Source organism: Gallinula chloropus (assembly GCF_964237585.1).
Source record: "Gallinula chloropus genome assembly, chromosome: 1".
In the NCBI taxonomy this organism is placed as follows: Eukaryota; Metazoa; Chordata; class Aves; order Gruiformes; family Rallidae; genus Gallinula; species Gallinula chloropus.
In genome coordinates, this window is record NC_140085.1 from 95,648,129 (window position 1) to 95,792,307 (window position 144,179).

Below are 144,179 nucleotides of genomic sequence, written 5' to 3' on the forward strand. Positions count from 1 at the left end.
TCTTCACTCAGAAGTTTATTTATTATTCAGATGTTTGCCCCATCTCTAACTGAATCCTACTACTTGCAACTAGCACTAAATATTTACTGAAAAACCTATTGCAGATCACATCAGCTGTTTGTCACATGGCTTGTTAGTCACATGGCTTGTTTACCAGCACTTATGTTTAGGATCACTTCCTACAGCTAGGCCATGCTTTCTGTTTCTAAGGCTCAAAAAGTCATACCTAGCATTTGTGCAGAATGTCAACTTCATCCTGAAGTTAACAAAATTCCAGTTGAAGTCTCACAAGCCTGGGAAGAAAGGTTGGGGTTTTTTTGCCTACACCAAGTTGCACAAGCTAGCACAAATGCTACAGCACCACCCACCAAAACCCCCAGCTCTGTCTTGTTTATAGCAGGGATAAAGTATAGGGGGAGGCCAATGACGAGGGAATAGATTCAGGAAAAGCTTCATGACCCACCTTCTGTGCAGGCAAGGATGATCAATTACACTTAATTCAAAGTTCAGTTCCACAGCCTATTTTATCCCAGAGGTAGGAAAAACTCCACTACTAGATCCAACCAGCACACAAGAAAAGCTTACTTATTTCAATACAAGACCAGAGACTTGAGCAGGGAAGACCAAGCAGTAGGCACTGTCACTTGCAATCAGTGGTGAGAGGAGGTGGAGAGATGCAGCAGTCGGGGAAAGCGAAAGCTTACCAAATAAACCACTAGCACTGGAGCAGGGTTAAAAAAAAACCCTCTAAGAATTCAGAATTGAGACTAAAGAGAAGGGGAGTGGTAAGATGAAGACAACAGATGCTGAACTGAGGAGCATTGGCTCCAAACTGTTTACCATCTCGTTATCCCCCCAAAGGTACACCAAAATTAATGAGAAAATACACTACAGAACGAGTTCTTACAGCAGAACTGAAATGATCACAAAATGCGTTAGGTTGGAAAGGACCTTTAAAGGTCATCTAGTCCAACTCCCTGCAGTAAGCATGGACACCTTTAACTAGGCCAGGTTGCTCAGAGCCCCATCAAGCCTCACCTTGAATATCTCCAGAGATGGGGCCTCCACTACCTCTCCAGGCAAGTGTCTCACCACCCTCATATTGAAGAGCTTTTTCCTAATATCCAACCTAAATCTACCCTTTTCTAATTTTAACGATGTACAAAGCTGTATAGAGCCACATGCTGAATGGAAAACTTTCTCTAGATTACGTAGAGTAAGAGGCAGCTACTTTCAGATAAGAAGTACTAGCGTGTCTGACATTGAAATGCAAGGATGCTCTCAACTAAGACAGCTCAAGAGTCTGTGCTTGTAAAACAGGCAATTGACAACCTGACATAACACACAGATAATTAAAAATCGACTGTATTGAAGAGCTATTCGTCATGCTGGTGCCAACTGCTCCCTGCACCAAATGAGGGAGCCTGTGGGGAAAGAAAAAAAAAAATCCAACAGCATATTTGATACAGCATGTAACAAGAATGAGAAGTGCACAGAGAACCTTACTACAGAATTGTTTCCAATGCTGATCACATCAAGTTGCCTGAAAACAAAACTGCAGATGATGGTTATTTCTCTGCATGAATTAAGTGTAGCTATCTATGGGCTTTTCTACAATAAAAAATACTGGATGTTTTGAACAAAATTTTAGCCAGGTATCATCTTATTTGCTAGCTCCAGCATCCGCTGTTCATTACCAACTGGAAGAAGCACTGCCAGGAACCAACACAGAAATGCTGTCGAAGTAGCTTGATGTGACCATGCATTTACTTGCTATGCAACACAGGACTCAGCAACACTTGGCTTCAAACAGCAGACTAAAGCAGCAGGTTTTTCCAGGTCAGGGGTGAGGAAGGTTAAAATTTTTTATTTTTTAAAAAAAGTCAATATTTATATACTGCTTATTACTGTGGATTTTACCATGTAAACTCCAAAGATTCATTTACCATCTGGGGACATGAACCTCATTGCTGCACAACCTCACCATGGTGAGCAGCTTGACTTTTTGTCCTCCTATCCCACCATTTGGAAACAAAATCAGTCCAGCATTTATCAGTTTAATTAGTGCACTTGACATTTCGTGCTTGAATTTCTTTACGTGAGCAGTTTCAGACAGAAAGGGAGCAGGAAAAAAAAAACCCCAACCCATTTACTTACCCTTTCCCCACGACCAGGAGACTTAAATAGAAACGAACCCATGTCTGCAAATTTACTCTGACACTCACATTTATTAACTCCTAAGACTGAAGTAAAAATACGTGGTTAATGAAATTTACTTTCCCAGTTGAGTCTGTAAAACTCTAATAAAACCCTCACCTCAAATTTTTTTGCCCTTCCTAAGCAATAAAAACATTTTATTAAAAGAAGCAACCAAACTACATGTATTGTGCACCAAGTTGGCAGCCATCCCTATAGTTTACCACACTGAAAAGAGCACAAAACCACACAAAGTAGAGCAATTATATTTTATTTTTTTTTAATTCTCTTGGTCTTCACAGAGACCAGAACAATGTCTATAAACCTTACCTGTGGTTAAGTTATTAAAAAGTTATATATATTTCAGGAACAGGTTAAAATTCATCTGACATTGTATAATTGCAACAGAATGTACAAGGCTGTACTTACGAGATAAGTGGAACAGATTCAGTAAGACACAGCTATTACACAACTGAAAAACCAAAGAATCTCAATATTTTAAGATCTAGCCATTACAGGTTTGATACAAATAAAAGCTACAGGAAGAGATATACATTAGATCACCCAAAACTCTGGTAGTTCTATCGAGTTAGAGATACTACTGAAGTAATTCTATGAACTGCTAAAAGACATGCCGTGTCATGTGTAAACTAAAGATGGTGTTCTGCCACTCAAAAACACGCATCAAATTTTAGTACTAAACTTTTGTATGGAAATACATTTTAAAAAAAACCCCAAAGTTATCTAAATAGTTATAGTATGAACAATACATGCAGACCTGTTGGTGTACAACAGGAAGTGACTATGCTGACAATAACTAGCATGTACTAGATAGGACTGTCAGAAAAGTGCAGATCTTTTTTTAAAGAAAGGAAGTGGTGTAGGATTAGGAATATATTATCTAGTATTTAAAAAATATTTGCACATTCATGAATTCCATTTTAGCATGCTTTCCCTAATTGATGCTATTTGCTGAAAAGTCATTCAGATGTGGTGCTCTACTTGCTCGAATTCGTATCTCCTCCTAATTAGAAACGCCTCCGCGGATTTACCACACGAAGCACTTGAGCAATAGGCTGACAAATACAGCTTTCAATATAACATGTTCTAATCAATATAATCCATTTTATTTTATGTTTGGACGTCAGACATCAGGAAGAAAGGCTGCACAAATAATAATGGTATTCAGAGGAGTAAAAATTAGCAAGATTAAATGATAAAAGTGCTTAACCCATGAAGCACGCTGCTTGACAGCCAGACAGTAGAAGAATATACAGACAAGAAAGCTGACACCGACTCCTATTTTTCCTTTGTTTCTCTGCATATACTTAAGCAGGTTAACCACAAAAGTTGCATTCAGCTCCCAACACAGATAATAGCTCTGTCCAAGACCACCAGAAGACCTATATGCTATACAGTAACTTTTTTTACAACAAAGCTTTCACAATTACTACTTATTCTTCTGAACTGATAGATAAACTACTTCGATTTTAGGTTTTTTTCAGGCCAGAGAGTATGCCAACTTCAAGTTTAAAAATCTTTACATATACTTATACATATGTATAAAACACTAAAACCTTTACAATAGAGCCCTATAAAGTGAGGTTCACTGTTTCTGTACTTAACTTGCCACCACTTAGACTGTGAATCATTGAAATCATATTGGAGTATTTGTTCAGTTCTTCCTTCTGTAGTTTCACAAGCGCTTCTTTTTCTTCCAAGCGTCCTTCCAACTGGGATTTTTGAACTTCCAGAGATGATGCCTGCAGAAACAACCACATTGTTATCATTTAATCCACTATCAACTGAGAATACAGCAAAAGCCAAGCAGCCTGGTGGTGAATTTAAACAAGCAATTTTAAAACTGTGTTTTTTGATTATAAGCTTGTTTCAGAAATATTTTTAAGCTGTAAGTTTGGTACATATGAAGAGTTACAGCTACTGCCACACTTCAGAACATCAGAAGCCATGGGAAAGCACTGACTTCCTCCACACCCCGTGTCATCACTGCTCTGTTTAATCAGTGGTGTTCATCGTTAAGCCATCCACAGTTCTTTTCAAGCCCAGCACCAGTAAACACCTAGTGAGATCAAGGGAAATATTTGCTATCTACTGCATTCTATTGCCTGGAGAGATTAGACTTTGCTTCTAAGGAATGGACGTACAGCAAATGCTTTGCCAGGCTGCCCACTTGGTGACTGCTAATCAGATGGCGTGTAGAATCAATCTCTCACTGTGCATTTATAGGGAGCCTTAATTATAGGCAAGGACACAAGTCTGCACTGAAGTTTGGGGATTTTGTTTTGTTTCTTAAAACATTACCTGCTTAACTTGGTTTTGAAAAAAGACTCTTTTCTTAGGGGTATTTTGTTATAATTTTGAAGACTAAAGAGAAAATCTGATGTACTTCGGTGTGTACATAAGTAACATGTGTACCTTAATTTGGGACACCAGAAAGGGAAAAATGTGACCCAATTCATATTTTTACAGTAGTCAAAACTACTGAAGAGGAGTGTGCAACATTCTCCTATTTAATATTGCACTACAGGTGTTTTGTTTTTCTTCTAAACATTATCTACTCACACACGATACTCTGTACAGACTCATTAGAGCCTGACCAGACTGCTTTCTGTTTAAAATCAAAAAAAAATCAGCTATTCACATTTCAACAGGAATTCAGTTAAAGCTGAGATAATTTGCTCTTTTCTATGAGGCAGACTGCCCTAGTTTCCGTGGCTATTGTACCACTGAAATATTGATTTACCAACTCTACTATCAGCTATATAGATACCTAAAATTCCATCTCTAGAATGCAGGTGCAAGTAATTCCTTACCTTGATACTCAGTTCTTTCCTTGCTTGCTCCGTTTTACTTAATTCCTTTTTAAGAATATCTACAGTTTGTTCCATATCAACTTTTTCTTTCTGTTGTGCTTTTAGCTTCTCTTCCAGAACTTTTATTTTCTGTTGCAAGGCTTAAGAAAATGAACACATTAAAATATGGGTTGCCAAACCCATTAAAATATGGGTTGCCAAACTTAGAAAAAAGAGATACTGCATTGCCTGGGAAACAAGTTTGGTTTGTCTGTTTTTTAATAGACTCAACATGGCTGATGATAATTGAATTACTGAGTAGTGCCACCTACTGCTAAGTGTCAGTGGTCGCTTCCAGCATTGGCAGGAGAGTTAAATTAAGCTCTCATAATTTGCAGTTCCTACAGAAAACAGTTCTAATGGACATGCTGTAAAAAGAGCCTGTAGGGACATATGATGCTGTGCAGAGATTCAGTGAAGTCCATACATAGCCTGGGAAATCATGTTTATGTATCCTATAGTTAAATACAACGTAGATTTTAATTTTAACTGTTAAATTATGCATCCCTGGCTCACTTCAAGATCCGCAAGTTACTTAATACGATACAGCTGCTTATCTAGAGCATTTAATAACATAGTTAATCCAGTTAGTTCTCTAGGTTCAGTGACCTTTAGTTAAGTGACTTACTTGCTATTTTGCCATCTCTCTCCTGTAGCTGTTGCTGTAATTCTTTTCTGTGATCTTCAGCTTCTACCAACTGTGCAGCAATGCTAAAGTTGCAGAGAAATAAAGTCTAATGATCAAAGTGGGACTTGCCACCATTTATTTGTCCTAAGAAGCTACAATTATTTCTGCATTATTTCTGATAGCTGCCAGGAGCTTCAAATCAGCAAATGTATAAATTTGCAGGGTGTGACTGCAGATACAGTTAGATTTTCTTTCCTTCAGACCCCCCTCTCTCCATGAAAGTCATTTCCCTTCTCTGATCACGGACACATGGTAGAGACAGCTGAAAAGGTTCATACCTGGAGCTTAAATACCAGAAACTTGCTTTAGATTACTGCCACAAAGCATTCAAAAGACCACAGTGGAGTGGAAATTGTCATTTAACCCAAGTGGAAATCCACTGCCATTAATGACTGAGTATGCTGGGGTTTTAGCCCTACACATTCAGAATTGACAATAAGACAGTAAAAACCTGTTTTGGGTATTATGCACAGATGTGCTTGCACGGATAAGGAATTTCCAATACCATTCAAAGCATCTTCCTGATTGTCACATGACACTCCACAAAAACAACCATTCCCTAAGATACCGCTGTAGCCCACACACAGGTCTGCTGCAGTCCTCTCCAATGCAGGTAATATTCAGCTTCCATGATCACTTAACATACAGGTACTGTTGCCTACCAGCATTATAGCTGCAGCCAGGGCACTTTATACTCTGTTGAAGCTTGTCTACTTTCCCTGTTACTGGCTGGCCTGCTTTCTAAGGCATGCTCCAACTGCCACTTGCACGGCCTAGATGGCATCTACTGGCACTCTCATTTACTTGTTCATCCACTTGGTACCTACCAGTTCCTACACTGCAGCCTCTAGCAACAGAGAGGGCGTATTTCCACGGCCTCCATTTTATTCGTGGCAGTTCAAGAACACCTATGTAACTGCTCCCCTGACCTACCTGCCTTTAAGAAGGGGCACCTTTCACCAGAATATCTCCCCAATCACACTGAGCTGTGTACCACAGCAGTGAAAGGAAGGGTCCAAATTTATTCAGTAGCAAACTAATGAGAAAATGTTCACGCTGATCCATGTGAAATCAGAACTCGAGGCAGTAATTTGGGCTGCTCTCATTAATGACAAGGCAAGAGCCTGGAAGGATGAAGTGAACTTTGCACGTAAAACCGAGAGTAGCGTTTTATTTCTAAATTGAACACAAGGCCTGCCTGTGAGCATATTTTAAAGATAACTTCTGCAAAATTAAGTATTAAATAAAATATCTCAAATACGAGCCCTATTTCCTAGTTACACTGGTGAAAGGTGCATCAGAACACTATTTTAAGCCATCAAAAAGGAAAAAAAAATATAATTACTGCTCAAGAAGACGTAAGTAATCCTGGTTTTAGAGTTGAGGAATGAAGTTTTATACCATGACAGAATACCAACCAGTTTCTAAAAGAGTTTTTAAACGTATTAGTTTAGTTGGGTAGGGATTTTTTCCTGATCTGAAAACATTGCAGAGAAACCTTGCAGGCTAAAAAGTGAATGGATGAAAATCTTTGAATAACAACAGCATTTAAGAACTCAACAGCAAGGAAAAGACACCTCCACACCCCCCAAAACGTAGCCAAGAGTGGGACTGTTTTCATTACTCTGTTTCATTGCTACTATTGATGAGGTCTGCGGGTATTTCATCCTGCATCCAGCCAATACAGTAACAAAGTGGACCACTAAAGTCACTACTGTGGATTTCCATATAACATACATATAATAAAGCAATCCTGAAGAATCTTTTGCTTCTTTTACCCCTACTTCTCAATGTTATTTAAAGCAGAACTAAAAAATTGAGATTAAAGTGCTATTTAGTTTTACTTTAATTTGCTTTAAGAGACCACATTGAACCCACCTGTCATTCTGCTGCTGGAGCGACTCATTCAGTTTCTGCATTCCTTCAATTTGCTTATTTAGTGAACTGCAAGTACTCTGTAGATCTTTATATTGTCTTTCAGTTGTCTCATACCTACAAACAAGTGAGATAGTTATGGTTGAAGAGCGTAAGTGCTTTTCAAAACCTTTTATTTTAATAGCTTGTCAAATAATTTTATTTGGCATCATCTATGCAGTCATCCCTCTGAAGCTAAAAGCAAAGTGGTTTGAGGGGTGGTGTTTGGTTGAAGATTTTTTGGTGGTAGTTGGGGTGGTTTTTTTGGTTTAGTGTTTTAAACAAACATATTTTGAGTAAGAAAAAGCCCACAAACTAAGCTTCAGTGGATTCCTTACATAAACTTCATGATTAAGGATCAGGGAGCAATCTTCCTCCAGTAGGAAACTCTTAGGAACTGACAAGACATACAGATGCCTTTAGAAATTTGACATGCACACACTATTATAAATTAACTATTTGCAGCCATTTTTTAATGGACTCTTGCATCAGCCTATGACCTCCAGCTGTCTGGTGATACAAAAAACTGAACACAGTGAAGACTGCAGTCTGCCATTCATGTAGGTTTATGAGGCAGATCTCCTGCTCCGAGCAAACGTTTTCCTACCAATAGGAAAACTCTCTCCCCGTGATCTAAGGGTATAGAATCACGATTATATACATAGTGTAGTATAATTACAGAGAGCAGCTCTTGCTCAGCTATAATAATTATGTGGAACGGCTTGTGAAGGAGAAGGGGAGTCTTTTTGTTTTTCTTTTCCATAGCAAAGGGATTACTCCTGAAGGCCTTGTACTATCTCGAGGAGAAGATAAAAGAGCGAGAACTCGAGGATGGAATAATGTCCATCCCGTTACCTCTTTATTAAAGAAAACAGGTGGCTGATAAAGGACACAAATTGTGTTTGTAGACCTCGTTACTGGAGGAAAGCGGATAGTTAACAAGGCCATAAATTAGTTCAGACTGATAAGAACACTGCAAGCTTGCAAGACCAGCACATTCCAGGCAAGAGGTGAAAAGTACATCGTGAAGAGGACTCGGGCCTTCCTCCCAAGGACCATCGAAGACCCTTGCCCACAATTTTTGGAAGAAGCTGCGCAATTGCAAAGGACTGATAAGCTAATTAGCATAAGAAGCGAGAGTAGGCGGGTTTAGGTAATGAATATGTATAGGTGTTAATTGAATATTCATTGTTTCATTGTATAAATATGGGACGGTTTTGTTACTCCAGGTGTGCGCGTCTGTGGCGGAGCGATCCCCCGCGCATCTGTGCGCAATAAACATACCTACTTTATAACTCTGAGTTACAGAGTCTGTTTCCGTACGTCACCCTGATGTCAGTTATGTGATCATTCTTAAGGAACAGTGTATTTCAAGCGTGCAGATTGTTTAAAAAGCAAGCTTTTGCTATTTGCTTCCTACTTCGGAGAATTTAGAAGTTTTAGATACCGAAGTGAGGCTGATTAATTTCACAGTTATTGGTCAGATACATGTTCAGAAAGTATATGACTGCATACAATACAAATAATGAAGGAGGTACTTCCATGGTCACCGTAATAGATACTTAATCAAGAAACACCATAACAGACAAAGGCTTTATACATTCTTTGTCCTGCAATGACTCCCCTTTATGGCAGCAGTATGCCTTCACCACTGCCCAATACAAGGCCTACTGCCATTAATAAACGAGAACTTGCTCTCAGTTGTATCAGCTTCTTTGCCTTGCTGACACCTAGTGACAAGACCAACTCATGCGAGTTGAAAAGCCGAAGCTCCTTTAAGCCTTCATTCTTCCAAAGCACATGCTATTTGCATACACAGTTTCTATCCTTATGTATGTTTTGTCTCACATTGCTGTGTTATTTTAGCTTAACAACCTAAAGAAATAATGCTTGGAAATAATTTGGAACATACAAGATGCATCCTTCCCCTTACCTCACTTTTACCTGATTTCAGTCAATTTGCTATAGGATGTCAAAGATATAAGCTCCTATCTTATGCAGACATACTGTATTGGCTGCTTCTCTGGACTATTCTTAGTATTTTGTCAAGACAGCATGTAAGATCAAAGAAAAAATCTGACAGTATGGTACTAATAGAATTCCAATAGAAACTATGCACTCTGTTCAGAGAGCAATGCTCCCTTTTATACAGAGTTTATGCAATTTCCTGAACTGGAGCTTCAATATCTATAATTTTAGTTCTCACTCCATTTAAGATATTAAAAATAACAAATTTTTCAGTTAAGATGTGAAGTAACATGTAACATTGTCCATCTAAATGTACTTAGTCCAGTGAAGGGCTTCATTGTTCTTTGAATAAAAAGTATTTGCCTAGAGCTCTTACGTGCCTTACCTCTGAAGAAGATCCACAGAGGATTTTTTCAGTATTTCGTGTTCTTCAGCAACTGTTTGTAATTTCCTGTTGTGTTGAAAGAGCTGTTCGATATCAGTCTGTGCTCTCTCGGATTCTACCTGCTGAGCTTTCAGCAAATCATTAAGTTCTTCATTTTTTCGTTCTGCATCCTTCAACATTGCAGCAAGAGTTCTTGCCTTTGAGTAGAAAGAGCCCCACCGAAAAACAAAAAACCCCAAACAAAACAACACCCACAGTTACAAGCAATTCTGTTTCACAAGTCACTTTGTACAAAGATATTTGACAGCATAGATCAAACATTGAAATGCCATCAGTTACATGATGAAATGGATTTCTCTCAGCTAATATTAACTACAAATTAATTTGTTCATTCAAAAAGTTTCTTTAATATCCTGTATAGGTAGTGTGAGGGGGGAGGGGGAAAAAAGTAAAAGATTATACATTTTAGCTATGGATTTAGTAATCTGGTGCCCAATCTTTATTATAACCTTTGAAGAATAGAAGTTAAGAGTTTGCAATATACACCTCATACATACCCATGGCAATACACTTTATTTGAAAGCTCATCTTTGACAAGAGATTAAAAAGCACAAATAGGAAACAGTTCTTCATATACCAACAAAATCTATATAGAATTCCAGTAAGTGGCTTTATTAATTTTCAAAATTACTATTGTTAAATTAACACTAATGATTAATAAACAATAATCAGTGTTTTAGGTTAGCTTTGTGGGCTTCCAGAAAAAAGAGAAAGGACATGAAAGAAAACTGTTCCTAAGAACAATACAAAGGAAAACAGGATGTTTGCAATTAAAATTAAGACCACTAACTCACAAGCATAGATTACGGCTAAGTAGTATGTATGGAAACTCTATGTGATCACAGTTAAAGGTACCCAAACAGTTTTTATTAAGTCCCACCCCAGAGTCCCAGAAGGAAGCCCCTGCTACTTACCTCAGTCTCAGCCTGGGCTCTCTGACATCGGTACTGAGCCATCAGCCTATCTGCCTGAGCCAGTGCTAGTGCCTTTGCTTCCAAAAAGCCTTGCAGCCTAGTTTCTTTAGACTGTACACAGGAAGAACATTTTTTATTAATACTTTGTGAATGTACAGGCAGCAATTAACCCATACATGTCAGGTTGTACTCACTGCTAATGCGGACAGCTTCTGCTCATAGACATCCATGATGTCTGATATCCTCATATCAGTGAGCGGCTCCTTCACCTGTGGAAATGTTTTCCAATTACTGCTACTGTAAATTTGTATTTACTTAGACAGACAACATGTGCCTAAACTCCACCTGCCCACTAGCTTTTTGAGTTCTCATCCTTTTGTCTGACACTCCGCTCAGAGGGCATGCGCCTAACTCCTGGGGAAAGTCTGTGAACAATGGAACTCTTCAGGCTGAATAGGATTCACCTGCAGAAGACGACCAGTCCAGCACTATGAGAAGGTAGCATCAGCACTCTAAATCAGTTCCCCTTGGTCTAATCTTTGCTGGAGAATCATCAGCCCCCTCATAGGACACTGAAATTACTTTGCATTAATAATAGCAGCACAAAATACACATGGCTAAAACCCCTTGTTCATACTCCAAGACCTTTTCAACATACTACTATCAGAAAAGAGCCAGGACTTACTGTGAAAGGATACTATGCAAGCTATCCCAGCTGTTTGTACAGTGAGCACCTACTGAAAAGCTGCCATCTCTGCACCATGCTGAAACATCATGCAAGAATTTGTTTGCGTATTAACAGTAGTCCTCACACAGCCCCAAGTTCTCAGCTCATTTTCCTGTCCCTAAGGTAGGACACAAGTAGTTTATTTTCCTGCTTGCAAACTTGCCATCTCTGTGTCCTTTTCGATGTTGCTACTATAATAAAAGTTTCTGTAAGTCCCATTCACTCTCTATGCTATTAAAAGTGTTCTCCAAATATTGTGGGGTGGTTTTCTTTTGGTTTTTGTTGTTGTTGTTTTGTTGGGTTTTTTTAACACACACTTGAGCTTCACACAACATATGGAACACAGAGCTGAAGTACTAGGTATTTTAAGCAAATATGTATATTGATTGTTAGAAAAAAGTTCTACTAATTAGAAGGTCTAAGAAAAGATTCACTCAGCAATTCATCAACAACTTTCTCCCCTCAAAAATTAAGTGAGCTTTACAATCTGTTGCATTACCAGAATCTGCTGTGCTAGTGCTGTTAAACACCTGTGGCTGCTTTGACTGACATTACTACAGCAGTGCACCTACAGGCTGTCACGTGCAGGCCTGCAAGGGAAGGTCACAGGGAGCATTCAGCTCCAGTAAACCAAGGGAGACTCACTTGACCTTTTTCATATTGTTCCAGCAGCTGTCTGGAGCTGGTAGTTTGCTAAGCTTCATTCTTATCAGTTAGAACAACAAGAGGAAGGTTGCAAAGCTAAGGCTGGAGGCAACGGCCATTAATACAGATACCAAGTTGTTATCAGGCACTTGCTGTTCATTTTCCCAATCTGCATATCATTCCTTTAAGCCAAGAGAAAACAGAAGTGACAATCCACCACTGTCTAAAAGAACTACAAATCACCTTGTTTTGAACAGAAGAGAAAGAGGAAATATATTTGGCACCTGACAGTAGGGCCCACAAAGAAACACACTGTAAATGGTGTCTGAGTGCCTCATTCACAATACATGTCTCTGCAGAGGAAGCAAAAGCTTTCTTTTGAGGTAATAATAGTACCTTTCAAACAAGGCCACCAAAAAAAAAGAACTCCAAATGCTGAAATCAGCTTCAGGCGAGGAAAGGAGAGTGTTCATGTAAGTGTTTAGGTATACAAGGGATGCACTTCACTCTTCTAAAGCAGAGTATCATCTCTAATTACAGGCTATTTCTTAGGAAGCAAGGGGAGGAGGATCCTTCTAAGTGTCCCAGCAAGTCTAGGCATATAGGCATGTGTCTAGCCTATATCTGACAACCTCACTGGAGAAAGGGCACATTCTAAAAAGGCAGGAGGCTAAACTGAACTCTACTGATACACTAGAGCCTGACACTTGGATTTGAATTTCTGTTGTGGCTCCCATCCTGTATGAAAAAGCCAAGTATTTAACAAGGATCTATGAATTCCTACCTCTAGTCCAGATTGAAGTTTTTGTATTAGCTCCTGAATATTTGAAGTTGTGGATTCATCAATTGAAGGATAGGATGAAGAACACCTCACTGAAGTAATGCTGGTGACAGGTGACTGCACTTGGATTCTTTTTGACGTGTGCTCTGTTTCTTGTTGTCTGTAAGCATTATTTGCTGCAATACTTTCAGCAAGCCTGTATAAACATAAAGACTGTTAATAAGAAAATCTGCTATAAATATCACTGAAAGGATTGAAAATAAGCAACATTTCATAATATTATTATCTCTCATTAAAAATAACTTAAGACATGGTATCAGACACATGCCCAAACTGTCCAGAGATACAGAAAGCATGAAAAAGAAGTGCCTGTCATGGCTAACCTTTAGAAACAAATGCAGTATCTTGCCAGAAAGGGCATGGCCTTCGGCTCTTCCTGAGCAAAACAGATCATCTGTCTCTCATGAGCCTGAGAAACAGGTTATTTCACTTATCACTATTCAACTTAACTAGGCCACCGCTTGTAAGAAGGAAGACTGAGAAGGTATTTAGTAAGAAATTTTATGAGGCATACAAATAAGATGACTGAATGATGAAAAGGTGGAGTGCTACCAAGAAACCATAGCTTTTCCTTGTCTGTGATGCTACTTTATAACACTGTATTGAGTACAGCACACAGCATTTTAAGTTTCAAAAAAAATGGAAGAATGCAGATAGAAATGTGGTGTAGTTTTGCATGGCAGGGAGACAGGATGACAGAGACAGGATCCCATGCTGGGGCAGCTGGTGAAGAGCCGAAGCCCCATTGGAAAGGACTCATGTTGGAGAAGTCTGTGGAGGACTGTCTCCTATGGGTGGGACCTCATAGTAGAGCTGGGGAAGGGTGTGAGGATATATTCTATATATTCTAATGTTTGTAACTTGTGAGTAGCTGCTTTGAAAATAGTAACCACATGTTCCAAATCAGAGAATGATAAATCAAAAGCTGATTTTTGAAGCATCAGTCAAAAATTTGTTCCTCTTGATAAGTTTAATTACTAAGTTATCCCAACCACTTCACTAAAGTACTGTCTTAATTGCTTCTTAAGTGAACAGACTATTTTTAATTTGCATTGATATTCTTTGGCTATTCCACCATACAACTCCAGGTACTGTGGACTATACAGATCCTTCATTCTCCCTGCCAGACTGTTTGTTACTGGTCGTTATAAAAACATCTCCTATATCCACAAAATATTGTGATCACAGAATAGTTGGGGTTGAAAGGGACCTTAACAGATCATTTAGTTTAACTCTCCTGCTCTAAGCATGTTGCTGGGACTATGTCCAGTAGTTTTGACTGTCTCAAGGGATGAAGACTTCATAACTTCTCTGGGCTACTTATTCCAGTGTTTGAGACCCCTTACAGTAATTTTTGTTTTCTTATATTTAAAGAAGTTAAATAATTAGTGGGGTTTTTTTCCCCTTATAGTTCAGTTTGTGCCTACCTCTTGTTCTAATGATAGATACCACTAAGTCTGGCTCCATCTTCTTTGTTCCTTTCCATCAGACACTTATCAATGTGCATAAGATCCACCCCCCTCACAGTCTTCTCAAAATTAAACAATTGTAGCTCCCCGTACCACCTTGTATGACATATGCTTGTCCCTTAAACATCTTAAGGGTTCTTCACTAGACTCACTCTAGTATGTTTGTCTCTGTTGTGCTGGGAAGCCCTGGCCTGGACACACCACTCCAGACACAGTCTCACCAGGGCTGCACAAAGGAGTACAGTCACCTCTGTCACCCTCTGCTCTTCCTAAGGCAGTGCAGGGGGCTATTGTTAACCTTTGCCATTCTCAAAGGCAGAAGTTACATTTGCTTTCTTCTAGTCCTCAGGAACCTCTCAACCACCACTTCTCCAAGATAAACTGAGGTGGCTCTGCAATGACATCAGTCAACTGGCTGAGTACAGTCACTGCAATCAATGTTGTCACTAATCTTCACATCCCCAAACAGTTCACCTGGCTTATAAGCAGTCAGATCCAGTGGGCTGTTTCTTATCATCAGGTCTTCAATCCTTTGTGTTAGGATTGAAGGATAGGATGAAGAACACCTCACTGAAGTAATGCTGGTGACAGGTGACTGCACTTGGATTCGTGGTCATCAATGCGTTCCAGAAACCTCTTGTATTGCTTGCACCCTACTGTTTTACCTTTTTGGCAGATATCAAGGTAGTTAAAGTCTACTACAAGGAGCACTGCCTGGGAATGCAGGACCCAGTCAATCTCTTCCTCATCATCTCCAGTACTCACAGGCTGTGGACCTCCCACAGCTCTTATATTTGGGATGACAAATCCTCAGCAACTGCATACCTCCTGCAGGCTAGAAGACCACCTTTTACTGTCCCAGCCTCAGTAAGAGGTTCCAAGCACTCCCACCAGCATGAGACCTCCAGAGCTGCAAGCCTGTTCTGAAACTCTGCTTGGGTTGGTGCTTCAGCTTTCAGAATTTATTTTATCCATTTTGATGGTTTTACGGACACTCCTCTGTATTGCTGTATTTCCCACCTGAAGTCTACAGCTAACTAGCTATTATACTGATGGATAGAACTACTTGTTAAATGATAAAAACAGCACCAATGTTTTCAGTATGACTACAGCTCTAGACACTCATCATTGTATTCTTACCACTGATCTATTTTCAGGTTATGACAGAACAGAACATGATTCCCTAGGATGCAGGAAAAATTTTTGTTTGTTTACTTTTGTTTATTTTGTAAAGGTACTGTTCATTCCCCTATCCTCAAAACGCTCTCAAAAAGTCCGAGACAAGTTACCATTACTTTGTTAGGTCACACTCCTTTACTGTCACATCCCCAACCCCCCGCCCCACTAATAATTCCCTCACTGTTCCAAGAGAAGCCAGTTACATTACAAGTCTTTCACTGAAGACAAAAAAGCTCAAATGCCAAAAAAGCATTTGGTCTGGAAGTCCTTTCAAACAATTCCTGGTTTTGTTCTTAAAAAGCACTGCTAGCAAAAAGGGGAGAAGGTTCAGATTGGTTTTCTAGGCCGCAAAGACTGCAGAAGAATTTAAGATCAGTTTTTCCTATTTTGTTACATCTACAGAAATAAGGACTCCAACTACAGTTTCTCAGTATTCTTCTCCTATTTAGGCCACCTTAAATACTACCTCAACTGCCATCTGCCTGTGTCTTATCCTATTCTGTTCTTCCTTGGAAGTTACTGCAAAAGGATAAGCAAAGCTTTAGAAACTGAAGAGTGACACGTGTGACCAAGTTCAGTAGAGGGGGAAATCTGACAGTCAGAACATTACAGAATCACAAGGTTGGAAGAGACCTTTGAAGATCATCAATTCCAACCATTCCCATCCTATGCTAAACCATATCCCTAAGTACCTCATCAACCCTTTTTCTGAACACATCCAGGGATGGTGACTCAACCACCTCCCTGGGCAGCCTGTTCCAGGCCCTGACAACTCTTTCAGTAAAAAAATTTTTCCTAATATCCAATCTAAACCTGCCCTGGCACAGCTTTGTGCCATTTCCCCTTGTCCTATCACCTGTCACCTCGCCCACCTCTCTACAACCTCCCTTCAGCTAGTTGTAGGTGGTGATAAGGTCTCCCCTCAGCCTCCTCTTCTCCAGCTCCCTCTGCCGCTCCTCATAGGATTTGCCCTCCAGCCCCTTCACCAGCCTGGCTGCCCTTCTCTGGACTTGCTTGAGGACCTCAATGTCCTTCTTACAGTGAGGAGCCCAGAACTGCACACAGTACTCAAAGTGTGGCCTCACCAATGCTGAGTACAGGGGCACAATTACCTCCCCAGACCTACTGGCCACACTGTTTTTGATACAAGCCAGGATGCCATTGGCCTTCTTGGCTGCCCAGGCACACTGCTGGCTCATATTCAGCCTGCAGTCAACCAACAACCCCAGGTCCTTCTCTTCCTGACAGCTCTCCAGTCAGTCTCCCCCAGGCCTGTAGTGCTGCATGGGGTTGTTATGTCCCATGTGCAGCACTCTACACTTGGCCATGTTAAACTTCATCCCGTTGGTCTCAGCCCATCGGTCCAGTCTGTTCAGATCCCTCTGAAGAGCCTCCCTACCCTCAGGCAGATCAACACTTCCTCCTAGTTTAGTGTCATCTGCAGACTTACTGAGGGAGCATTCAGTGCCTTCATCGAGGTCATTGATAAAGATGTTGAACAAGACTGGACCCAGGACTGAGTCCTGGGGGACGCCACTTGTGACCGGCCTCCAGCTGGATTTGGTTCCATCCAACATTAGACATACTCCAGTTCCAAGCACTGACTTCAAGACCTTGATGGACAGATGCTGTCTAGAATCTGATGTTAATTGAATACCATCAACATTTGAACTACCTCCTCACACCTCCAAAATCACTACATGAATATCACTCACAGCCCATAAAAGTGTCAAATCTTACCAGGCAATCACAAAAATAAACTTACATCATGGCAGGAAAATCTGGTAAGGGTGCAGCCTCAAACAGTATCTGAAATCCCACTTGGACTTGCTCTCTGTGGTCTGATGTTAGAGCAAATGTCAGAGGCGTAAGCAAGCGTTGATCCTAAAGAAGAAATTACTTAGGTCAAAACAACATAAGTCAGTCAACAACAAATTAAAAACCAAAACCACCCAGACATCACAATATCAAGCACCATCAGCACAGGAATGTTTTATTCCAAACTTAAGCTACTTTCTTTAAGTTTGTCCTTTTCAGTTTCTGGGCCTGAAGTCAACAAAAATAATTTTAAAAATAGTTTACACTTCAGAGCATTTAGAAACATGTTTTCCCATTAAAGCCAACACAACAGGTGAAAACTTGAAGGATTTAACTAATTTAAGTGCTTGATTTCCATCATAAACAGTCAGCAGTTTAAGTTTAATATGCATTTCTTGAGAACTCTAAAACCCCTCCAAAACAGTATGAAGTGTTTGGTAGCTAGATTACATCTACAAAGTACCTTGTTAAGATACCATCTGATCAATGGTTATTAGAAGCTGATTTGACTACACAAAGTCACAAATTAGGCGTCTAGATCATACACTAATCAACCCTATAGATCATTATATGGTTGTGTAGTTTGCTACCTTTAAACTTCAGTGCTAATGCAGTCTTAAAGGACAATTTTTACCAGGTAGCTGAAGTACGACTTCACATGCATTACTGAAATAAATGACTGGAGTAAAAGCAAATTGCCCCTATTTTAGAAGGATTAACAATAAAACAAGCTTTAAGAATTGTGCCCAGGGGACTGTATTTTCCTAGAAGCTTTACCACTTCAGAGATAAGCGTGCAAAACATTCAGAACTAAACCCACTGTTGTGCTTCAGAGAAGCTTTACAGGAGACACTTTAAAATTATACCTGTAAAATTTTGTAGAAGCTGACCTCCATACCAGGCACATCCTGCTTCAGTCTGCTCATAAGGTCAAGCGTTTTCAAAATAATATCAGCAGCAAGTTTGCTTTTAAAGATACAAATAGAAAAGCAAAGCAGGTGAAAAACAAAAGGCAGGGCAAGATCTGTCAAACCAGCACTAATAATTAAATTCCATCAATTCAAGAAAGTTAATAAATATCTTCACAAAGAAATTAAATATGTATAGCAAGGCAACAATACCAACATCAAAAGAGATCACTATGTTCCTTGGACATGCTGCTGAGCTTTCTCCACCATGCCAAGGATAGCACAGCAGAGACCAAAACAACCACTTTCAAATTAAAAGTGCAGTGGGTTTAATCACAGGCTCAATTATATTTCACTGATTTCAGGCCATATAACTTAGTTATGCTGATATTCAAACTAATGACACTAAGCTTAAGGAATGTGTATTTCATTTGCAATGCAATAATTCCCCCTCATGTTGATGTGTGATGTTTTTGAACTCTGATTACATAAAATCAAAATGAAAAATTAGGTGCCTTGAGCAGTTCTGGTAAGCTTCAATTTAAAACCTCATGCAGTAGTTGAACCGTATTAAGTTCATTATTCCACGGAAATGGATCTCCAGCTTATGCTGAAAACAATGTCTGAATACTTAAGCTAGGTTTTACTAACCAGCAACATTACTTTCTATTGCCAAAAAACCCACTAAGTTTGATTTAAAACCAGCATTGAATTACATGCATTTCAATGGTGTATATTCACGACAATATACTTGCCATTGGAACACTATCACGACTAATATATAAGTCTTGCTAAATTAGGTTTTAGAGAGGTGTGTGTGCTCACCACATTTGAGAGTCCACTACTTTTGTCCCCAAACCAGCATCAATCCCACTATAGGTAAATTGGTGCTCTATGAGAGACGTGCATTGGTTGGCAGTCAGTACCTTCGAGGCATGTGTTTTTAGTATGTCATCTCTACAGAGCAGTAGACTGAGTTAAGAATAAAATTATAACTATGTTTAGGTATTGGCATCAAAAGCCCACATTTTTTAACAATAAAGGACACAAAAGCAAATGTATCAAAGCACAAGAGCCTCCAAAAATGCTTGTAAAACACAACTGCATAAGCCACTTAAGTCAGGCTTAACTCAGAAGCCAAGTAAGATTCATTTTTCAATTAACACATATGCATACTATGAAACCAACAGCTAAGGAAACCATACTAAAATGAGTGCCATGAAGAAAGCTAATGAACAAGAGTCAGTAAACAATCAGTCCCTAATACATGAACTAGTCATCTATGAGCAACATAGCAAAAAGACTTCTTCATAGAACTTAGCTTTGATGCAGGACTACATCCTGTAGGCACATCCTCCTTACTACCTGACACTGAACACTAAGGACTCCGAGTGTAAAACTTTCTTTCCATGTTATTCTTCCTTGTTTCACTGATCTAAATTTGCATCACATTTGGCTAGGAGCTGCACCTGGCAGCTATGTGAAAACACTACACTAATGAAGATGGGCACCCAAGCTCCCCTTGCAATTTCAACAGAAAACTCGTTAGTTTTTGAACCTGCAGAGTGCTTCTACACTGTTGAATAGGCACCATATTTTATCCTGCACCACTGTATTACAAAGTAATTTCACAGCAATTAGAAAGCTGCATAATGTCTTTCAAGACATCAGTCCCAAGTAAAATTTGTGCAGTTATTGTAATTAGAAGCTACTAATGTAACAAGATGGACATTTCTTCTAACAAAGCAATGACAGAGGAAGAATAATAAATTAACTGCCAATAAGCACATAAAAAGGATATTAGTCAGGACATTAATAGCCTTGACCATTCTTTCACACTTTTTCTTCACTAATAGCTCATCCACAATCTGTTCCGGCATCTGAAGATGATCAAGAAGAACAGGCAGCAAAAGATCCACAAAGTGTTTGGCCGAGACGCTGTTCCCATCACTAATAACATCCTGTAATTAAGAAATTTCGTTTCAATATTTAAAACTACAGAATAAGAAAGCCAAGCTTACTCCACCCCTTCCTCCATCAGCCTGCCTTCTAGCTTTTCCAGCCTTTTGATATTTCAGGTTTAAGACTACTGATCAATATCGTACTGGAGGAGGAAGCTTATCAAAGAAAAAAGACACAGGAGAAACTTCCTCACTTCTACAAGTCCTGGAAAGCAATTACTTGGTATTTACTTCATGAACTGCTATATCTTACACTTAACTTTCAACACCAACATATTTCTGAAATATAACATGCCTTTAAAAGAGTTTTACCAAGCATGGAATTCTAAAGCAGGAAGAATTTTATTTCAAGTATATTTTTACATGCTATTTTTCAAATAAAATGCTAATAATTGTTTAAAAAGAAATTAAAAATATAGCTGTTGAGAAGTTTTTCAAACTCATTATCAGTCTTGGTACCTCAAAAATCTCTTTGAATAGTTGTAATGCTAAAACTGAACAGTCTTCAGAGCCTTCCAAAGGTTGGTTTGACAAGTGCACCAATGCAACAGATGGTTCAAAAGTCTTTGAGCGAGTCACAAATCTGGTATTTCCAGAGACTGGCAAGCCAGACGGTTCCAGGATTGCCTGCCGCAGGGTGTGACGCAGTTCCATCACAGAACAGAAGGCAAGTAGCAGCTCTAAGATCTGTGTGAAGTGAATGAGAGTTCAAACGCTTTAAAAATCAGGTACTTACACAGAAATTGCAACTCCCATAACACAAGTCTAGAGAGAGTAGTAAGCTCTGAGCAGCTCTTTCTGTACTTTAAAGTTTTCTTAACAATAGCTTTCTTTCCTAAAAGCCAACTCAGCAGAAGAAACAGTTCATTAGACTGGTGAAGGCTCGTGACTGTTGACATCCAATGTACTGCTTTCCCTCCCTTTTTAAAAAGCATGGCTGCTGGCTAGTGATCACGCTCAGAATGAAGAGTTATGGAGGGGAAGATAGTCTGAGATGAACAGACACACATGTGCATACTTAGATGAAGAGCACCCTATAAAGCTCCTTGTAATTATATCTTTCTAAATAAAACAAATAACAACAAAATCCCCACATGCACAGAAAAATTAGCATTTATTCTCTACTATGCTGTGAAACATTAAAAAACGCTTAAGATTCGTTTCACAGATTTATTTGTCTCTAATATCTTCACAGCATTTCACGTTTGAGCCTTTAGCAACAGCTACCCAATGTTTTGTGTATGTAAGGTGGTAGTGAGACAAAGTTGAGTGCAACACTGAACTGCTTAACCAAATGTGGCATCAAATTTGTTACAGGAAAAAACCCAATATATTCCTAAATCTTTGAAATTAGCATCATGGCTCCCTGATCATCAGTTCAAAGTCTGAGCAGTAGTAATTCAGGTGAAGTGGGGTACACCCTCTTTTTTGTGGTAGATCTCAAAATTTCCTATAGGCCAAAGCACAAAAGGTGTTTACATTGGCTTTTTGCCTTTCTGTCTGAAGCCTGAAAGACACACAGTCTGCCCCAAAACCCCAATCATTACATATTTACATATTATTACAGCCTTTTAAACAACTAGAAAATACAAACTTGGTGAATACCATAAGGTCACTTAAGAGTCCTGAAGTTAATATATTTCATTATCAGTTCTGTACACAAGGAACTTACTTATGACTATAGAAGTTGAACTAGAACAGGAGTTGTACCCTCAGCCTTAAACAAAAGAAATGTAAGTACCTTAGATGAGGAATCAGGATCCCTTCCATGAAGAAGATCTAATACTTGACCAAGGCATGAGGTAAAATGCTCATATCTACAGCATACAGAGAGGAGAACAAATAATTTTAATTTCACCACTCCAACATTTATACCAACCAAAAAATCCAAGTGTCCTATTCTCCTTCTTAACCTCCAAACACTTCAAGCACAGCAATAACTTTGATAATGTAATTTCTAACTAAAATAAACTAAGCTTTAAAAAATATTTTAAGGATGAAAGTAAATTCTTTAAAATAAGCCAAGATTTTCCAGCTATTTTTACTGCTAGGTTTCAACTGAAGTTCAGCAACTAAATTCTGCTAATTGCATTTGTAGAACCACTGGTCAAGGTCTCCATGGAGCTATTCTGTAATGGCTTCCAGTAAAATTATTACAAATTCAACTATACTATTCCACTTCAAGACAATATAGACCTGTAAATGGCAAGATAGCAACTCATCAAGTTATTTGAGTACCAATATTGTCCAGGTAAAGAATTAATGATTACAACTATTACAGATTCACCGAGTTGTAGTGGTTGGAAGGGACCTCCAGGGATTGAGTCCAACCACCCTGCCAAAGCAGGCTCCCTAGGACAGGTCACACAGGTAGGTGTCCAGATGGGTCTTGAATATCTCCAGAGATGGAGACTCCACAAGCCCCCTGGGCAGCCTGTCCCAGTGCTCTGTCACCCTCACTGTGAAAAAGTTCTTCTGCATATTGTTAAGATATTTATAAACATTAATCAGATCCCCTCTCACTCTTCTCAAGGTTGAACAGCCCCAGTTCATTCAGCCTTTCCTCATAGGGGAGATGCTCCAAGCCCTTAAATCATCTTTGTAGCCCTCCGCTGGACTGTCTCCAGGAGATCCCTGTCTGTTTTATACCAGGGCAGCCAGAACTGGACACAATACTCCAGATGGGGCCTGACCAGGGCAGAGTAGAGGGGGAGGATCACCTCCCATGACCTGCTGGCTACACTCCTTTTAATGTACCCCAGGATCCCATTGGCTCTCTTAGCCACCAGGGCACACTGCAGGCTCATGGCCAACCTGTTGTCCACCAGGACCCCCAGGTCCTTCTCCACAGAGCTCTTCTCCAGCAGGTCATCCCCCAGCCTGTACTGATACAAGCGGTTATTCCTTCCCAGGTGCAAGACTCCACACTTGCTTTTAGTATATATATATTACATACTCCTATGTAACTGTGGAAAAAAAAACGGATTTTGATTCACACTTTTGTGTGAAACTAGTAACACAAAAATCCTTTAGTTTCAGGTACAGCAGTTATAGCCAGCTAGCAACATTCAAAAAGCATCTAAATTTTTTTGCAGTGTTTGGTTCAGAATACAGATAGCACACAGCAAAGGAACCAAACAAGAGGTTATGAAAAATATCCTGTACTTTTATGCAGTGAAGCCATACCTGGTAAGGTAATCTGCAATTTTGGGGTTCTTCAGGAGATCCATGAGTAGATCAACAGAGTATTTTCTTGTTAGAGTACCATCACCATTTACAACAATATTGAATATCAACTGAAATGTCTGATGGATATTTCGAGCATGAAAGAGCTGAAAGGAAGAAGAAAATTACATATGAACACATACTACTCTGCTGGGTTTGTTCCTTATTAAAAAACTAGCTGGAACTAGAATTTCATTTTGCCAGCATGAGTATTAGTTTCACCTACAACTTAATAATATAGAAGAAACTTCGAAGTATCACTTACTTTTTCTCCTACTTCTTCATTTAAAGTAAGGCTTGATAATACTGAAAGTGCAAACACAACCATAGTCAAACTACTGTGGGCCAGGAAGCTTATTAAGGTACGATAAAAGCTCTTCACATTTTTCTAAAGTAAAAAGGAAAAACATGGGTATTATAAATATTATTCCACGCTATGAAAACCAACAAATTTACTCATTATAAATACTTACCAATACACCATACAAATAGTGAATAATAATGAAAAAAAATTAGGATAACTGTTCTCTAAGAAATCTATTTTCTCATTCTACTGCACAATACTGGTGTTGATGTCAATGACTAAATTCTCTGTTGAACTTTATCAATAAAAATAAAATTTAAAGAAAAGGAAGAAACATTGTCATTTGTTACATTCTCCTGTTTCTTTGAAATTTTGCTAAAGTCTAATAGAAAATAGCCATTGAAAATTAACCCCCCCATACCATCTCTTCTCAAGTGATCAGACCTGACAACAGTGTCCCCTTTCCTCCCCATCTTTCTTCCAAAGTAAGCAGTACAACATTCACTGTCAAAGATGAATTTGCATTTCTGAACTGAGAAATAAGTTTTATTTCTATTGATCTATGAAGAGATGGGAACTGATTGGTTCAGGTAGGGCCCTGATCTGACATGAAGATTAGTGGTATTTTATTGATTTATCCTTTAAAAGGCAAATCTCTCTTGGCAATAGTTAATGCAGTTTACCAAAAATCCAACTACTCTTCACGAGTTAGCAACATTCAATTTTCCTTAGGAAGGATGCTTACATTTTAAGTTCATCTTTCATTTGCAGAGAAGAATTGCAGAAACTGAATGCATAATGCAAGCTAGTGCAACACCACAGCAACATGGAGAAGAAAAAGAGCACCCAACTTTCTGTTCTACTGGTTATTTTCTCCAATACAGGAGAAACCACTGCCAACTCCACATAACATACAGGTCAGGGTTGTCACTGCCACAAAAACGTGCGTAAGAGATACCAAGGTAATGTCCCAAGGCGAGTAAATTCTCTTTCACCCTCAAGCCAGAGAATTGTGCCACAAAATCCAAAACTCTTACCATAGATTTTATCTGAGTTTGAATAGATAAGTTGTGACGACAGAGATTTGCCAGGAGTCCCAAACATGGTATTGTTAACTCATCTTCAGCAGACTGGCTTAAAAGAGAAGTCCAGAAATTTAGACAGAGACATTTTAATAAAGCATCCAAAAATCTAGTTACAAGAATTTGTGAGTTGGGGGCAGGGTGGTTGGAGGGGGGGGTCTTTTAATTTTAGCTTTTTTGTTTGGTTGGTTTGTTTTCTATTAGACACCATTCCCCAAGCAAAGCAAAATCAGATTGCACTCCCCATAGTGTGGGCAGCTTTTAACTGAGTGTCATCTGTTAAAAAACAAAAGTATCAGAGATCAGTGCTATCAAAGGTCCTTTATTGCACGTGCTTTTAGTAGTTGTGAGACCTCTTGGAAGGACACCTGCACAGAATTCATATTAATCTATCGTAAGTCTGCCCTTAAAGACAAGCCAGAAATTCCTCCTGTCTTTCCTCTTTGTTAGATCCCCACTCTCCAGGGTGTGGGGGGTGAGCTAAGAGGACAATTAATAATCACACAATGTGTGACAGTCACTGTATTTGATGGCCTATAACAACATGGGTTTCAAAGGAAAAACTCTCTTAACTTCAGAAGCAAAAATGCCTCTGTTTACTCTGGAGACCCCGTTAGTCCAATATAACAGTGGCCTTCAGAAAGTTAAGCAGCTTAGCTAGATATTTCCCAAAAGAAAAGATAACTGAGTACACACTTACACATGATGCATTAGAAATGAAATTAATTCATCGATGTTGGCACCAGGGCAAAAGACCGGAACACTGTAGGTTAGCCTCTGCAGCAACTGAATGCTCTGAGGAAATAGAAAGCTATTCATAGACTCACAGAATGGGTTAGGTTGGAATATCACCTACTTCCAACATTCACCTGTGTCTTTCCTGTAGCATCTCACTGAAGAATGTTACAAATTACAAAAGCTGGAACTGAAAGGACAAATAAGACACCCCAGCTGAACCAATTTTCAGACTCTGTAACAATTACACGAGCTGCTGCAAGCATGAGTAATGTCCTGCCACACTGAGGTATTTATTTGAAGCCCAAACAGATGAATCAGATTTTATTTTGCCTTATCAGCAAGTTCTTTATTCTACCAGTAAGAAGGGGGCTTTGTCTACTGAAAGATCTACTAGTTTCACCAAAATCCAAAGAGCACTTCATAACCTCTTGCAGAAAGTATTTAATAAAAACAGGCCTGCTACCATGGCAATCTTTTCAGCAAAGTTCTTACAGCATTCTTTTGGCACGTAACATAACTGAGTTAACATAAAGTTAATATACTCAGATGTGTCAAAAGTCACAGCACAGGGTATCAGCTGAAAAAAATCTCACCATGTAAATAGCTGATAAGAGAGCTTAAAGGTTTTATAACTCATCTTTTTGCTATGTACAAGATCTCTCCCTCTGACTCGCAAGTCACCTGGATCCTTAAGTTTTCTGGTACTCCTAGTCCTTTGAAACATACGCAAGCCATGAGGAAAAAGTGTTCTTTACTGGATGCTTGACTCAGTTTTCAAGGACAATAGAACTGCTTCCAAATTAATTTTCTGTGTAACCACGGGTAGCCAGCAAGTACTTGCTGAAACCTCAGTGTGATACAGGAAGAGACCTGTGTGCATTTAAACCACCACTCCCCAATTTTTTTATTTTAAATAAATCTATGTCTGCACGTGGCTCCTAAGAAGTAAGCTTCCACTGGTACAGCCCCCTCACGTTCACTGACAGACAGCACTGACCGGAGATTGTTAAGGAAGCATATACACCCTGCAAACCTTCCATGAGAACCAGCAGCCACAGGTGTCCTTTTGCTCCTTCACAATTTCTTGTCAAGGTATTGATTAGATAAAACAATCTGCAGGGGTTTGTTACAAACACTAGGAGAAATAACGAAATACTTTAACTGGAAAATAATCTTAGAGTCTCTCAAGCAGTGACTTCTTGAAATAATTTCAATATCAAGGTGGGGGTTTTTTTGTTGCTTGTATTGATTGAACAGGTAAGAAGCAGAAGCAAGATTAAAGACAGAATACAGAGAACTCTATGCAGTGTTAAAATCCTTTCGTACCAGCCTTGTACAGCAAAAAAAACCAACCCACAAAAACAAACCCCACCACAGTTTAGATCCTCAACACATTATTTCAGATAGAGGTTTAAAGGATTATCATATGCATACAGTGTAATGTATGCTATATAACAGTAGCCAGATACTATTAAGCATTAGTTCCAGTTACCTGTAATAAGACTGGGTCACTAAGGTTAGTAGAGCTTCGATGAACCACTCCTGCCAGCACACTGGTCAGACTGTAGGTATCCTGAAGAGCTTCTCTAGTCTCATTGTCTAAAGCTAGAATTTAAGAAATATTAACAAAACCCCCCATGCAATACCAAAGTCAGCTGCTGGATTAGTTACCAATCTAAGCAGTGTTTGATCAGTTTTACATGCGTCTTTCACAAATAACAAATAAGTCACAGCTCCTATGCATTTGCATCCCTACTTTATTTCTGAACTTACAGTTAAGTGAAACACCAAACCTTTCCCTAAGATGCCTGGAAACTGAAGGAACAGCCTACCTCTCACCTACAGAGCTTTAGTTCTGTTTGAGTTCTTGAATCCTGAAGTTAAAAGGCTTTAAAGCTTAAACCAAATAATCTCGATTTCTTGCTTCATATTATGGGTGGGCAAGTTGACTAAAACCGGAGCGTGGAGAGGATTACATAGTAATAGTTAAATACAAAATGCCAGTTCTGCTTGGGCAGACCTGGAAAAGACATGGTGAACAAGGACTGTGGGTAAAACAACAGACCACTTGAGGGAAGACTCCAATTCTTAGAGTTTTCCAGAGCCAAATGTTGGAAGAAACAGTTAAGAACCCAAGCAACAAATATAACTTTGCAGTAACCATTCAAAAAAAAAAAAAAAAAGCTTAAAGAAGCTAAAACCCTTCAAGAATCAGAGAAGTAGTTAAACTACAGATTGCCATAAAGGACTCAAATCACTATTCATGCATGATGAAAAAAGGAGTGAAGGGAAACTGGAGGTACACAGGCCCAGGCTATCAGAGAGTCCAAAGTGCCACCCTGAAAGCACTCCAGGGGGAGAACTGAGGTGACAACTCTTGATGTAGCATCCCCTAGACGGGTTCCTTCACTCCATTAAAAGGGCAATCTTTTCAAACTTCAGAAAGTAAGGACCCAACAAGAGAAAACTTCTGACAGGCATGACCACAGCAATGACTACAAATCATTCTGTCATTGTAATTTAACATCTTATCCGGCCTCAAGCATACAGTATGATGTCTCAGCCAAGCACTCCACTGCAATGAAAACAGCTTTATCCTTCATACCTTAAGTTTTTTTGTGAGAGGTTTATCACCCACAGAATCAGCACCTGTCTTGTCTTCCCTTTCCCAGACCCAAGATAAGGACTTCAGAAGCAAACCTTACCAAGCTGTGATAGCAAAGTAACCACAGACACGGTTAGAGATGGGTCTGTATTAGTGTCTTCAAGGAGCTCTACTACACAACTGAGACATTCACTTGGTAGAATCTGGTTTGAAGCAAATAGTCTTGTAAGCTTAAGTCCAGAGATGACCTGGAGATGCAGGGAGAAAAGCCTCGATTACTCAACTGCAACAAAGTATTTAACACAGAAGTCAAAGCACACAGTTTTATTAAATAGATTCTGTCACATTTGACAAACCAAGAATCTATGTGCCAGTGTAATGGGACATTTTTATTCGCAATTCCTGGAGAGGCAGGGGAGGTTAGGGGTTTTTTTGAAAATAAATTTAAAAAATACAAAAAAAAAAAAATCTGCTTTTCATTCCCACGTGTGCTCCCTTTACTCTTGGAAAGTAGCAAGTTTATGCTGTGATAATATTGGGGTTTCTTCTGTTTGGTTGCTGACAGCACTCATAGTAACAGCATCCTTTTTAAACCCATAGCTGTAGCAGAGCAGTACTTTACTACTTCATACACTGAACAGAATTAATACCAGGTTAGTCTTCCTATCTATGTTTCAGCAGAGATAAAAGATAGGGTTTATATATTTTGAAACAAGAAACAAAACAGACTGGTCAACACAAACATTGGGTAACCAGCCATCATCTCAGCCCAACCACCAGCTTTTTAAAGATATGGGCAGGAACCCAAGGGTACCACCACACTGCAGGAAGGATGAATAGCAACACACAGTGCTGTCTTGGGAGCACTCCGTGTTTGAAATTAAAAAGTGGAACCTGAGTTCAAGAAATGAAAATGCTACAGGCAGGCACAAATTATACTTAGATAACAGAGAAAGTGTTGGTTTTGCATATTCCCTTTATAATGGATACAGAGAAGAAAGCCAAGCTGAATACTAACTCTAATATTAATGTTTTAACAATTTAAAAAAATTTTAAAAAAAAATCCATTTTTGCACATTACACAGCTCAGTCAATGCATCAATCCCTCACCACACCAAGCCGCCCACCCAAGAACTGCACACAGGCCTACTACCCCTTAGCAGCAAGCGCCTTTGGTTGCACACTGCATGAAATAGCCAAACTCCACAAACAAGGCCAATTATCACTCAAACACCACTTTTAAATTGTGCAAATAGGTGAACCTCGTGGGTCAAAATTCAGGGAACATGAAAGCCATAAAGTCTCTTGTAAGGCACATTTAATGCTTCATGCACTGCACAGATCTGTAGATATACAAAAGCACCACAAAACACCATTATAAAGGACACAGAAATTGTCTAGGGATATTGCTAAAAATGTAAACGTTTCTTCAGCCTGACGGGCTCCCTCAGCCACAGCTCCCCCGGTAACCAGTCAGCGGGCTGCTGGGGTGGGGGGGCGTCGGAGGGCCGCTGTGGCTCCCCGCGGCCTCCCGGGGAGATTACAGCAGAGAGGAACCAGCCAAGGAGAAGCACAAAGACAGCCACCGTGCCCCCGAGCCTGAGGGACACTACGGCCACGGCCCATCTCCCCCCCTCCCTTCTCGGCCGCGTCGCCCTCCTCAACCGCAGCCCGGGGGCTCAGGACCGGCCCCATTCTTACCTCCAGGCTACGCTGCAGAAGCGCCGCGTTGGACGGTGTTTTGGCCGCCCGATATTGCGTGGCTGCCAGAAGCAGAGCCTTCATGCAGCCCAAGGCATCCATACCGCCTCAGCTCCCTTCTCAGACGTGCCAGCAACAAACTCCACTCATATTTCCCGCCGCGGCCGCCATTTTGAGTGCCGCGTCCACTGAATGGGAGCGGCCGCCCCTTCCTCGGGGCATGACGGGAGACGCCGCCTCCGCCGCGTTGGTTTAAGGAGAACGGAAGCGGGGAGGAGCCGTAGGTCTCAGCAGCGGTGCGACGCGCCTGGAAGCAGAGGGAGACCTGCTGCTCTGCCCGCTGAGGGAGCAATGGGGCAGCCCCGGTCGCACACCCGCTTGGGTTCCTGCCCCCGGTTTCAGGGCTCTCGCACGGCCGAGGCAATGCAGAAAGCGGTTGGGGCGTGCCAAGCCTCCCAGCACCCCGCCTCTGGAAGGCAGCCTCCGCTGGGCCGGAGCTGCCGCGGCTTTCCCCCTGCGCCCACAGCCAGCCCTGCGTGTTGGCCTGGCTTTGCCTTCCTTGCCCACGACAGGCTTGCGTAGTCCTTTGGCGCCGGATCGGGCGCCGGCAGCAAGCCGGCGCCCCTACTGCCTGTCGCTGTCCGCCCTCTCCCGCGGCAAGAGGGCACAAAGCCTTCCAGCTCCGGATCAGGACGTCCTGGCGAGGAAAGGCAGAGCGCCCGTGTGGCGATGGGCCAGGTGGGGCCGAGACAATGCCGGAGAGATGGAACAAGAGGCGCGGGCAGCCCGGGCAAACGCCGGGGACAGGGTTCGAACTCTCGGCCCTTCGTACCAGCTTCCGCGACCCGCCTTCTTTTCCCGTCAGATCCCCACGGCACAGCGCCGCCTGCAGGCCGCACGCCGCCCTCGCAGTGAACCCTCCCGAGCCCCATCCCTGCCGCTGGGGAGAGCGCGGCAGGAGCGCGTCCTCCTGCGCGGGCGTGGGGCGGCCCCGTCCCGTCGGGGCACCCCGAGGCCCTTTGACAATGGGGTTCCAAGACCTTGCCGGCCGTCGGGCACGACGCCTCTTGGCCCGCGCTGGGGGCACACATGTGCATGTCCCCCTGTTAGAGGTGTTGGAAAACGACGTGTAGAGCTTTCGATTGCCGCACTTGTTTGGGAACTCCTGTGCAAATTTAGTATTTCTAGTGTATGAGGGCTGCAAAACGTAGGAATGTTTATATTAACCTCTTTTCCCTATACTTAATAGAACAAATATGTAACGCAGCTGAATATTGTATATTAGTTTCTTTTTATTCTCGGTCCTTGCTTCCTCCTTTAAGTCCTTGATCCTTCTCACACTGTGTTGGAGGCAGCGCCTGAGAAGCCACGGGAGCGCGGGCTTGGGTGCACCCCCGGCTCCCAGTGCAACATCCCAAGCTGCAGTCACCCTGGCCTTGTAAATCCCAGGGCAGAGCACAGCTGCCCACAGCACGGCTTGTTTACCAGAGCAGCCACCAGCTGAAAAGCAGCGCGGCCCACTCCCTTGTCCTGGCTGGCTGTGATGAATAGTCTGTTCTGCCACATGGAACCACAGATTTGGGGTCATGAGGTATGACCCAGGATCCCTTGTCACTGAGGGTGTACTTGGGCCTGACTGAGCCCACATGTGGGCCACTGCCGAGGCTCTCGCTGCAGAGGCCCACAGCGTTCTGTACTGCCAGAGGCCTGGCTGCTGGGGCAGGGATTGCTGGGCACAGCAGCTGCTCAGCCCGATGCATGTGATACCCAGCTACCCGGCGGCTGCTGAGGTCCCCACGCAGATCACGTCAGCCTATGTGTTTCTCCAGGACAAGGGTTGCTTTTTTTTTTTGATCTCCAGTAGTACTGTTTTCAATAACTACTTTCTTTCATGATTTTTGGATGCATACATTAGTATTTTTGGCAATGCCAGAGTTAATTCTATTTATTTATTTCTCTCCTCCATGCTGTAAGTACCATTTGAGCCTGTCACCAAAAGCTGTTAGCAATGTTACATTTGTGAAAGAAACATAAGAACAAATAATGCCCATAAAAATACACAAATAGTTTGTGAAAGATCTTAAACACAAAACCAATATAAACATCTTCAAGGTCACAAACGAAGGAGGAGTTGATACTAGTAACCAGGAGAATCAGGACATATGTTCCAGTTATGGCTGAGGCTACTAGTTACAGACCACCTTAAGAACAAAAGTATAAATTAAATATTTAAAATTAAGTATAAGAACAACACAAAATCTTACATTAAAAAATAGCAAACCCCGTACACTTTATAATACAGAGCTAAAGACAGCAGCAAATGAAATGTACCAAGCGCTCTTATTTGGACAGTAACTGTTAAAAAAAGTGCTCATACCAACATGCACGTAGAACATGCACTTCTTGTGTAATCTACCAGAATTATCTATTGATATTAAAAACATTTAAAACCATTTTAATGTTGTTGCATAATGCTTCATGGCTTGGATTTAATACAGCATTCTTGTTTTAATTTAGATTATTCCAAAGGCAGGATAGTGCTCATATTCCGTGACATAGCAGAAATACTATCCATTTATCCAACAAGGAGTAACGTGAATCACGCACAATTTTTAAGCTTCATTTGATGCCAGTAGAATTGTCCTGGTTTTCAGCTGGGATAGAGTTAATTTTCACCAGAAGCTGGGAGGGGACACAGCCCGGACAGCTGACCCAAACCAGCCAAAGGGATATTCCATACCATATCATGGTATGCTCAGTATGTAAGAAGGAGAGCTGACCGGAGAGGAGGGGGTCACTGCTCTAGGGCAGGCTGGGCACTGGGCTCTGGCCAGTGAGCAAATGACATTGCACATCACCCACTTTTTATATTCTTCTGTAAGTACTGTGGTTGTTATTTCCCTCTCCCTTTGCTGTTCCAGCAAACTGTGCCACACATTTTACCTTTCTCGTACGATTCTCTTCCCCATCCCACTGAGGAATAAGGAGTGAGCGCGTGGCCGTGTGGCGCTTAGCGGCTGGTTGGGGCTAAACCACAAGACTCACGTATCTTTTTCTCAACATAGGTCAGTTCTGCCATACACTACTGCTTTATGCACAGTCATGTATTGTATTTACACAGTACTGCTTTCATTTTAGCAGTGGGCATCTTGAACAGTTTGCTAAAAATCCAAAATATACATATGTGCACAGATACCTTTTCCCCTCCCATATATATGTATGTACATGAATGTGTCTTATAAAAAATAATTTTTGCTGAAAAAAACTTAAAACATAACTTGTGCTTGATCTACTGGGAGAAAATACAGCTGCTCTGACAGTCTGCAAAAGGCGCTATAATTCCAGAGGTACAGATCCAGAGCAAAGAAGAAAATGGCCAGCTGGCAGCTCTCCCCGGCTGATCCATTGTGCCATGGCACAGCCTGAAATGGCAGCTTCCCAAATCAACAGGTTGCAGATCATTCATGGAAAGACAGCGATGTAATCACTTTCATAAATTTCTGTAAAGAAAAAATAACAACAAACATGTTTTCACTGCAAACGCCTCCTCTGATAGCCCACGGTGAGCAGGACGGTGTGTGCCTGCGTTGCTGGGCAGGTATCAATTAGTGAATTATTTTTCTTTCTCAGTATTTTCTCAACTTCCAGACTCAGAGCCTGAAAATACACTGTTCTATCTTAAGACCTTGTTAGATTTATTATGGTTTTTGAGAAGACAGCAGAAGGCAGAAATTGAATACTTAAGGACTCCATCTCCACTATGGAAATCTACTGTCTCTTCTAGCAGCCACCCTCAGACAGCTGTCCCTGGGCTAGAAAATCGAGTACCTGTTGCATAGACAAGAGGTGTGACTGCAGCATGGAGAGGCTGGCCTGCACAGCTGCATTCTAGCTAGCGTTACCCGTGAGGGATAAATCACATAGGAGATTGGATACTACCAAGTTTTCCTTTGCAATGACTGTACATAATGAAAGGGTTACCCTTGCTTGTTACCCTTAGTCTTCTAGCCAGAGGACCTAGAAGAGTGTCAGGGTTGTTATGCAGCCTGTGACCTGATGGGTACTGCTGCTGAGCATCATAAAACAGTAATATGAAAAGTGGCTTCCAAAAGTGTGTTAAGGATGCTGACAGGTTACCACTTGTATCCCTATTCATTCTCTGCAAAGCAAGGACGTAAAGATGACATGGAACTATGAAATGTGTTCTACCACTTTGAGAAAATCTCCATCTTTATTGTATCCTTTGCATAATATTTCTGTCAGGTAGGAATGTTGTATCTGTATCTTATACCTGGAACTTGTGAGCATAAATCAGTAGATCAGCCAGAGTCTGCACTCTGGTTCCAAAGCTATGACCCTGAGCAAAAGGCTATGTGCTTCTTATTTTCAACACAGCAACTTAAATTAGTCATGTTTTAGCACAAATAACATAAAACCACACCATGGACAATGAAGGTGAAGGACGGCCTCAATTCCCAGTGAAGTGCAGGGGTCTGGCAGCTTGGCAGAACCACACTGGGTAAGACGGGTTCTCAGCCTTCCCTAGCCTAGAAGCATCAGCACCCGCAAAGGAGTGAGCTGTGGGCAACATCATGCTTTGTCTTTGTACCTCTTTCCTTTTTAACTTGTTCATTTGTGGTGGATGAGTGCGTGTAACCTGCGAGCTACAACTAACCATTTTACAGTGAACGGAAGAGGGAAGGAAGCACGTTCAAGTTCTGTCCATGAAAGCTGGTCTGGGAGGGCACACAGCAACTATTCACCACAAACCCATCAATGCAGTCATCTTAAAAAACCCACAAAGAAAGAGCTAAATTTCTCACCATCATAAATTTGATCCTTTTCTGACTTGAACCTCTGGCTTCTTTGCGAGGCGTTTGTTTTCTTTACTGGGTAGCGGAGGTTTGTCACTAGTCCTTGATTTGGCTTTTCATAAGTGTATATTAAGTCTTTTAATGTTCTGAAGATCTTATCTGGAATACCTTCAGTGGTCTACAAGGAAAGAAAAAGAAAGCTTGTTTGCAATTGCCTTTCACAGAGAGTCCCCTAAGGGAGAGGAAGGTTACCTAGTGTCTTGTTTACTGAGGATTTGGTGGCAGAATATTGAACTGCCCTTAAAACACTGGGGGACACCAGTTTGGTGTCATGGCTATGGCACTAACTTCCCTTGCCATCTTATTTCATTTGAAAAAAGAATCCAAGTTGAGGAACAAAGTATTTAATTCGCACTTAAAATGTTAGTTTTAAACAACTATGTGACAAGCAGAAGCCATTGGTTTTACAAAATCTGCAGAGGACACTGGCAGGGGCCATGGGTCCATATGAAAGTCCCTGGCACCAGCTTCGACTTTTAGGCAGGAGTTTATTATTTGTCTCAGATTTGTGACTTGCACTGGAGACGCCCAAGGCTGAGCAGGGAAGATGGCACTCTGAAGCAGGGGAACAGCTTTCTCACAAATGGCTTTTTAACCTGCGAGTTCATTCAGCTGGGCTGAGCTGCTTCCACGGCACAGCCCCCCAGCGATGGGTGCAGAGACTGTGCTGTGCTGGTGACGTCAGGCGGGTGTCAAGACAGTGAGCACATCAATCAGCTCTAATCACAGTGAGGGTTCTATTACTAGTCATTAAAAGCGAGCAGGGCTTTGGGTTCACTTTATTTGCTGTCTAGCAGAGAGATGTGCCTGTATTTATTTTGTTTATCTGAATCCCTTATCTTCCCTTCAGCCCTGTCTGGACTGGGTGCTCCTGCCCCTGCATACTGGGTCTGGCTGGGATGGAGTTAGCTTTATTTGTAGCAGCCTGTAGAGTGCTGTATTTTGAATTTGTGACTGCAACAGTGCTAATAACATGCCACTGTTTTGGCTGTTGCTGGACAGTGCTGGCACAGCCTGAGGCCTGTCTCTTTTTCCTTCTCTGCTGCTCCAGCAAAGAGGCTGGGGGTGCACAAGATGCTGGAGGGGATACAGCCAGGAAAGCAGACCCGAATTGACCAGAGGGATATCCCATCCCATATGACACTGTGTTCAGCAATAAAAGCTTGGGGAAAATGGAGGCATTTGTAATTACAGCATTTGTCTTCTGAGGTAACCATTATGAGCGGTGAGGCCCTGCTTTCCAGGATGTGGCTAAACATCTGCCTCTGAGGGAAAGCAGTGACTAAACTCCTTTGCTTTGCTTGTATGCACAACTTGGCTTCATCTATTAAACTGTCTTTTATCTTCATCCCAGAGTTTCCTTACTTTTGCTCTTCATGTTCTTTTTACCCCCCACACTGTCCCACTAAGGGGCAGTGGGAGTGAGCAGCAGTGTGGGTGCTTAGCTGCTGGCCAGCTTCAACCCGTTGCACTCATGTACTAAGTCCATTGCTGAACCTGACCCTTAAAAAAAATCCCAAATCACCATCAGTATATTATTTCAGTCTATTATTTTAGTAAGCCAAAACAATCTGACTTAAAAATCTGAAGAACAGAACTCTCCTTTCACATCTTGGCAATACCTTGTAAGAAAAATTTCATTTGAAAAAAGGAACCTGTTTGACAGCACACCCCAGTAGAGTGGCTACAGTCCAAAATAGATGATATTTTGTCAAAAAACATTCTTCACGGGAAATTGTATCTTTCATACTCAGTCCAAACCACTAATTAGCAAGAAATTACCAGCATATGAGAGCTCAGTGATACCTTTATGGACAGAGTTCCTCTTTCCACTGAAATGCTACTGAGTTGTTGGTAGTCCTAGTGGATATTCTACTACAAGCAGAGGAGTGAGCCAGCTTTTGAAGTGTCCTCTCACCTTGCCTAAGGGGTTGATTGATGCAGACTACTCTTATAGTTATTCAAATAATGAGCAGCATTATCTGGGATCAGTGCTTCAGGTGCCTCAGAATCACACACAATTATAGACAGGTCTCTTTGAATCAAAACCACTGCAATATTTCATATCCCTACAAGATGCTGGGTGCAACGGCAGAACTTTCAAATAGAAAAAGCTAATTAGGACAGGAACAAGGAACAAAAGTGAGAGATTTTTCTTCAGCGCAATCAGAAAGAAATGGTCAAATCAGAAAGCAGCAGGTCCACAAATAACAGATTCATTTGGGTTATAAGGGAGTTCTACAAAGACAATAGATACTTATGAACTTGTATGTAATAATAAATACAACATTGAGAAGAAAGCAAACTTGGAAATATTATCTAAAGTAACGTGTTCATGTATATTATCTTTTTTTATCAAGACAATGATTTTTAGCGGAGTTTTTACAGATAAAACAGTTACTTACCTGTATTCTAAAATATCCTTGTTGTTCCCTGAAGATACGGTAAGTGTAGATCAGTTCTTCAAAGCTGTGAAAAACAATGATGTACACGTGATGCTTCTTATCAACTGTTTGACCACTGCAACTTGTTTAGACTGCTACAGCTGATCTCGACAGCCAGCTTTTGGTTTTGTTTGCTTGCTTTTACCTTAAAGAAAACTGCAAGGAAAGACTCAAACTGAAGAAATAAATCTAAAGGAATGCCTGATGCTAAATAGCATCATCATATATATTTTTATATATATGTATATATGCAGATTCACTTTTCCATTTGATTCCTGTATCGAAGCCTTAAAAATACTTGAGATTCTTTAAGTCAGATGTTTAATTGTCTGTTAGCCAAAATTAGTAATGCATGTTGTTTTCATAAGCCTCAGAAACACAAACACTACTGTATCATGCCTTACCAAATCAGATCTAACCCCCTGTACATCGCTATGCAGACCTGTTTGATTTTGGACCAAATTTATAGCACTCTTCCTTTGCCTTACAGAGTTAGGCCAGGTAGGCTAGAAGTGGGTAAGTGCTGCATGCAATCTGCAGTCACTGTACTTTGCCTAGCATATATTTTGATAACACGTGTCCAGCCAGCTCACCTCCGACATCTGCTAACCACCCAAGCTTTCCGCTTGCTTAAGTACATTTCCTGCGTTGCTTTTGTAGTACTGCAGCTCCAATAAAACAGATCGAGTCAAAGCAGTGAAAATGCTTCAAGTTTCTATGTCCAGAAAGGTGAGATGTCACTGAGAATTTTTATTACTTGTTCGGAGGTGGTAAAACACAAAGCAGACCCTGGGATTCCATTCTTGTAAGAGAAGTATCCTTGTTTCCATAATGTGCCAAAGTCCTTGCTGCCCACCAGCAGAATTGCTTCTCAGCACTAGAAACCACTTTGTGCAGATGTCAGTGTGGGAATGAACTGCAAGCCAAGGGCTGACCCACACACATTGAGAACTGCAGTATCTCTAGCAGCAGTGAGGAGAAAGGGAACTGTGACTCGGATGACTCTCAGACTTTACACTGTGTTGGACTAACCATCAGACAACTTTTCACAAAGGGAAGACAGTGCTGACATGTACCCCCCCTTCAAAAATGGGGCTATAAGGAATACCAAAGACAAAAGTCATGTGCCCTTTTCCTGGGGGAAAAATTGCCGCATCTCTAACAGCTGCAGTCATCTCTCAAAAGACTGACCTAGAGCTGAGAACAAGGACAAGAGATTCCCCTGGGACATGACACAAGACTGCAATGCTGTACAGAAGCAAGAAAATTGGCATGGGGCGATGCTCTGAAAGATTGTCTTTGTGAATGCCTTCTATATCATATTGATGGAAGTTGGGAAGGATAGGAGGAGAGAGACAGATGGACAAAGAAAACCATATTAATCTAAGTAGTGGTAAAGAATGATTCTGTAGGAAACTTGCTGGCATTCCTCTGAAGAAGGGAACAGGCGAGTGTGAAGGACTGTGTCCCTCAATGGATGCCTGTACCAGTGGACATATGACTCAACATTGCTGAAATATTGCACCTCCTGCTATTACTGCTACTTTGTGATAAAGGGGACTTGCTAATAAGATGCTTGTAAAGGGTTAAGGAAGACTTGCTAACAGTATGGTTTAAAGTGCCACAGTGAGTATGTCAAGGGATGACCTTGCATAAACAGTGTCTTGTTTGAACAACTCATTTTTAGTAATTTATAGTGAACCCAGGTCTAATAAACAAGAAACATCAATTGAGACATAAGTTTGAGTCTAACACCGTATTTTGAGTAAATTATGCACTCAAGGACTATGTGGTCTGTGAAAATAAAATGATTTCTTTGATGAGTTTCAGTGCCCCATCGGTCTAACAAACTCCTCATCTGTTCGACGACTTCCTTCCTTGCTTGTCTCTAATTGGTCATAAATTCAGGCAAAGCATTTCATTGCAGCTAGTTTGAGCTCCCCCTTGTCCTTGCAGGTATACAAAACCTGCTGAAACCAAACTTGTAGTTTGGATCAGAGTCAAGGGGTACATGAGTCTGCACAAAACAGAAGGTTACTTGTGGTGATGAAGAGGAGCCATCTGACTTCATCCCCACCACCCTCAACGACCACCACCAAACAGCAGTGTACAGGTACAGTGGGGAGGAGGTTATGGAAATCACCTCTTGGAACTCATTTTAATATGAAGCGGGACAGGTCATGAATATGTACAGGTGTATGAGGCAACCTAATGAACAAGTATCATTGAACTGTATATAACCAAGAAGAACTGCCACGTTAGTGTGCACGTCTGTGGTGGAGCGATGCCCCGTGCACCCAGCGCTGAACCGTGACAACCTGAAGTGAAGTCGATTCAGACTGATGGGACGCCTCAGCTCCGTGGTGGTAGACATTGCAACCTCTCCCTCTCTCTTCCACTCTTTTCTTTTCCTTTCCCCCTTCTCTTGCACGCTTGTTGTGGGCCACATAAAGTGACTTGAACCTTGACTCCGTTTTGAGTCTTAATTCTGTTCTTGGGAATTGCGAAGACCTGGTCACAATGAAACACCTAAATTGGACATCACTCAGGGGTTAAGCCCAGCCGCCCCCAGCCACCCAGAGCAATCTGGTCAGTTGGAATGCAAGGGGGCTTAACCTCTGCCTAAGTAGTCTCTCTGGTTGTGGATCGTGACAGTGAGGAGGTTCCTATGGCACACACTGGAATGTGAAGTTGCAGAATGTTTTTCACGTAACCTGCTGTAACCGCAGCACCACAAATCCATACAGTTATCCTCCCCATGCTGCCCCATACTATGACCCCTTGAGCTGTCTATGCCTTTGCGTATTCCAGATGTGGCTACTTCAACCTAGAGTATGTTTGATTTCACCAAAGTCGAGGTAGAGGTGTGTATGATACTGGGCATATACTCAAAAGCACCGTAATAGAGACTTATCAGCGGGCTGCATCTCTGTCCCCAGCTGCCAATCAAAAGACACTGGTGGGAGGAAGAGACACCACATTTTTTGTGACGTGTGAGCCTAGAAATGTCTGCAAACAGCAGGTAGTGTTAAAGACATGAGAGGCTGTGCAGTAGAAATGAGGCAAAGACAGAATAGCCAAACAGAAGAAAGTATGGAGTTTGTAAAATGAGATGTTTCATATTTTGAAATATAAGATTACTCAAGTGAGGGATTTCAAAGAACTTACGAAATAAAACTAACACAGACCTTTATAGGTCTTTATAGAACACAAATTTAATTCCATAGACATTCCCCCCATCTGTCGTCTTAGCCTCCTCATGTGTGATACCTGCCTAAATTTCATTTTACAGTTGTATCACGAGAAAACCACTGAGTTCTTGCAGAGCCGTTAGCAGAAAATGATGTTCAGTCAAAAGTCCCTGGAAAATGACTGAACAGGTCCTACTTCTAAGAACATTATTCTTCCTTCTCATTTCCCAGTGTTTTAATAGCATTTTTAATTATATGCAATCATTTGAGCACTCAGGCTACTGGTCGGTGTGGGTATATTTTGTCAACAGAGTTAAAACTCCATGAAATAAATACTGCAATGGCACATGTTCAGAAGGTGAACTGGAGATCTTGACCATGATCAAAAAAACCCCCCAGTCAAGTTCCAAAGGTGTGTAAACCACAAATGGGGGGAGGGGGAGAGGGGAAGTGGTGTTTTAAAAAAAAGTCTTTTAACTGGTATGCATGTTCACGAGAAGGATTTCAGACGCAGGTAACATGAATTGAGCTGTTGTGAGAGGGGGAATCTTAGGGCAAAATCCTAGGTCTGGGGACTTGTTCGTTTGTTACTCTGGAAATAAACAACTTTCTTCTGAAAAAGTGTTACTATGGACTGCAGTACTGCTAGAATAGATTTCCTTTGATTCACAGAGTTATGTGATGGGAATGAATGTTTTGGGTTTTTTCCTCCTTGAGATACCCATGGAAATTCACATGTTCCTGGCTTAAGAGTATTTTCTAAAAGTGGGTGTTCATTCTTTAAACATAGACATAGAAGCAAGAAACCCTACCAGCAAGTGGCAATGTTTGAAATTTGTTCTTTACCTGGCACCCAAATTTTGAAAGGTAGCTGCCTGGATACTATTTGACTACTAAAATAAACACGAAACTACCATTAAAATGGAAACTTCAGTTTCCACATTAACTACTAAATGCTTACTGACTGCTGCATATGCTACAAATTAACGAAGTGCCTAGTCTGGGCGCAGGAGATCCAGTGGCAGAAAAGCAGGGTGAGAGGAGGTTTTTTCTTGGAGAATGACATGTTGAGACTTAAGGAGAACAGCAGCAAGAGCAGTAGGTCTGGACTGAGGCACTGTCAGAGACCTGGAACTACTTTGGATGAAAGCAGCAATGTGCCGTGGAGGAAGACTTATCAGCAGATCTGTGCACCATCCCCAGTTAGGGAATAGATGTTTTTGAACTGGTCCCACCGTTCTGAATCCTATATCCTCCATGGGAATTCCCTGCCCACCAGTCAGTAGACACCCCCCCCCCCCAAAAAAAAAAAAAAAAGCTGTTTTCTGTAGCAAGTGCATCAGTATCTGTGCCCATGGAACAGCTAATTTGAGAGGTGTGCATCAGTTTGTGCATCAGCCACATAGGTACTAAGTGATGCTTTAAGATGTAATTCTAATCCAATAGTTGTCATGAAATAGCACTGAGAGGTTCAGTCATCCACAGACAGACAGTCCAGTCAGTGAGGCAATCTGGAGCCAGCACATGACCATCCATCCCATCTGCTACCTGAAGACAGCCCTTGCTTTCGCTTTTGCAAACCAGTATCTGTTATATCATTGCTGCCACCCCTGCAGTTTATTTGTTAATGCGCAAGTTAAAGTCAAATACAGTAAACAATGAAGTTTGTAGGACTAAAACCCCACAGAGGCTGGCTGGAAGCTGTTTCATGTGCCTACTCAGAACACTGTTGATGGACAAAATCATATCTGTAAGCTATCACAAGTTAGATCTGGTTTGACCATTAAAAAAAAAGGGCGTTTCTGTGGCACCAAGCTTAACATTGCATCTGCCCGCAATGTCCTCTGTAGACGTGCTCTCTCTTACACCAGCAGTTCAGGCTCACTACACACACCTAAACACCCCTTGGCTTTCTCATCTGCCTGTGCTGCACAGAGCAGCCATCTTCCCATGCCAGCCACTAATGCTGTCATTCTTCCCCTGTGCCACAGGCTTCACATGCCCTTTCCCTGCCACGCTCCCTGCCCTCCCCACATGCCCTGTGCTGTGTCCTTCCACGCCACAATGAAGGCAAGTTCCTTTATCCCCCTCCTTGAGGTCTCTGTCCCCTGCTTGCCATTTCTATTCTTACTCTGTCATTTCCTTTCTTCTACCCACCAACCCTGCAGTACTCCATTTCCCTCTCCCTTTTTCTCCTTCGATTTGTCCCAAAAGAAATGCTGTTTTTTATTATTGGTAAAAAATATTTTCTGTTGTTTTAAAATTAATTTGATGTACTGTTAAATAAAACTTCATGTCACACACAAACACATCCTCAAGGTGTAAAACATATCCTATGGCGTGTAAAACCTCGTAGGGTCAAACAATGAAAGACTCAGGACTTATAAACTTGGAACACACTAGGAGCTGATACTTGAAAAGAGTAAAACAGGCTACTTCAAAGGGAAATACAAGTACTATTTCCTACAGGAAAAGAAAATAGTAAAATTTCAATTGCAGTAATTAAAGTTAAGGACTAGAAGTAGCCATTTTCTATCCCCATCATGTTCACGGACCTATCATATGAATTCAAACAGGACCTTATATCTTTCCATTGCAGCTTTCCATTGTACTTTTAGAAACACCTTTGTAACACAAGGTCAAACTTTCATCAGATTAATCATTTTCCCTATGAAAAAGGAACTGGTTTGTAACCTACAAGACTTTTCATTCTCTAAACACTGCTAAAATCCTATTTACTCGGTATTCACAGTAAGAACCTTGAGTAAGGTGGGGGTTTTTTTGGCAGGCTAAGCTGTTTCTCTGAACTCCCCTCTCTGCAGAGAGAGCGAGCAGCAGCAGTGGATTACAGTACATCTGTCCTCTGTTACATAAAATGCCTTTTGCAAATGCCACCCTCTCTGTGCTCACATAAAGGCAGCCTAAGGCAACCAGCATCACTTGGATATATATAACCCCACCTTGGAGTTTAGGAATATTAAGTTGGAGCTATTAACATTAGAGAAGATGAACGCTTGTCATTGGGTCTTTTTGAAAACTGATAAAAAATTCAGTATTAGAGTACTCACAGAACACAGAGACACAAGGCTCCTTCCACACTTTCACTCTCCCGTATCAAATAGCTGCCATTCTTTCCGTTCTTGCTCAGCAGTTCTTCACAGGTTCTTCTTGTTATCTTGCCATGAAAAAATGGCAACTCCATGGATGAAAGAAAAAAAGGTCTCTCACCTTTCAAACCAATTCAGGGAGAGAGTCAGAAGCCTGTCACTGACAGAAGGCTTACTCCAGATGCTGCTGTCTGGAGACAACTGAAATTGGAGGTGCTAAGTACACACAGGAGGTCATCTGTGTTACTCTCACTGACCTGCCCCCAGTGAATTAGCCTATCAACCTGTGCTTACCGCTCACACAGTGAGGACAGGAAAAGGGAAATGGTTTATCTACGCTGGTCACAGCCTATGTTATAATGGAAGAGTCTTTTGTCACATTGTATCAGCAGACATTTGAGTTGTGCATCACACTTCTATATTTTTAAGTTAATTTTTATGTTTAAAGCTGCTCAAAACCCTGCAAATAGGGTTCTTGCTCAGGGTTTTGAAAAAATGCTGCTTGGTTTGATTCCTTTCCTTGCTAGACTTTCCTTCTAACATGGTTGTTGGCTTTTTTTTCTGGGATTAATTTTTTCCTGGTTTTTTTTTTTTTTCTGCTTTCTTTGGGGGTCTTGGGAGGGGTTTTTTTGAGATTTTACTTGATTTTTTTCCAGATGAGGCCTCACTAGTGCAGAGCAGAGGGGGAGGAGAACCTGCCTCAACCTCCTGGCCACACTTGATACACCCCATGATGCCTTTGGCTTTTTTGGCCATGAGGGCACACTGCTGTCCACCAAGACTCCCAGATCTTTTTCCACAGAGCTGCTTCCCAACAGGTCAGCCCCTAATCTGTACTGGTGCCTGAGGTTATTCCTCCCTAGGTGCAGTGTGGAGATTAATTGCACGGACTCTGTGAGGGTGTAGGCCAGAGACCTCTATTAATACACGTGTGCAAACTTTATACTTTTGCCAGTTGTTATCAGTAGCTCACTGATTGGGTACGACCTTGTATTCACACCCCTTAAGCTTTAAGCTGATTGGTTATTTTTTCTGTTCACACGCCTCTATGAAGATCAACTCTCTCAACATCGGCGCCCTGGAATGTCCCTCAGCATCAGCGTCCTTGAAGGTGTTACTTCTTTCCCTTGAGAATAACTCCAGCCAGTGTTTCCCTACAGGTAATACTATCAATAGCAATACTGTTAGTTCCCACGTGCAAGACCCTACACTTGCCCTTGTTGAATTTCCATAAGATTACTCTGCCCAACTCTCAGTTTTGTACCATCAGCAGAGTTGCTGAGGGTACACTCTATCCCTTCCTCCAAATTGTTGGCAAATATATTGAACCCAAGACTGACCCCTGAGGAACACCACTTGTTACAGGACTCCAACTAGACTGTGCCACTGATCACAACCCTCGGGGCTCTGTCTTTCAGCCAGTTTTCAATCCAGCTCACTGTACATTCATCTAACCCACATTTCCTGAGCTTGCCTATGAGGATGCTCTGGGAGATGGTGTCAAGAGCCTAGCTGAAGTCAAGGCAGACAATACTCACTGCTCTCCCTTCATCTACCCATTCAGTCATGCCCTTGTAAAAGGCTGTTAGTCCGACATGACTTCCCCTTGGTCAGTCAGTGCTGACTACTTGTGATAACCTTTTCCTCTACATGTTTTGAAATGACTCCCAGAACGAGCCTCTCCAACGTCTTTCCAGGGATGGAGGTGAGGCTGAGTGCCCTGTAGTTTCCTGGGTCTTCCTTTTTGAAGGCTGGAGTGACATTGACTTTCCTCCAGCCTCCAGGCAACTTGCCTGATCTCCAGGACCTTTCAAAGATGGTGGAGAGTAGCTTAGCAATGACTTCTGCCAGCTCCCTCAGCACTTGCAGGTGCATCCCATCAGAACCCATGGATTTGTGGAGATCCAGTTTATTTAACTGGTCTGTAATTAGATCTTCCTCGACCAAGGGAACATCTTCCTTACTCCAGACTTCGTTACTTCCAAAGTAACTCCTGAGGGCTGGCCTGAGCAGTGAAGTGTGAAGCAAAGAAGACATTCTGTAACTCTGCCTTAGAATCATAGAATTGTAGAATATCCTGAGTTGGAAGGGACCCATAAGGATCATTGAGTCCAACTCCTGGCTCCACACAGGGCCAGCCAAGTCAGAGCGTGGGACTGAGTGCATCATCCAGATGCTGCATGAACTCAGCCAAGCTGGGTGCTGTGACCACTTCCCGGGGGAGCCTGTGCCAGTGCCTGACCACCCTCTCAGTAAAGAACCTCTTCCTAATAACCAACCTACATCTCCCGTCGCAGTTTCATACCATTCCCTCGGGTCCTGTTACACCAAAGAGAGATTGACATCTGCCCCTTCACTCACTCTTGTAAGGAAGCCACAGACCGTGATGAGCCCTCTCCTCAGTCTCCTTTTCTCCAGGCTGAACAAACTAAGGGACTTCCCCCTCAGACCCTTTACCATTCCCTTTCCTCCCATCTGGACACTGTCCAGTAGTGCTTTCTGTGCATCCTCTGTCACCAGGACATCTGCCTCATTCAACAGTGGGACCACATTTTCTGTAGTTTTCCTTTTGCCACCAATATACATGAAGAAAAAGTTCCTGTAATCTTGATGTCCCTTGCCAGGTTTAGCTCCAAGGAGGCCTTGGCTTTTTTTTTGTTTCATCCTTGCATACCCTGACAGCATCCTTGTAACATTCCCAAGTGGTCAGTCCCTTCTTCCACAAAATGTAGACTTTCTTCTTCCACTTGAGCTTTTTCAGAAGCCTGATTTCTTGCTCTTAGGGATACACCAATCCTGAGCTTGGCGGAAGTGGTCCTTGAATACCAGACAGCTCTCATGAGTCCCCAATCGCATGTTTCATGTGGCAAGGTTAGAGTTCTGCTCTGGTTAATCTAAGCTCATTTGTTTTAAAAATCTCTCTCCTTAGAAGGCATCATGAGAGGAAGGGGGAGGAGTTGTGTGCATTTTCAGTTCCTAATATGGTTTCTAGTTCTTTATTGAAACAAAGGAGTGATAATCCCAGGCAGAAATTCTGACTGTAAACCAGAAACTTCAGACACAACCTTCCTGTGGTTCACCGTGCACCATGCATGATGCAAGTACAGGTCTGGCAGAGTTGAGAATTTAAAGGATATGCCAAGGCAATACAGTTTCCATTGTTTTCCCTGACAGTGTTTGATAGAAGAGGACACATAGGAATTGATACGATCCTTTTAATCTTACCTTAGTTATCTATAGTATTCACATCAAGCTGTGAATAGCAGCTTGTTTTAAAAGCAGAAATCAGGAAAATTTACCAGAGAAAGAAGTCTGGGAGGGAGAAGGAAGAGAGAGGCTGTAAATACGGTCTGATCTGTCACTTATCCACACACATAACTCAGTGGCTGGACACAGAAAATCCACATTGTCTCTTGTATCCATACACACACATATATGTGCTTTGCTCTGGCACCAGTGGGCTAGCCCAGGGCAAAAATGCGAGGCTCTCACAGAGACAAACCAGGACTTGCACATCACAGCTTGGGCTACCTGTTGATGGACACTGTAAATACCTGGAAGACAGTGGGATATGTCCTTGTCAGCCACCATGGGGTTGTGCCATGAGCCTCACCGTGATTTATGCCACACAGCACCAAATCTTTACTTTGTATGTTGGGATCACGGAACAATGTATCTCTGTGGCCCAAATTTAACTGTAAATCTGAGCAAGCAACTCTGAGTAACCATTTCCTAACAAGTGTTTCTGCTTACACAAACCCACATAACCCACGCTGCCATCACAGCTGAGTTAGAGAAGTGGTCAGAAATATGAGGTGATAGTATGAACTGTGATGAAGTCTGTGCGCATTTCAGTTTCTGGGTTAGGGTGATGCAGAGACAGTGCAAAACCTGGGTTTCTTCACCACTGTTCACTGATAAAAATTATGAGAGTGCTTGATGTCTGAGAGGCTCTCATTTGAATAAAGCTGAAGGGAGTGTTGCCCACACAACAGTTAGGAGCAGAGGCTTTCTCAGTGAATTCGGGATACTGCATGGCATAATAATTTCTGTGCATCCAGAGCGGAGTGGGGGCTTCTGGTCAGCATGGAGGAGTGCTGTCCAGGAAGCTGCTGTAATCTGTGGTGAAAGACATGGCAGGTGAGCCTGGTCTCATTTCTCACCAGCAGCTCGTGCTCGTGTTGGCCACGCTTACAGCAACCACAGAGTTTGAAGCCACTCTAATTCATGCTGTGGATGGTTTGCCACCATAAGGGCTTTTTGTTTCATAGGAAAAGACGACTGAGAACCTCTCTAAGTTCCATGTGGTTCGTGATGAGAGGCCTGGGGAGGTAAAATGTCAGCGGTGGCCCAAAATGGTGGGGCCTGACTGGTTGAGTCAGTCACGCCAGGCCGAGCCTGTGGGTGCTGTCGCTCAAACCTTAGCTACACCAAACCAAGTTGTGGCTGTTGTGAATCCGCCCTTAAAATCATCTCACTCTTCCAGCGTAGGATTAGGTTGTGTTTTTGTCCTCATGCACCGAAAGACACTTCACAGCTCCCTGGATGGCCTCCTGCAGTGACTGGCCAGCCTTTCAAGCGTTAGGGACAGGGAAAGAGAAGCTCTTTTTCATGAGAGACTCCCACGAGACTCTTACTCGGAGAGAAATTAGCTAGATTATTTTCACTTCCTAAAAGTCTTCTAGTCAGTCTTGTGTATTCTTACCTAAATGCAACCACTTCCTTCAGTCTTTCCCACAAGTTGCATTTGCTTGCTATTGTTCTCTTTGCTTTTCTCTGACACCACTTTGACTAGTACTTCTATAAAATTTGACACCTCTAAGTGAAGAAGTCTTTTCATTTAAAGAGAAGAATAGTTGGCTACTCTTCCTTAGGCAAAACAGCTGTTACAGAAACAAGACTGGCAACGATTTTTTTTCAGCAGTGCCAAGTCCTGGGTGACCATAACTCTCGTTTGTTCTCTGCCATATTGCTGCCTTTGCCCATTTTCAGTTTTTCTTTCTGTTAGTTTAAAAATTAGCAGGGCTTTTTCATGGAGACATCTCATATTGTCGAGCACATGCGGAGCTCCGGTTCTATCACCTCTCCTGGCTGCAGCTCTAACGCAGCAAAGCTCTTGATTGCACCTCTTGTAAGACTGAGAAATCCAAGGAAGAGCTAGGTTGTTCGACAACAGCGAGAGTTAAGTGCTCCATGAATAACTGGGGAGGGCACAGGAGACCAGGGTTAGATTGAAAGCTTTGGTCAAAAAAATAGCTAAAAGCAAAGCTGGTGAGCTTGAGTGCTGGTGTGAATAAGCAGGAAGCTGAGTGGTCATTGGCTGTTTGACCAGACAGTGAGAACCACAAGATAAGAACAGAAAGCAAGCCGAGTTCTAGCGAAGTCTCTTGAAGATTTGAGTTCTCGTTGCGCTGTGTCGCTAGGCAGTCACTGTACTGTGGCTTACTGTTCAGACCGAACCAGTAAAGGTTGTAGCAAGAAGGACCATTATAGTAACACATTACATTTAGTTTTGCAAAATTCACAACTGTAGCACAATAGCTACACCAGCCTGTACTTCTGCAGTGTATCGTGCCTGGCTGCAAAGTGGGTTTTGTGATAAATGTTGATAGCAAGATTCATGTTAGGCCAAAAGAAAAAACATTCTGATGTGAATTCAAAAAGTTTTAACTCTTGTGCCTGTTACTTATGGATTACTGCTAGACCTGTCCCTGTGGTGCCAGAATTATTCCCCAAGGCTTCCAAAACTCTGCTGTTAGCTTTCTAATCAAACTTAAACCCAGGAGGAAAAGCCTGACTTGCAACCCTCTTAATATTTTTTAAAATGCAAGTAAATTGGAAGTGACCCTTCGAAATGCAAACTTCTCTGTGCTAAAATTAAAGTCATATAAAATTTTTAATTGCTTGGTCCTATATCTATAAAATACATTAGTATGTGTAGAGTAGTGAATTTTAGTCTTGAAATTATCTAGGCTAAAAATTTACTTGCATCATCAAGTCACAAAATAACATTTTCCTTCTCCATGGCAACCCCTGTTGTCAGGGTCCTCAGTGATCCATATTCAAATACTTCCTGAGCTTATAAGATTTCCAATCTTTGTATTTAAGTTAATTGAATTCTTAGGGAAAAAAAAAATCACAAAATGGAAAAACTGAGAGATTGGGGGGGAGGGAGGGGTGTGTTTCAATTGACTTAAGAGTTTCCAGTGTCCTTAAACTTAGGAAACTGGTGCCTCCTGACTTTGGCCAGCCAGAGGGAATAATTGCTTGAAGGATGTAGCATCCCACCAGTACTAACAATTCAGCTGCTGCACAAATGTAGAAGAACAATTCAGCCTGACATATTCCAGGTGCCAGGTGTCACCAAACTTCCTCTGCAGGCTTCAGTGAAACACCAGTTTCACAAAAAAAAATATTTACTTGAAGTTCATTCAATCCATCCTAAAGACCACATATTTTTGAAGGAAGTACATTTAGACTTTCTTGTAACAAATCTACACTACTATGATAACATGGTCTTCAAGACTAGAAAGCACATTCTTCAGCTTCATTTTCACAAAAGCAGCTCCCTCCCACAGTTTGACAGTCTTGATTCATGTTATGTGTTATACACCCTGTAAGTTCAGATCTTAAGACATCACTGGTCTCAAATATCACATAAAACTATTCATGAAATGCAGTAAGAAGTCAGTTCACACCACAGTGTCCTAAAAGTACTGGCTTCCTGTTAAGAAATGTGCAAATAAGCTGTGGGAGATGAAAAAAAATCCACATATACTTAATGACATTTCTATACTTCTGCTGCTACTAAAGTCAGTATAACTTCATATAAAACTCTCTTTTCTAGCTTTTTTCATACTATTTGACAGCAAGACTCTTGGCTAGGGTGTTCATCTGTCCTTTACATCTAGAGCAGTATAGACAGCAACCTCTTTTTTATCTTCTGGTTTACTAATAGATCTCCTTACCTCTACTAGTATTTTTCTATTCAGTAAGCTGCCACCATCCTGTCCAGAGTGTTGCATACCTAGCAACTACAGCTTGCTGCTTTGGAGGAGTGTTTTGTCATTGTGCTGGTGGTTTCTCAGCTTTGCATAATCTTGAAAACACTTTTTAGTTATTTAGTTTAGTTGTGTTCAGCACTGCATGTTGTAAAGGGTAGCAAACAGGATGACAACATGCAAACTTCAGAAGGCTTCTGCGTAATTTTCTGAAGCACTTTGATGCCAGCACTTAATTATCATCCTTCAGCTACCAAACTTCCTCCATGTATTCCTATTCCTTTACTGATTGTTTGGGCACTACTACAGAGACATGATCAGAGATCCAGGGTCTCCAAGTACATGATGCAGTGCATGCACCAGGACAAAATGATGGTCCAGACTTTCAAGAGTTTACAAGACAAGTTCATGTGGATCCTGGGCTTGAATCCATACCTTCAAGGTGGACAGACATGAATCCCCATACTTGAGAGTATGGCTTATACTTGAGAGTATCAACTAGGCTAAAACTCAAATGGATGTTTAAATCAAAACATAGAATTTTTGGTCTCAGTCAAAAAAAAATTGGCCAGAACTGTTTAAACCAGAATTTGTGGATCATATCAAAAGCAAAGCATTAAAACTGCTCACCTGATGTGAACCAAAGCCATTTTTATATCCCACTTCCAACAGTGGCCACTAGCAGGTATGTAGAAAAAGAAAGAGTAAGAAATATATTTTGTATGAAAGCGAATACATGTTTGGTTTGTTTTGGGTTTTTTTTTGTCCAAGAAAGAATAAAAACCATGGACGAACAGGTAGGAGAAACCATGAAGATGAGTAGGAAAGGACATGCCCTGGGAACAGTAGACAGAATCTGCAAAGTTTAGATGAAGACTGATTATGAGAGGCTAGAGATGCCCCACTGAAGGTGTCATTCAACTTTGTGTCCATTTTTTTTATGCTCCATGCTGGAGAAGCTAAAGGGAGGAATGGTTATAAGGAAAACTGATTGGATAGCCAGAGATTTCAGAGAGTGCATCAGTTAACTGAGACAGAGGGGTTTAACAGAGGGGCATGAGAGTTTGTAAGCAAGTTGTTAACAACCTGTGGATGCATTTGTGCCTGCAGCAAAAAGAAGCAGGATAAAGATCTCAGTATAAATCTGCTGGGATTCCTCAAAATAAAAGCCAGAAAGAAGGGAATCCCTTGAGGAGAGTGCAGATCACAAGGGACCAAATCACAGGAGAGAAGGAACAGTGTCATGGTTTTGCATGGCAAGGTCCTGGTGGAGAAGGTGTGTGTGGGGGGTTTGGGGGGTGTTGGGGGGGTGGGCTGCAGGTGTGGCTTCTGCAAGAAGCAGCCAGAAGTTCTCTGCAGGCCTGACAGAGCAAACACCAGTCGGCTCAAGGCCAGACCTGCCACTAACCAAGGCTGAGACAACCAATGTCGGTCACAGCGCCTCCGGGAATCACACGTAGGACAAAAAAAACCCACAAGTGGCCACTTTTTGCCACCATAGCAGGAAGCAAGAAGATCTAAGAAACTCTGCAGACACCAAGGTCAGTGAAAAAGTGGGGGAGAAGGTGCCACAGGCACCGGTGAGAAAGATGCCCCTGCAGCCTGTGGAGAAACCCATGGTGGAGCAGGTGTCCTTCTGCAGCCCATGGAAAAGGCCGAGACCCCACCTGCAGCCTGTGGAGAGGCCCCACACTGCAGCAGGTGGAGACATATGGAAGATACTGTGACCCGTGTTGGAGCAAACTCCTGGCAGAACCTGCAGCCCGTGTAGAGAGAGAGAGAGACCCATGCAGGAGCAGGTTTGCTGGGAGGACTTGTGGCTTTGTGGGGGACCAGGCTGGAGCAGTTTGGGCCTGAGAGACTGAGACAGATTCTATGATTTATGACTGCACCCCATAGCAGTGACACACGCTGGGGCAGCTGGTGAAGAGCTGAAGCCCTGTGGGAAAGGGTTATGTTGGAGAAGTTCATGGAGAACTCTCTCCTGTGGGTGGGACCTCACAGTGCAGCACAGGGAAGGTGTGAGGAATGCCCCCCTGGCCAAGAAGGAAAACAACTCATGAGGCACTGACCAAAACCCCCATTCCCGGGCCCTCCCCATGCCGTCCCATAGGAGAGATGGGAGAGAAATCACGACTAAAGTGAAGGCTGCTAAGAAGGGAGGGGTGGAGGGAGGTGCTTTAAGATCTCTCACACTTCTCATTACCCAGCTCAGGTGTCACTGGGTGTGCAGTGCAGTGTCATCAATTAGAGAGTTTCTTTCCATTTTCTGTGCTGAGTCTGTTTTGTCCATGACACTAATTGCGGAATGATCTCTCCTTGTCCTTATCTTGACTCCTAAGCCTTTCAATATGTATTTTCTCCCCTGTCCAGCTGAAAACAGGAGTGATAGAGCAGCTTTGGTGGCATCTGGCCTCCAGCCAGGGTCAAACCACCACAAACAGAGATAGACAAAAGGGGCATAGAAGGAACAGGAATCAATAGGAACTGTAAGCGAGATCCTGGGAGGAGTCCTTAAAGTAGGAGACATTAAAACCATGGGAAGATGGACACATGCCTCAAAGACAGTTACAACCATGCAACAGGTCAGTGGATGAGGTAAGCCATGGGTGAAGTGAAAGGTGGAGGCAAGACACCAAAGCAGGGAAAGTTGGGGAGAAAAAAAACCAAAAGAAACCATGTGATGATTCCTACCTGTTTTGTGGCTTTCAGAGCCTAAGACCATCATGCTGTCAGCTTACTTACCAGCAAAAGCAGCTCCCTGTCTCAGCAAGAAACATTCTCCCTAACTGGTCTTCTACTAGTTTTCATTATTTTGCAAAGGATTAGATTAAGATTTCAGAAACTAGACTACAGTTTAGCTCCTCAACCAAAATTAGTTCTTCATGGAGTAGTCGTGAACCCCTGTTCTTTTTGACAAAAATTAGTAGAGGCCAACATTTACCAAGGGCTTTACGCTTTTAGAGCGTGCTCGGATTAGAACTGCTGAGCCAGGCAGGAACACTTTTTCTGTGATTTAGTTAAGTGAGGAGGAAGAAAGGACTTGAGCTACGGCAGCACAACTACAACTCACTAACTCTCGCTGGTGAAGCTCTCAGTTCTGTTTCATTTTGCCTCTCTGGCAGATAAAGCTTCCCGCTGCTGCTGTTGCTAATATCAAATTCATATTCAAACCTAAATGCTCCATCTCACAGCATGAAAGCTGTGGGAAATGATTCTCTGACTTGGTGTCTCTGAAAATAACTCCATTGCACTGGTTAAATTAATCATGAAGCAGGAATGAAAATTAGCATCATGAACACTTCAATTTTTCTTTGGAAATCTGGGAGTTTATCAATAAAGCTTGCTTAACTCCTGTAGAGGAGAGAAGGATAAGAATACATGATCACATAAAGACTGTTATAATCTGTGTATATGGATGTGGTCCATTAAGGAGCAGCAAAATAACCCTTGCTGTGCAGTTTTCCCAGCGTCTCAGCTCCTAGCTCTGTGACCTGACATGCTGATACTACAGTTCAGTGTTTTGTTCTGTTGAGTCTGTCCTACTTGCAGCTCCCTGACTTACTTCTGTGATGTAAAGACGACACGTCTTTGGTTATGAATTCACAAGGACCTTATTTCTCACCTGCCAAGAAAAAACTTATTATAGGACACTGCTTAATATATACACAGAAAACCCTAAATGCTCTGCTAATTATGACAAAGAGAAAGAACATGAGATGCAAAACCTCTTTGGTTACAGATTGCAAGGGCCCTGAGCACTGCACGCCCCTAAAAGCAGCTGCTATGGATGCAGGGGGCCCTGGGTGCCCCCAGGAGAGCGCAACCTGGACCCAGGAGCAGCTTTCAGCTCAGGCCCTGAAGGAAACTCAGGTCCCAGCAGGATCTGCCTGTTCCCAGCTGTGGGTCCCAGCCGATCCCTGTCCCCACAGAGAAAGCTCTGAATGTGACTGTAAAACCATGCAAGCAGAACATCTGGATTTAAAGCAAACCCAGTTCTTTACCCACAGGCTTCCTTGCAAATCTGAAGCTGTATTGGATCTGGCTGAGATGAATTAATTTTCCCCAAAGCAACCCTCACAGTGCTGTGTTTGGGAGCTAGCAAGGTGTGGTAGCACAGCGGGGATCTGGGTACAGCTGAGCAGTGCTGGCACACACCAAGGCTCTCTCTCCAACATTTCTCCCCCCTCAGCATCGGGCTGAGGGGTGGGCAAGGTCTTGGGAGGGGACACATCCAGGACAGGTGGCCCCAGCTGACCAGAGGGATATTCTGTACCACATTATGTCTGCTCAGCAATATGAAGCTGAGAGATGGGGGATGAAATTGAAGGGCATTGGTTTTTTACATTTGCCTTCTGGAACAACCACTACACCTACTGAAGGATCTGCTTCCCAGGATGTGTCTGGATATCACCTACTGATGGGAAGTAGAGATTAATGTTTTGCTTTGCTTCCACATGCAGCCTTTGGTTTTCACTGTATTAAACCACCTTTATCTTGACCCAAGAGTTTGGAGTTGTGTTTTCCATCTTATTTTTCCCCCCTGATGAAGAAGGGAGTGATAGAGTGGCTTGTTGGGTACCTGGTATCCAGCCAAGGTTAAACCACCACAGAAGATTATTTATCTCAAACTAAAAAGCTATTTTTAACAGAGTTATCAGCAAACTATCAAGTAGATCTGGTTTCTTGTGCACCCTCTTGGGAGAGCCCAATTAGACCTCTCTGCTCTTCAGCCCTTGCTTTTTACTACATGCTGGGCATTTTGTTTTAGCTTGGAGTTATTTTTTGACTGCTGAAAAATACAGAAGGTCTGTCATGCTGATTTGTCACATTGAAATGATTCAACAAATTGCCCTGTCAAACTGAAAGGAGCTCTGTAGGTTTCCTCAATGACTTTCACAAAATAACATATCACATACACAATGGTTACATTTCATATTGCACAAACAGCAGGTGGACTTTGGCTGTAGACTTTGACTTTAGAAAGGTACCCAACCGTTACACTTAAGGCCCTCCAAACATGCAACAAACTCCTTTCATTGTGGGAAAGAAAAAACGATTTCTGGGTTATGTTAGAGAATTTGTTCAGTTCTTTGTTTTAAACTATGACTAAACCATGTATAGAAACTAACAAGGAGCCAACAAAGTAACTGGTATAAACCAAAACAACAAAACCCTCCTCCCTATGTTAAGCAATACACTAGAATGGTCTGGGTTGGAAGGGACATCAAGGATCACAGAGTTCTAACCCCTCTGCCACAGGCAGGGCCACCAACCTCCAGGCATGATGTAGACAAGATTGACCCAGGGCCCTGTCCAACCTGGCCTTGAACACCTCCAGGGATGGGGCATCCACCACCTCTCTGGGCAGCCCGTTCCAGCATCCACCTATTCTAAGGCTAGTCCTGTAACAGGGTTTGAGGAAGCAGGATCTGTAATCTAGGCTCAGCTCAAGAGACTTCCTCAGAACTCCTTTGCCTAAATATTTTTGATTGGGACTTTTTACATTTCACTCAGCTGAGTCAGGAGGAAAAAGTAAGGGCCTTGTTCTTCATCATGGGAAAGAGTTGGGGTGAAGGATGCACAGCATCATGTGTCTAGTGCAGACTGATAACCCCAAATACATTGTATGCCTTTTGTTTTGACTTTATTCCCTGGATTGAGGACTGCTGCAGGATGGTGAGGCAAGCCCCCAAATTTTAATACGTCCCATTTTTGTGGGCTCATTCTACTCCTGTTGAAGGTGGATGTCATGGTTCTGCCCCAGCCGAGAGCCGAGTACCATGCAGCTGCTCTCTCTAAGAGGGTGTAGGAGAGGAACTGGGGGGAAAGGTAGGGAAAAGAAAAACCAAAGAAAACAAACTTGATAGGTTGGGATATGGACAGCTTATTGAGGCAGCAGAGAGAGGGAGATAGAACACTAACAGGACTTTATATCAAAACACACAAAACTGGTGATACACAAAACAGTTTCTCACTGAACTGCACAGTTCAGGCAATACAGCTCAGAACTGTCCCAAAACCTGACCATCCCCAACCTGTGCCTTCTGGAGCCATGCACTCCTGCCCCACCAGCCCCTCTTTTATGCTGAGCATGACATAATAGGTATGGCATACCCCCTTTGGCCAGTTTGAGTCACCTGTCCTGGCTGTGTCCCCTCCCAGCTTCCTGGGCTCCCCTCACCTTCTTGTTAGTGGGGAAATATGAACAGCTGAAAAGTCCGTGACTGCTTGGCAACAACTAAAACATCCATGTGCTGTCAGCACTGCTCCAATCCTGACTCCTAAACACAGCGTTCCACCCGCTGCTAGAAAGAAATTATCCTAGCCAAAACCAGGACAGTGGAAAAACAACCCTTATGTGTTAAAAAACAGGAGGCATCAAGGCAGAGTTGTGCATACCCACCTCAGCATGGGGATACCCTGGTTTCTTCTGAGACACCCCTGTGATAGTGCAGGAAGAGCAGGGCTGCCCACCAACTGCATGACCCAAAAGCAGTGGTGTGCCATTTCTCAAGGACTTCCTTTAGCTCCAAAATCCTAGATGCTACCAACACAGACACTCTGTCAGCTCTCTTAAGACTTCATCTGCTTGCTGATCACCTAGCAGACCCTGATCCTCTTGCAGATGGGTAATCCAGGATTGGTTGTGGTAGTCATCAAGCTTTTCTCACCATTTTATCTTCATTTCCAGAAAAGAATCCCTTTCATGAGACAGAACCAACAGAGATCAGTATATGATGATTAAACACCCTCACGTGATCACCCTGGAGCAACAAAAAGCAGAGTCTGCCTCTGCCAGAGAAAGCAATTTCTTCAACAACATGTCGAGATGTACTTTGGGGAGACATGAGGGTCCAGATAGGCCCACTGTTGCCTGCCAGTGAATTTTCTATAACCCATGCAGTATTTCGCTGTTGTCAGTCTGTTATTCAGTCTCCGTTTACACTCTGCTTGGGAAAAAAAATAAATTAAACTGGAGTGGTATGCACATGTATTCAAGCATCCAGTGTAACCTAGCAAATTGGAGGTAGTCATCACTCCAGCTTTGAAATAGCTTTACAGTCACTGAGAAGTGCTGAATCTGGAGTTTCCAGTAGAGCAGACTTGCCAGTCCTCCCTAAATAATCTATAAAGACTCCAGGCCTCAAGCCTTCTTCTCCCTTCTCCTTCAAAGCAGCAAGGAATGAAGCATAAGCACAAATGACAGCACCTGACTGCCCTTCTCTGATTTACATTAATTGTTTATATCTTCTCCACAGAGATATAACCCCATCAGTTTTGGATGCCTGACTGAATTATATAAACTATGGCCACAGAAGATGTACAGAACCATCTTGCACAGATCCTGACAGTGTTTTTTTTACCCTGGGGCCACCTGAATCCCAAAACTTCCATCACAGCTACAGGTGATTATATTCAGGGGCAGATCTCAATTCATGCTTTGGGTCTCAGGAAAATTCAGATCAACTCCTTGTCATTACAAGAAATTAATTCCATCTCTCAGACTTAATTTTAAAAAAAACTAAAAATATTACTTCTCTATATTGCTCATAGCAGATTGTTTCTAGTAAGTGGCTTTTGCCAAACCCTTGTTCCCCCACAGATTACAGACCAGAGCAGAAGTAACACTCCCCAAACACTCCACCACACTTGCAGCATCCCCTTCCCTGTAACCACTGCAAAGCTCTGACCTTGCAAAGAGCACATTAGTCAGCACCAAGCAGACAGGCTTCCCCCCACAGCCCTTCCCAGGAAGGCTGGAAACACAAAGTGCTTCCTACCCAAACCTTCCCCTCCAACCCAAATAAATACATCAAGGGAAAGCATATACCGCCTTCATTAGCTTGGAGGGTCACAAGGTTTACCTTGTGAGTACATGGTGCCTTCTGGTGAGTCTTTACACAGCTCCAGTTCAGCTGGCAAACACTTCAGGGGTTGGTTTGGTTTGTGAAGTTAGTTTTCTTTAAGCCTGCTTAAACAAATCCACCTGTCCCCAGGTCTTCTCTGTGCTTTCATATTTTAGATCAGGTTTCAAAGAAACGCGCCACAAGGACAAGCGATAGGCCCGTGTTCAAACACGAGTGACAGCAACCACAGAGCAGGCCGCTGGCCCGCCAAAAGCCCAAGGCAGGGGAACAGAAGCTCCTCTGTTCCTCTGAAACCGGAGCTGAAAGCTGCTCAAGACCTGTTTGTGGTCTCCAGGCGGCACTGTGACTCTATATAATGATTGATCTACGGCGAGCAACCCTGTTAAAAAAGCCTTTCCTTGCCGATGGGGTAAGGATTCGCAGCTGCCGAGTGACCAGCTTTCAGTTCTTTATATATCAGACACGGAATAAATAATAGCTGTATTTATAGCGCTTAATTACTTCTTGGGTCCCCACACAAGCATGTGCTGCACAAGATATACTTCTCGGCTTGTTCTCAGTTTGTTCTCACTACAAATACAGCTGGCGGGTCACTGCTACATGTTCTTTCCTAGGTAAAGCCAATTAGCTAATTAAGGGAGTCACCTGACTACCATTCAGCCCCTATACTCTCTAGTATCTATAGCCAGGCTATTCTGGCTGATTAGAAACACTTAACTGGGGGGTTAATTGGCTGTTCACAATTGCTGGGTGTCTCTTTGATCAGTCAGTGCCAGTGAATTCCCTGCTAGCCATCATCTTGCTAAAGGCATAGAGGGATGCATAATCCAACGTCTTAAATCAGTAGAGATAGTATCTTTCCCTGCTTCCCGAGTGGAAATGAACATACTTTAAAAGTGTTAATAAACAGCAACTTTCCAGTCTATGCTGTTACTCAGAATTGCTCCTTGCAGAAACACTGGTGTAGGTGGTGGTTGACACACAAACCAAAAGCAGGTTCAAGATCACAGGCATCTCTTACATGATCAGAGTGGGATTTAGTCACCCTCTGATTTATATTGATAAAAGCCTCTAACATTATTTCCTTAATGGAAAGCAGCATGATAGTTGTCACGACGAAGGACCAGGCTTAGCATTTTGGAGAATAATTCTATGTGTTTGGGCTGCAGTTGGATATCAGCTTTAAGTGCATTACAGAATTAGGGTGAAAGAAGAGAGTTCTTGTACAAAGCAGCTTAATCTGTTCCAACCCACTGAGAAGACCAGTGTGTATAATCCTCTCTCATTTGTAATAGATACTTTTAAATTGTGGTATGCGTTACGATTACGTAAGCACACTAAGTTTCAACAGGAGAGATGGACAAACATTGCAATGGAGACACAACAGTGGGAAAAAAAGTTATCAAGTAAAAATAACAAATTCTTTGTGGTCACATACCAAGGAGTCCTAAGGTGCTCTGCCATTCCTTGCTGGGCTGTGAAGCTGTGTCTCTTTCCTAACTTTAATCAGATGTTTTAGATTTGCACAAAGATTATTCCAGTGCTATGAAACCAAGGAGAAGCCCAAGTCAAGCCCACGGTGCTACACCCAAGGCAGTCAGTTAGTTTGGTTTCTGTCATCACCCAAAGAATGGGTGCCGGTCGTGTTCACACTTGGTGATAGTGATTTCTTAGCACACTCATCAACCAAGATTGTAAGAGGTGTTGCAGAAATAATGATGACAACTTAATTGGACATTAAGTCCTAGCAAAATCTCTCCATGTAGCTAATTTCTTTACAATATCCAAGAGGGAACAGAGACCCTTACCATGTAAGGATAATCCATATAAATATCTTAAATAAATACTGCCAAATAATATTTTTTTTTGTTTTAGATTTCAGTGGGAAAACAAGACACGCCAACTGTCAGATATAATTAGTAAATTCTTGATTAGATTAAGAGAGGAAACTTAAAAAGCTTTAAACCACAACATTTTTAACCAGCGAGCCCTTCGACCTTAGCTGACTGCCCGATGACATCAGCCTGTGTGCACACATGGGTTATAGGAGCAGGAGAATATTCCCCAGCCGAATTCCTGTTCTCACTCCTTTTGTGCAGAAAGCCAAGTTTTGCTGGCTTTGGGATGCATGCATAGACACACAGACACAGGGACCCAGCAGTGACGGTGCAGCCCAGTGATGTTTGTTTTCAAGTGCTACATTCAATTTTCCCAATATCCCTAATCTTCCTCCAAGATGAATCACCTGGTTTGGCCTCCTACAGCGCCAACTTCCATGACAAGGAAAGGAGCTTTAGCAGATGTATCCACACTGAGAAAACCCAATCAGGGCCGTGTGCTTAAGAGGTGGGCTTGAGCCTTTCTTGATGCAAACTTGTGTTAAGGATAGTCAGTGCCAGTGCAAGGTGGGGGAGTGGGGATGGCCGTCTGCTCTCCAGTGCTGCCAGAGGAAAATGATCAGGCTCCAGTTGATGCTGGCGGGGTGTCACCTTCTGGCTGACTGGAGCTATGGCCCCAAACAGCCTAGGAAGGAATTAACAAATGAGTTTAGTTGTTCTGTACATCTGCTGCTATACAAGCAGCAGTATGGTGGAATTGTTGATTAGAACTGCTTGAGATTTGAGGATCTAAAATCCTCTCCAACAACCGGGGATTATGGCGTATGACTTAGGGAAACAAATAGACCAAGGCAGGCATATAATTACACAAATAAATGAGTTTATACCTGCTTCGTGCCTCGGGGTCGATGAGACAGTGTTCTGACCTACACCTAGCTAGAAATTTGAATTGAGAAGGTAATCTGAAGTTATCATCTAGTTACTATTTTGCAAAATGAAGACCACTGTTTTCCTGTCCATGTCCAGAGAAAAATAAAAGCGAAGGCACTTTTTGTTAATGGAACAGCAGCTGCAGCTTTTTTGGTCTCAGTTTCCCTTCCCCACCTCTTCATTCAAAGACAAGATACAGAAACTGGTGGTGCATATTGCATTAAAAACTGGCACTTCAATAACTCTGCTTCTCATTTATCAACTTACACTGCACTCCCCAGAAATCTGAGGATTCATTAGTTTTAATGAGCTATATCATACCAGAAAGCTACAACAAATGACTTGAAAGGTCTACCTACTTCTTGTTAAATGCCATTTACTTACAGATTTAATGTCAGTATTACAGCTGAAATTTAACACTCCTTATTCCAGAACAAAAATTCACATTTGGCTTGTTACTACATTACAGTAAAGAAAACCCAAGCTTGTTCTCTGCCAAGATAGGAAGTACATTTTATCTAGGGAACAGAAGTAATATTCAAAGACAATGCACAAACAAGGCTTCACACTCAGTGGAAAATGTAAAAAGTCATAAAAGATAAAAGTCGTATTGAGAAAAATTTGAGCAGGGAAAAAAGGCCTTATTTCTAATATATCGAAGCCATGAAGATCCAAAACCACCTATTGAAAGGGGTCCAGATTTTGATCCAAAATCACTTATTTAAAAGGCTTCAGATTTTGCTTCACTTTGATGATTCCGACTGGAAAAAAAATTGTTTCATTTCAAAGTTTTCAAAATATTATTTTGTTGCAAGGTTTGTAATTTGAATATTTCAGAACTTTGCAGGGAGAAGTGATAATGTTTCAAGCAATGCCCTGCTTCAACAGTAAAATATATCAGGTTTTAGCCCTTTCCTGCTGGAAATTCCATTTTTAAATACCCAGATTTGCACTGTGATTTTCTTCCAGTTGGTTAAACAAACTTTGCTTGAACCTGTTATTAAGCAATTACTGAAAAAAAATTACTGGTTAAATAAAGGAGAAGTGATATAAGTATTCTTCAGCTAAGTGGATGATAGAACAAAACCTCTGGCATTAACAGAGACCTTAGTTCTGGCTACACTGTAACTTTCCCGGGGAAATAAATGAAGGACTAATTAGAAAATCTGGGGAGGAGTGTAATGGGAACTTGCATCATGGAAAAGTTACGCCATGCTTTTGATCTTGAACTGGCTACAGTCATCTTTTTTTTGGGATCCTGGGGATTAATTCTGGATCAGCTGGTTTAGCTATGGTCCTTCTTGCTGGCTGACAAATTTTGATAAGCACGCTGCTAGGCAGAAATGCTTCAGGTTGTGCCTGCTCTACCAACTGTTATGCTGCCACCTTCAACGATGCACAACAATGTTCCTCGCCTGTATGCTGAGGACTGGTGCGCATCAGCTCACATAAACTGTGTATAGGCGCTTTGTTCTCACAGTTCTTGGCAGATGTCTTGGTGTTGAGGTATCTTGGCACTCTGCTTCCAGAGCACCTGCCCCATCACACACCCCAGGCACAGAGACGAGGAAACAATTGAATGCCTTCTTTGGGAAGCTTTTCTGATACCCACCTGGTGATACAAATTATGCCTGTTTGCACTTTGACTCTCCTGGAAAGGTTATCTTAGGTTTCTGCATGCAAAACGAGACTGTGGGAGTTCACACAGAGAGCAGCCAGTGTGTACCAGTTGTCATCATCTGGATAGCGGTACAATAATCCCTGCTAGCTGGCAGTGGAGAATTACCAATGTTTGTCCCAGGTAGCTAACGAAGCACTCTCTTACTTCTGAACACAGTGCCTGAATATTTTCCTCCCTTTTCTGATCATTCAGATTCAAGCTACTCAGATCTGTTACAACCGAAAATTTGCTATAAATGAATTCAATGTATTAAATTTTTCATAAGGAAAACCCCTGAATTTTACTCATATTTTGTCAGGACACTTTTCACTAGCCCAAGGTTTGCTAGAGCTGTGTAGAACATCTAAAATCAAAGGACTCATTACAACCTTTCAGCATTTTAACTTGGAAATTTCCCTGGGGCTTTTCCTGGCTTTTACTTGAATTTCATTTTTCATTTCTTTGCTTATGGTGTGAAGGGGTTAGCTGAGCACAAGTAGGTACTGAAAGGCAGTGATTTCTTGGAGTCCAGCCTATTTACCATGCCCCGAGAGTCTCTGCTGTTGTTCTTGCTTCTTTTTCTGTCTATACATTTCTTTGTTTATCTGGGGAAGATGTACTGTGCTAGTATAAATTTACAGACTATTTATTTTGATGACTGTTATTCAATCACTAATGTTTTTTGCTGCACCTCCTTCGTCAGGTGCTTCAGCTTCCTTGATGTTATTCATGCGCTTCTGATGCTTTTTGTGTCTTGTGCTTCATTTTCCAGCAATCTTTTTTTGTCTCTTTTGCAGGTGTTCACAGAACAAACAAGGCTTGTCTTTGCTTGTATATTTTCCTAATACAGATTTTAGATCTATTCATTTGTAAAAAAACACAACAACACCCAAGCCATTAGCATAGTGACATTTCCCACATCGCATCGTAAAACGGGATCAGATTGTGCTTGTGCAAGTCCAGCTGCTCAAAACTACAGCTCTGTTCTCTGGCACCCGTTGAAATTGTTGTGATAATGCATTTTCTGTTAGCTGATTGCTGTTAAGCTGTCTTAGCCCTGCCTGGCATTCTGTTCTGTTCCTTAAACATGCTCTTTAGTCTTGCTATACCACCAGCACGGCTGCAACTGCTGCCAGTTCCTTTGTGTTCCCGTGTTACAGGTGTGAACCTCAGTCTGCCGAAGGCCGCATCTGGAGCACGCGTGGCTTGCCAAAACTCGGTGTGGCTGTTGCTACCTGCACTGAATACGTGTGCTCCTGACTGGTTACAGGAGTCCTGCCTACTGCTCGGTACGGGCTAACACTACCAGATGCAGTAATCACAGCCCAGGTGTATCCCCAGGTAGGATGTAGGAATAATCCTTTCCCCTTTAGGAGGAATTAGACAGTTTGTTTTGTCATGGCAGAGGTTTAATTACCTGTATTTGCGTGGGATGTTGGTAATGCATTTCCCCAGCAAGAAGCAGTCCCTTAGATTAGATGACATGCCTCTCACTGAGTGATCAGAAATCCTAAGAACCTTGCTTGGAGCCCTGTCTGACTGTGGTTCAGGAAAGTCCTTCCCTGTCTAAAAAGTAAAGAAAGGAAAATAAAACATTATAACCATCATCCCACAGTTGGACCAGTGCACAAATTCCTGTCAGCTAGCTTAGCGCTCACTTCTACAGTTAGCAAAAACCAACTGTAAGGCACACACCATGACATCTAACCACTAAACCCTCAAGCCCCCGAAAGAGAAATACTACTGCATTCCAGGCTGACGCAAAACCTACACCATTTCCCCACTTGCATGCCCTTGATTTCCCCGCAGGCTGTTTCAGCCTCGGAGGTTTGGTGGTAACCTACAGCGTCGAGGCCCCAGCCACAAGCACAGCAGGAGAAATGGGCCAAGCCTAGCCCAACCCACGCGTGAACCTTGCACCTCTGTCCTCTGGGCACGCTGTGAAGGACCAGCATCACCGAGGGCTTGAGGAGCAGGGTGACGGGGATGGGGTGAGCTGGCTAGGCACCTCTGTACAATGGGGAACATAGCCAACCACATGGCCTTGTGTCACCAGGAAACTGCAGTCAACATGGAGGAAAACACACTCCTAGTGAGGGAACGGTGAGAGAAGTTGTCCTCAGCTTGACTTGGTAAAGTGCAAGAGGAGACATGTGATGGGGAAACAACACTTTGGCGGCCTGCTGGAAGGCAGGAAGGGAACAAACAAGCTGGGTGTCTGTTCCTGCAGAAGGGAGAGGCTGGGAGGAGGCACGATGCTCCAGTGTGTTGGGGTGGTGGGGGCAGCCAGAGAGGATCCCGGAACATATGCAGTGATTTCTCCTTCCCAAAGTCACGCTAGTGTCTGAGGCACTGCTCTGGGACAAAGAAGGCATGACCAGAAAAGCAATGAGACCTGCGGAAAACAGAACTCCGTGTACAATGCATCCTGCCTGCTTGCTTCTTCCTCCCTCTTCCCCACTTCCCAAACCCAGACAGTTTCTGGGGAGGCAGAAGGGCCACAGTCCCCAAAAAATCCCATCCCGGAAGTGTTTAGATGGTAGTTTTGTTGTCCAAATACCTGATTTTTCTCCTTGAACAGGCTTTTATCAGCCCCCTGCCTTGACATCAGGACATTTCAGATTGGCAAAAGCACACAGGAATCCTGCCTGATCAAACATTATACCCTGCTCTTAAAGGGGCAAGAGTCAGAACAGGTTTCTTCTGATTGTGTGCTGCTCTGGGGAACACAGCTGCAGTAGCAGCCAAGTACTGTTTGCTTTCTGGCCCGTTACTTCTATGGCCTGCAGAGGAAATATTAACTTCAGTTGCATCAGTGAAGAGATGAAAGCTCATGTGACTGCTGAAGTTAGCAATCTGTAATTTGGGCATTAGAGCTCTGCCAATACAGACATTCAGTCACAACGTTAGTCAGAGGTAAATGGAGAGAGGGGTTCAATTTTCCTTTTATTCCACTACAAGTCAGGAGGTGATGTGAGGGATTAAAGTAACTGAGCAAAACCGGCATAAGTGGATTCAGGCTCCAAAACATTTGATCTCTGTAATTTTCTGCAATAACAAGGTAATTATTATTTTACATTTAACATCATTCATACTTTTAAGTCTGATATAAAAAGCTACAATTGAATGCCACTCATATGATAGTCAATGCTGTACATTTTATAGCACTTAATTATAAATCTTTATTTCTGGAGAATATTTACTGTGGAGTCAAATTATAGAAACTGGGGAACAGTATTGCTTCTAATTGCAGTAAGGACAAAAATCAAAGGCTCTGTTTAAATGGGATGTTCGGCTTGCAGCATATCTGGGTGTGTTATACAGGGTATTCAGAGAACAAAACCACAGCTTTTTTGTGTGCAGAGGGAGCTTTGGCCTCAAGTGACAAATCAAGCTCTGTTTTGTAAGAAGGACCTTTTTCAGGAAACCACCATATTTCTTTGGGGAGGGGGAAACATGAATCAAACTAAGGATGCTGGCTAAAAAAGCTGGAGAGTTATTAAACTACTTCAGCAAAATATTTAGTACTCAATTTGTTTTGCAAGCAGAGGATTCAACAGCACATGACTGAAAATAAGGAGCTAAAACCATGACCCTTCCTCAATTTTTCAAGCTAGGCATTTTTTCACATTTTGAGGTGACGTTGTGATGTGGTCAGCGGGTCCTTTCATAATGCCTTTGACCTCTGTACCCCTACGCAAGCCTTTTAGATATGTTCTTTGACCTTAGAGTTGCATTGCTATCCATTACCTTGCTAATGTTGCCAAGGTCAGAGTAACTCCAGGTGTTGGTCTTGCGTACTATAATTATACCACCATGATGTGCTTTGAGACAAAGCAAAAGCTTTTAGCCAGCCTTACCGGTTAATCAATTCTGCCCTTACACAAGGGACATCTTCCCAGAAACTGTACATGCAAAACAATGACTGTAAAAGCAGGCACAGCTACATCATGAAAACTTCTCAGACATGCCTGGGGCAAAAAGCAAGTGTGTTTCTTCCTTATATGAGTGTTTTAGTGTGACACTTTCTCAATAATCCTGTTCCGCCCGCTTCAAAAAATATGTTCCTCATTGGTGCCTTACCCTTTCCACAGTTGCCCATAACGACATCATAAGCTGACTATGTGTGTGTGCTCCAGATCAGTGAGGAAGAGCTGTGCTTTCTGCTCTGACATGCATCATTGACTCTTCATGTGGCCTACCAGGCTGCCCATTACAGATAATCTTTGACCCCAGAAAGAAATTCCAGTTCAGGTAGAGCAAAGCAGAACACTATGGCAGAAATCCATTTGTAAAATCACACAATAGTTACAGGTTCTCAAGATGTTTTCACACCTTATTCTTGCTTTTCAATAAAGCATGTGCAATTATATTGAAAAAAAAAATACAAGCTGATGTTGGGGTGTGTGCTAAAGAGGATAAGCAGGTATGTGTCCAGGCATGGCTTGGAATTGTTCCAAACTTTTGCTTTTGGAATGGAAGTCCTAAAAATGGAAGTCCTAAAAAAAAAAATAGAACCCAGGTTCCTGGGTCTATTCAGGAGCAGCCTTAAAAATGTGCTTATGCTTCATGCATCTGTATCGGTTAAAGGAAGAGCTTGGTGACACAGAAGGTAGTGAACAACCTTTTACATTAGAAAGGGTTCCCTAAGAATTCAACACTTCATTGTACTGCATCCCTCTCTTTAGGCACAGAGGTAGCACCGGAGCAGTTTATAGACCAGCCTAACTGCTTGAGCTCAGTTCAGCATGGACGACCTCAACACTAAAGTATCCTCAGTAAAGCAGGACCGTTTGGATTCTTTATTCCCTGATTTACTACTCACTGTGACAACTATTACAGTTATTGCCCAAACACAGAGGATTAAACCCTCAAAGACTCTGCCATAAATGCTAAGTCATCTCAGAGTTGGGCTACAGAAATAAAGCATCACTCAACACTGCTCACAAGGAAAAGCTTTTACAGCTCAGATTCTAAAACTTATTTTCCAAGAAGGAACAAGAGGCCATAGAGAGACAATGTCCAGTATTAACGAAAGTGGAGGCGGTATCTCTTACCTTTGGTAAGCCTGTCATATTTTGTGTATCAATCTGATGTAATTCCAAGCTTTTCAGATTTCAGAGGGAACCACTTCCAATAGATAAACAATCTCTGGGATTAATGAGCGGTAGATGACTTGCACTCAGAGCTCTTCTTAACTTGTATTGGTGGCAAAAGGTTGTGTGTGAACCCCTGAACAGTGGACTTTTCTGTACGTTTAAAGTACTAGTACAGGGTGTCTCCCTTCCTCAGCGCTTTCCTTTGGAACAGGCACTATTCTTACTACAGCCATGCTGAAAGTCTCATTGCAAAGGTGTGGCTTGTAGGGTGACTCTTCTGGATTGTTAAGTCTGGAAACAAATGGGGGAAGCCCTGTTAGCTGACCCCTTGAAGAAAAAAAAAGGCAAAAAACCCCCAATCAGAGAATGGTATTTGGTTTTATACTGGATCATGCAACTGTATTTCAGCAGGAAGGACAGATTTGCTAGGCAAGCTGTGATCAAGTCAGAAAGGTTCACAACCAAGCAACACCATAACCATTGTATCTGTCATATATTTCCTTATGCCAAGCAGCATCAGATATAGCTCACGCGTGTTTATCACCCCAGTGCAAGCATTTTAAACCCACAAATTTTGATCTGTAATTTTCATTGCCCGCAGCCTGTAATGGAGTTCAACTTCAGGCAGGAATAAATAGTAACCCCTGGGAGATGGATTTGCTGATGCAGGTAGCTCATTCAGTGTCTGAATGAAACATGACCTTCCTAAGGCTAAAGGTTGCTTGAAAATTATTTACCTACAGACTGATGATATCCATGGGCTTATTTCATTACTCTGCTGTTGTTCATTACAGTCCTCCCACCTCTGCCCTCCCCTACCAGACTCTTTAAGAAAAGTCTAGCTTTACATTTCCTCTATGGTTAACAGCTTTTTTCTTTTTCTTTTTTTTCTTCTTCTCACTGAAAAGCCCCATATAAGTGACTGAAAAACCTGCGTACCTTCAGCATTGCCAACAGAATTGAGGAAAAAAGTTAGGTTCCACTTCTTTTTTTGTATGAGAGGTGTGCCACTTGTCTAACTTGGCAGCTATGGTAAAGCAATGTATTCTCATCTTGTCTTTGCACTGGTTCACATTTTTGTCATTAAAACGTGTTTGAAGACCTTATGAGTCCAATGTGAAGGTATGGTTCTGATATATTTCTGTGCTGATTCTTGCCGAGGTGATAGAGTTGTTTTTCTTTCTGGTAGCTGATAGAGTGCTGTGTTTTGAATCTAGGATAAGAATAATGTTGAGAAGACGCCAATGTTTTCATTTGTTTCAGATGTTGCTAGCTGTAGTGCCTACACCAAGCAAAGGACTTTTCCAGTTCTCAGGCCCTGCCCCAGGTGCAGGAGAAGCTGGAAGAGCACAGCCAAGACGGCTGGCCCAGATTGGCCAAAGGGATGTTCCCTGCCATAGACCATCATGCTCCAGGTATAACTAAGGAGGTAAGCCAGGAGGTGGGATTGCTGCTCTGGTCAGACTAGGTATTGGGTCATTTTTTCCTTTTTGCATGTGGTGAGCAATTGCATTTTTGCATTACTTGTATTGTTATTATTAGTATTAGTTTCTTTTGTTATCCTATTTATCTGTCTTTATCTTGACTCAAAAGTTTTGTTCCGTTCCTCTCCCCATCCCCTTGCAGGGGGAGGGATGAGCGAGCAGCTGCATGGTGCTGAGCTGCCAGCTGGGGTAAAACCACAACAATTTGTTACAAGTATCTATTTTTAGCTGTTGGCACTGCCTGAACTTTTACTTGAGCATTATTATCTTGATTCTAAACAAGAACAAGCTATAATTAGTATTATTAAATTTTACTAATAGTCAGGGGCCAACTTTACTTGCCTGCTTTTCTTTAAGAATAATTGGGCATTTTCCTAAGTGAAAGGGAAGATTTTCAGGATTCTTGTATCACAAGTTTGCTTATGAGTAGGAGTCACTGGGATAGCTGAGTACTCACGTTCAATGTGGTATATTTAAACTTTGAGAGTACTAGACTGAAAGGACTTCATGTTTCATATAAAGCATTATCAAAGCTAAATAATACTTTGTGAAACAAGGCCTAATAAAGTAGTTGATTAAAGACTTGCCTAACGTTTTGCCTGAAAACTATGTCCCTTTTCACTTTTCTCAGGAAGATAACACTTCTCGAATGAAGGAAATCTTTTGTTGTGAATTGCATGCAGGTCAAATATAAAAGATCTAGAAACAAACTTTACTGATTCACAAACAAAGGATAGGACGGGTTCTTTATGAGAAATGCTGCAATTAATAGTGACATGCTGTTGTAGTTTTGGGTGTCTGGGTTCCGATGGAGAAGGGGGGCTGCAGGGGTGGGTTCTGCAAGAAGCAGCCAGAAGCTCTTTGCAGGCCCCAGAGAGCAAACACCAGCCAGCTCAAGGCCGGAGTCATTGGTGACCAAGGCCGAGCCCATCAGTGATGGTCACAGCACCTCTGGGAATCACATTTAGGAGAAAAAAACTCAAGCAGATGCTTTTTGCCAGCAGAGAAGGGAGTGAGAAGATGTAAGGAACTGTGCAGACACCAAGGCCAGGGAAGAGGTGGAGGAGGTACCCCAGATGCCAGAGAGAAAGATGACCCTGCAGCCCGTGGAGAAACCCATGGAGGAACGGGTGTCCCACCGCAGCCCATGGAAAAGGCTGAGACTCCACCTGCAACCTGCGGAGAGGCCCCACGCTGGAGCAGGTGGAGACATACAGGAGATGCTGTGACTTGCGTTGGCACAAGCCTCTGCCAGCACTTGCAGCCTGTGGAGAGAGACAGAGACTCAGAGAAGAGCGAGGGAGAGATCCACACCAGAGCAGGTTTGCTGGGCGGGAGGGAGGGGAAAGACTTGTGACTACATGTGCGACCAGGCTGAAGCAGTCTGGGCCTGAGAGACATTCTGTGCTTTATGACAGCACCCCATAGAAGTGACCCACACTGGGGCAGCTGGGAAAGAGGTGAAGCCCTGTAGGAAAGGATGTGGAGTAGTCAGACCACCTCACACACTAACGGAAGAAAAATCTGTCAAGATTTTGGTGGGGCAGGGTGGTGGTGGGGATGTCTTCATTTAGATAGCAGTGATCTGTTAATCCAGCTCTCAAGGAATTGGTCCAAATCTGGCTGCATTTGTTTGGAATAACTCTCTCTGTTCTCAAACACTAAGGGGATTTCAGTAGGCAGAAATCTTTCTTTTGACATTAATCTTGCAACGCTGAGAATTAAACAGTTTGTTGCACTGCACTGTTCTGTATAAACACTCCCCTGTCTGTTAAGCACATCTTTATAGCCTGGGAGGAACACATAACTGAACCGTGGTTACATGTGTGCAGTTACTCTGGTGGTTTCTGAAGGGTAAAGCAGTGCTTTCCAGTGCGACCTGGGCATTTCTGACTTGCAAAAATCTGCTATGTTATTCACAGCAAACAGGATGGTGACAGGTGAGAATTGCTCTGAGTCTAACCCAGTGCAGAGCTCCACACAACCTTACCTCTAACTGTGCACATACCCCAGCTGAGTTCAAGACAGGCATGTGAACCAAAACATATGCCATGAACTGCTCTGCTGTATCATGACTGGAGAGCACAAACCCTGCAGGATTACATCACACGGGGCTTATTTCCATTGCCCTTAATACTTCCATTGATATTTACCACAATAGTACTTTTAAGGCCATTACAGGCAGAAAAGTGTAACAATTTAGCCTAAGAGATTAAGCAATTTAAAATGTCAAAAGACTGTATATTGCCTGTTGTATCACCAGGGAACACACAGAGAGAAAATGGGGTTTCACTTTTTAGAACCAGAATCCCAGACAGGAAATTGCAACTGGATAGTGATCTTTCCAATTTGAACTTTTGTTTTGTTTTGTTTTGTTTTTCTCTACAGAAGTAGCATAGTCAGAGATCTTGTACTTGGGAAAAGTTAGAGTCATGGGTTCGATAAGCACATCTATTACAGACTTGATATGATTTTGGAACTATGACAGAATTTATTTAGCTATCTATTAAAAATAATTTATATCTACTCTTTCTTCTTATGGCACTCACAACTTTAAAACTGTGAAGAATGCCACAGTGGATAGAAACCTGTCCAGCCTGCTCTAGACTTTCCCAATACAGTTGTGATAGAAATGGTCAGTGACTCAAAAAAGAAAATATTTCAGGCTTCCACTACATGAAAGACATAGGGTTCAAAGCAAGACCTTTGATGTGTCCAGACTCATGCATCACCTTCTCTGCAGCAAGAGCAAGTGCATTCCCGATAACCAGCCTGTCTCTGGATCCATGAGATTCAATAAGTCGAAAATCAGTCCCCATGGCTACAGTCTAGGCTTTACCTTAAGTTTTTTCATGGCTCAATTTGGAAGGTAAAAAGCATAATTACAACTACCTCAGTGATGTGAAGTGTTTTCACATGTGCAGCTATTTGAAGAGCCCTTTGTATTGGTGCAAACACTGCCCATCTTCTTCTGTGTCTCAGTGGGAGCCAGGATGTACTATCATCTTCAGCTGAAAGGTAACAGCTGTCATCAGAGATTCTGCAATTAGTCTAGTAAACAGGAGAGATTTGTTTGGTCTAAACTGTCCCTCAATTTTCCAGTACCTCTGCGCTACCTTACCTACTCCAAGGGCCTCTACTGTGCACACACCACCTTTTCCTCCTTTTCTCTTCTGGGTTTTTGCAGGAGTGAAGAGGAGAAATTCATCAGTTGGGGTGTGTGGGAGAAAACGGAGCAAGATTTTAGGCGGGAAAGAGTAAAGGTGCAATTAGAGAAGGCATAAATTGGACTCTTGATCCCTGCAGCTTTTGCAGAGATACCCAAAACCCCTGTGCAGCCCAAGCTACCCTGTCTGTAGAATTTCTTTCTAGCTTGACTGAACTGTGTTATTAAGAAGGATGCATGGCTCCACTTAAATTGGGCTGCCACAGACACAGGTTCCTGTGCTGACAGAGGTGGCCATCATGAGTCCTAAGTGGAAAAAGCCTATGTTGGAGAAAAGGCTGTAAAGGTCTTCTGGTCTCTCGGCAAGGCAAGCCTGGAAAAGAAGGCCTTAGCAAAGAGAACATAATGTTTCCATCACCAGTACCTTACACCTCCTGTTCTTCTCTGGCCTAGAGATTTTGGCAAGACAGAAGTGAACCTGATAAATGAGCACAACTTACCATGGGAACACTCAAACCTTTCTTCTGCTTATTTACTGAAATGTGATTAGGGTTTCACTGAATTCATTTGTCTTGTTTTTTCAGTGACTTGTCACATCTGCCAAGAAAAGAAAAGAAAAGAAAAGAAAAGAAAAGAAAAGAAAAGAAAAGAAAAGAAAAGAAAAGAAAAGAAAAGAAAAGAAAAGAAAAGAAAAGAAAAGAAAAGAAAAGAAAAGAAAAGAAAAGAAAAGAAAAGAAAAGAAAAGAAAAGAAAAGAAAAGAAAAGAAAAGAAAAGAAAGAAAAGAAAAGAAAAGAAAAGAAAAGAAAAGAAAAGAAAAGAAAAGAAAAGAAAAGAAAAGAAAAGAAAAGAAAAGAAAAGAAAAGAAAAGAAAAGAAAAGAAAAGAAGAAAAGAAAGGAAAAGAAAAGAAAAAAAAGAGAAAAGAGAAAAGAAAAGAGAAAAAGAAAAAAAGAAGGAGGCAAAGGTATTTGGTGAAGCAGTATGAAGTATCTTGGAATCGGTGGAGAGAGACAGGAATTAAGATGTAATGAAGCGGTGAGCTGCAACAGGATGCATGCTGTTTGGTTCCTGGCATACTTGCTTTCAGGCAACAAGTGCATGCTAGCCAGGAAATCAACTTTTAAAAATCCTTCTGCTTCTAGGAGTTAATCAACAGGATGATACCTTGAAGCATTCATACTGGTTAATTTCCCCACTAACTAAAAATATTTTACTCTATTGAGGATTTTATACTACCTAGTTTAGACAGAGAATTTTCTTCTCTGAGGTTGGAGAGAAGTAAATTATGTAGGTGTTTATTTCCCTTCACTGCACTGTGTTGATGGAGTGGCCCACCACAGGCTATAGCACATCAAAGGCCTTTAGTGCTGATCACTGAAGGTTGTGGGGGGTTGACCCTAGCTGGACACCAGATAACCACCAAGCTACTCTATCACACCCCTTCTCAACACGACAGGGGAGGGAGAAAAATAAAATTAAAAACCCCAACAAAACTAGTGGGTGAAGACAAAAGCAGTTTAATAAAGCAAAAGGCCATGTGTGGAAGCAAAGGGAGGAAGAGGGAAAAAACAACCAAACAAAAAATTATTCTCTGCTTCCCATCAGCATATGACATCTGGCCACTTCCCAGGAAGCAGGGCTTTAGTACCAATAGCCGCTGCTCTGGAAGACAGATGTCATAAGTAATGAATTAATGCCCCCACTTTCTCTGCCTTTCTCTCAGCTTTTCTTGCTGAGCAGCTGCCCTACGGCATGGACCCACCCCCCTTTGGTCAGCTAGGGCCAGCTGTCCTGGCTGTGCCCCATCCCAAGACCTTGCCCACCCCCAGCCTGCTGGTGAGGGGGATGCAGGAGAGACAAACAGCCTTGGTGCTGTACCAGCACTGGTCAGCAGTGGCAGAAACACCGGTGTGTTCCCAGCTGGGAACCTTGCTGGCTGCCTGTGTGCAGCACAGCACTGTGAGGGCTGCTGTGGGGACACTGACTTCCCCTCAGCCAGACCCAATACTTACCGAGACCGGAGTAACCATGAATATTTAGTAGTTGCTCAAACGGAGCGAGGAATGTTTTGTTCTGGTGTCCTACGCTAACATTAGCTCAAGCCACAGTCAGCTAAGCAGAGGCTAGAGGAAGGATGTGTCTAGTCTCAGGAGCTGATGGCAGTACTGATAGAAGAGTTACTGGCCATTTGCTTTGCGGGGTAGGGGCAGCTTTCAGATTAGAAGTGACAGATCAGATGACACTAAGGAAATACCTTGCTGACGGGAGCTAAACCACATACAGCCAGCCTGTCTCTTGTCCACGCCATAACCCTAATAAGTCTATAAAGAGGGCAGGAGGTAAACTGAAGAGGAGCCAAGACATGCAGAGTATAATTTACCAAACCCAAGGGCTCTCCAATTTAAAGAAATCTTTGTTCTTTAGGAAGCCAAATCTCTGCAGTTCATACTACAGGTTTACCTTCAAGTCCCACTGAAGGTGGTGGCTCCCAAAAGTCCCTTACAGAGGACAGTGCCACAGACTGCAGGAGCAGCACTTTTTCCAGTGGAGCAGGAAATGCCACAGTATTTACATCTGCCTGGCCTTTTTATTGGAGTTTCTTGATCGCTGGATTCAGCAAGGTGAAGCATCCATCAGCCAGACCACTGAGGCTGTAGTGCAATCGCTTGCAAAAGTGTAAGACAGATTCAGTCCCTCCAGCTGCCAGTTTCCCACTTCTGTGAACTAACTGCTATGCTGTCACTCTGGTTATGTTTACAAGCATTTCTCAGTCATTTTTAATTAACCAGGCTTTAGTTAAATTTAATAGAAGTTAACATGGTCCATGGGAATGGCAGCTGCCAGGACACACCTACTAGATGAAATCTTCAGGGGACTGCCGTGGAAGAACACGCTGTGTATCATGTATATCTTTAGACACAGGAACTACATTCAGTCATTACTCTAATTCAACACTGCTGTCCTCAAAACATACCCTCATATCTCACTGACACTGTTAAGATCTGAAATTTCTGCCCTATATCACAAAAAATCTAAAATCCACTCCCTGCCCTCTCATATGCTCAGAGATGCTGCTATTGAGGTATGAGGCATTGCAGGGTTGAACTTAGGCCCCAAAGGCATTTGGTTTGTGGTGGAGTGAGCATTTAATTTTCTACCTATAAAACAGAGATGCTGTCTCTTCTCTGTGTAAGAACATCATCATATCTATACAGGCACTTCTTAAACCTGGATACTGCAGTGAAAACAGACCAAAACCATAGCCCTTGGTATGTGTAAACTGTAGGACGTGGGAGGTAACCTGCTTCGTGCATGGACTGCAATCTGTCCTTTCAAACCAGTCTGAATAGCTGCTCCTGACATGTCTCTGAACCATATCCATCGCTTTCAGATTTCAGGGACAGGCCCCATCTCCAGTCATTAAGTCATACTTTCATAGCAGTTTAAAGTACCTTCTGCGAAGCGTGAAACACACAAGGCTCCTCCGGAACAGCTTGCCCATCTGCTGTAGGCAGGCGATGCTCAAAGTCCGTACCAGCTTGCTCCTTTTTCTCCTCGATTTACTGAAATGTGGGATGGATTAGTCTTCAGCTGAATATATTCCACTTGCTCCTACTTCCTCCCTACTCCCCCCCCTTCCCAAATTGTCTTACTACTTAATATGCATACAAAGTCACAGCAAATTGATCTCATCTGAATGGGAAATAATCTCCACGTTTGCTTTGCTTTCTTAAAAACTGCAGTTTGCAACATCACCTTTTATGACCTCAAACTTAGTCTGAGACTCTGCATTTCAGTCTTCAAGGAATCCTCACATTCTTCCTGTTGCACTGCCAGAAGTCTGCGCTTTCTCCATTTCCAGACCTGTGGTTAAAATAAAGGAAAAAAAAAGGGGGGGGGGGGATTGTTAATCATAGAATGGTCTGGGTTGCAGGGGACCCCAAGGATCATAGAGTTTCAACCCGCTGCCACAGGCAGGGCCACCAACCTCCAGGTGCCATCTAGACAAGGTTGCCCAGGGATAGTACTAATAGGAAAGTACTGGCCTTTCTTTATAAAAACAAGTGCAATATTGATACTTTTCATATTCTTAGGATGAGGCACATTTGCATTTCCAGAATTCTTGATGAACACCTGCATTTGTCTCAGTCGTATGCAAAATGCTTGTGTTCTTAACCAGACACTCCATGTTGCAAGAGAAATCCAAGATTTGGTAACCCTCCTAGAGTCTCACAGGCCAAAGCAGGACTCCTTGTTGCCTTTGGAGTCTAGTTAATGACAATCAGCTTGGCTGTCTCCCTGTGAAGTAGAACAGACACTTACTACAATTGATTTGTGCATGAGTGCCTCCTTCAGGTCACCGCTTGTGGTTCTGCTTAGTGAGCCTCCAGCTATTGGAGAACTCCTGAACAACTCGCAAGATTATTGATGATTTGCACACAGGCTTTTGGGGAGTGCTGAGCAGCTATTCCTCCCCTTTCACCTGCCATTTACTGGCCTCTAGTGCAGGAGCCCGTTGTTACTCTCTGTAGGACTTGGTGCAGTACAACGGGGGAAGCCGAACACCAGAAATAACAGAAGTAAATGGTTTACAGATTACCAGTGGGATGCAGGTTCTTCCTAGGAAAAGAAATGGCTTTTTTTTTTTTTTTGTCTTTTCTTTTTCCAGTCTGTTTGCAATGTCAGAGAAACAACATGGATTTATGAATCACAGGAAATGTTTGTCAGCTCTTGGAATGCTGTCTGTCTTCAGACATGGTACTTCCATAATTAAAAACTTCACTGAGCACCTCTGAAGGCAATGTGGCATCACAAGCACCTTCCTCTGAATAGCTGCACTCTGTATCCTTGCTGCTCTGACAGGCCATTCCTTTTCTGGGAAGCTGTTTTAGAGACAGAGCAAATGAAGGCAGTATACCTGAGGTTTTGTCTCACATATTTAAAAACTTCATTTATACTTTGTGGAGGTTGGTTTTGAGGGGTTTTGGTCGGGTTTTTGGTTTGTTTGGTTTTTTCCTAATACTGAGGATAAAACAGATTCCACTTTAACCACAAGAGTCCATGAGCAAGGTGGGATTCTTTGGCTACAGCTGCAGCACCTATACTTCAAACCCCTACAATTCTGTGATTCTGTGATTCAAGCCATTCCCTGGCAGCAAGGCATTTTCTATAAACTTCAAGTACTTACCAAGTATGTTGTTTCTTGGGCATCAATTCAGCTCTATCCTAACAGCTAAAATTATAGTTACAAACTGCATTTCATGTATGAGCTTTTAATTTATGCTAAACGCTTGACTCCACCAGCTTGTTTTTCAGAAAAAGCAATGGAAGCAGAACCTTCTGGAACATTTATCCACAGAGTAATTTGCAGACATCCATAAGAGAGCATGGAAAACAAACCCAATTAATTGAAAAATAATTGAAAAGCCATTAAAGTGATCCACAGAACCTTATAAATAAAAAGCAATTTTAAAAAATGGAAGCATGACATTTGTAATTAAATATTGCATGATAAAAGTTTACATTTGTTATTCCATAAAGCTTTCAGCTTAATTATTATGCTCAATTTTTAAGGAGTGTACTTGCTTAAAAGGGAAGGAGAAATAAATGTTGTTTCTCTCTTAGGAAGTACACCCATATCGATTGCAGAAGCAGGAGTTCACTTTTAAAGCTCAGTTCCTGAGAGTTAGCCAAAATGCTCCATCTTTTCTCCACCTACTTCTTCCTCAGTGCCTCTTGCACAGTAAAGTGATGGTTTTGGTTATGAACATTAAAAAGACAAATCGAATTATATCCATTCTGCAGAAGTATTAATACACTCTCAGGCCTGTTCCACATCCAGCCAGCTGCTTTCTATGGTCCTAACCTAAAAAACACCTTTTGCCCATTACAGCGAATACTATAAACTTGCAAAAAAGAGTGACTTTGATCCCTTTCCTCATTTGTGTGTTCTCCCAAGAAACCTCAATTAGCCACCTCTCAGATAGTTCTGTAAGCTCTTGACTTTTGGCAAAGAACTCTTTAGCTATTTTTCAATATAAAGGCACACAAAAGGCACAGTTTTCTTAATTCAAGAAACTAATGCAGGTAGGACAGTGTCTGGCTATAGCATCTGAGCTGCTGAAGCTGAATTTAACATTTTCAGAAATGCTCCAGAGCCTTAGGGGCACAAAGGTGTGCTGGATTTTGAGGGTATTTTTCTTCCGTAAAGTACTTCATGTAGCACAAGCACGGCTTGGTGTTTAGAAGTATACTTTGCAGCTCCACATCAAACTAAGCCCACCCTTAACTTAGTTTGAAATAATTCACTATGAAATCTCTAAGCCCTTGAGTAACTTGGAAAAATATTCTCACCCTCTAAAGAAACCAAGAACAACTCAAAGGACTGTCCCTCAAAGATGCTCACTCAGGGTTAGGTTTCTCCAGCACTTTGACATAATCAAAAATCAAGCAGTGATTCATAATTTCATTATCTCAGTGTGATGTGCACATGCCCAACATCCCTTTGAGCTGTGGGAACAAAGTCAACACCCGCTGCTTTGCCCATGATGGTCAGTGCTAGTGGAAGTGCTACAAGTAACCACAAGTACTGCTGCACTAGGCTCCATAAAAAAGGCAAATTGCCAAAACTTTCTTCAGTGGATGAAGAAGAGAAAAGGACTTTGGGTATCCAGCTCTAGTGCTTAATCGGTGGTGATTTAAGACCATTTCTAGACGTGAGAGGCATCTTCGTTTATGTAGGTTCCCCTCAAAAACCACATGACAATGAAGCAATTTCCCAGCACAGCCTGTGTTAAATATGGGACATCAGCCCTACTTGCTTGCACATTTGATTTCAAGTCTCTGTCTGAGGATGAATTTGAAGTCTACTGGGACATACAACTCGTAAACGCTACCCAGAAGAAAGTAACCTTGTCATCGGAGCTCACACAGGGTGGAACTAAAGACAGCATCTCTGAAAATTATGGGAATTTCACGTGTAAAGACAATCTACTGAGTGGCACACTCTTGTTAAAAGTGAAGAATGTCCAGCCAGGGAAAAAGGGACTCTAGACATTCCAGGCAGCACACTTACCACCACCTCCATACCTCAGGGCAAGCAGAAATGGAACATACTTGTACAGTAGGATTTTGACAACCTCCATTTACAAACCCTTCTTCCCAATATATAGCTAAAACATGGGGTGTTTATACATAAATGTCAATCTTCAAACCTTCCACAGTAGTCATAGATACCAAAATCCTGTGCTTACCCACTAGCTGACACACTGTGTGACCATGAATAATTCCTATTTCCTTACAGTCCTATCCTGTGTGTTTTGGCACAAAGGTGTCCTCTAGTCATGACTTTATAGCAGGTGAAAGTCCTGCAGCTCACCAGACTTCTGCTGCGAAGGGTGTTCCAAGGAACAGGGGCACCCAGGTGATGGCAGCACCTCTTTGTCCTTGCTAGTGAATTACAGGACTCATTGAAAATAGAGATATGCACTCAGATGGTCGTATTACTTGCAAATGTATTCAAATTGCAGAGCTCAGATAAATATTTTTCTTAATTTCGCTGAGAAAGAGACATCATCAAAATACTGAAAGCAGAAATTCATAAAAACTTTCACACAAGATGATACCTAGATCAAAAAGTCTTCAGTGGATCTGAAGAATCTTCCTGGGTCTGAACTGGACACATTTGAGTGGCAGCCACTATGACAAGGAGCAGAGGCCATATAGTCCCAGCTTCTTGCCATGCTCCCAGTGCTTTATATCCCTCTCAGTGGTTTTTTGTTTTGCTCATACTTTCAAGCAGTTCAAAAGCATTTGTTTGGCATTTGTTATTGTGCCAGCTGTTTATCCCTGGTGTTACCTAACAGGATTAGGGGGATGCAGAAGGTGGGGATGCATTGTTCCTGTAATACTTTGGGAGATTAAATACACTCTTTGTAACATTTTAAAGGCTCATTTCATTTTGCACCAATTTATAATGGAATGATTTCTCCCCTCCCTTCCTTTCCTACCTCCTCCTCTGTTTGAAGAGCTGTGTGTCACCTTGAAGAACAGCTTGTGGGATCTAGACGAGAGAGGTGAGAGAGAAAAGCTTTCAGTAGCAGAATTGTGGTCCTGTGGGAATCAAAAGTGTAAATCTGAAAAGCATGGGATTAGCTATAATCTCAGATTTCAGTGTGAGAAGTAATGAAACCCTACACTCTCCTACATTCTTCCTGTAAGTAAAACTAGTTTTCTCCTTAGAAAGACAGTGGCAAAACCATCAAGCAAGAGTGTATCTCAGAAACAATTCAAAAGGAACATGATACAATTGCAAGAATTCTGTGGTTTATATAGCTACTTCTTTATTCTTATGAGAAGTTTCTCACAAGTGGAACAGTGACGTACTAAGAAACTCCACTGCCTTCTAGTTAATTAGAACCAGCACCAGGGGCCACAGGTCCACCTACACAACCTCCTAAAGAAATTAAGATACATTATCTAACAATCCTGTTACCGACTTGCTGACCTTCCTATCCCTGAATGCAATCTAAATGCCAACAGTTACAAGACACTGTTCCAGGTAAGGACATGCTGCTGTAATGGACGCCTCTGAAAGCCCTCATCCCTTCCCTGAGCAGCACATTTGGAGAGGAAGGAGGAACAAGGAGTGGAATATTTAGGGACACATGAAGGCAAGGGCAGGTGCGCTTCACAGGAGCCATGGCTTACTTCAATTTTGACCCAGCTGCTTTTGGGTACAAAGCAGAGTGCTTAGGAAGTGCTTAGGAAAGGGGCCAGCCTTCAGCTGGCTTTCACCATGGCTGCAACTGCCCAGGCTTGACCTGCTGTGTGCACCAGTCTCCTGCTGCCATACCTGACACGGGTCAGTGTTGTCAGGCAGCAGCATTATTCCCACGCTGCAGACACATGCCAAGAAGTGGAGCTAAACCTCAAGTGCTTGGCCAGAAGAGTACAGCTCCAGGTTGCAGTGAAGAAGGGTTAACTCTTTAGTCTTCAAGTCACTGAATCTGTTAAAACACACACAGATCACTGCAAAAGAGCGGCTTTCAGCTCTATGGGTTGGTCTGTGGTTTAGCTTTAAATTTATCTTCCTTTGACTTCTCTGAATCCTGGCTCTTTCACCCTTTCCTTCCTGTCCTCTACCCTGTTTCACCCTTCCTTCCAAACACAAGTTCTGCCGGATTTCTAACTTCTTGCTCTCCTGGTTATAATTTTGACCCACACATCAGGGAATTTAATGGGCAAAAACAGCAACCAGAGCAAAGTCAAAGCTGCTGGAATGACCAGAACCCCGCAGCTGACCGGGAAGAAACCTGCCTTCCCCCTATTTACTTCAGCAGCCCTGTTAGCAGATAGCTCAGTTTGCTATCTGTAGCAAGACGCTCAGCATCCTTGTTGATTCCCACCCTCCTACACTCATCCTTGGGGGCCATTTGGCTTTTGAGAGTCCAAATTAATCCTGCTCAGCCTCTCTATTATGCTGTATCAGCATCTGTGACATGACTGAAGTGTTCCCAGTTTCATTCGTAACAAAACCCAGCTACAGACACCGCTGATAAATGAAGCTCCAAGTTCTACGTGAAACATTATTACATAATACATCAGTTCTATGTCAGACCCACTGATGTTTTTATGGCCTCTCTATTCAGAATAACGGGCCTGCACTCACAGAGGCTTCATAATTTGAATAGCGAGTATCTTTTAGATCAACAAAGTCATTTATAAAACCCTCGACAGGAGTCAAGGCTAGTTATGTAAATCAGTTTTTCTTGCCGCTGCTCTCTGTTGATGAACACGGTCTGCAAGTTCTCTGGAGAAACTCCTAATCCCCCACAGTGCCCTGAAAATAGCCCTATGCTCACGAAGGCTACTTTTGGCTTGTAGTCCTACGTGGTTAAATTTGGAACAGTGGCTTCTTACACATGGACACACGTAGCTTAATTTCCTGGGCAATTCCTCTTGCATGCCATAACCAACACAAGAGCCCACAAATCCTGAGGCGCAGCACCTGCGGCAGCTGTTCCGAGTCGCGCCAACAGGCGCGTTCCCTACTCTGGCCCAAAATAGCTGAAAAATAAAGGTTGAGAGAAAGAATCTTCAACAAAGTACTGCTGAACCCTCTTGGTAGGCCTGAACAAACGTTTTTTAAGCTCGAGAAAACAAGTTGTGTGAGCTGACAGCAGCAAGGTGCAGGAACAACCGCAAAAACCACCGGTGAAGCGCAAAGAGGAAATTTATTTTCGTTACCTCGCCAGCCAGGGCATCTCTGAAGCAGCACCTGGGCAGGGGCACACAAGCAGGATCTCACGCACCGCGGAGCTCGGTCCTTGCTAGAGAAAGTTCTGGAAGCCACCGCTTTCACCTGTGCATCAGGGATTCACGCGGGTGCGCGTTTTACCATTGTGCTCTCTGATCTTTCCCGCAGCAGGAAAGCGTATTCGACAGGGCGCCTCCGAGTCTGCCACAGGCCTATGTTATCTGAACACAGATGTTCTACCTGCCAAGCACACGGGACTAAGCAATGATTAGTGTATGTGTTTTCCCACACCCCAGCTGCCAGTCGCTGGACCATGTTTATGTTGTCCTCCGCCAATCTTCCCTTATTTTCCTGCACAACTCAGATGTTACTCAGTAGCAGCTGCTTCTTTTTGGTTTTTTTATTCTCCCTCTCTAAAATATGTTTTTAAATGTCTCTCTTCCCTGCATCTCCCAGGTGGAAATTAAGGGAAATCTGACTGAAAGCACGGAGGTGACCTCTTGCACGCAATGCCAGATTTGATGAAATAACTCAAAGTCTGTTTTGCTCCAGTTCTTGCTGCAGGTCCCCCCTTATTTTTTTCCCCTTCTGAATTTGTGACATTTCCCTTCCTGTTGCTTCGCCAAAATCCTGGTTATCTGAACAACAGGACACTCTAGCAGTGATCATGCTGGATGCTGTGCTGTGTTGTCTTTTGCTGTCCTTGTCACCCAAATGCAAAGGAAGCATGCTACATAATTAAAGCTGTGTCTTAAAACCTCAGTGTCAAAAAACTGTTCTGCAGTGTCATTCTGGTGTGGGAAACTGGAAGAAGGTTCAGGCAGTTTATCATTAGAAACCACTCAACCCCAAACTGTTGCACTCGATTCCCTCAAGTTTCTCTATGACTCGACTTTCTCTTGTTAGCCCTGTTCTTCTGATGTTTCACCACAACGTGAAATTGTATTTTAAGAGAGGTTTGGGAAAACGGTTGAAAAGCTCTGGGTCCATCTCAAGTCCTTAAGTATCCAAATGGGAATGTTTCCCGTTGATTGCTGATGGTGAAAATGAGGGAACAGATTCCCTTTTGATGCGAGACTGCCCAGAGGGGTTGCGAATTACCCTTTCCTTCCTATTACCGAAGCAGGGAAGGTCTCGTTGGCAACTACACAACTCGGCGCGCTCCACTCCGACCCTGTTGCAATCTCTGGTTTATTAACGGGAGGCAGGAGCTTCCCATAATTTCAGCTTTTACTGTGTTCCCATTAAATACTGTGCGTGTTTTGATCTCCTTTTATATTCAAAAGGAAGAAAGATGAGCCTTCAAAACGCTTAGAGCTGTTTTATTGTGAGAAGATATTATCTCAGAAAAGCAGCCTTAAGATTTAAATAACTTCAAGTGGCCATTCAGAGATCTGCAAAGCATTCAGGCTTCTCACGTTGAACTATTGTAGGACTAGTTCAATAGCCATGAAAGGCTAGAGGACGCATTTCTAAGTCAATGAGAAAGTTACTGGGAGAAATCCTGCACTTCGGTGGACTTACGAATTCGACTAATTAGCACCTTGTAACGCCACGCTACCTCACAGCATTTGCATTCTAAATGCTGGAGAGGGGGCATCGCCTTCGGTGAACAGGTTTGGCCATTAGCGGATTCACATTCTTATGAAATGTTTAAACAGGAGGGGAAAAAAGGTTCCCTTTAGAGGCTGTGCAGCTGTGCGGCTGAAGAAAACAAAGGTAACTGGAAGATACTTCGGCTTAATGCTTTCCCAAAAGAAGAGCACTTGGAAATAGCTTAATAGATATCGTCTATCATCCCCATGAGCCCAGAACCTTTACCTAGCGGGGGGGGGGGAGGCAGAGCACACAAAGGACTTCTCTACTACCAGCTCATTTTTATCTCTACCTGCTGTGTGTCTGACGCTTTGCAACCACACCACACGTAGTGTTCCCCCTCCCCCGCCCCAGGATGCTTCCTGCCCTCGGAGAAAGGAGACAACTGCGCAGGAAAAGCAGTAACACCGTGACAAGGTTTTATCTCAATATTGTAGTAGTTGTGTGTGCAAACAGCCGAGTCACTCGGAGAACTAGAGCGCTGAGGAATGCCCAGGTGCGTCAACATGCGTGTGTATACAGCAGACACGTATGGGCATATGGGCATATGCAAATGCATCTTAGTCCAGAACACAAAGCACACCAGTCCCATGGGTAGGTTGTGCAGTACTTATAATATATTTTAAAAATTGTCCTTTATTCCTCTTCTCATGTTTTCACAGCAATGTTTGACAAGCAGTGTAGTCCTAACTATAACTTATGTACAGCATCTGGGTTTTGAAACAGCACCCCTCTTTCTGGCATCCCAAGAACTTTAACATCCTTGCCTAAAGTTTAGATCTAATAACTTAGTTACAAGGAAAATCCAACTCCAAGTCTTTAAAAAAGTGCCTTCACTGTAATAAGTAATTGTTCTCAAACCTTCTATGACTGTAAATAAGCAACTAGGGCAAAGGGGAACCATTGTTCCATCACTAGTAACACCCTGAAAGAACTTCAGATCTTGCTGAGTTGGTGCCTGTGGTAGACTATGGCTGTGAATAGGTAACCAGGTCAAAAGGGGAACCATTGTTTTATCACTAGCAACATCCTGATAGGATTAAATGAGTTAACCAAATAAGACACAGAACACAACGTAGAGGAAGACTACGGGGGACCAGGACGACCCCCACTACCAGCTTACACAGCTACAGAAAAACACCGGAATATGCCACGTGTACCCGGAACTACAGGACTATAAAAAGGGGACTCCAGAAGGGTGAGGTGCGTGCCGTTTGCAGGAGCAAGGGTCTCCTCCGGACGCCCAGCGCTGATATTTGCCTATATCTTGCGGGCTTGCTTAATTAATAAATTGTTGTTTGGCTTTATCAACTGGACTATGTCTCAAATTTATAACAATTTGGTGCCGTGACTCGGATGCAACTCACGAGATGGGACTCTTGGTCTTATCAGGGAGGCGCCCCGCCTGTTGTTTGGCGGCCTTGGTAGCCCATTTCCCATCTCGATTGCACCGACGAACCCAAATTCCAAGATATTAGGCAAGGGAGGCCGGCAGACCCTATAAACTTTGTGCACAAAGGTCCGGACGAAGACGCAGGACGCGTGAGTATCTGTGGGGGAAATCCGTTCGGTCTGGGTCGGGGATCCTGGAAGCGCGGCGAGTGTGTGTGTGCATGAGAGGGGGACCGGCAGCTCGGATTCCCCAACCGAGTGCGGACCCTCAGTAGTGCGGTTCTCATTGCCCGCGGGGGCGTGAGCCACGAACCAGGGGAAGCGAGTGAATATATTGTTGACTGAGTGCGCTCCAGATGATGGGACAGAAGAAGAGCAAGCTGTCTGATCCCATGGGTAGCCCAAGGGTAGTGCTACACGGTAAGCCGCCAGACAGTCCTTTGGGGTTAATGATTGCCCACTGAGGGGACTAGCTGTCTAGGCGATGAAAGAATAAAGAGTGTATGATATGGGTAACGTAAACTGTGTAACTACAGTGTGACCTCCTGAGAGTGAACAGGGGAAATTTGGATACTACAGTGTGGCCCTCTCAGGATGTATTGCCCCTGTGAAGTTTGTACGTAATTATAGGATGGCCGCCTCTAAGGCAGTCCGTATCTCTAATGATGCTTCTTCCCTGGCCTGGGGGATAGATAAGTTTTGCAATCTTGAGATGCACTGATCTTGTCCCTTACCCCAGGGACAGGATTGGGTGAAAAACTGCTGGCTCCATTAAATTATCTGGGCTGGCAGAATCAGTGCAAAAAGGCTGTGTGTATTCAAGCATGTATGAGCCATGGGGGCAGGGCATTCCCCTTGCTGCTCCGGTATATCCGGTCCACCTTAAAACACTGATTAGGGGTCTTCCTGATAGCTTGAAAATCTATGTGCAAAGCCTAAAGGAAAAGATTCTGCGAGCAATTGATCACAATACTTGCTACCCCAACTAGCAGAAACAGCCTGTTTTAACATGGGAGATTTAAGAAACCTAATCATAGAAGGTATAAAGGAGGCTGCTCCTAAACTTTACTAAAGCCTTTGAGATTGAGCAGGAAAAAGATGAGACACCCTCAGTGTTTTTACAGCGACTGAGAGATCAAATGAGAAAATATTCGGGTATGAATCCTGAAGATCCTGTAGCACAAGGTCTTCTGAGAGTTTATTTTGTGACTAAAGCATGACCTGATATTAGGCGAAAGGTACAGAAGATAGATGGTTGGAGTGAAAGATCTTTGGAAGATTTACTAAGAGAGGCTCAGAAAGTGTTTGTGAAAAGAGAGTAAGAAAAGCAGAAGCAGAAAGCAAAAATGATGGTATCTGCTGTTGACGAGGTAGTAAAGAAAAGAACAGAGCCAGTCTCACCTAGAGATAGAGGGAAAAGCTGGACAAAAGGAAGTGGGAGGGGTGTGAGAAACATGAATGAAGGAGGAATTGGCCGAGGTAGGAGAAAACTTTGGCAATCCCTATGGGCTGGTTTTCTCTCAGCAGGATGTTATGGGTGTAGCAAACAGGGACATCTTAAGTGAGAATGTCCTGAGCTAAGAAAAGAAGAAAGGGTAATTCCCTTCATGTCCTTTGAACATGAATAGGGAAGTCAGGGGTCTATTAATTTAAGGTCCTACCAAGAATCCTTGATAAAATTGAAGGTGGGACCCCAGGAGGAGGACGTTGTCTCCCTGGTTGAGCTTCTAGGACTTCCTTAAATTTTATACAGACCAAAGTATAACTGTATCGGGGTAAAAGGGAAAGGATTCCCAGTCCCCATGTTTGAAAATACCACTTTAAGATTAGGTGATGAGAAAATTTGTGGGCAATTTATATATCCCTGATTCCGGAACTAATTTATTGGGAAGAGATTCGATAATACAATTAGGATTGGAATTGAAAACCCAGGATGACCAAATTGTGGTATCCATGGCTTTACTAACAGAGGAAGATGAAAACCAAATTGATCCAATAGTGTGGGTGCGAGAGGGTAATCGAGGTAGATTAAACATTACCACTTTAAAGATTAAACTTAAAAGGGACAATGAAATTATTTGCCAAAACCAGTATGCTATTTCATTGGAAGGCTGTAAAAGTCTCCAACCATTTATAGAGAGTTTAATTAAGGATAAGCTTCTGAAACCATGTATGTCTCCTTTTAATACCCCAATCTTATCAGTAAAAAAAAAACCCAAACAAACAAACAAACAAAAAAAAAAAACCAACAAAAAACAAAACCAACCAAACAAACAAAAAAAAAAACCCCGATGGGTCATATCGTTTGGTACAGGATTTAAGACAGTTAAACCAAATAGTTCAAGTGCGTCACCCAGTAGTTCCTAAACCTTACACTCTATTGAGTAAAATACCAGATGACCACAGATGGTTTAGTGTGATTGATTTAAAGGATGCTTTCTGGACCTGTCCACTGGACCCTGATAGTAGAGACATGTTTGCTTTTGAATGGGAAGATCCTTTCACAGGACAAAAGCAACAATTTATTTAGATGGACAGTTTTACCTCAGGGATTCACTGAATCACCAAATTTATTTGGACAAGCATTGAAACAAGTATTAGAAAAGTTTAAAGTCCCAACTGAAGTCACCCTTCTACAATATGTAGATGATCTTTTAATCTCAGGGAAAAATAAGAGAATCGTAAAGGAAACAACAAATGCTTTGCTAAATTTCCTAGGGAAACAGGGACTAAAAGTATCAAAAAAACCAAACTGCAGTACATGGAAAAGAAAGTTAAATATTTAGGACATCTAATCAGTGAAGAGAGACAGAAAATAAACCCTGAGAAGATGAGTAGTTGAGTTACTTCTCCCGAAAACTAAGAAAGAGCTGTGAAAATTTTTGGGATTGACAGACTATTGTCGCCTATGGATTGAATCATATGTACTAAAAACAAAGGGATTATATTTTAAATTGTTAGAAGAGCCTAATGACTTGGTATGGAGTAATGAAGAAAAAGAATTAATACAAGGATTAAAACAAAACTTGATCACTACTCCTGTTTTGGCACTGCCCTCCCTTAACAAACCATTCCACTTGTTTGCTACCATAGATAAGGAAACAGCCCTGGAGGGGGGGAGTTACTCAAAAGTGGGGAGGCAAAGGACAGCTAATTGCCTATTTATCTAAACTGCTGGACCCAATATCCCGAGGGTGACCTGAATGTGTACAGGCAATAGCAGCCACAGCCCTCTTGGTGGTAGAAAGCAGAAAGCTAACTTTTGGAAGAGCACTTATAGTAAGCACTCCACATAAGTAAGGACAATTCTGACTCAAAAGGCAGGAAGAGGTCTCACTGATTCTAGGATTTTGAAGTATGAGGCAATTTTAATGGAAAAAGATGATTTAGTTATAACTGCTGAATCATGCCTCAATCCTGCCACCTTTTTATCAAAAGGGGAGACTAATAACCAAGAACTTGAGCATAACTGCTTAGACATAATACAATATCATACTAAAGTGTGACCTGACTTGAGGGACATACCCTTGCCAACAGGTCTCCGTTTATTTACCCACTGGGTAGTACAGGCACTAGTGGACCACTTTGGAACCAAGTATATGTGTACTGGAATTTATAAAATCACCAAAAGGATGGTGGGAAAGTGCCTGACATGCCAGAAGGTCAATAAACAACAACTCAGAAAAAAAAAGATACCGGGGGGGAGGGACCCTTTCTTGTGTTGCTTACCACAGATACTGCGGTTTGAATGGCCGAAAGAGGTTGGACACACACGAGCAGAATGAAGACTGGTTCGAGAATCTCCGTGGGAAACTACCAACAATCCTGACAACTTAAACGTCACCTTTCGAAGAACCAGCGAGTAAAACTGTCTATGAATGACAATTTATTTTGTTCAAATGTTGGATGTATATGTTATACTTTCTTTTGTCTTGAGTGTTGAGTGTGTAAAGACAATTGGTGGGTACATTCTAGAGAAGAATATACCCCAGACATTTGTGAAAAATGTTATTGGGCAGAAAGAAAACTAACCGAATTAACCCTTAAATTAGCAGTAAAAATCGGAGAGATTATCCAAGGGTCTGAAGAGTGGTGGAGGATATATACAAAAGGGATAAATCCCAAATTAGGTTGTACATATCCTAATGAATATAAACAAGGTAGCCCAAAAATAATTCGGGTAGTGTGCTGGTCCCAGGTGAAACATTTGGATTGTTCAGCCCTGGAAGTGAAACATAAAAATTGGGAAGCCTATAACACTCGTAAGCGGAGGACAGGAAGAACCCCTGAAGACTATGACTGCTGCCGAGAAGATGGAACACCTTGCTGCTCCAAGCAACGGAGTAGGCAAAGGAGGCAGAGGCATAAGGAAATCGTGGGGTATTAAGCCCTCCAGTCCTATCACAAGGTGGCTCCATACACCAAGGCTGAAAAAGGCACCAGATACCCAAGAACCAGAAAATACCAAACAAAAACGATTGAGTCCAAGCGTCACCACTCTAGAATAGTTATTATGAACCCACCAATTGCCTTAAATAAAGGGGGGCTAATAATTGTATTTTTATAGATTTATTTAAATTTTGTATTTTGTTATTTGGGGACTGGTACCGCATTAGATCCAAGGCAAAACGTATTGGGTTACATTATCTCAAGCTTTGAATGCTACTACTTTTTGTGCTAGTCTTGCCACACCAAGTACTCCATTTATCACATGTTTGGTAGGAGTGCCACTGAATAGTTCCACCTGGAAAGTTTTTGAGGTTGCAATGAGTAAAATAGCAAGATGTCCTTATATTTATAATGCCAGTGAGGGCATGACAAGGTATGATTCTTGGGATGATAGAGTCCCAATTGGTCCAGAACCACAGGAACTGGAATTAATGGATTCTTTGAATACCAGCTATTGTATATACACAGATGCTGCCAAGTACCCATGTAACGAAGGTGATCACGTTAATGTTTCTTGAATGATGACCCAAAACCGATTTAGAAAAAGAAGAGGCATCGATGCTATTATCTCAAAAAGCTGTTAGTCGGTTTGAGAAACAAATTGGTCAAAATTGAAAGGGGGGATTGTAATAAGTAATTGTTCTCAAACCTTCTATGACTGTAAATAAGCAACTAGGGCAAAGGGGAACCATTGTTCCATCACTAGTAACACCCTGAAAGAACTTCAGATCTTGCTGAGTTGGTGCCTGTGGTAGACTATGGCTGTGAATAGGTAACCAGGTCAAAAGGGGAACCATTGTTTTATCACTAGCAACATCCTGATAGGATTAAATGAGTTAACCAAATAAGACACAGAACACAACGTAGAGGAAGACTACGGGGGACCAGGACGACCCCCACTACCAGCTTACACAGCTACAGAAAAACACCGGAATATGCCACGTGTACCCGGAACTACAGGACTATAAAAAGGGGACTCCAGAAGGGTGAGGTGCGTGCCGTTTGCAGGAGCAAGGGTCTCCTCCGGACGCCCAGCGCTGATATTTGCCTATATCTTGCGGGCTTGCTTAATTAATAAATTGTTGTTTGGCTTTATCAACTGGAGTATGTCTCAAATTTATAACATTCACCACTCCGAGTACAAAATAATGCATTAAATAATGTTTCCTTTATGCTCTTCCCAGCTTCAAAGAAAATCTCCGTCTGCTAGATTACATTCACACCCATCAAGAGATTCCTCAATATATGTGGACATGAATATTAGAGGGCTGACTACCAAGAGGGAAAGATGAATGACCTTGAACCAAAAAATAATTATGTTCTCCTCCTATTCTTCCAGTACCTTGCCAGGAAAGTTAGACATAGTGCATTTCATATCAAAAACCCAACTGATTTAGCACTGCATATAAGTAGCATAAACCTCACTTGTTTTTTTCCTTGACAGCCTTAGAATTTAATTTTGCATAGCAACTTGGAAGCCAGGCTCAGAGCCAACAGGGTAGTTCAGTTTCCTGGAATTAAGGTGACCCCCAAGTTTTATAGGTATAAAGGGACTGGTTATTTTGCTGCAAATGTTGACCTTAGAAGCATTCTGTAGATTTCAGGGTGCTTTTTGCTCTTTGGCCCAAACTAATGCTAGTTATCTTTTAAGCCATCAAGGGTTCTTCTTTTTTCAATCAAAATAATGACATCGCAAGCTGAACTCCTCAAGCAGTAAGGGTGCAAATATTGTTGGTGTTCTTCACTCACCACCCAGCTGATCCAGTGAGCACTTCTCACAGCAATCTATCTGGTTTTTAGACCTACCATTCAGGTCGAGTACTAGCTGGATGTTTGCTTTCAGTACCTCTCCACTCATTAACAATTTTGATTAGCTGCTATGTTTTTTCCCCTTTGACTTCAAGCAATCGGTAGGACCTCTATGAAGTGATTACTGCTCTCAGAGATAGCTAAAAAAACCAGGAGAAATACAGAGTGATGATGGACCAACCTCATAGCTCCTGGCCAGACAATCCATTAATACGCAGTAGTCACTGACAGTCACTTATTAATGCTTTTTCTTTCCCCTCCTGTTAAAATAATGTGTTGCTGCTCTCTAGCACCAGAAATAACTACCAGTTCCTATAATTCCTGCTAGTTTCACATTAGCCAGTACTTGTAAGAATAATCAGGAATTCCCACACTTACCTGGAGCCGATGGAGGGACCTGTGCCATGTACCATACTCCACATGATCTTCTCCCATGCAGGTTTGCTCTTGGATGTCAGAGGGCAATGCCTGTTCTGGAGTCACTTGACCAGGAGCCATGACAGCCCAGACAGATGGCACACCAGCTAACAGGATAACAGCTGATGGATCAAGAGATGGACAACTTTTATGGATCTGTTCGATTTCTATGCCTACAGTGAAACAGGATTTGTGTCTCCCTTGTGCTTGGAAGAATTTGAATTTAACAGGTACGAAAATCTATTGTTGCTAGCACGAGCAACTTATTGAAAGGATAGCTCTGCATTTGAGATAGAACTGCATGTTGCTACGTGCTGTGGAAATGTTTTATTTAGAATAGGAAGACTTTCAGAAAACCCAGGGTGACACAAAAATTTAAGCAACTTGTTGTCATTTGTCAGTCCAAGGAGGCTTCCCAAAAACATTAATAACTTTTGGTCCAAAATAACAAAAATTTGGTTTGCAGCAAAGCTTAAAATGTAGGCAAGAGCATTAAAATAGGATTTTTCATAAAACATTTTGAAGCCAGATGATCACCAAGCCCAAGTTTTTCTCACAGTCATTTTCAACACAGTGGCATTCCCTGATTTAAGGGGGGTTTTGCCTGAAGTGAGAAACTGGTTGGGTGTTGAAGTACCATTCAAAAGCTAAGTATTCGAAACAAGTGTGGATACACACATACCAAGCGTTCACACAGGTTTTCAATTCTTCTTCACACAGCTTTGCATGAGAAGGAATAAAAGACACAGGAAGAAAACAGGTTGTGTCAACTACTTCAGTTTCACTTACAAGGCAGATACTTCTTCTAAGTTAAAAAGGGAGCAGATAAGGTAAACAAGCCATTTTCTTCAGCCAGAGGATTTCCAAACTTCATCTCTGCTTGGATAATGGATTGGCACAATATACAGAATTTATCTAGTACTGTCATTTTAACACCAGATTTTTGTATTCGTGTGATTTGTATGCACCCCGCCCCCCCCCCCCCCCCCCCCCCGACGCCTTTTCCACATATGTTTAGGCTTCAAAAAAACATCTAGAAGTAAAAACAAGCAATCTCCAGTTGTAGCTCCCTCTCAAGAGTAGTTGGTGTTAACAAGAAGAGTTCGCTTTTGCGCTCCCTCTTACTGAGGCACAGTACGGGAGCAAGTGCCAGAGCCGAGAAGAGCAGAGCTGGAAGGGCGGCTACAAGAACATGCAGATGTGTCTTAAGAACAGTTAGGCCCTGGGTTGCCAGCACTGGCCAGACTATGAGAGCGCTTAATGGCTGAGATAAATTGAAATGACAATACCTACCCTAGTGTATGGTGTTTCAGTGGATCGCATCCCACCTCTTCTGGGCTGGAAACGTCTGACTGAAGAGGATGGGGATGTTTGTCCTGCTGTGTCCTGCTGAAGCCATTCAGGCAAAGGGTGTCTCACAACATCGGTGCTCCTGGGATCTGCTCTGTTCACCACAAGCCAGTTTCCTACTTCATTGGAGAGGGTCATTCAAACTGAAGGTGTGGGCGAAGGAGGGAGCAGGGTTCACATATTGTTCTCATGACCCCTGGTAGGGAGGGACTCAAACTGCACCTTTTTTAGCCTTGTACTGCCGCATTAACCCTTCTCAGTATGGATGTGGCTGGTATCTCCTCCAGCAGTTAGTTTATGCAGCAACCACCAAGCAATTAGCTAAATCTTTCATGCAGCTCCTGGTTAATGAGCCCAAGCTTGCTTTACTTGGAAGCCCTACAGTTGTTTTCTTCCCAAGCCTGAAAAGGCAACTGATTTCTCACTCTCTTCCCTGACCTAAGTTACTCTCAGGAATTAAAAAGAGAAATCATAAGGTGCGAGATGCTGGCTGAGATGTATTACCGTGGGGCCCGTCCCTAAAGGAGCCATGCTGCCAAGACCCTCAGGGGAAACTCATTTTCCAGGCCACAAGATCTCCCACCACACCCTGCATCTGCTGTCAAAAGGAGCATGCAGGGTCTGCTAGCCAGCCTTTCGCCGGTGCGGGAAACTCAAGCACAGGCTTCAGCCTCACTTGATGCTAACAGAGCCTGAAGGAAGGGATAGGAGGACTGAATTAAGATTTGAAGAGGGCCTGGTGAATCATGTCGGCCTGAATTATGTTAAATGTCAGGCGGTTGGGCAACCAAGGGGAGGAAACTAGAATATTCACAAAGCAGCAGCACTGCTAACAAGGGTTGGATTCATCACGGAAGGTCAATGATCTTTTCTCATACCTTTGGCATTTATCTTCTTAACTGTTATCTAAGTCCTCTAAATTGGCTACCTGTGTTCAACATGTCACACAGAATCTGACCTCACAAATCCTTTCGTGACTGCCGAGACGCTGTTCTTGCTCCCTGAGAGACCTGGAGTGGTTCTCTGGAAGCTGACTGCTCAGCAAATTACTTAATGTGTTGTCTCCCCCACCAAAAAAAGAAGTATCTTCCACCAGGATGCTCTCAGGCTTGTTGAGAAATACGACCATGTAGAAGCAGGCAGCATTTTCAACAGTGAGAGGCAGCTAGCATCAGTTCCCTGAAGCCTTCAGCGAGTCACTTAACATCTCAGTGGGGGCTAACCAGCTGAAGTACAGGGTAGCTGCTTGCTACAGGTAAGAAAAGGAAATATTCCAGACCCTGGAAAGCTTGTCTGAGCCAGCATAAGCTTCCTCCACTCACCTTCCCTTCCTATTCAATTAATTCAGCGCACTTTTCTTTCCCTGCATCTCCTCACGTCTCATTTCGACAGCAGCAGCAATCCTTCTTTCCTTTCACACCTGGACCCTCTGTTTTTATAGAAGCAGCCTCTTTCATCCAGGCAACTTCGGTGCTATTCATTGTTTGGCCATATGTCTTTCATTGTCCTAATCACTGCTCCTTGCCACACATTTTTCCCACTTCCCTTACATTTATGTATCATTTTCATTTCTTAGCCTCCTTGTTCCGTTTAGCGCTCCTATTTCCCCCCTGCAGACCCACCCCAAGTAATCAGTACTTGCTTTGATAATAAACTCAGAAGAACACAAGACTTTTTCTTCCCAAGTGCTTTCTGCTAAAACCAGCTAATGCACTTGTTGCAGTAGCAGCCAGAGGGTGCCACTGGAATTCGGCAGCTATTGTGCCAAGCGCTAGGAAGGCACATTAGTCCGGCTAGTTGTAGTCACAAGGCATTTTGTCCTTTGAAGAAGCTCAAGGTTTCTAAAAGCAGTCACTCCAAAGGGGACAAAAAAGGAAAGTGTTTAAAATGAGATTCTGAAAAGCAAGTAGGATCTATCCACAATTGCTAAGGGAAGAAATATATTGTGAAGTGATGCTGAAACAGCTTGAGCTTGCTCAGAAGAAATACTTCCTCAAGCTTTTCCAAAATTAAACATCAAAACAATTTTTAATGAAAATTTTAGATCTTATTTGATGTGACCTTTCTGTAAAAAACTCTTCCTGTGAATGTTGCTACCAACTCTAATTGTGAGGCTTTCTAGGCAAGCTACTCAAACAGAAAAAGGTGTGTATTACATTTTGCAAATTAAACTGGCAAATATAAAATTTGACATGACAAAAGAATGTCATTATCGTGGGTACACATATCTAAAAATGTTATTTGTGCTAGGCAGGAGAGGCAGGTGGCTCTGCTTTGGCTCTGGCAGCCAGGAGATGAGCTGTTGCTGCCCTTCAAAGGCTGTGGAGGACCTGTAAGAGCCAGATCTGGCCGCAGGGCACCAATGTCTCCTCTCAGGCAAGGCACGGTCGTATCCCCTGTAGCACCCATGCTGTCAGGCTGCTCTGGACTTGGCCACAGGGCTCTGGCCAGGGCTGTCAGAGGAATTCAGGCCCCAGATCAGACTGTCCTCACTGGGATACACGTGGCAGAGATCAGGGATGTGTCACCGCAGCAGCATGGAGGGAGCTGGCAGTTGTTCAGTGTCAGGACAAATAAGGTACCACTGTTCATGGAAAACTCAGACTGGCACTGGGGTCCTGCCTCCCCCATGCTGCTGTTGATCAGCTGTGGAGTTCAGAAGCAGAGATGAAATCTCTGCCATTGTTCCTGGTTCCACCTTTGTGCCTGAATGGACAGGGCAGGAATCCAGATAAAGAATTAGTCTTCCACAAACTCCATGCATGCCAGCGACCAGGAATTCTTGGAGACAGGGCTCATTTTATCAAGATGGCTTTTTGGGCCTTAGATACACTTGAAAATGTACATAAATATATTAGAATTACTACTAAACAACTTTGAAAACAAGACAACACATGATGTCTCACTATCCTATGTGTTCCCAAAACTTGCCAGGACTAGAATTACAACAGAAGAAAAACGCTTCCTAGAGAAAACTCAAGTTAAAAAAAAAAAAAAAAAAAAAAGTCTTGTGGACTCATTGGAATGAGGCAAATGACAAATACTCAGAATGCTTGTGTGTTTCTGACTAGCTTTATTTTGTTAGAGGGCTGTATCTTCCAGGTTAAATCTTTCCTTGCATTTCAAGACCAACCCCCCAAATTCTACTGGAAGAAGAAGTGTCATGAAGACTGTTTCACACTGCTGTGTCTAACACATAATCTTTGCCACAAAACCTGCCTGATCTTCACAGCTGAAGAAAGAGACACAAAGTTCAAACACAAAGTCCAAACCACCAAACAAGCCTGCTTTTTTTTAAAAAAAAAAACCCTAAAACATACCCACTTTTTTTTAGGATAATGAAACCGTTTTTTAAATTAATTAACGTGATTTTTTCCTGCCAGTCAGTATGCAGAGATACAATACCTGTATCGCATGTTGAAAAACCAATAAGGATTCCAAACTTTTCCATTGGATCTGGATACCAGCTTCTAGTCCTAAATACATTTTGTGGTGCAACACTGAACTTTTCCAGCTATGGAAACTCTCACCAGTTCCACATTTGATTTCCTTTACTGGTCAAAACAGTTACTACAACCAAATTATTTAGTTCAGAAAAAAAGAAGCAACAAAGTCTTCTTTCAGTTCACTTGCTGAGTGAACAGGAAACTGCAACATAGTCTTACAATGAAATGAGAAAACAGCCTAAATAGAACACACAGCAAACAAAAGCTGCCTTTGTCTGGCAGGCCTTGGCAGATATTTGTCAGATAACTGTGACAAACTTGGAAATTTTACACAGTGGTACCTCTACATTTCCTCACTCTTGGAGGAAAAACAAAGGGTAGATTGATAGTCAAAAGCATGTCTAGAGAGAGAATTACGTCAGTGTAAGGGTTGTTCCATAATAAGATATTGAGGATGGAAGTTAAGCTCCATATTAAGATACGGAGTATTGAACATCCTTCCCTTCACACCGAAGTAAGAAGAGGCATTTCTTTCATCCACTTGATAGATTTTCGTCCCTGCTGAAGCTATGTAGGCCCTAGTGCCCCACTCATGCAATGTGGCTCTGCATACTGAGGGAGAGGAGTCTCCATTTCCCCTATGCCCTGATCCCAAAGATCTTGCTGTCTTTCTGCAGCTGCCACCTCCGTACCCTGCTACTACTCAGGGGCACCAGGACAAAAGGAGAAAGAGATTTTTGAGGGGACAATGAAGAATATTTGCACTAAAAAAAAAAAATCACAGACAGAACATTTGGATGTTGCCCAAACATTTAGAACCTCATGTGGCACAATCTGCACTTCCCATTCCTCAGGAATGGGAGATCTCTGGGTAGTCTGTGCCTGCTCTTCCAGTCTGGCTTTGGAGACTACTGTTTGCAAACAAGCATTAGCTGGTCTGCACTTAAAATCACAGACTCATAGAATGTATTGGGTTGGAAGGGACCTTTAAAGGCCATCTAGCCCAACCCCCCTGCAGTAAGCAGGGACATCATCACTAGATCAGGTCGTTTAGACACCCATCAAGCCTGACTTTGAATATCTCCAGGGATGGAGCCTCCACTACCTCTCTGGGCCACCCATTCCAGGGATCTATTACCCTCATATTGAAGAACTTTTTTAATAATACCCAACCTAAATCTCCCCTTTTCTAGTTTAAAACCATTATCCCTTGTCCTATTGCTACATGCCCTTGTGAACAGTTCTTCCCCAGCTTTCTTAGAGGTCCCCTTCAGGTACTGAAAGAAGACTGCTATAAGGTTCTCCCCAGAGCCTTCTCCTTTCCACACTGAACAGCCCTAACTCTCAGCCTGTCTTCACAGGAAAAGTTCTCCAGCCTTTTGATCATTTTTGTGTCCCTCCTCTGGACATGATCCAACCGGTCCATGTCCTTCTCGTGCTGAGAAGGTCCTTCTTGTTGGTCAACAAGTGGCCATCAAATGCTACCTGCAACAGTGACAGAACTAATCAGCTATGAAACATTCTGTGCTTATTTAAATCAAGAAATGTCAGCTGGTATAAGCTTATGATGCATAAAAGTCTCACATGTTTCCTTTTGCTCCTGTTTATTTATGAGTCAGAAGGAGGTAAGCCGGCAGTAGTTTCATTCAAATCTTACATTCTGCTGTCATCAGGAAGAAAACGGTCAGAATAGTTGCATGGTTCAGAGAGCTTTTATGTGTCCCTTTTCCTCCTTTCCTCCCAGAAAAAGGATGTGATTAATATTACTATGGTTCTAGATCAGATTTTTTCCCCAGTTTTGAGACAATAGATATAAGCAGGAAAACAAACTCCGACTCCACCACTATTCTCCCTCTCTAATAATTTGCCATAAACTGAGCCCAAGTTTTTTGTTTTTGTAAAACATTTGTAAGAAGAAATATCCCTCTAACTAAACCAGCTGATTAGTGGAGGGAAAAGAAACTTCACTATCCAGAAGTTCACTTTCAGGTTTTTCCCCCAACCACAATAACCAGTCTAGGATTTCCTCTTCCTTGTTTGCATTCTGACTTTATCCAATCTGCCCATATCCACTAGAGGTCACAGAAACTTAGAGGTGGAGAATATCCAGAATCTTTAAATTTGTAACTGCAACTTTTGCTGGATCTGTAGTTTTGGAATCGACTGGCAAAGGGTGGCCCAAGAAATGAATCGCACCTTAGATTTCAGTGCATAAACTGTGTACTTCACAGATGCACTGCTAACAGTAGAAGATGCTGCAAGGTCTTTAAAGTGGGGTGGGGAGGGAGAGAGTGGAAAGATAGAACAAAAAAATAAGTGTTCCCACAAACTTACCTATACCTTAACCTATAGCCCATGAACTTGGGCTTCACTTGAAAACTGAATACCATCACATACAAGCTTATTTTTCCATTAGTGACCTCTACCTAGAACATCTCAGCACTAAGTGGTGCTGGTGTACAGCAAAAGAGGCAGCCTTGTGCTTCTGCAAAATAGGAAGCAAGGCCATGCTCCTTCTTCACTTATCGTCAGGCAGCAGCAGGATAGAGATAGTACAACACATGTGACCCAGGTATCTGTGAAGGTCTCGTTGTTCCTGTCAGAGCTCCTTTAAAGCAAACTTTTCAATCAGGAAGATTAAGGAAGCTTCTAACATCTTTAAATATGAACATTTTTTAGGTCAAGGGTAATGTGCTCACACTCCTCCCCAAAAGAGAGTACTCAGGCAAATGCTTTCAATTCAGCAATTAGGCATTCTGAATGATTCAGCTTCGTGCCCTTTCTGGTACTGAACAAGATGCCCCACTGATAGAGAAACAGTCAGCGATGGGGACACTTTTCTCATTTTAAGATAATGCCAAATTTCTAAGGTGAACACAGCACCTAGGAGCTGACAGAGGGAGGGCCCTCATGACCCACTCCCATGCACAACAAACTATGTCAGTATGAAGCCCCTGAAGTTTGTGGAGTGTTTCCAGCATGGAGCACACAAAGCTGTTGGGTGAGGTTGTCACAAATCACTCAGCTTTCAGCCAGGAGCCTGAGAGAAGCTGGCACTGGAAAGAGTCCATGACAGTCTGTGGAAGCTCAACATGCTTTTTGAAGCTGATACTGAAAGAAACTGTCATGACAAAAAGGATTAGGCAGGCAGCTGATATATTCATCAGGCGTATCTATGCATACTGAGGGTGTTAACTAGGCCCCTTCTTTGCTGGGGTTGCTGGGGGACAGAACAGACCACATATGGATAATATGCTCCATTTTATCTATTAGCACCATTATCAAGGAGATTCAATAGTTTAAAAAATCTTGCTGCTGACAACCAAAATCCAGATTAAAGCCTGCATTCAGAAAGCCACCCACATCTTGACTAAGGAGAAGGGAAAGAAAATAAAAAGCCTTGCATACAAATAGTTCGTTTTCTTCTGCATCAGTAGATGGTGCTCTTTATATTCCGTTGCAGGTTATTTTCAAGAAATGACACTTGCATGTCTGGGGGTGAAATCTTTTCCCACAGCCTTCTCTAAATCTCCTTAAATTGCCAGACCTTCTTCCTTGTAAACTGGCTGGACAATAACCATGTTAGTGCTCAACAGGTCCAACCAGGAACTTTAGATTAATCTACCATGGTAAATAAATAGAGAAGTCAGAGAATATGTAGGATTTCTGTGCCCCTCTGGAAGGTGACCACTCCGTAAATATTAATGTGGTCCTCCTTTTGTAACTGCCGCTGAGAGCACCTCTCCACACGTCTGTCCATGGTTGCCCTGGCAGGACTGTGCTGAGCGGCAGCGTGATGCCAGGTCTGATGAAACCCAAACAACAGTGCTCATGAGTGCTCAGAGCCAGCATATAAATGTGACACATTGGAGACACATCAAAACCACCCCACACGTTCCTGTAACACCACATATTCCTATCAGGCTACCAGAATGCCAGACACCCAAAATCGTCACATTCAGGCAAAATATCCAAGTGCAGCATGAGGAAGGGACACATCCCGGGAAACCCACCCAAATACCAGCCCCTTTTCTGATCTCCAGGACAGAGGCATCCATGGTCCAGCCAGCCGCAGAACCAGCTGCCCTCATCTCTGGAGGCAGGCACAGGTGCCCTTGACCTCTGGAAATGGAGCATCTGGGCATTTGTTCCAGTGTACTCCCTGTAACTCAGGCAGGTGATGGAACATCACGCAGTCTTTAAATAGCCTCAGAGGCATGACGAAACTGAATCAATTTCTGGGATAATGGGAGGAAAATAAGTCCAAATATACACACACATAAATCAAGCAAGTTGGCACACTTACATAAAAGTGCTATAAACGATGCAGAACTGCGCAGGACTCTCTGTCCTTGTCTAGATGCCGTTTAAGTTTACAGCCTTCCACAACCAGCATTAGCTTTTTTGTGGCTTCCTACCACGTCTGGCACTAGTTGTTAATTTAAAGGCCGTGTGGTGTATGAAGTGACCTGGATTTATTAAAAAGGAATTAAGCTATACCACAAAATGCATCCAGCCCACGACAGTAAGACCACAAACCACAAACCGTGGCACTGACACCGCTGAGATAGCAATGCACTGCAGTGCTTGTCAATCAGCTTTCCCACCAGAGGAAAAAAACAACCAAACAAACTAAACACACAAAAACTGCCCCCAAACCCCAAGAAGGTATCCGTTACATATATTGCTGCCTTAATTCTGTAGCAAACCTGGTCAGGGTGTTATTCTTCAGAGGCCTGAGAGACTGAGGCAGCGAAAGTAACCCACAACAAGCCGTGTGGGGAGAACTAAGACTTCTTCAAGAATTAGCTCCTCCAGAGCTGCTCCCTTTTTAAACCTAGAAAATCTCCCCCATTTTTTTTTTAATTTTTTTGTGTGTGTTAGTTGTTGGTCTTTTGCCCTTGAGTACAGAGCCTGCCCTGTGCTCTCTGCGGGAGCTGGAGCATTTCCCCAGCGCAGGTGAGGGTGAGAAGCAAGTAGCTGGAAAACGAGTCTCTTTCTCAAGTGGCAAGATCCAACGCTTCCACAGGTTTTTCCACACAAACAGGTAAGGTTTATATGCCCATTACCTGTTTCCAGCCTCCTGCCCAGTCCTTATGTAAGGACTTGGTTTTGCTCTCACAACAGGCCTCCCAGAGGTTTCAAGGACATGGTAGCACTGCCTTTCAAGGCTCAATACCTCTGTCTCTTTCAAAGAAGCGTGGCCTGAATTCACCTTTGTTTCACTTATCAAACCCAAACCCCAGAGTTCTGCTCTGTGCCTTTCTCCCACATCTCCTTCTTTATTCCTTACCCCTTCCTCATCTTAAATCTTGCCTCTCTTTTCGCTGCAGTACTCCCCAGCTGCCCTTTCCAGCATGACACGTGCTCCCTTTCAACCTTTGATGTAACAGGCTCATCGTTAAACTCAAGCGTTCATAACCCGAGGAATTTCCTGACCACAAAGGCATTCAACTTCAAAACATGCCGCTGAGAAGGCTTAGGAACTTGAAGCCCCCCTTCACCTTTTCAACTTCTTTCTGTGCTAGAACACTCACCTTGAGAAAGTGCTGAACGTGGCATGAAGCAAAACGCGGCTTTGGCACCCAGTGCACTCTGCTTTTCCGTTGGTTGTTCTAACGAAGCAACACAAACCCCAGTTCTTTTCTCCCAACAGAAGCCATACATCTGGTAGTCTGGAAAATGCCTTTCTGTACCTTCACCATCTGTCTCAGAAGTGCCACCCTGCTGTGGATAACTGAATTGCATAACTCCTGACCTGACATTTACTGTACTTATATATTGGTTTGTTTCCACTCCGGGCTCTGCTGTCTCAAGATAAGCCATTATTTGAGCAGAGCTGGAGGAGGACGTGGAAACGAAGGATGAAGAGACAATTCAATGGCACTGGGAAAAGGCTCTAGCTTCTGCTGAGGGTACGGGACTAGTTCTGTGCTTACAGGCAGAAAGATGGGAACAAAACAGGACAGAACTGACTTGAAAGGGAGGAGTGTGAAAAGCTCCGCAAACCAACACAGGTTAGTGCTGGAAGGACCTGAAGTTCTGGCTGCTCAGCTTATCTTCATAAGAAAGCCCTTGCACAGGACAGAAGGATGTATTGACCATTTCAAAATCCTCTAATTAAATTGTAGTTTGGGTTAAGATAGCAGAAAAGTCTTTTTGCTTGCCAGAAATCACAGACATTGGATGTAAAGCAGAACAGTTATTGATCCCACTCCAGGATAACAACCATCTTCATCTCTGAGCTCCAGCAAGGCAGCTGCCAATTACCTGGCAGCCCAGTGGGCTGGTGAGAGGAGGGAGGGGTACAGCTCATCGGTACAAAATAACCCCACAGTACAGCAATACAGGATCTCTCTGACCGCTGGAGAAACTAGTTCATCCTAAGAAGTGCCAGCTGCATAGGTAACACCTCACTCCTTGGCCAGCATTTCCTAAGTTTTAAAGATTTGCATGCCCTGTCCTCGGCCTCCTAATAGGAGGCATCAGTGACATGCTGCCAGAGGCTCGTGCGTGCATACAGGCCTCTGTTCTTTCTCCTGCTACTGCTGTCAGGCCTGTGAAAGACCTCTGTGGTAAGACAACCTTGCCCAGTAATCTCCGTCCCATGCTTCACTGTCATTAGAGCTTTACCCTGTGAATCCGTGCATGAGACACACTCTGGCCCTGCGCTGCAGCCAGGGAGGTAGGTCATGTCAGGAAAGGGTGCTCAAAATGTAGCCTGCCCATAGCAAGCCACTAGCTCTGCAGCCCAGTGCAGGCGTCCCTCACCCACCTCAGGACCAGGATGGTCAAAGCGGCGGGTGTCACATCCAGAAAGCGGAGACATAAAGGGATCAGGGCAGTGCTGGTGTGTTGGAAACAGATGATCTTTAAGGTTGTTTCCAACCAAAAGTATTTTGTGACGGTACTGTAAATACTGCTAGTCACATATCAGTGAAATTCCTTAGAACAGTGCTCTTCTCCCCTCCTCTGCTTCTCCAAACTTAAAAAATTTAACCACCTAAGCTATCAATACTGCACTTTTAAAAACAATGGCATCAAAGAGAGAAGTACAGGTAATATTTCATAGTCACTTTGTGAGGCAGTCTACAACCACTGGGAAATATGACTAAGTCATGTTGTAAAACACAAGCCTTCTAGGTAGGGCAGAAGCTCCCTCACTCCAGGAATTTCAGAAGTATGAGTATAATGCCTTTCCTAAAACCTGGCCACATTTAGCTTTAAATGCATTAAATCTCCAGATTTCCCCAGTGTTAAATTATACGTGAATTAGTGCTCTCAGCAAGTCATCAGAGGTCTGAACTTGCAAATACAGTAGTGCTCAGGGGAAACTCAGAGCCAAGACTCTGCATATGTACCAGAGATCTGTTTGCACAAGGAGAAAAAAGCTACTCCAGTGCATAGAAGAAATTGTGTGTTACTACTACCTCTACTCCGGAGAAGCCAACCTGCATTCCTCATTTGATGGCATCCTTCCATCATGGCTTTGAACAGCCTCAGAGAGCTGCCACTGCTGGGTAAGAGGTGTGTTCGATATCAGAACTGACTGCAGTTCGATGTTGGGTGTGCAATCATGCTGTGTATGATGCACAGCATTTTTTGACTTCACTTTATGAAAAAGTGTTTTGATATGTTTCAAGGGTAGACAGTGCTGTAAGGAAGCCTTTTATATCGAGCCCTAAAGAGCACTTTCAGTACAGACTTGTTTCTGCATAGCCAGCCTCTGGGTTCCAGCACTGCTTAAACTGAGTGGTTGGGCACATTGAAACAGAATTATGTTATAGGATAGCAGGCAAAAAACTTACCTGCAAGTCACAGATTCAGCATATGAATCATGCATCCAATTATTCGTGTTTAACCAGTGAAATAGAAACCTGTGTGAGCTACAAATGGCCTCAGTCAGAGTTTACTTCTCTCAGTTAAAAACCCCAACAAACAAGCTACCAACAGCTTCTTTCAAAGAACCTCCTTAGCCTCTAGCTACGGGGAAAGGAACTCTGGGTTCTGCATGTCAGCACTGCACGTTTGTTCACAACAGTGTTTTCCGTGAAAACTTGCAATGTATACTGGAAAGTGGTTAATAAGGGTTAAAAGGAAAGCAGTCTTATATACCTATGGAAAAAGTTCCCAGTTTTCTTTACACTCCACAGTTTGGTTGTAGCACAACTCCAGGAAAGCTGGTGCAAGGCGTTATCAGAACCTGCCATCTGTGTGATTAAATGACCCTCTGTGAACTGTCCCACAATGTGAAGTCATCACAGCTTCAAACAGAATAAAAGCATTCAGGAGAAAGCCACAAACCAGAATGGTCAGCCTTCACCACAATTTTTTTTCCTTCTCTAGTAGCTGCAATACCCAGGTTGTGGCTGCTCACCTAGAACAGACAACTGCTTTCAAGACCGACAGAAAATAATTTACACCTCTCTCTCCATCTTAGCCTGGTGCTATAACTCCTAAAATAAAGTTTCACTTCAAGTAAAGGGTAGAGTAAGGTATGAAACCGATGCTTTATCCAGGATGCTCTTGGCTTACAGCAAAGATGAACAGTTTTAGGCATGTGTTTAGTCATGTGCTGAGAAGAAAATAAAGCTCAGTGCACAAAGATCAAAGACTCACACTCACACTATTCCCTTGCTTGCCTTACTTGATTTTCAAGCTTTGCAGGTGCTGGTATTTTGTTGTTGGGGTTTCCTTCCCTCCAAGGTGTGCGTACAGTGTATAATCCACCTCCCTACACCTCTCTCCCCCACCACACTACTTAACAGTATGCCACCCCTCGGCTGGGGAGGTGTAGGTAAAGGTTGGAAGATGGCTTGTTCCACCTGCCTCCTCCACTTGCAGGGGACACGATCAAGTTCCTGAACATCATTTAGCAAAACCTTTCTTCTCAGCAGCTGCAGGGTCCAGCCTAACGAGTATTCTATGAGCTATGTGGTTTTCACACACCTTCTGCTAAAACAGTAATCAGTGTTCAAGACAGAAATGCCATCTGTTTCTGCAGTGCTCAGACAGAGGGGAAGCACCGCTGGCCGCTCTGGTGTCATTCAACTCCCATCCCGGTCAGAAGGTCTTTGCTGTCCCTGGTTATTTCTGACGCAGAGAGCTGAACCTACACGCACATGCACAGCAGTGGTGATGTAGATGGATGTGCATTTCTTGTTTGTCGGTTAAAGCAGCATCTGAACAGAAATTCCTAAATAGCAACCCAATCACACCATCATCTTTAAATACTTTGCAATTTTGATCCTTAGATTATAGAAGGAGAAAAGCTACTCATGCAAATATTTCTGCATCCCTGGACAGCGCTACAAGTACTGACTAAGCAGAGCAAGAATTTATTTGCACCAATAATAGCATGTAGAGTAACTCTTTCCTCAACATCAACTAGAGAAGTAGGAGGTTCATGCACACAATAAAGATGACCAAAAATACCAGACTAGCATATTTTCATAAAAGCAAAAAGCACCTTTCTTAAGTAGACTTGAAATAAGCATTACTAAGCATGAACTATGAACAGAAAGTATCCTAGACTAGAAACCAAGCAACACCCCCCCCCCCCAAAAAAAAACCCTGTAGGATTATTCTGCTAGTTTATAAATCAGAAGTAACAACAGGAGAGCTTGCTTTGAGCTGGTTGGTTTTTCAACACTACCCTTGTGAGAGAACACGAGCTTGTTAGCCAGAAACCATAGAGAAATGTGCCATTACACTTCTGTCGGGAAAACCTCCTCCCACTGAGGATGCAGCGTTTGAGCATGAGGGAGTTAAGGCTACCCCACAACACTGAACAGGGCCCATGACTGTATTTTCCAGCTACCACATGGAGACAGCAGCTCAGCCTGTGTCCTCCCTTCTCCATGCAGAAAATTTAGCCCAAGTCTGCCACGTCCCATAACCGTAAGCATATCCTAACACCTTAAAACATTTATGTTTGCCTCTGAGAAATGCCAAAATGCCTGCATCAGTGAAGAACAATCACTTTTATAGCCCTATAACAGTGGGCTGAGCCAGCCACTCTCCATGCACCTGTGCCCTCACTCTCTGCAAATGCTAACAAGGCGCTGACAGTTTACAGGAGAAGGAAACCAGCAGGCGCTGTGCCGTGCCCAAACGTGCTGCTCGACAGGAAGCAAGAAAACAATACTTTAACAGCTGTGAATGTGGCGAGATGAGGACTTTTATCTGCTTACCAGATATTTCTTTAAATAGAGATGCAACCACAACACTGTTAAGCCAAAAGGTTCAGTAGTTGGGTGATTCAATTCAAATTCGCTACACCAATGCATCATGGACCTCTTTTCAAGGGCGAGCTCCAAGTCATGGTTTCAAACCTTCATCTTAACCTACACGCATGCTAATTAGATCTCAGTGGTCACTCAGCTGCGCTGCCTTACTGGTAAATATATGCAATCACAAAGACTGAGGAAGGTGCATCAATTTCTTTATGTGAAGATAAGGAAAAAGTTTTGCATGGTGAGGGTGACAGGGCACTGGAACAGGCTGTCCAGAGAGATTGTGAAGTCTCCTTCTCTGGAGACACTCAAAACCTGCCTGGACACATTCTTGTGTGACCTAATCTAATGGTTGGACTTGATGATCTTAAAGGTCTTTTCCAACCGAAATGGTTCTATGATTCTATGATCCTGCTCTAGCAGGGGGTTGGACTAGATGACCTTCAGAGGTCCCTTCCAACCCCTAACATGCTGTGGTTCTGTGATTCTGCTTTATTTTCTTTGTCACCATGGCTGCAAAGTGCTGTGTGTGGTGTGTGGACACATCCTTGACTCCCAGCACCACCCTCCACAACTGTGCTGCATGAGGGGAATGGTGTCCCTCAGGGACACAATGCGGGAAGGATGTTAGAGGAGGAGAAAAAGTAGCTCAAATGCTTTTTACTTGCATTGCCATGGCAAATGGAGGTGGGACATGTATGGCAGAGTCTGACTTCCAAGAGAAACTCCCAACAAGACCTAGCTCTCCAGAGCTCAGAACTTCTTTCATGTCCCAAAGAGGGGTAGACCAAAGCCCAGGTAAGAGCCAACATGGACGGTGCTGTGATAACACAGGCTTGGAGAAGTGGTGGCAGAGGCTTGGACTTCAAATAAGGAAACAGCAGCCCAAGTTACTACAATTCCTTAGCTGCATGCCAGTCACACCACAAGAATGCAGGTGTTGTTTTGCTCAAAGCAAGGTTTATTTTCATTCAAAATTGTATTTGGGAATATGTCATTCAAAGCAGAGCAAGTTTAACCCACTGCAACACAGAGGATGAGCTTCTGACATTCTCCTAGCCAAATACTTAGGCTAGAAGCAATGGATGAGAAAGCCCATGGTGAAGGCTAAACTGGTTAAAGAATCCTCCAGATTTGGAATTGGCTTACTTGTTGCAGCAACAAATAGTCTACACAGATATGAGCTTGGGTTTTCTACACTAGCCTCAACTGGGCTATGTGGACATGCTTTTGGGAGTCCCCAGCAACTTTTAAAAGCACAAGCTCAGTATTTTAAGGACCCTACCTTGCTCACAAATTCTTCTTGCACTTTTGTCAAACAAGGTTCCTAAAATTTACAAGCCTGCTGCAAAGCACAGAGTGGGGTCCCTTGGCTTCACTAGGATGTCTCCCTTGAGGAATAGTTGAAGAATCAGGCTTTTAGCTGCCCTGGGGAAAATATTTGCCCACACTCTTTGTATAAGTGTGTCAAGGGAGAATTACAAAAATCCTAAAACCGGGTAAGTGGATTATAGCATAGCAACTTCAATAGGAAAATCCATTCTCCTTGTGACTATTGAAAGAAATACTGGTAGAGATTATATCTCTCTCAGGATACATCATCCTTCTGAACAAAAAATAAAATCCACTGAAGTCAGTGGAAAGGCAATACTGCAACAGGTTTTGGATGAAAAGGCATCTCTTCCGTTTTCTCTTTGCTAGTCATGCAGAAACTGCTCAGCTGTCTCTCAGCATGCAACACAAAAAAACCCCACCCAAAGATGCACAAGTGTGCAGCGTTAGCTTCCAATGGAAATTTTGACAGTGCAGAATTACCAAGATAAGAAGAGTTCTCTTTACAGTCCTTGATAATAAGGTTTTGTAGCATTCGGAAAAAAACCCTGTGGTTTCCCCACAGGAAACCAATAATATTGCTTGTAATAGCAGCCATAATTTCAGGGGCAGTTAATGAGGTAGCATTGTGTTTAGCAGTGCTTTAAGTAAAACAGTTGAATGCAGGACTTAGTCTACAATGCACAAATGACACTGGTTGGGTTTTTTTAGGAACAATTTCATCACAACTGACAGGATTCAGTGTAGGAGTCAGAAGTAGCGCCTGCAGCACTTGAGGCTGGCTTGAAAGGCCTCATCCTTTCTGGCAGCTATTTTACACCAACCTCTTCTGCAGCGTTGCTGCTCGTTTAGGTTCACTACACAAGGAGCACCAGGTCTGCACCTGCAACCTAAGCAGAGCGCCACGTGACGAGCTCAAAAGAACAGTCGCTCTCTCCTTCTCCGACACGTCTGTGAGATGAGGCCCGGAGCAGACTCCGCTTCAGCGTAACCTCCCTTCAGAGAGTTTCTGCTGCAGGTCCTTCCCCCAGAAAAATCCTAATAGTTTTGTGATTTAAAAACCTATTCCCATTTCGAACAGGGACGTCATTTCCATCTTGCAGGAACACCAGCACCTTGCAAGACCTTTACTACAGTCTCTCTTTCCCCCTTTGCAAGGGGATTTCCACTACACCACTTAGCAGTGAAAACTACGTAAGTTTTAAAGAAAGGTTGTAATTCGAGTAGCGACAGAGAAAGTGGGCAGCTGAGCCCTGATCCTGTTGTCAGCTACGCGATTTGTTTCCCCTTCAGCAAGCCAGAATAAACAGGCATTCTGCAGCCTCCCAACAGTACAGCTTGCTGGCAACAGGCACGCGTTGCAAAAAATGTACCCAACTAACTGGCTTCTTAAGCAAATACAGGACACAGGTTTATCAAGTCAAATGCATTGGAGCCTTCTGCCAACCGCCTGCTACATTTGTGTTTGCTCCAACTACAATTGAAAACATGTAGCATTTAGCTTTAACATCCATTTTTCTAAGAAACAGTTAAGGTAGTCACCAGAAGTCTTCTTTTAGTTTCACAGCAAAGACTTTCTTATTTGAAGACAAAGAGGAAGATTCAATAGAGCTTTTTGATTTCTTAGGGTGGAGGAAAGGGAAAGTACAAACTCTGAAGTGGCTTTCAAGTCAAGTAAGGCTGAAAACTCTCTTCTCTTGATGTTTCCAGTCTCGTACAGCAAATTCCAGGCTTGGAAGAGACTGCTGAGAACTGCTAAGGATTGTCACCTTTCTCAGCAGCCAGAGTAAAATGTTCCATCCTGCCAAGGTTCATACAGAAACAGAAAAGCAGTTTACATATAAAAAAATTCTAGTAATGGCCTGCTTTCTTGGAACTAGCTGAGCTGAGCGGTCAGCCACTGCCTTAGGTCCGTGCTCTGCAACAGTCTGCTGTCGTACCACAGCAATCAGATACAGACATCCAACATGCTTTGCTGCTGCCACGTATCTCCATCCTCAAAAATGAGTGCAAACCTTCCTCTTCCATATATACAATAGATGCATAAACTTACAAGTTTAAGGAACTCCATGGTAAGTGTGACTTACCATTTTCCTAGACAATGAGTACCTAATACAGGAACTTCTAGGATCTCTAATTATTCTGTTCTGTAGATAATACCATGCATTAAGATTAAAAACCCCTAACATGCATAATGTACTCTTTTTTTTCCCCCTCTTCCTCTACACTAATATCAAGCTTAGGAAGACTCAGCTAAGACCAAGCAAAAAAAATCAATATCCACCATTTCCCATCCTAAGAATGGCTTCCCTTCAAAAGTTGTCCTTCATGTCTACTTTAGGATTCTTGTGCTTGCCTTTCCCTAAAACTACAAACAAAACACTATTCTTTGTTCTTTTCTCTTTACTAAATAATCACCCAGTCAAGCTTCACACCACCATCCAAGCCTTTCACCAAACAGTACTGTTTGACTCCATTCAAGGCTAGGGTTACTCCTTCATGTACATCTGTGCACATCAGTGCTTGGCGTTACTCCAAGAACTCTTCTCTAAGAACTCAATCAGCAAGAGCTGTTCCCAAACAAGTCACATATCCATTTGACATGGATTCTTATCTTGAAGACATCAGCTGCATAGGTTTACCAAGGATCAGGCAAGTAGCTAAGCAGTCAGAGATACTTCCCCAGAACATGCACCCAGCAGTTTATTGCTCAGGGACTTCCAAGTAGGAGGAAACATCTTTGTACACAATAGATGTGGATGGAGAAGCATTATCTTATGTCTCATCTTTCTAAAATTAGGCACAATTTGTCCTTGTCTTTATCATCCCAAATAACAGCACTTTAAGCAGACGACTGTTCACTTTTTTTTTTTAACATAGCACTGATATAAAGGACAGAAAGAAAAATAAGAAGTCTTTTATATTCACACTGGATTATAAAGCCTGCAGAGAATAATTTCTTGCTATCTAACAGAGCATTCAGTTTGTTGCAGGCTGCCCAAAATAGCACACCAAGCTCATGTCCAATCCAATCGACTTTGCTTCTGCAGCCAGTCAAAGCTGATACTGTACAACAAAGATTTGCTCTTGGAGAACAGATTTATTAACACACCACCAGGACTACAAGCCCAGAAATCCCTGGCTGCATTCTCAGCGTTCACCTTTCCATTATGCCCCTAATTATCTCCAAAGAAGTTTATTCCTTGTAAGCTTCTTGTTCAGGCTGATAAGCGTTTCCTTCTGAATCCTCTGCAGATCTCAGATTTACTCCCTGTGCTCCTATCTGACAAACTCGGCAACTGTCTTCCTTTTTACAATACACACCCACACTCTTCAGTTCAGGATCTTTCTTCTTCTTGACAAGAGGCTTCCTCTGGGGACGTGTACTCTTGAAAGATGGCCTCAGGACTCTTCTGTTCATCGGAGCCTACAATACAGAACTCCTAAATCCAGTCATTACAACTGGTCAAGACCACCTCCTTCCCACAGCTCCTGACAAACTCTTTGCTTTCAAACACACCAACCATGGTCTCCACAAAACTGGATTCCTTCCACAGTTTAGACTACAGATCATGGAATGCAGGACTGACTGAAAGCAGCTCTAGTTCTCTACCCTGGTTTTCAGTGAAATGTCATGGACCCGTGCTTTTTGGTTTAACAATGAAAAAATTTTATTCTACCCATATTTATGAGTGTCTGAACTTAGTTGCTGGAAAGCCCCACAGCTATATCCACTTTAAAATAGTGGTGGGTTTAGTGCAATGAATATAATGATAATTACAACCTCAAAACCAGTATAAAGTGTAAGAATTCCCACAATTTTCAGTATTACTGAATTAATTTCTTCTAATCAACTGACTTCATTGAGTAGTTTCATTGAATAGTTAAGAGCCTATTTTACATGGAAAGGAATAGTATATTAATCAAGACTAACCTGCTCCTTCAGGTTCGAATGAGGTGCTAATCCTGTCAATTATTTTTTAAAGCATCTATCTAAGCTAATTAATAGAAAAACAATATTCCAAAATAATGCCATCCCAAATAAATATACACTGCAAAGGACATTTTGTCACATAGGAGTTTCTGTCAAAGAGCAATGCCTTATGTTGAAGGCTGTTTCAGTGTACATAGCCCAGAAGGGCAAAGGTGGCAACGTGATTCACCTTTTCTCATAAGCAACCCTTCCTTCCCACTTCTGCATTATGCATAACTGGAAATAAAACCGTTTGCTCTGACAAAAAAAAAATCACCAAAACACTAACCCCAAACCCTCAGAAGCTAACAGAAAGCTGCTTTGGCTGTGTTCAGAGAGCAGGTTTCCTCTGGAGGAAGCTACTCCAATTCTGAGACTAAAATGGCTCCTCTACCCAAACACAGGCTCATTTCATTACATTTTAAAGACAAATGCACACAGTAAGCCACACGCTGATTTACCCTCTTTCCACAACTACTCTGGATTGTGAGCTCAGATTCATAGACTTTAAAAGAATGGTGGAGGAAGCATATTACATGATATCCTAACCTAACCTTCTAAAGCTGGCAACGGTGTAATTTCTGCACCATATCTCTGAATCCTATTTCAGATAAACTGGAGGTTCTCTCAGCAATGGAATTCCAGACTTGGCTTAGAAACCTGAAGAGATAAAGAGTCTAATGGCATTCCCAGGTAAAATAGATCTGTAATTCAATTTAAGAAGTATCTAAATACTTTTGCTGAATTCAACACAACATCACAAACAGGAAGACTGAAAAGTATGGGTGTCTCATGAACTTTACAGTTTTGTATCAAAGGGAACGAATACTCCTGCACACGTTCTTCTGTGGGAAGAACAGGTGGATAAGACAAATGCACATTTAAATATTTTATTCCTGCCTTGGAGGCAAACAATGAAGGAGACTGTCAATGAGGTTGTAAGAGCCTGAACCACATTTCCTGTTTGTAAGAAGGCAGACAAAAAAAAAAAAAGAAAAGAAAAAAAAAGGCTGGAGACACTTTAAGATTGACGACAAGTCTAGTGACAGACTCATGCTGCCAAGTCCAGAACAAATGAGCATCCCAGGTCTGCCAACATAACTTGATTTCCTGTTGGATAAAGGGGTGGAGAGCATTCCTAGAAACAACAAAGCCAGGTAAGCCATACCTTTTCAGTATTACAAACTTTTAAACAAAGGAGCAGTAAAACCGCACTACAGTAGATTACCAGTCTTCCAAGAGAAGGTTGCTCAGGGATCTGAAGTCAAATTATTAATAATGATCATGATGGTGATGAATCATCATCAATAGCTTAAGCCTTCATTAATTAAAGTTTGTTAATGAAGACTAAGCATTGGTGTTAGTTTTGCACTTTGCACTTAAAATACTGCACTGAGATCATCTTATTTTACAATGTGCTGCTTCCCTTCTGAAGTATGAAGTTGGTATCTCACAAAGCAATTAGCTGTGCACTAATTATCTGCAGTTTAAGGAATCCTTTCTGCACAATTAATCCGCTCTTAAAACCTCACACAGGTGGAAGCATCTTTAATGTTGATTTAACATTCATCAGTCTCTTAATGGGTTTCACTTTCTAAGGGTCATTAGTACAGAATATTATTTATCTCACCATTTAGCGGGGGAGGGGGTAGCTAATTTTTTCTCAACTTTGACAAATTTGCAGAGAGAAACAACACGAAACAAACCGCTGTGTGCTCCAGATCATCATCTTAAATCTGGCAGTGATCAAAGTAATTAATCTGCTTCTGTGAATTATGAGTTTATAGCATAGCTGGCATGTCCCGCTCTCACTGGACAGGTGTCTGTACTCCCTACCTCCCATTACTTTTCAGTAGGAAAAACTGATAGAAGTACAATATTTTCCCATTTTCCTTTGTGAGCGATTCCGATTCCCTAAACAAAATACATTAGAACAAGGAGGGAAGAAATGTAGTACTTCTGCTTCTTATTTTTATGCTTCTTCTAGGATAAGCGCCTATTTCTAGCCCTGAATTGTTCAATCCAGCCACTTTCCCCAAAGGTAAGCGCATGACTAAGACCACTCCTTTGAGTTGCAATAACACTGAATCAGAGAAATTCATCCAGGGAAGATTAGAATGTTTTGAGGGCTTTTGTTACTATAGTTATTATTTTGCTTGCTTCTCCCCCTCCTACGTGTTGTCGTGTCCCTCCACCCCTCTCCTGTCACCCTTCCCCATTAAGGTTTAATGCACTGTAATTTTCTTCTTCTGCAAAGAGGAAACCTTAGGAAAAAAATGACTAAAATTCTATTTATTCCCATGTCTTGCCTCTTTTGATAGAGAAAGTTGTTAATAGGGAGAAAAGGAGAGAAGGCACAATCAACGATGTCTTTAGAAAGTCTTTTACTTGTCTGTATTTTGTTCCCTGAATATAGTACCTCTAGTGCAAAGCACTGTAAAACATACTAAGAGGAGGTGAGTAACCCCAACCCTAAAGTCAGAAAAGTAAAAGACTTGGACTAAATTACCTAAGGTAGGAGTTCTGCTTTGACACACCTTCAAGTGTGACCCTGTTTCCAAATAGAAATGAAAAAACCAGCAGAATAGGGATGATATTAAGTGTTCAAAGCACTGTCATCTTTATAATTGTTAAATATAGACCTTCCCCCAGCTCACATATCCCAATGTCTTTTAAAAATAAAACAAGAATTGTTGTCCTGCTCATGAAACCTTTGGCTATGCAATGAACTCTTTTCTGTCATGGGGGAGCACATCAAGATGTGATTTCTTTTGAACAAACAACTGTCACTCTTAGGTTTTTCCCACCAAAGACAGACCATTGCAGAAAGCCATGATGAACTTGGAGCTTATCTTATTAGAACCATAGTGTATTATTTGTACTATTCCTGGGGGGCTAATTTTTCCCTAGGAGGTAGGTGGCTTTTTTTTTTTCCAAAATACAACAAAACTTTAAAAAATACTCAGTTTGACAGCAATTAAGTACAAATGCCCCTGAACACAGTGCTACATTTTCTTCATGTAGAATAAATATGCAATATTAAAAAAGAAAAAAACAAAACCTCCTGGTTTTGCTACATTTGACAGTAGATTACATAGACGAGAATTAAAATTACAGAATAGAATAAAAGACAATATTTCAGAACAGACTATAACTAGTCTAACAGGCTTCTCTTTCTGTTTATTTCTCTCTCTCTGTTCACAGCCTTCTTATCCTTTTTCTGCCTTTAGTACAACCAGTTAGCTGCCATAGGTGGCATCAGCTATTACATGTGTAGAGGCAGCAAAGTGGTTATCACAGAATCACAAGGTAGGAAAAGAGCTTTACGATCATCAAGTCCAACGGTTCCCATCCTTTGCTAAACCATATCCCTTAAGTACCTCACCTACCCGTTTTTCACCTGAGGAGACAAATTGTTCTTCGCACAGGTATTCTGCTTTCCCGCTCCTGCTGCTGTTTTCAAAGTAGTAAATACTGAAACAGCGCAGTTATAAACATAAACAGCACATTGGCAGCCACTCTGCAGGCAGTACAGTGTCACCTGGGCAAGAGCCGGGAGCTGTGCATCTGTAGAGCGAAGGTACAAAACCCAAACCCTCTGATAGTTTGTCCTTGCACAGAAAGATTAACTCAAGCCCGACCTTTGCAAGGCGCAGAGCACCCGGGGCAGGACTCGTATCTCTCTGATCGAGGCCTTCGGGAGGGTTTGGTGGCGTGAAAGAAAACGGCTGCTCTTTCGGAAACACCAGCAGCTCGCATCGCAAAGACCAACAAAAAGAAGTCACATGTAGGTTTGTATACGTTCTACCAAAGTACAAGCAGATCTCTAAGATAAAGAAGATGAATTTAAAAATAAGACTAAGTCATGTTCAGCTAGGAATAAATTTAAATGTTGTTTTCTTCATCTCCTCACACCCGTGCAGTATTCTAAACCACACTTAAAGCTATCGATTGGGAGGTTTAAAAAATTGGTACTTTTAATTAGAAATCCCAAGTTTAATGTCTTTTGTTTTGCTAGAATATTTTTTTTTAAATTCTAAAGAAATGGGATTATTCAAATACCATAGAAGACAAACTTGAAATTGAAAATGGAAACAACTTTTTTCTAACCTTTACTTTTTTCCCAGATACTAAGTCCAATTTAAATCAGAAGCTGAAACACGTGCACAGAGAAACAGTTATCTATGCCGGTTTTGGCTGGGGTAGAGTTAATTTTCTTCATAGTAGCTTGTATGCGGCTCTAGTTTGGATTTCTGCTGGAAACAGCATGCAGGCTGGGGGTGCACAAGAAGTTGGGAGGACACACAGCTGGGACATCTGACCTTGACTGACCAAAGGGATATTCCTTGCCATATGTCATCGTGCTCAGCATATAAAGCTGGGGGAAGGAAAAGGAAGGGGGAGATGTTCGGAGTGATGGCGTTTGCCTTCTGAAATAACCATCACGTGTGACAGACCCTGCTTTCCTGGGGATGGCTGAACCCCTGCCTATCCATGGGGAGTACCGAATGAATCCCTGGTTTTCCTTTGCTTGCGTGTGCAGCTCTTGCTTTACTAATTAAACTGTCTCTATCCCCAACACACAAATTTCTTCGCTTTTGCTCTTTCAATTCTCTCCCCCATCCCACCAGGGGCTGTGTGGTGTTTATTTGCCATCTGGGGTTAAGCCTCGACACATCAAAAATTTGGTTGCCTCTTCCAGTTCCCTTAAGGGCTGAAAATATTTAATTTAAAGCTAAGAGTTCTCCTCCTACTCTAGAAACACGAGGGAAAAACAGCACACCTGAATCAGGAAGATAAGTAACAGCATTCAGGATCAAAAAAAAAAAAAAAAGTACAAGCTTAGGTTCCAGCTGCACTTCAGCTATGCACTCTTCTTTTTTATAAGGAATCACAGGGCTGTAGTTTCTATCACAGTTACATGTGCTTCCTTTCTCTTACGCCACAGTACTGGTTTTGCTCCCTGGGGGAAAAAAAAAACAAACACAATCCCGTAGAATTTGTACGAAAAGAATTTTGAAATGAATGGAAGAAAAGTGGAACAGAATCACTGCAGAAAAGATAAAAGGACAGGAGAAGGAAGGATGTCTGCTATTTTTTCAGGCACCACATTGGGACTTAAAGAGGTCTTGATTTTGACACAGACTTCTTGTAGTTTTGGACAGATTGCGTAGGATGCAAATCTGAGCGACAAATTGTAGAGTAACCAGGTTCCAAACAATGGTGTTTCTTGCTGTTGCCTGATAGAATCTTTGAGGTGAGATCTCCCTTTCATTTAATTCCTACTCTGAAAAACTGGAATAATACATAGCTGCTTCAAGAGGGTGTTGTGTTTCCTCATCGCTGTCTGTATCTCATTGCAAAAAAATGTGCCTCTCAACATGAAAAGTAGTACTGCAGAGATGGAGGACCCTCAAACGCCTTTGGGAGAACTCAGGCAGGAGAAAAGAAAGGAGTGGAAATTAGATGTTTATTTTAAAAGGAAGGATAAATGGCATGTGGAAAAGCAGTTAGGAGTCTTTCAAAGTTACAGCTTACTTGCTCTGTTTTGTTCCTTTTAAATGAGTTCTGATCGGGAAGGAAAACAGAAGCCTATGTGATTTTTTTTTTTGCTACCCAGGATTATTTTATCTCATTTCATCATCATAAAAACATCTGTGGCTTGGAATAAAACAAAACCAAAAGAGCTTTTGCAATACCAGCATAATTAGGTAACAAAACTCATCAGGGGCAGTTCCTAAATTGAGCTGGAACTGGCCAGCCATGGAAGAAAACTGCCTCTTCTCAGCAGGAGGCAACGCATCATGCACCCCCCCACCACCCCATCCCTCTGGCCAGCAACATGGGAATGCTTATTCCTGTACCCCTTTATCTGAGCTTTAAGAAGGAAACAAAATGTCAGCCTCCTGAAGGAATCCTGCTGCATGGAAACCAAACAAGAGCATTAAGGACTTTCTGTCAGCATCATCCAATCTACCCCCTTGACCGCTGTGCTCTGGCTAGAATTTTTGGTGCGCTATTAGTGGAGTTCACTGGTTTTTTGGACGAGGCTTTATTTCAAGTACTCCAAACCTTAGAGGCAAGTCTGTGGCAAAGGGAGGCTTGGTTTAATTAGGTTGACCTGCATTTTACCAAGGGATTCTTGGGGAGATGTTCACATTTTCCTCGGCAGTCGGGGCAGAGGGTTCCCTGGTTAGCAGCTACTGCTCATCCTCTGCTGCTTACATCCTCTGCTTTCTCAGGAAGGAGAGCAAGGATATGAGCCAATCAAGTCATTTTAACAGGAGATGCAAGGAAACAAATAACCAACTTTTGAAATTTGTTGTGGGGATTGTTATTATCTGATGGCCTTAGCTGTTATTTACACACATTTCCAGCGAAGTCAGCTGTTTTGACTGAATTCACCTCCAGAACCACCTTCACGAACTCTAGAATTTAGCAAAAATTTTAATGCAAACATTAAGCTAAAGACAACTGTAGAAGTAATTTCAACGCTATTCACAAAAATTAATTTTTCTTTAGCAATTTCTGATTTATTACTGTATTTTACAGGCAAATCAGTATTCATCCTTCAACCAAAATGCTGTGAAACAGCGGTTGTGCTAAGTTTATCCATGTTTCTCTGTTATTATTTAGCATCTGCTTTTGATATTAATTAATTATTATCACAGTGTAAACAACAAAATAGCAGCTTAAAGTACAGCAAGGAAAAAAATCAACCAAGCACAAAGAACACAGTAAAACAAACAACACAAAGTTCTTTTTTTTCAGTTACAGAAATGGAGTGCCACGTTTCTGTCTGGGGAGTTTTGGCCTTTCTGAGTTTGGCTCTGGTTGTTTCCTTGATACTGAATATTTCACATTATATGAAAAAGAAGCAAGGTAAGTCATGTCTCTCTGTAAGGGACGGAGTTGGCATGTTTAAAGTGTCTGTACAGGAAACCATCACTTCTGGGAGATTTCAGGCCAACAAATCGATTCTTCTGAATCTTGAACATTACCTATTGGCAAGAATGATTCTCATTGAGAGGATGTTAACTTAATTTTTTTAGGAGAGTCAGGTATGATTACAAAATGATTGCTAGCTGGCCAATCCGCTGCTGAAAACTACTTAAATCCATTTTCTGAAGAGAAACCCACAGAACATGTACAGGGTGAAATTAATTTTAAATATGTTTTTAACATCTGAAATTTCCTTTTTTTAAGTGTACTTTTCATGTGACTGGTTATCATTTGTACTTTAATTGAAAAAAATATTTAAGTAGCTGTACTAACACAAAATATGTTTGGGGAAATGTTCTCCTCCAAAAATTCCGGAATGTTTATTTAAATTTCAGATTTTATACACATTTTATACTTAATCAGTTTATTTTCAAAAAAGTTCTAATTTATTTTTGTCATGGGATGCTAATGTAGCTCTTAAATCAATGTGCCACTTGCAATAAGGAAATGATTTGTTTATGTTAGAGGGTGACTACAGTGATACTCTGGTTTTTGGTTAAAATTAACTATGACTTTAACAAAATTCATCGTCCCAGTGCAACTTCTCTTATGCATACAATTATAATTATTAAGTTGCACAATCCTCACCACTCCAATTCAGAGAAAAACAGCCTTTACACAGGGAAAACCTTACCTGTGCTATACATGTGTGGGTAGGCAGACAAATGCTGGTGGATTCATCCATGTTAATCACACATACGTACATAATCTACATAAGCAGAGGGCCTATGCTTATAAGAGATGTAGGAGAACTAATTATCATAGGGCATTAAAGCAGCTGCTGGACTGTTGCAGGATGCAGAGGGTGCATTTTTGGTTGATTTTATCTTTTAGCACTAGATATCTCTATGATGCAAAAAGATCACATTTACACAACTAACCTTGAGCAAAGTTTCAGTCAGAGTGACTGATGCTGCTTTCATTGTTCGTGGAGTCAGAGCTTACTGTGGAAAATTCTGGAGTCCTGGAGCAGAGGACAGAAAGTTGGGCAGTCCTCAGTTCTTAACCAAGCTCTAGCAGTAAATCTCTTTGTAGCCATTCCCTCTTCTGCTTCAGTTTCTTCATCGGTGTGGATCACAAGACCTCCCCCTTTCAGAGATACAGGCAACAAAACTAGCAAAATTAGCTAAGCTTTCACCTTGCAATATAAACACGAAGCATCTCCCTAGGCAAAGAAAAAGATGAGGGAGGAGCAGGAGGATGAAACAAGGAATTAAATCCCATGTGTTACAATTTACTTTTGGGGCCTTGTAAACTAGTCTGGACTTCGAAGCCACCGCAGAGTCATAACCCAAGCATTTCTTGTACTAGTCAAAGGGATTTGAGAAAAGCAGGGGGACAACCGACAGCCCAGAGAGACAAGAGCTTTCAATTTTACTCTCTACAGTGAAATCAAAAGTTGAAATCAAAAGTATGTCATTTAAGATAATTATCTGAAATAGTCAAAATAGCACATTTTGATTTCTTTTCACTTTGTTTTTTCTTTTAAACAAATTTTCCAGATAATATGTACAAAGACTATGAAGATAACAGTCCGAGGTAAGTTGGATAAAAAAATGTTTCTTGCAGGCAAGGGTGAAACAAGCTATAAATAACAACAGATGGCTTTGAAAGCATGGCATAGAGGAAAGCCCAATATCTCATGCAGCCTGCCTGGAAATGTTGGAGGGCAAGTTAGTTAGAGGAAAAAAAAGAGTTCTACAAATGAAGCAAGAAAAAAATTAATTTGGGGGAGAGGTACTCCAGTCATTTTATCAGCAATGAAATAATTGCATGCTAATATGATCATTTTATATACAGAAGGAAGTACAAGACAGAGAGCTAAAACACTATTTACTATCACTCAAACTCAATAAATCTGTAACAATTAAAAACAACTCTCAGAAAACAATGATAAATTATATATTTAATACTTGCAGAGCAATAATTTATACATATTTACATTTCATACCTTCTTTTATACATTACATTCAAAAGCAATAAAACAGAGCCTGCTTACATCTGCTGGTTAGCTCATGAACTGTTACAAGTCTGTTATATATAAATAAATAAAAAAATCCAAACCATACTTTAGAAAACAGACATGGAAAGGGTCTTGTCTCAACTCAAATACAAAAGGCCCTTGAAATAAAACTAGAAAAGCCTCCACCTGTTCCCCAAAACCAATCCTCAATCACAAATTTCCTTGAAGTAGGGAGTCTGCCTGCCTATTGCTGCCTGTTCAGCTGAAAAATAGCACTGAAAAAGTGGTCTTAGGTTGCATTATATCATTCCCTTGATGAGGCACAGTACAGGGATGCAACAGGAACAAGGTGCTTCCCACTGACAGTTCCCATCTTTAAACACTGTCAAGCTTAAAAACGTTTTCAAGCAACACCAGGTAATGAAACACAGAATACCATTAAATATCCAAAGCTGAACTTTGCTTTGGTCTTCTTCAGTTGTGTTGACCTAAGTATTTTAGTTGAATCACGAGTGGACTTAAAGAACATTGCCCTAAAGAACTCATTTAGTGCTTTAGTTTGTATCACAAAGTGGTCTCGAGGACACAAACCGGGTTCCTTTCAGTGTTCAGTAATGTTTCCAGAACTGCATCAAACAGTAGTTTAGTAGGTTTGCAATTAGCTTTATATTTACCTAAGTTACAGTTCAATACTTGGCTAGATAACAAATCTCTCTTCAGAATATGGACACATTTTTGGTGTTGTTTTTTAGATCACATACAGTCTGATACGGTTGTATATGTGCAAAGCGTTCAGAGGTGAATAGTGGTGTCCCAAACAAAGCATATTTTGTGGATTAAAAGTACTTTTCCATTCCCCTTCTAGCCAGAATTATTACACAGAAGATGACCCAGTTTATGGCAATCTCAATCAAGATATTTTTGGTAAGCTTCATTTTAAGAACACGTGTCTGTTCAGAGGCTGTAATAAATGTAGGGTTAAAAGCTGACTGACAAACTCTGTGTTTCTTAATAGCAGACTGGAGTATCTAACCCTTTTCACTGCTATATTGATACCTACTTGGGGTAGAACTGCAGACCATCATATTGTCAGTACTACTGTTTGGAAGACTTCATCTTATGCTGAATTTGATTATTTTTACAGTCCAAATGGTCCTGTTCAGTCAAATACCTCAAAATCAAGAGCTTTTCTACATGCAAAGCTGCACCAGTTGACGTAACAGCTTGATCTGTGCCTGTTCAAGCAATCTAAGACGCATGTTACACCCCACCCATAGTCAATGCTACCGCAGAAGCCTGCAGAACGAAACACATCCCAGCTCTCTGCCGTGAGAGATATGACCCACAGATTAGATGTGATGCTGACAAATATGCTGAAGCAAGCCCAGTGGCTAAATGGTGGGCAGACGTAGCTTTGTCTCTGCTCTGCTGGGCTGAAGTTAATAATCCTTGGCAGAGAAATACAACTTTAACGGTGGTAACATGATATATCTGCAGCTAGAGGTAGATATGCTGAGGACGTCCCTCAAAGTGTTAAAGCAGTATTTAAGTAGCATGCAAACAACATCTTTGCTAGCCTTATTTGGGGTTAAGCAAAACTGAATCAAAAGTACTTGAACCCAGGGGAAAAAACAAACCAACCAACCCAGCTTTTTCATAGAGGGTTTGCATAAATTTAACTAAACCCAAACTCAAAGGCACTGGCTCTACAAAAGCCTGAAAACTGTAAGGAAGTAATCTGTTTTACTGATGGCTAAAATGTAAAAAAAACCTGCACTAAATTTACAGAAAACTGAAACCAGATTCAGAACAGAATTTAATCACCAGCTGCTGCAACTCACAGCACCTTTCTCAGCCAAAGCCAAGATTGACAGTGCCAAAAAACACATCAGTACATGGTTACCCCTGAATTGCAAGATGTCCTCCTAGCAGGATAAAAAGATGCCCACTTAATGAATAATGAGAAAATTCCTTACAAACAGAAAATGATGTTCATTTTCACCGTATGCGTGTCTGAATGTCTTGGCTATTTGCCCCTCTATGAATAGAGGGAGAGATCTGTGTGGTATTTCAAAACAAAACAACCTTCTACCAAAATAAACTGGGGGGACCTAATTCTGTAACAGGGTGGATCTCTTGATCTGATCTTGTAAAACTCAGTAGCATGTCTCAACTGAAACATTTTTCTACTTTGCTAAGTTACAGAGGAATGTTGTTACGAGCAGATGAAGTCCCAGCCTCAAAGGCCAGTTAACCAACTACAGGTACCTTTAATTTTCATTCTGGATTTCTGAATGAGGGTAAAGTGGTCTGTCTCAGAGTTCCTGGCTTTAGCCCATGAAAATACATAACAAAAGTCTTCACACTGCTCATCACAAAAATTACCATGCATTAGCGTCTCGTTCATCAGCTAATTTAAGCACAGACTTGACCCTTCCTTCAATCTGGGTCATTAATGAGGGAGCAGGAAAATTATAGACAGCTCATTTACATCCATATGGCATGATAAAACTCAAGTCACAGGCATGCAGATCAGGCTGCATTAAGCTGCATCTTCTGCTATGGCTTATGTAAAGAATTAATTTTATTTATTTTGGACATCAACCAAGTGAAAACACAAGTTGTATCACATGATAATCAGAAGCTTGACTCTCTCCTACCCAGCACAAAACCTATATTCCTTAACAAATGAAAGATTACTGTTTTTCTATTGATTTGTATTTTGTTAAGATACTTGGATGCCCAAAAGTACACAGGCTTTATCTGAAATGTATCTGTAATTGAAGCACTCCTAGCATCAATTTCCTGAGTTGACTGCTAGGTATTTCATGAGGAGTGATTTCCAGTCTCTCTCAGGATATTTCCAGGGGGTAGCAATATCCTCTTTTTTTAAAAATCTAGACATTTGTTTTCATTAACTGCATGGAAACAGAATAATCTATAAAAATTCCCAGGCCAAAAGTGTGTGAGAATTTTGGCTTGAAAAACACAGAATGTTAGGGAAAAAAACACACAAAGCATACATTTTGCACTGGAAATGAGATGACAGATAGAGACAAGAATGACCCATCTTTGGTTTTAGGCTTTTACAAAGCCTGTAAAAAATGTTGCTACTAATAACTAGATTCTAGTAAAAAAAATAAAAAGGGGAAAGAAAACCAGAACAAATCATGTCTTGCATCACAAAGAACTTGGACTGTATATAAGTTACCCATAATCACACAGAATCTCTCTAATACCTTGATGAATTTTCCCTTATTGCCATTATCCTAAGCATGAGTCCTTTGCCATTATGTTATGTTGGTCTGTTTTCTGTGCTGCCACAGCATAGTCATTTGTAATTTTAATGAATTTATTTACAGCTAATTTGGGTAAACTTCAGCCGTTATTATGACCGCAATTTAGACACACTCAAAGTCTTAGACCTGGAGTCAGCCTAACTACTGAATGTTAAATACAGTGAATTTTCTCCTAGGTGGAACCTACCAGTCAGATGTGCTATGCCTCACTTGACCACAGTGTCAAGAGAAAAGGCAGAAAACCAAGGAGAAAGAAAGACCCTTCATTAGAGGAGGATGAAGAAGGTTCATCTAACCCTACCGTGATAGCTTCCAAAGTTAGCATTTACCTCAATAGCGACCAGCTGGCTGCTGAAAAGAGAGGCCATTCATGATGATCCTACCAGATAGATGGGTTCTTTTCATACTACAAGAGGAGAGAATATCTGAAATGGCTTCACAAGCCAAACATGTAACCGTAAAGTGAGATCGGCTTGTTCATTCTGGTGGAACAGTGAATGATGGGAGATAAGATCCTGGCTAACTGACATACCAAACAATGGTAGAGAGTGGGCAAGTTACGTGCTCCAAAGCGTCTTCCAAGCACGTTCAGGAGCCAAGTGAGAAATAAGCTCCAGGGAGCCGCTTTGAAGGATCTGGGCTTCTGAGGACATTTTGAAAGGGAGTTGTGGAAGCTGGTATCTCGGCCCTCGCGTGGTAGTGATTCCTGTAAAAATCCATCATTTGTTTAAAATAACCCATCAACTTTTAAACAGTCCCAAAAGACACACTCTGTTGTCTGTGAGCGCTAGCAGAGTACAACTACTCTTCTATGTATGTTTTAAGAGTACTTTTGGAAGGGAATTGTGTTTCATACTCACACACTTAACAATTGAGTTGTTTTCCCAATTAAAAACTGATCTGCTGTTCAACACTGCGTACGTTCTCCTTGTCTGTGGTCTATGGTAGTAATACAGTATATCTAAAGCTAATTGGAGAATAATTTAATGGTTTGTTTGGAGTAGTAATTGCACATCTCACAAGATTTAACAATATCCATATGTACCTTTAGTTTCCCCTCGGCCAGCAATACCAGAATACAGCTCAAATCTCAACTCCTCTGTGAACATAATTTTGTGCCCAGCCCTATTGAAGAGCCCACAAAGATATTAGCAAATGGTCTGTAACAATAAGTCTCCTAAGGAGGATTTTTCTCTTCCTAATGTTCTATGTGACATTTAAATTCCTATTGGGTTTTACATTGCCATTGTTACCAACTATTTTACAAAAGTAGAAAGAGCTTTTTATTTCCCCAAATAATTCACACACTGCGTGCGTGTTCATCTGAGGACTTTAAACTCATCAGCTGGTAAGTGTTTAGAGTGGGGATTTTTTTTAATATTCTGGGAGACATCAAGTAGCAAGGACAGTTGGGCATATTGATGTAAAACATCTACCTGTAGGTGTCAGGGACTTCTGCCTTCTCAAAAAAAAAAAAATGATATTAGTGTCTTTAAAATCCATGCCGAGCACAGCGTCGAGGAGCTTGAAACTCTCAGGCACATACAGAGCCCTGCAAATATTTTGGGTCCCAAAGAAGAGAGCCCTGAAAGCAGTAACAAAACTAATGAGAAGCCCATAGTACAAAGACCCAGCACCTCTTCCAAAAGCAAAAGTGGACGGACCTGTCCAGAGATGGGACAAATTAATGAAGAAAAAAAAAATCCCCCCAATATGAAAGCAACAGCTCTTTGACAGCCTGGTTCATGTTCAGTTTAGCTCACATGCCTTAACTTTTATGCTAACATTGGGGCAAAGCTGCCCAGCATCACTTCCTGTCTTGTGGTTTAGCAATTGCTTTTGTGTGCAGAGATCAAATCAGCGTATGTTGGGCTGTTACATCCCAGAAACAAGGCAGACTTGTAATTAAAGTGACTGTTACCATGGTCTTAGACCAACTACCATTGGATAAGCAAAAGTAAATACTGCTGAAGAATTGATAAAACCCACTTCAATGCAAAGCCATGTTAAATGATAGTCCTGACAAAGATCCCATGGGGGAAAGGAGAAAGGCAAAGCCAAAGCTCCAAAGCTAAACACTGGGATATCAGCACATGAAGTGTGTAGTTTGATAAGGTTGGAATTGTACTTTGTTCCATTGTAGGAACAAAATAAGTAATAAAGTATTTCAGTTTAGCTGGCACCAACCAGATGCAATACTCAGCCCCCTGAGATGATTGAGAGAAAGCTTTCTTAAACAATCCCTCAAGCAAATAAGCACAGGCCCAACAATCCATTTGTTACTATTTTCCCACCTACACATGAAACAACGGATGCCGCTATTTTCATTTAATAGAGTTTGTGTACACTTCCTACAAAAGTTGCTATTTCCCAATTCTCACAGCATTTTCATTCTTGATTATACCTTTCCTCTAAAAATTCCAAAGTCAAAGAACTTCCAAGTTACCTAAATTCAACCTGTCATTTCAGCCTGATCATTAATGTAACGGAAATAAGGCACACACTTTGCTCAATGAACGTACATCTAACAATAAGTCCACTTTGGGGGATTTACATACATCTACTTTCCTCTGCATCCTTAAGCCTTCATTGTTTAGTTCAGCTATTTAGTTCTGCCAATTTTCAGCAGCTGCTTTCCCTTGCAACACAGCTTGCTAAAAGAGCACTTCTGTAAATATTTCTCTTCAATATATACTTCCTTTCTCCATTTAATCACTGCTCCCATTAAATTATTCACTGATGCTCTTACAGACTCCACTTCAGGATCATCTTTAATGTCCTATCAACTGTTTCAAGGCACTTCTAGTGCTGCCACAGTCCAGATTTAGCTTTATTCCTCCAGCTCTTTACCCTCTGCCTGCTTAAATAAGCAACTGAATGAGCTATTTGGTTTAATGAGTTTTTGGGATAGTTTTCAATTGACTACTGAATTCTTACATGAAATAACATATTCAATATTGCTCCATCTTCAAGTTACTAGGAAAAGACCTACACAGCCTATCATATATTAGTTATTTATTTATAAAGAAACTTTAACCTAATTACAAGAATATATATATTATATATTATATATATAATTATATATATAAAAAAATATATATATTATACCCTCCCAGTCACCTAACCTGTTTTTCCACTGTTCTTTACAACAATTTCAAAGCAGAAGGAAGCAGTGCAGAGGTTTTTTTATTAACAGCCAGTTTAGCATTCAAGTATCAGTTCAATGCAACAGTGAAGAAAAAAAGTAAACAGGAAGAAATATCATAGAAGAAGCAAAACCCAGAAGCAAAAAGACCCGAGCTCAAACTAGAAGAGATGCTGAATAGCACTACAGAATCTTTGTAAGCCTAGGACAGCTGACAATCACTGCAGGTGCATCTATTTTTAGCAGAAACACTTTAGTTCTATCATACTTTTAAGAGTCTGGTGACTCAGATGTTGGAGGATCAAACTTGGAAAGTAATTGTGTAGCGTTCTCCCATTTTTAGCTACTATTAGCACCAAAAAGGTGGCACAGAGGTGAGCTTATCTTCCAACAACTCAAGTTTTTTCAAGAACTACCTTTTAAAATTCTTTTGAAGTAATTTTCCAGGAGACAACAAACTACTGTTATGTTGTTTAACTAAGCTTACCTTCCTAGCTGGATAAGCCTGCATTCAGGTTGCCATGTAGAAGCCATATCTAGAGTTAGAACATGTCCAAAACACAATTCCAGTTTACCTTTAAGAACAGAAAACTTTAAACGGAGTCACATAATCCCTCAGTACTGATGTATCAAGAAATAACAGGAAAAAGGTTACCTTAGCAATCCAAGGTGAAGGTAAATCATAAAGCATATTCCTTACAGTTCACTCATGTATGGAAGAGGAAGAAAAATGAGCCACAATAGCATTTCTAAAAAATGATCTTTCGCTGCTGTTGAAGGAAACATCATATAGAGAAGATGAGGGATAGAACATGTATGTGTGTGCTGCAGAAGTTCTTGTCGCAGAGTAAACCTCACTTTTTGTTCCATTCAAGAACAAGACTTGAGACAAGATCTTGGTTTTAAATGCTAAAATTTTGCAAAAATGCTCAAGTGTGCCCAGAAACGAAGAAAAGCTAAAGGAGAATGACACTTTCCTTTTCTGGAGCTCAGAAAGCTGACAAGGGGCAATGCTGATAAAACAGAGTATACTTAACCTGACACATACCAGTAAAACAATCTCCTTGCCAAGAAAGTACACAACAGTGAAAACCTGTGGGACCCTGTTACATCGTTTTCATGTATTTGCTGTAGTTATACAATCTCCTCCTGAGAATGTGTACACCTGAAAAAAAAATGCTGAAAGCAGGTATTAGTTCAGAAAAAGATTATTTATTTAGAACATATATTGTCAAACAGAATTTTGTCAGAACAGGATACAACTATCAAACCCATTTGGATCATCCAGCCTGGTTTGGTTTTTTTCATCCTTTAGTACTGATATTTTATACAGCATGACTAGGCAGGAAATCATCACAAAGAGCTTGTTACTTCCTATCAGTGCTTTAAGAATCAAAGCTTATCAGCAGATAAAATTATAAATATAAGTAAAAGAATAATACAGATTACATTCTGTTGTTAAAAACACTACAAAACACATCATTTAAACCTAGTCACAGAATGGGACCCCGATTCTCTGCAATACTTGGTGAAGCCAAATCAGTAAGTCAGAAAGTTTGTCCTGGTCAGAAGGGACAAACCAGTTCTTGAAGATTTATATTATAGGGAATGCATAAGTCAGGATTAATTGTAGTATATATATGTAATGCAAAAATGAAGAAAGAAAATCAAACCAAACCAAAGCTTTATTAAACAGTGTTTCCTCTCTATCAGTTCATGAATGTCCCCTGATGAGATGCGACCAGGAAGTTGTCCGAGGTTTTGCTGGGGTTTTGCTCTTCCTCATCAGTGTAAGTTAGTTTTCTGGATACCCTATAGAAAATAATTGTTTAGATGATAAAGTAAAGCAGACAAAAATACAAAGTGTGCTGAAACTCTGATGAACAGAATGAAATTGAAAGAAATCACCAGATCATCAAATACCCAAACAACTTGACTGAACAGAATCTGGACTCCCTGACTGCATTCCTATGCGCTTCCAGCTGGAGAAGCTTTTCATCCTAGATCATTTTAATGTCTCAGTAATGCTACTACATTAACCTGAATTATATAAGTATCTATTAAACTGTGACTACATTCAAAGATAACATCTCAAAGAACTAAAACAGTGAGAATGCAATTATCTCCTCACATATTGCTTAAGAAATGACATTGTTTTTAACATCTAAACTACTGTGGTTTACATATGACAATTAAGCATAGCAGTATAAGTATAGCTTTAGGACAGCATTCAAACAGAACTGAAGTTTATCAGTTGTAAATGTTTCCTTTTCTGAAACATCATAATTCTTTTGCAATCATCTTCTAGATGAAGGCAATCAAGTTCCAGACAGGAAGACAATATGTATTTTCTTTCCTCAATGATTCATTACAACATACAGCATTTTGCCACATGTTTACTGTGGTCATTTGGCCCTGACTGGAGGCCAGAAACTCAAAGTTGCGCTCTCACTCCCCTTTTCAGTTGCACAGGGGAGAAAAATATATATCGAGAAGTGTAGGAGTCAAGATAAGGACAGGGAGAGATCATCCTTTATATCAAAAATAATCTAAATACAATCTTTGTGATTGCTTGGATTACGAATTTATAGTAACAAAGTTTTAAGTCCATCTTTGCTTAAGTAGAAACTTTTTATTTGAAATCATGTAGCCTCTTTTTATCCAAACTAACAAGTGACTATAACAAGTGAAGAACTAGAGTGACTAAGCTAGTAAGGTGGTTTAACAGAATATGTTCACTGGCCATTTCTGCTGGAGCCTGGCTAGTTTTGTACACAGACACTTGCATCCCAGCGCTGAAGTCAGCAGGTTTGATTACCTTGGGCTCTCTCAAGCCTCCATGCTAAACATACACATGCGAGCGACAACCTCCATAACTTACATTTAAGTGTAGAGCAGCCAGAATTTCCTTGGAACTTTCTTTTCTGAAAAGGCACTTACCTTCGGTGACACTTCCGTGCATTTCCAGGAGAGCTGTAATTCTTCATTGTCCTAGGCAAACCAGAGTGGGGACCTGCAATCCCAGATTCTAGTGATGAAAAACAGTAGTGTGAAAAATGTAAGAACAATGCTGGGTAGGGTTAAACTATTAGCCTAGTAAGACATTTCACTAGCATACTTCAATGAGAAAATTTAATTATGAAAATATTCTAATGTAAAAGTTTCTGGCAAAACCGAATTTCAAATAAATGTATTCAGTGTGCAAAACTTAAGTATAAACTAGGTTTCTTGAAAATGGTTACAATTTATCATTAGAAAAAAGTAGAAAAATCTGTTGATATCCAAAAAACTGTAATACTTAGGTATGAGTTAAAATTTGAGGTGGACATAATAAGATGGGATAAACTCACCTCAAATAATAAAATTCTCCACAATTAATTGGCAATGGAAATGTAACAGGGTGAGAACCATGCAAACAAGTACATTTTTTTCTGCCATTTTTTCTTGTATACCAGCTGACAATATTCCAGGTCACCTTCTTCACCATTTTCCTTTACACATTACTTGTTATCTTGATGAGAAGGTTTATAAAAATAAAACATGGAAAATACATGGAAGGTAGAAAGCCTGCAGATAATAAGCAATGCTTTAGTAGGAAAAAAAAATCTAGTTAACCTAAAGAAAAGCTTCTTAAATAGCTGTTAACATGTGTCTAGGGAAAGCCTTGAATGTATAGATTCCTTACTTAAAGGTACACTTAATTATTACTGAGGAAGGAGAGCTGTCACCTAGACACTGGTCTGTTGACATCTGTTGATTTACCCTTTGAAGAAGTGCTTGTGATTGCTAACGTCTGTGACACTAACCTTGCAAGGAAGTACCAGGAGCACTAAGAACACTTTCATCTGAAGAGACACGAAATCCAAAGTCCTGAAAACAGAGCATTAACAGATTACACCACTGGAAAAAACCTCATGTACTATTTCACAACTTGCCTCAGAAGAAGTGACTGACAACCGGGAGATAAGGACCTAATTTAATATTTAAACTAAAAAGTCTATAGATTCCAGTTGAAAGTAGTAAAATCTAATTTGTTTGTGTCCCCTTGTCCAGCTATAAAATAAAACCCAATCATTTCACAGTGACACCACCATAATTAACAGGGTCACAGTTTGAGGTCATTTTAACCAGTGACACCATCTATTAAAGTGTAACAAAATCTTTTACTGAGCATTTTACAACAATTTTCAAGGTTATTAAATATAGCAATCTTCCTCACGTGATGCAGGAGACTTGATAGAACTTATATTTTAGCAAATAAAAATCCCCCAAACCTGTAAGACAATTCTATTGACTGAACATCACCAGAAGCCTGCTGTCACTAGTTTAAACAGCTTCCAGCTCTAGCACATTTTTAAGCCCTTCTCCAAATATCAGCAAAGAGTACACTATCACTTTTTTTACAAGGTCCTTAAATACCTGACTCTGACAGCTGTGACTGTCAAAAAAGCTGGGGTTACTGCCATTGTATGTGCTCAAAAAATCCATGCCAGCTGTCTGAAGATTAACATTTTTTCTGTGAGAAATCTGTTGACGTTTTGGTGAAGGAAAATACTGTTCTGGTATATGTTTCAGTCGCTTTACTGGTGAACATGTAAAATCATTTTGAAGATTTCCCAGTCTTTTAGCTTTGGGCGTTGCAGATAGAGTTTGAATAGGTGAGTTAAGAAGCGAGTTTACAGTTTCAGACATCTGTATTCCTTCATATTTCCTTAAATTTGAAGATCTTTCAGTCCTAGGAAGTTTTGGAACAGCCTCACTACACAGGTGTTCATAGATCCTGTCAAATTCTCTATCATAATCTGTATCAGACTTCACAGAATAACTTAAGGTCCTCTTTAGTAATCCTCTCCCTTCAAGGTTCTGTGAATTCGAAAGAGGTCTTGTCAGTGTCAAAGGCCTTTGGATTTCTTGGGAACACAGGCTGTTGTATAGTTTGTCAAATGCATCTTCATGTTTCTGGGGCATCTGTAAAGGACTTGAATGCAATGAGGAAAGCGAGTGTCTGCCCTGGAAAGCAAGCTGGCTTTCAAGAATTGCTTGGTCAGGTTTTATACTGGAAGTATTTGGTAGTCTTGCAAGAGAACAGCTCACGGCCGGCATAAAAGTGTTTCTATTGTGGTAGGAGCTGCAAGCAGATGAACACAACCCTGAGGTATCACTACAAGGAAAGTCAGTTTTTTGAGCTTTACTCTCTTTGACCAAATCAAGTGCTGTTGACTCTGAACTGGCAGTAGATGTTGTAAAACTGTACCTTGAGGAATGTTTGTAAGGCAATTTTTCACTTTCTTTGCATCCTGAATTCTTCAGTGAGACAGTGGTCTGTACCTCATCTTCGACTATAAATTTCTCTCCCATTCTAGCCACAACGTTAGAAGAAACTGCCTGTTTGCCAGATAACAAATTAAGTTCTGAACTTGAATCGGACCAGTCCACATTGATTTCATTTGTATCAATGTAAGAGCAAGGAACGAGACCAGAAAAATTACCAGTGGAACACCTGTCATCATGAAGTTCTCTGTTGTCAATTCTAAAACTTTGATTCTGGATGTCCTCACGTCTGCTACTGTCTGTGCTGGGTAGTCCTTGCTTCAGTCTAAGAGGCTTGCCCCCTCTTCCTTTGTTTACAGTGGCATTGAGCTTTGGTCTTCTAGAATGCCGTTTTTTGTGCCGTAAATGTCTAAACGTGCGTTTTAACTCTTTCCTCCAAGACACCGTTGTCATGATCCTTCGGAATACTTCTACCATTGCTGGATACATGTCTGCAAGAGTTATGTCGTTCCAGAAGCATTCCTCATTTGCATACTGGTATTTTCCCAGGATACTGCAATCGCAAGTGTCATTCATTTCTGGAGAAGGTCGATGCCTGAGTTTGGTTATTGTATTTCGTGAAATTTCTAACTGTAGAGGTCTGGATGAAGAACATTCATTTGACTTGACTTTCTTTCTGCAAACAGCAGCTTGGTTGCCTATTAAAAAAAACCCCAAATAAATCACAAAAAGCCAGAAGAGAAACCTCCCAAACCTATTAGGGCACTACCAGTAATGTATTACATGAATTAATAACAATTGCATGTGGTTCGGAGAGTCTTACTGTAACAGCATATTTCATTAAGCTTTTTTGCCAGGCTAAGTGGATAATTAACATCCAATCCATTACAAAAAAAAAAACAACCAAAAAAGTTTTTTCCTAGCCATACTGAATGAAATGCGCTGGAAAAAAAAATTAAAGTTAAAATAGCTTAACATATTTTTTCCTTGTACACTGTTCCATGATTTCTGACCAGGAGGAAAACCGTGATCATACAGGATGTTACTCTGTCTCCATATTAGTTGAAAGCTTTGTACTTGGCTAGTACCAGTGCAGCTTTGCTTGCTGTAAAACATGATGAAGACAATACTTTTTTTGTAGTTGTTAGGCTTGAAATTATCTACACTGAAATTGTATCTTAGGTTTGCATCAAGTCTGGGGAGCTTCTGAAGAAAGTTTACTAGTGAAGCACCACTTTGAGCACCAGTTACCAGCAGAGCCCAAGTCATTCATTACATTCCTGGAGTTTAAAATAAGAGCCCCCAAAAATATATGCTTTGACTATAAATGAGCTTAACGCGGCTGAATTTTGTAACTATGCATTTTTTTTCCTAGGGCTATTGAAGGAAAGCTGGATTTATGTATACGAGTTACTTATTTTCTATTTTTCAGATACATTTCAAAATAAGCAAAATCATGTCTAACTTCTCTTGAAGAATCCAATCTGTTGAACTTTTCTGTTGGATAAATAATGCCTCTGTGTTTTCAATAAATTCAATACTTATTTGCAATAAATTTTAATAAAAAAATACATTTTGTAACTAACATATTTGACCAACACTCAAAAGATTCACTTTTACCATTCAGTTCTGGAACTGGCGAAGATAAATGATGACCTTCCAATGAACAAGGTGCTATCTGAAAAAACAAACAAAAGACACATAATCTAACATCCTGATGATTTTTTTTACCACATTAAAGGTAACAACAAAACCTTATTTGTGACTCCTCCTACTATCTGCCTGTTATACTAGGTCCTGCAGAGTTATCATCCCAAGGGGCCTCAAATTTTAGACAAGAAGAAAAAAGTGTAGTCTAAGAGTTCAGTAAAAACTTTTAAGAGTTAGCAATCTAATCTTAAAAAGCTATTTATCTTTGCCACTTCTACATTATATATCATATTTTAATCTCTTTCCAAAATATGAGAATTTATACACGGATATTTATACACACACATATATATAGCTAGATAATAATCTAACTGTTAACCTAGTAATTCATCTCTGGCAACTCTAGTAGGAAACAGAAGCTGTACATCTAACATAACCCTTCATCACTAACACCAAAATAAAGCTAAAACTGTTTCCCTCCCCCTCTAAAACCCTCAAAATTAGTCTTCTCAGAAAACTTAACTGAAGTGAAGCTCAACTCACACAACAGGGTTCAAAGACCAAAGTTTAAAAGTATTTAAAAACTAAATATTTGGATATTGTCTGCCCTGTTTCTTACAAATCATTGCTGTCAGAGACTGAGATAGTGTGGTACTTACATAGACAGCAAGCAGTAGAGGAACAGTGATGGAACAACAGAAAAGCTATATTAGAATTCATTGCACTACAGTTAGAGAGTTCTTCTTGTATTCCAATTACTTAATAACTTAGAAGAGAAGAAATACATTACCATAACCCACTTGGGAATTTCCCTAGCATGGTCTTGTACTATCACATCCACTTCAACTATTTCTTTTTCTTGAATTTTCCCATCATCTGCATACAGATTCTTAGAGGGGGGGAAAAAAATTAAAAATTAAAACACATAGAAATTATTGACACTGACAAACCCAAACACATTACTTAGATTTATTTCTAACTAGCATTATTCAGATGAGGAGATCTCATCAGCATAAATGTATTTTTAATGTACACATTTTATATAAAAAACAAAATCCTGAGAAGTAACTGTGCATGTGAAGACATATTTAAAAAAAAAAACCCAAAACATAACCAGATAGTTTATTGATACAGAGAAAAAAAAAAACACACACTGCTTCAGGAGACCCACTGATAAAAAAAAACCAAACAAACAGAAGTCCTGTTAGGTTACAAAGCACTGTTAACTATTGCTGCAAATCTTTACATGTATTACTAACACCCCAAGAGTTCATATACAAATTAAGGTCTACTCTGTAAAGCACTCCTATGTAAAATCTAGAAGCGTTTGGTGACAAATGGCAAACTTTTTTGTTAGTGTGAAGCAGTTTGTATTAACTGTTGCCAGAGACACAACGATGCCTAGCACTATGCCTAACAAGTTGGGAAATTATTTAAAATTTTTGTTAGTTACATTTGAGCAAGCAGCACACAGGATTAGAATGGTTTCACACACAGCGTGTTGTATTTTTCTTCATCTGTGTCTGATACCCATAATCCAGTTTGGGAAAAAACAGCAGAAAATTCCAGTCTGCTTTTTAAAAATCTAGCTGAACTCAAATCTAGAACAGAAATGTTTCTAAACACACACTGTGTAACTTATTGACTAAACTAGTTTACTTTTAGAAAACTGTTTTGTACACTAAAACTTTGTATTGCATTTCCATTTCAAGTCCAACTGAAAATCCTGTTATCTCTTTATGCTAGAACCTCACGTGAGTAATCACATTTTCATGAGAGTTTTCACTTTGTGATTCATCTGGTTATTCTTTTTCCATAGCTACAACCACTTCTCTCGGGGTTGCCTGTTCTACACAACACATTGCGTGGCCTTCTCTGGTATAGTAATGCCAAGACCTGACGTTCCTTCATGTTGGTCCTCATGACGTTATTTCTTGAGCTGCTCACTTGCTGTACTTACTAAAAGCATGCATTAAGATGCAGACTACATAGTCTTCTGCTAGCAGTACATCAGGCACGTGTAATCTATTGAAAGGTAAATAATTTCTACTGAACGCAAAATTATTCCATTGCTTTAGAAATCAGATTTTTTCTTACCTCTAAATGAACGTCTTCCAATTTTCTTCTTACTGAAACCACGCTATCACTTTCTTCACCTACAATTTGAAGATAAATACTAAATAAAATAAACATCAAAACACCCTGGAGGGAAGGGCTGCCATCCAGAGAGACCTGGACAGGCTGGAGAGATGGGACCACGCGAACCGCATCAAGCTCAACAAGGCCAAGTGCGAGGTCCTGCGTCTGGGTTGACACAATCCCAAGCACAACTACAGGCTGGGCAGAGAACGGACTGAGAGCAGCCCTGAGGAGGAGGACTTGGGGGTGTCTGCTGATGAGAAACTCAACATGACCTGGCAATGTCTCTTCCTGGAACATTCACAAGAGGAGTAGTGGATAATTATATTATTGTATGCTGCTCTGAAGATACCAGAGTCTGAACCGCATCACTCATCCCATGAGTGCAAGACACACAGAGGGCGCTTACAGAAGATAAGCTGCAGATGTCTCAAATTTATTTCTTATGTTTCATTGCACAGGTTGAGAATAAAATGAAGCCACAAAATGAAGCCACATTTTCTAAATTTGCAGAAATAATTTTCTTATTCAGATAGATACTTGAAATTATCCTCCAAATTACAGGACAAATTTCAAATTGTTATTTTCTGTTTTCTCCTCAACAGAGAGGTAATCATCTGCCTTGGAGACAACTATATGTATGAAGCACCTAGTTTATACCAGAGTATTTAAATACCAACTAACCATATTTTGCTGCAACTGCTCTTTTAATTATTAAATGCCAGCCATAGTTTAATTTATGCAAAATATTAAGGTTTTACGTGCACAAGAATCAAAAGATCTTGAGTAATACATGTTTTAAATATCTTAAAAATAAAGACTGTTACCACTAATTAATAAAAATCAAATAATTATTTGTGAATAAAAGGTCAAAACCACCCAAAACATTGCAGACAGGGCACAAGGCCAATGCTGAAACTGGTAAAAACACAACTGAAGACATATTGTTGCAGCTGAATGCAATATCCATGTTTATACATGTTAATTTCTAGTGGTCTGGTATTCTAATTATTAAAAAAGTTTCTATTGCCACTTTGCCAAAGTTTTGGTTTCATTGGTCCTTTATTAAGAAAAGGCAACTGAACCTATTCCACATGGACTTTCCAACATATCAAGGATTCAGGACCGAGGTTTTAAAGAGGAATGTGGATACTCATTTCTTAGTACTACCAGAACCTGTCTCTTATTCCTACTTTCTAAAAGAGCACAGAACATATTACAATTATTTCTAATCATATTAGAAAATAATGAAAAGTTATTTGCTATCTTTTTCAAAAAGTGAAAACCCAGACGTTATAGTCCAAAGAAAGGGGTTCATCAGTAAGTATTTGAGTCTTATAAAGATATTTGAAATGTTTACACTTCGTAGCACCGAACTTTATGTGTTCTAATTGAAAGCACAACAGACCCACCTGAAAGTATAGAACAAAAAAGGGTAAAATTTACCCGCTAGTTCTAATAATCTGTAGCCAGAAGCAACTTTTTATTATGCTGCTGGGTGTAGTGTTTTGTTGTGGTTTTTGATTTTTGATGTTGTTTTCAAGGTAACACCAACCAAAACCAGAAAGTTCAAATGCTTACTCCATGCACTTCTGTTTCAAATACAAAAGTCAGTTAAACTGGGAAAAAAATAATCTATGAGATTGTAACTTCTATAGCATATACAAACGTAACACATATAAACACAAATCTGTAAAAGCAGGTTTTTCATTATAGCAAAAGTTGTGCTATTCCCCCACCTTCAGTATTCAAACATTTCTTCCCTACAATAACTTGTAACTTAATATAACTTAAGCAAGCAAAGTCTTTAAAGTTGGGAAAAAAAGTATCTGTTTTTCTGCTCTTCTAATTTAACTGTTATACAGTACACAAAATTGAAAATTGATTAGATCAAGCCTTTGTATCAAAGAAACGCCAAGTAAATTTCTTCAATAAAACAAATATTAACAAAAAATTACTTCTAAAAGACTTAAAATTGTATATCTGTTTAAAAAAACCCTGCTAGATTTTTTTTGACAATTTTTTTATTAGGACTTTAGAAGGAGACTAACACTAGGCTGTGTTTTGTCCTCAGATGTTCAGCATAAGAGTGTCAAAACAAGCAACACAAAAACAAGCACATCAAAACCTTAAGAACATTAAGCCAAACATAACACACAACACACAAATTCCCCTCATCATTTATCCCAGTAAAAACATGTATTTTATTGGAACATATAGTTCCCTTTCAGAACAATAAGAAGACCTTCAGATATCATAAATCTCTCTAAGTAGAGGTGTAATTCTGGTACTATGTACACTGTTGATTTGAATTCCATCACAATACTTGATCTCTAATGAAATAATTATAGATTACTTTTTCCTGCAGGTAGCCTGATACATTCAGTATGCAGACTAATCTACTAAATTTTTGATCATTGAATCATGCAACTTGATGAGATTCTTTCAACACACATTTTTTAATAGGCTTATTTATCTAGTCATTTTTCAAAAAGCTAGCCATTTCCACATTTCCCATTTGTACATCCACATAAGTCAGGGTTGGAATTTTTAGTTTCAACAAACATCTCATAAAACTGACAAATACAATGAGAAACTTACTGTTTAATTGATAAGTGAAGATTTTAATCAACCTGTAATTATATCAACATCAGTTATAATGTTTTTGTTCATCTTAAACTACATTTTGGAGTCCTTATGAATGTACGTATTGTTGGGATTTTTTGGGGTGCTTCCACCCCACAGAAAACAGTGAGTATCCTAAAGACCTTGGCATAACACCAGGACATCTTCTGTTAAGTCAAGACTCTTGGGATAGGATTAATAGCACTTTAAGCACTTTACCTTCATTCCTTTCACTTCCTCTAGTACGCTGCAATTAAAAATAAGGAAAAAGTGTCAAAAGAATCCAACAGTTATCTTAACCAATGCCTTAATTTACTTTGGTATATCTCACAACTACAAGCTTCCTAAGTAGCCATTCAGTTTCCTTCAGGTTTCCCTCAAACTGGCCAGAAAAAGCACAAATAAGTGGTAAAACTTACCTGATTATTCACTTCTTGCCATAGTGTTGCCATTAAAAAAGAAAAAAAAAAAAAAAATCGAGAGAACATAAACTATAGATGCTTTGGTCCACATAAAGGGCTGTGACAGATAATTCCTCTTGCAGTCCTTAATGGATTTAGTCTGTAAAGCTGTGCAGTAATGCTTAGTAAATAAAGCACAAGGTATTGCCAGGAGTTGAAAAAGATCTGAAGATAAAACCAGTAAGCCCTTTGGAATTGAAAAGCTGATTACCTGAACCAAGATAAATTAATTCAATTCATGTTAAATTCAATGACAATATTCTGATGAGATCTAAAAAGTACATGTCCCATCAGACAGATTAAAATTTATTTTCTTTTTTTTTCCACTTTGAGAAAGAAGTCATCATTGATGCACCTCAAGAAAATCCTGGATTGCTTATATCCTGCTGTATTATCTCTCTAGCAGACAATGGGGTGGCTGCATTTCCATGAGGACCAGACCTTGTAAACATGATGCTGCTCCTATCTGTGCATAAGGAGCCTCATCTGTTTGGTCTCCCTGATTGGATGGTTTGTAGCATACCCCCACTATAATGCCCCATCCCTGCCCTTACTTTAATCCTGACCCATAGGCTCTCAGCGAGCTCCTCACACATGCCCAGGCAGAACTCCATGCACTCCAGCTGGTAACTGACAGAGAACACCACCTTCTCATCACCTCCCCTGCCTGTCCTTCCTAAAGACCCTGTATCCTTCCATCCCAACACTCTAGTCCATAGGAATGATCCCACCACATCTCCGTGATGCCAGTAAGGTCATAGGTGTGTGCACATCTGTAGGGCTAACTCCTCTTGTGTATTCCACATGCCACATGCATTTGCATAGAGGTAATTAAGTTGGGCCTCTTATGAAGCTGACTCACTGTCTAGAGTAGCTGAAATACCTTTGTGCTGCACTTCAGTTGCTCTCCTGCTGAATTGTGATAGTTCTCCAGGGTCCGGAACCTATTGCCAGCACTGGCATCAAACTAGTAGGAGTGGGATGGATTGAGGTTCCCTTCCCCCAGAAACCTAAGTTTAAAGCCCTCTTCCCCAGTTTGGCAAACTCATGACCGGAGATACTCCTCCCCTTCTCCACCAGTCCCCCGTAGAACAGGTTTCTCTAGGTGATTCCCACAGTCTAAAGGAGACAAACCCTTAGCTGTGGCACCAGTCCTGTAACCACCTGTTGATATGCCAGATTCAATGAGCCCTTTCAAAGCCCTTCTCTCTGACTGGGAAGACTGATGAAAAAACTACCTGTGCTTGAGTCCCTTACCACTACTCCCAGGGTTCTGCAATCCTTCCTGATACTCCTCAGCCTGCTCCTGGCTGTATCACTGGTTCCCACATGAATCATCATCATCAGACAATAGCCAGTAGACTGTAGGAGACTTTGGCAGTCTCTCAGTGACATCCCAAACCCAAGCCCCCAGTTAAGCAGTGCATCTCTCTAGAGAGCGTGTCAGATTAGGACATGGGTGTCTCTACCTCTCAGGAAAGAGTCACCTACTGCTATTACCTGTTGCCTTTTCAACAACCAGTTGCACTGGTTGTTATAGGAACAGCACTCTTAACCAACCTATTCTAAAACCCTATTTTAAAGGGGATGTTGACTTAATTGATTAATATGTTTTGCAAGTATCATATGGCACAGCAAGATTAGAATGTATTCCTACATCTATTATATTAAAAAAAAGAAACATAGCTACATTGTGATTGTATAGTAGGACTATATTATTATATACCTTAGATAGTTCCTTCTTCCATTTTTTAACCTGCTCGGTTGACACATTCTCCCAGTGTTTTGGTCCTAGAAATAACAAGAGATACCGATAAAAACATGGGTTTTCTTATAACACCATCAATACCAAATGTCATTCTAACAAACATCTAGCAAAACTTAGTTTCATAGTAACAAAACATTATCAAATCAAAACAGCCTCAAATACAACTGTTGAAACAAAAACTTATAGGAAAACAAACTAAGAGAATATTGTAATTTCCAGCTAATTGAGAAGTCAGGCAAAAAAATTAAATTCACATGCTGAGTCAAACAACACTAAGCTAAAATCCAAAGAGCATTACAGACCCAGATGCTATGAAGAAGGGCAAAAAAGCAGATTCTCTTACTTGTAACATTTTAATTCAGGCAGACTACATAGTATCTGAGGTTACTTAAAGCCTTAATTAAGGCTTTACAGGAGTGAGATCCATATTCATTCTACACTGAGTAGAGGTTACTAAACCAAAAGCGTAGACAAGCCTTTACAAATCCAAGGCTCTGCATTGCAGTATGTATGTGTTTCCTGTCTTTCTTGTTGGACAATGTACATAAAATACAAACTTCCCAGGCTGTAAAGGCCTTTAAAAAGTAAATCATATTTGGTACAACAACTACATTGGGCTTAACACTGTGGTAGCACTTCATGTCTATGTCCAGTAACTTCTTTGCTATAAGAATTGATATAGCAAACTACATATCATAATATGTAGTTTGGGTGTTTTTTTTTAACACAGTAAGGTCTCCATAAGCATTGTCAACTCTATAACGGATTGACAGGTATAATAAAACATTGGAAAAACGTGACAAGGCATAATGCTGTACAGATTTATGCTACCCATATGAACGTTCAATGAAAAGTTAAAAAGGCTACCTACACAGTCCACCCTGACATATGACATAACAGAAACTTACCAAAGCAGCCTTCAGAACACTAAGCAGAGATGAAACTACATAATCCATTCATGCATGTCAACTTCCTGCTAATAATTCCACTCCTCTGTTTCCCCTCAGTCTTCTCCATTTTGAGTCTTCTTCTTATGAGATATCCAAACATTAACCATTGTTATCATGAACTTCGCTAATAACCCTTTTCTGTTGTCTAAAGCAGAGCATGCAGTGGACTGAAACGTTGCATATAGAATCACAGAATCATATAGAATGATTTCAGTTGGAAAAGGCCTTTAAGATTGAGTCCAAACGTTATCCAGCCCTACCAGGTCCAACACTACACCATGTCACCAAGTACAACATCTACTCTTCCTTTAAACACCTCCAGGGATGGTGACTCAACCACCACCCTGGGCAGCCTGTTCCAACATCTGACAACCCCTTCAGTGAAGAAATTTTTCCTAATATCCAGCCTGAACTTCTGATGCAACTTCAGACCTTTTCCCCTTGTCCTGTCACTGGCTACCAGAGACCAACCCCCATCTCACTACAGCCACCTTTTAGGTATTTGTAGAGAATGATGAGGTCTCCCTGCAGTCTCCTCTTTAGACTAAACAATCCCTGCTCCCTTGCCTGCTTCTCATAAGATTCATCTTCCAAACCCTCACCAGCTTTGGAGGCCTTCTTTGGACATGCTCAAGCATCACAGTGTACTTCTTATAGTGAGGGGCCCAAAACTGAAAACAGTGAAAATATAAAATAAAACTCTCCATGTATTGCACTTGTGTATCAGTTCACATACAAAATGGCATAACTAAGTGGACAAAATTCAGTATCTGCTGCAATTAAA

General features: G+C 41.5%; 3 protein-coding genes and 1 long non-coding RNA gene across 4 annotated transcripts; 2 read left to right on the forward strand and 2 right to left on the reverse strand.

The window, feature by feature from the left end:
- Nucleotides 1-3,788: 3,788 nt before the first annotated feature.
- On the reverse strand, nt 3,789-30,303 carry CIP2A (cellular inhibitor of PP2A; the record flags this gene model as incomplete). Its single annotated transcript, XM_084278858.1, has 21 exons — nt 3,789-3,959; nt 5,031-5,170; nt 5,698-5,780; nt 7,636-7,749; nt 10,025-10,221; nt 10,999-11,109; nt 11,193-11,267; nt 13,155-13,347; nt 17,625-17,743; nt 18,544-18,643; nt 19,411-19,542; nt 20,374-20,546; nt 21,006-21,233; nt 22,288-22,363; nt 23,733-23,878; nt 24,037-24,159; nt 25,113-25,209; nt 25,858-25,952; nt 27,388-27,500; nt 28,601-28,748; nt 30,202-30,303. 21 exons carry the CDS (start codon nt 30,301-30,303, stop codon nt 3,789-3,791), a joined length of 2,736 nt encoding a protein of 911 aa, XP_084134984.1.
- Nucleotides 30,304-33,663: 3,360 nt separating this feature from the next.
- Nucleotides 33,664-43,912, reverse strand: SH2D1B (SH2 domain containing 1B; the record flags this gene model as incomplete). The annotated part of the gene is made up of 4 exons (XM_084277433.1): nt 33,664-33,701; nt 35,025-35,193; nt 37,481-37,544; nt 43,779-43,912. The coding sequence occupies 4 exons, from the start codon at nt 43,910-43,912 to the stop codon at nt 33,664-33,666; spliced, it is 405 nt and encodes a 134-aa protein (XP_084133559.1).
- A 22,116-nt stretch (nt 43,913-66,028) lies between these two features.
- On the forward strand, nt 66,029-70,995 carry LOC311200276. Its single transcript, XR_014617814.1, has 3 exons — nt 66,029-66,178; nt 69,480-69,645; nt 70,705-70,995. It is a non-coding gene; the product is annotated as an uncharacterized lncRNA (long non-coding RNA).
- Nucleotides 70,996-119,901: 48,906 nt separating this feature from the next.
- On the forward strand, nt 119,902-125,960 carry TRAT1 (T cell receptor associated transmembrane adaptor 1; the record flags this gene model as incomplete). Its single annotated transcript, XM_084265709.1, has 5 exons — nt 119,902-120,004; nt 121,627-121,663; nt 122,953-123,011; nt 124,293-124,351; nt 125,563-125,960. The coding sequence occupies 5 exons, from the start codon at nt 119,902-119,904 to the stop codon at nt 125,758-125,760; spliced, it is 456 nt and encodes a 151-aa protein (XP_084121835.1). The 3' UTR covers nt 125,761-125,960.
- Nucleotides 125,961-144,179: the final 18,219 nt, after the last annotated feature.